Source organism: Salmo salar, chromosome 23, assembly GCF_965601325.2.
Source record: "Salmo salar chromosome 23, fSalSal1, whole genome shotgun sequence".
NCBI classification, from domain to species: domain Eukaryota; kingdom Metazoa; phylum Chordata; class Actinopteri; order Salmoniformes; family Salmonidae; genus Salmo; species Salmo salar.
This window is the reverse complement of record NC_138313.1, coordinates 38,116,910-38,261,088: the sequence shown is the minus strand read 5'-3', so window position 1 is coordinate 38,261,088 and position 144,179 is coordinate 38,116,910. Positions and strand designations below refer to the sequence as shown.

At 43.6% G+C, this 144,179-nt stretch overlaps 2 protein-coding genes across 8 annotated transcripts; one reads left to right on the top strand and one right to left on the bottom strand.

The window, feature by feature from the left end:
- The first annotated feature begins 7,375 nt into the window (after window positions 1-7,375).
- Window positions 7,376-22,876, top strand: aass (aminoadipate-semialdehyde synthase). Of its 6 annotated transcripts, none has more exons than XM_014169978.3 (24): window positions 7,376-7,497; window positions 8,596-8,829; window positions 9,285-9,461; window positions 9,974-10,058; window positions 10,412-10,479; window positions 10,560-10,706; window positions 10,867-10,945; window positions 11,098-11,225; window positions 11,723-11,871; window positions 12,123-12,245; window positions 12,738-12,849; window positions 13,533-13,592; window positions 13,995-14,062; window positions 16,323-16,444; window positions 16,692-16,821; window positions 16,936-17,046; window positions 17,363-17,471; window positions 17,731-17,871; window positions 17,992-18,159; window positions 18,298-18,393; window positions 18,483-18,598; window positions 20,931-21,019; window positions 21,127-21,303; window positions 21,465-22,876. In XM_014169978.3, exons 2-24 carry the CDS (start codon window positions 8,611-8,613, stop codon window positions 21,584-21,586), a joined length of 2,796 nt encoding a protein of 931 aa, XP_014025453.1. In that variant the 5' UTR covers window positions 7,376-7,497; window positions 8,596-8,610; the 3' UTR covers window positions 21,587-22,876. The 6 variants fall into 6 exon arrangements, with proteins under 6 accessions (XP_014025453.1, XP_014025456.1, XP_014025455.1 ...); XM_014169981.3 differs by having other exon boundaries at window positions 7,382-7,497; window positions 8,599-8,829; XM_014169980.3 differs by lacking the exon at window positions 7,376-7,497 and adding an exon at window positions 7,534-7,729 and having other exon boundaries at window positions 8,599-8,829.
- Window positions 22,877-27,836: 4,960 nt separating this feature from the next.
- On the bottom strand, window positions 27,837-141,993 carry LOC106584549 (receptor-type tyrosine-protein phosphatase zeta). 2 transcript variants are annotated; one of them, XM_082968099.1, is made up of 31 exons: window positions 141,751-141,993; window positions 104,628-104,708; window positions 79,991-80,170; window positions 79,345-79,496; window positions 74,063-74,158; window positions 73,019-73,085; window positions 71,072-71,229; window positions 65,195-65,345; window positions 60,047-60,231; window positions 59,494-59,620; window positions 57,591-57,631; window positions 56,824-57,415; window positions 55,438-55,941; window positions 54,194-54,332; window positions 50,111-50,202; window positions 49,335-49,420; window positions 48,168-48,188; window positions 47,921-48,017; window positions 47,752-47,834; window positions 47,402-47,536; window positions 47,120-47,254; window positions 46,725-46,888; window positions 46,232-46,367; window positions 45,836-45,982; window positions 45,498-45,591; window positions 44,959-45,035; window positions 44,669-44,797; window positions 44,415-44,567; window positions 35,842-35,984; window positions 29,403-29,538; window positions 27,837-29,291 (listed from the first exon to the last, which is right to left on the bottom strand). In XM_082968099.1, exons 1-31 carry the CDS (start codon window positions 141,812-141,814, stop codon window positions 29,157-29,159), a joined length of 4,500 nt encoding a protein of 1,499 aa, XP_082824225.1. In that variant the 5' UTR covers window positions 141,815-141,993; the 3' UTR covers window positions 27,837-29,156. The 2 variants fall into 2 exon arrangements, with proteins under 2 accessions (XP_082824225.1, XP_082824226.1); XM_082968100.1 differs by lacking the exon at window positions 48,168-48,188.
- Between the last annotated feature and the right edge of the window lie 2,186 nt (window positions 141,994-144,179).

The window sequence follows — 144,179 nt, the reverse complement described above, 5'->3', positions numbered from 1 at the left end:
AGGTTAATTGATCATGAGTAAACCCTTTTGCAATTATGTTAGCACAGCTGAAAACTGTTGTTCTGACTAAAGAAGCAATAAAACTGGCCTTCTTTAGATGATTTGAGTATCTGGAGCATCAGCATTTTTGGGTTCGATTACAGGCTCAAAATGGCCAGAAACAAAGTACTTTCTTCGGAAACTCGTCAGTCTATTCTTGTTCTGAGAAATGAAGGCTATTCCATGCAAGAAATTGCCAAGAAACTGAAGATCTGGTTCAACGCTGTGTACTACTCCCTTCACAGAACAGCGCAAACTGGATCTAACCAGAATAGAAAGAGGAGTGGGAGGCCCCGGTGCACAACTGAACAAGAGGACAAGTACATTAGAGAGTCTAGTTTGAGAAACAGATGCCTCACAAGTCCTCAACTGGCAGCTTCCTTAAACAGTACCCGTAAAACACCAGTCTCAACGTCAACAGTGAAGAGGTGACTCCGGGATGCTGGCTTAAAAAAAAAAAAACAAGGACATTTCTAAGTAACCCCAAACTTTTGAACGGTAGTGTATATGGGAGATTTGTCTCTCAGCGCTGAGTTCATTTAAAGAGAATAGATTACAAAACGGTGGTTCTAAAACTCTGAAGACTATAGTTAATCAGCTAGGCACAATTCCTCTTGTCTCAGTGCTATCTGGGATCCTTGGGACTTCCTAAGAATCCCGGACAGCATGGACCATTCTTTTTGGGAATGCCACCTGTAGTCAAAATACTTTGACAGCTACGTGAAGGACAAGCAGGTGCTCATTGTGTGGCATATAGTGGGTGTGAGGCTATGAAGCAGGCAGTAGAGTTGCAACAAGTGAGAGTGGAAAGAATGCTGAGGCTGAGGGGGGGGGGGGCATCTTCATAAAGCAAGGACTTCCATACAGGGTGCTAGGCAGAGGTATTGAACAAGAATATGTAGTGGTGGAGGTGAGGTTGAGAGGAGGGGTGATAGTGGTAGTGAACTACTATAATCCGTGTCAGATATTGGACCTTGAAGTGCTGGAGAGGGTGGAAGGCCAGGACAGTAGTAAGGAAATGTGGTCCACCACTTGGGGGGAATGGCCAAGTGATGGAAAATCTGACAGAAATGAAAGATCTGGTGTGCCTGAATGATGGATTGATGTAGCCACAATGAAAGAGTTCGCCTTGGACCTCACTCTGGTATCTAGCTAAGGTGCAAAGTAGTTAAGTAGTCACTTGAAGGTATTTTTACTTGAGTAGTTTTTTTTGGGTATCTGTACTTTACTTTACTACTTATATTTTTCACAACTTTTACTTTTACTTCACTACATTCCTAAAGAAAAGAATATACTTTTTACTCCATACATTTTCCCTGACACCCAAAAGTACTTAAAATCAAATCAAATTGTATTAGTCACATGCGCCGAATACAACAGGTGTAGACCTTACAGTGAAATGCTTACTTATGAAGCCCCTAACCAACAATGCAGTTTTAAAAAAATGAATAAGAATAAGAAATAAACATAACAAGTAATTAAAGAGCAGCAGTAAAATACCAATAGCGAGACTATACACAGGGGGGTACCGGTACAGAGTCAATGTGCGGGGACACCGGTTAGTCGAGGTAGTATGTACATGTAGGTAGAGTTATTAAAGTGACTATGCATAGATGATAACAACAGAGAGTAGCAGAAGTGTAAAAGAGGAGGAGGGGGCAATGCAAATAGTCTGGGAAGCCATTTGATTAGATGTTCAGGAGTCTTAGAAGGTAGAAGCTGTTTAGAAGCCTTTTGGACCAAGACTTGGTGCTCCGGTACCGCTTGCCGTGTGGTAGAAGGAAGAACAGTCTATGACTAGGGTGGCTGGAGTCTTTGACAATTTTTAGGGCCTTCCTCTGACACCGCCTGGTATAGAGGTCCTGGATGGCAGGAAGCTTGGCCCCAGTGATGTACTGGGCCATTCGCACTACCCTTTCTAGTGCCTTGCGGTCGGAGGCCGAGCAGTTGCCATACCAGGCAGTGATGCAACCCGTCAGGATGCTCTCGATGGTGCAGCTGTAGAACCTTTTGAGGATCTGAGGACCCATGCCAAATCTTTTTAGTGTCCTGAAGGGAAATAGGTTTTGTTGTGCCCTCTTCACAACTGTCCTGGTGTGCTTGGACCATGTTAGTTTGTTGGTGATGTGGACACCAAGGAACTTGAAGCTCTTAACCTGCTCCAATTCAGCCCCGACGATGAGAATGGGGGCGTACTCGGTCCTCCTTTTCCTGTAGTCCACAATCATCTCCTTTGTCTTGATCACATTGAAGGAGAGGTTGTTGTCCTGGCACCAGATGGCCACGTCTCTGACCTCCTCCCTATAGGCTGTCTCGTCGTTGTCGGTGATCAGGCCTACCACTATTGTGTCATCGGCAAACTTAATGATGGTGTTGGAGTCGTGCCTGGCCATGCAGTCATGAGTGAACAGGGAGTACAGGAGGGGACTGAGCACACAAGGGAGAGGGCCGTCTGGAAGTCCAGGATCCAGTTGCAGAGGGAGGTGTTTAGTCCCAGGGTCCTTAGCTTATTGATGAGCTTTGAGGGCACTATGGTGTTGAACGCAGAGCTGTAGTCAATGAATAGCATTCTCACATAGGTGTTCCTTTTTTCCAGGTGGGAAAGGGCAGTGTGGAGTGCAGTAGAGATTACACCATCTGTGGATCTGTTAGGGCGGTATGCAAATTGGAGTGGGTCTAAGGTTTCTGGGATAATGGTGTTGATGTGAGCCATGACCAGCCTTTCAAAGCACTTCATGGCTACAGATGTGAGTGCTACGGGTCGGTAGTGTTGTAAAACACAGTGTGGGAGGAGGGGAAACTACCAGGCAGTTGGAAGGAAGCAGTAGTGGTACCAATCCGGAAGCCAAGGAAAGACCCAATGAGGCCAACAAGCTATTGGCCAATAGCTTTAACATCACATGTATGTAAGATTATGGAACGTGTGATTATGGAGAGGCTAACTTACTTCCTGGAGAGCAGGGGGCTAATATCGCTACATCAGAGTGGGTTCAGGAAAGGCGAAGGGGAACTATGGACCCACTACTCTGCTTCGAAGCAGAGGTCAGGAAGGCTCAGGTGAACAATGAGACTGTGGAAGCTGTCTTTTTTGATGTGGAGAAGGTGTATGATATGATGTGGAAGGAGGGATTGTTAATCAAGCTTGATATTATGGGGGTAGGAGGAAAAACATACAACTGGATAAAGGATTTCCTGTTTGGAAGGTCTATCCAGGTGAGGGTGGGGATGTCTCTATCAGGCAGCTACCTGGTGGATAATGGCATTCCACAGGGGAGCGTGATTAGTCCTCTGTTGTTCTCAATCATGATCAATGATGTTTACTTTCAAGTTAGAGACTGATTTTGGGAGGTCGTTATTTGCAGATGACGGGCCCTTATGGAAGAAATGTGCCATACATCGTCAGGAAGGTACAGGAAGCAATTGATGAGGTAGAGCGGTGGGCATTAATGTGGGGATTCAGGTTCTCTGTAGAGAAAACTCAGACAGTGTTCTTTACCAGGGGGAAGGTAGGAAATGAGGTACGCTTGAGGTTATATGGGAGAAACTTGGAGAGGGTGGGGGCCTTCAGGTTCCTTGGGGTAAACCTTGACACTAGACTGACCTGGGCAGAACACATTGAGAGAGTGGTGGGAAAGTGTAAGAAGGTACTAAATGTGATGCGCTGTCTGACGGGGAAGGAGTGGGGGGGCAGGGCATTCCTCATTGAGGACCATGTATGTTGCATTGATCTGATCTGTAATAGACTATGGCATTATAGCGTATGGTTCGGCAGCCCGAACATCATTGGAAAGGCTAGATGTCATACAGGGACAAGGACTCAGAATATGTAGTGAGGTGTTTCGGACATCCCCAGTGGCTGCACTACAGGTGGAGATGGGGGATATACCATTGCAGATTAGGAGACAGCAGCTGGCAATGAATTATTGGGTCAGCCTACAGGGACATGGGGTGTCTCATCCTGAAAAATAGATTTTACAGGCATGCTGGGAACATGACCGGAGACAGAACACAAGCTTTGGATGGGTGGGTAATTCCCAAGCGAAGGAGATGGGACAGTATTGGAAGGGAGTTTAGTCTAATGGTAGCTATTCCTGTAAATCCACCATGGCCACTCCCGCCTCCAGTAGTTGATCTAGAAGTGTTGGAGAGACTACAGAAGACAGGGAGGGTGTTGATCCATCTGATTGGTTTAAGAGACGTGTGGATACTGTGTATCAGGATTTTGTGGCCCTTTACACAGATGGTTCAAAAGATCCAAGGACAGGATGTACTGGGTCAGCATTTGTAGTGCAGGATATAAACTGCTCAAAAAAATTAAGGGAACACTTAAACAACACAATGTAACTCCAAGTCAATCACACTTCTGTGAAATCAAACTGTCCACTTAGGAAGCAACACTGATTGACAATAAATTTCACATGCTGTTGTGCAAATGGAATAGACAACAGGTGGAAATTATAGGCAATTAGCAAGACACCCCCAATATAGGAGTGGTTCGGCAGGTGGTGACCACAGACCACTTCTCAGTTCTTATGCTTCCTGGCTGATGTTTTGGTCACTTTTGAATGCTGGTGGTGCTTTCACTTTAGTGGTAGCATGAGACGAAGTCTACAACCCACACAAGTGGCTCAGGTAGTGCAGCTCATCCAGGATGGCACATCAATGCGAGCTGTGGCAAGAAGGTTTCCTGTGTCTGTCAGCGTAGTGTCCAGAGCATGGAGACACTACCAGGAGACAGGCCAGTACATCAGGAGACGTGGAGGAGGCCGTAGGAGGGCAACAACCCAGCAGCAGGACCGCTACCTCCGTCTTTGTGCAAGGAGGAGCAGGAGGAGCACTGCCAGAGCCCTGCAAAATGACCTCCAGCAGGCCACAAATGTGCATGTGTCTGCTCAAACGGTCAGAAACAGACTCCATGAGGGTGGTATGAGGGCCCGACATCCACAGGTGGGGGTTGTGCTTACAGCCCAACACCGTGCAGGACGTTTGGCATTTGCCAGAGAACACCAAGATTTGCAAATTCGCCACTGGCACCCTGTGCTCTTCACAGATGAAGCAGGTTCACACTGAGCACATGTGGCAGATGTGACAGAGTCTGGAGACGCCGTGGAGAACGTTCTGCTGCCTGCAACATCTTCCAGCATGACCGGTTTGGCGGTGGGTCAGTCATGGTGTGGGGTGGCATTTCTTTGGGGGGCCGCACAGCCCTCCATGTGCTCGCCAGAGGTAGCCTGACTGCCATTAGGTACCGAGATGAGATCCTCAGACCCCTTGTGAGACCATATAGTGTTGCGGTTGGCCCTGGGTTCCTCCTAATGCAAACAATGCTAGACCTCATGTGGCTGGAGTGTGTCAGCAGTTCCTGCAAGAGGAAGGCATTGATGCTATGGACTGGCCCGCCCGTTCCCCAGACCTGAATCCAATTGAGCACATCTGGGACATCATGTCTCGCTCCATCCACCAACGCCACATTGCACCACAGACTGTCCAGGACTTGGCGGATGCTTTAGTCCAGGTCTGGGAGGAGATCCCTCAGGAGACCATCCGCCACCTCATCAGGAGCATGCCCAGGCGTTGTAGGGAGGTCATACAGGCACGTGGAGGCCACACACACTACTGAGCCTCATTTTGACTTGTTTTAAGGACATTACATCAAAGTTGGATCAGCCAGTAGTGTGGTTTTCCACTTTAATTTTGAGTGTGACTCCAAATCCAGACCTCCATGGGTTGATCAATTGGATTTCCATTGATTATTTTTGTGTGATTTTGTTGTCAGCACATTCAACTATGTAAAGAAAAAAGTATTTAATAAGATTATTTCATTCATTCAGATCTAGGATGTGTTATTTTAGTGTTCCCTTTATTTTTTTGAGCAGTATATATACAGCAGTTCATCTGGCTGTAAATACAGCAGAGCTGATGGCCATACTGTTGGCCTTGCAGTGGGTGGAGGAAGTCAAGAAACGTATTACAGATCATCTGGCTGTAAATACAGCAGAGCTGATGGCCATACTGTTGTTGCAGTGGGTGGAGGAAGTCTAGCCAGACAGAGTAGTTATTTGCTCTGATTCATGTGCAGTGTTGATGAGTCTCCAGTCCTTTAGGTCACGTAGCAGACAAGACCTGCTTTATGAGGTGCTACAAACCCATGGCAGGATTAAACAGATGGGTACACAGATAAGATTTACTTGGGTCCCAGCCCATGTGGGGGTGGAGGGGAACGAGGCAGTTGATGTACTGACTAAACAAGCACTTGGAAGTGGGGATGTTGATGTTGTAGTTTCAATGAGCAAGGCAGAGACAAAAAGCCTGATATGGACAGTGATGGTGCAGAGATGGCAGGAGCAGTGGAATAGAGATACTAAGGGCAGGCATTTATTTCAAGTACAGAGGAAAGTCAGGGAGGACGGCAGGAAGGGACAGAAGAGAGGAGGCTATTTTTACAAGATTAAGGGTGGGACCCAGCCAGTTGAATAAGTCCTTAAATTTGAAAGGAAAGCATCCAACAGGAAAGTGTGATTATTGCCAGGAAACAGAGACCGTGCAGCATGTACTGTACTGCTACAGTGTGGGCAGTATCAGAGGGAAAGAGAGAGGCTGAGATCTAGTGAGGGAGAAGGGAATACAGGAAATTAGTTGAAAGAGTATTGTAATGACCTGGCTAGATAATAAATGAACAAATGTCCAGACAGAGGACTGAGTTTACTAATTCCCAACTCAATACAGGCTACTGTTTGGCCATTGCCCACACCAAATAAATCAAGGATCACAGTATAAAACAAAAGTGACCCTCTCTTGTTAAGACCAAACGTAAGAGAGGGAACAATGGCTAAGCATGGTCTTAAACTTGCATGACTGGCATGTCTGACCCTGTGAACACTAGGTACTGGTAAGTACAACACAACAAATGAACAGCATAACTCATAACACACAGCTGTCTCTGTGGATTGCTACAGTATATTGAGTAGAACGTCATTAGATATAGTCTCAAATATTTAGTAATATTTTTTATGATGAATCTTTTTTATGATTACAAGAATATGGCGTGGACGGGATACACAGCACAGTGAATATTGCGATGTAGGCTGTGGCCTGCGGAATTCGTAGATATATATAAATCAGATGAGGTTATAATGACAGTGGCCATGCCTTACCAGTCAGTGTAATTGATGATCTGCGAGGGGAGGGGGTAACTGCTGAATCTCCCCAGATTGCTCCCACCAACGGTGCTGGCGGGTAGGATTTAGTTTCTCCCTGTCTCTGGCCCACACTCCAGTACAGTAGGTGGCGGTAATGCACCGTAACATTGGATGCCAACCGCCGATAAACCCACCGAAGAAGAAGTTAAGCACAAGGACAAGAGGCCGATCCTTTGCGTTGCGATGGGATTGGTGGGAGCAATCTGGGGAGATTCAGCAGTTACCCCCTCCCCTCGCAGATCATCAATTACACTGACTGGTAAGGCATGGCCACAGTCATTATAACCTCATCTGATTTATATATATCTACGAATTCCGCAGGCCACAGCCTACATCGCAATATTCACTGTGCTGTGTATCCCGTCCACGCCATATTCTTGTCACCTCTGAACGACACTGTAGGCTACCTTTCTGCACCTAGAAAGACTTCCGCCACATTGCATATCGGACATCTGTGTTTGCGAAAGTAACTGTTAGCTAGTTATAGAAAGGTGGGTTAGATATACTTGTCATTTGTTTACACTTTCCTCGAGTATTCGAGGTGAGTAAATATGCTATGTGTAGTTTGTCTCACAATGTTTACTACGGTATCCAATACCTTTTACTTAGTTTAGCGAACTATCAGTCGAGTTCGACCCGATGCCATTAGTCTAAATGTGCTTATGGACATTTTGCCGATGAGAATGCTGTGCCGATAGGCCTGTTGACGATATAGATGTATCGTTTTGATAAGGTTTTAGTGCTCATTACACATCCGAAAATCCATGTATATCATTTTAGTGTGTTTTGGCTCCCATCGTGCAATTGAAATTGTAATAGCTAACGTTATCTCTCCATGTTGTCTGCCGGTAGTGTTGGCTTGCTAGATTATTGTTTAGTGTCCTTTAGGTTTCTCCTCTGAGAAACTAGCCTACTGTAGGTTACTTACTCAAAAAGTGCAGTCTACCAATGTCATAGCCCTCAGGGGTGAAGTGGCTGTCTATAAGCCTGTGTAATTGTCTAATCTATCAATCAAACCTTTTTGAAAGATCATGTAATGTGGTTAAGGTGTCTTGCAGAAATCAGACGAATTATTTCATGGGTGACAGAGTATTCAATCAGCATTGCAAGTACAACCATCGAGTGTGTGTGTGTGGCTGTCGTTCAAATCTTCTAGCCTTTCAGAACTAAACCAGGCGTTTCCGCTGGCTGTTGTGCAACCTGCCTCCTTGCAGACTAAACCAGACATTTTACATGGCCTCTGTTTGAAGCTCGCCTCTATTTGGATGCAGTGAATGTCATACTTTGTCTGATAAATTTTGTTAGATAATTATCAGTGAATTGTTGACTGGCTCGTCCCTCTCACTCTTGTCTAAAGCAGTGGGGTATAGCCATGTTGCGACTCCTAAGACACCAGGCTAGAGGGACGAGGAGCTGCCTCTGTGGCCAGCGGCGCTATGAGCATCACAAGAGCGTCATGGCCATCCGGCGTGAGGACATCAACGTGTGGGAGAGACGGGCGCCCCTGGCTCCGCGCCACGTTAAAGAGATCGTCCATGCTGGCCACAAGGTCCTCGTCCAGCCTTCCAACCGAAGAGCCATCCACGAGAATGTGAGTGATCACTGTTGTTGGGTAAAACATACACACAGCCAATGGCTGGAGATCACTGCCGTTAAATACACATGCACACAGCCAATGGCTGGAGATCACTGCCGTTAAATACACATGCACACAGCCAATGGCTGGAGATCAAAGGAGGCCTATGTTCAGCAAAAATAGGAGAAAAAACTGCACAATGTGATCTGTAAATGAGGTTTATGTCATGTGTCTCTGGTTACTATAGGAGGACCTCCCCAATGTCAAGTAAACAACATGTAACATATTATTGTTAGAAATTAAGACTTTATCAAAGGACTGCTGTATGAACTTTTACGTAACTGAATAAAACAAAACAGTGTATTGAATGACAAATGTAACAATTTGCTTAGGTGTTGGCAACTGGCTTTGGAAAGGTCTTCTGAACTAGCTTCTAAACGATTTTGACCTTTTTGTATGTTTCATTTCAGTATTATGAGAAAGCGGGGGCCATCATTTCCGAGGACATTTCCGAGGCCTCGTTGATCATTGGCGTCAAGAGGCCTCCGGAGGAGAAACTTTATCCCAGAAAGACCTACGCCTTCTTCTCTCACACCATCAAAGCACAGGCAGCTAACATGGGACTACTGGATGACCTGATCAAAAAGGCAAGGCCGTTGTTGCTCTATCGAAGTACGACCTTAAACTAAGAGTCAGACAGTCATTCTGGGTCACTGGGTATTGTTCCCTAGCCTAAACAAAAAGCATGTTCACATTATGGTTTGGATGCACCTGCTGTGCCTCATCCATTCGTAGTGATGGGGGGAGCATTTATGCAGTTACATTATGGTTTTGAAAATATTGCAATATTATTTTTGCGCTTGTTGTCTGTACCTGCACCAAAACTTCCTTTTTTATAGCTTGTTCTCCATCTATTTTTATAAATAGGGAGCCAATTTGTTTTCAGCACTTTTTTATTTCCATGACTGATCAAAACATGTTTCTCTTGTCCCTCTGCAGTAGACATATGGTGAGCAATATGTTTGGAACATCGAATCGCAATAAAATCACAGTATCAAAACGCAATACATATCGTATCGGCACCTAAGTATCGTGATCGTATAGTGAGGTCCCTGGCAATTCCCAGCGCTAGTTCATTCACATCCTCTGGTCTTTCTAGGAAGTGCGTCTCATCGACTACGAGAAGATGGTCGACGCCAATGGCTTCCGTATCGTGGCATTCGGACAGTGGGCTGGCGTTGCAGGTATACTTTTGTCCTGACAGTCAGTCACCCAATGTGTTTCTAATTCCACAGATAGTGTAAAACACCTCAATTTCTTTGGCCTTGTGCTTTTCGTTGTTTACACACCAAACCTGATCTCAGAGATGATTAACTCTTGAGGTTCCACGAGTCTGTACTGATCTAGGTAAATCTACATTTTGAATTGTTGTATTTCTGTCCTCAGGGCACCATTGTAAATGATAAAATATAAACACTATCTGAATTGACAAATTTTTCCAGTACGTATCCCTATTTTCAAATGCCCTTTTGTCCAACATCTATTATCAAAGCGGTGTTCCTACTTTGTTTCCCTTTTCCTATGTTCTTCCTTACAGGAATGATCAATATTTTGCATGGTTTGGGACTTCGTTTTCTGGCGTTGGGACACCACACTCCTTTTATGGTAAGGATTTGACCCAGTGGATTCCATGTAATTTCAATGCTTCCTCCACTGGACCTCTGACATCACTTCCTGTGTCACAGCACATCGGTATGGCCCACAACTACAGGAATGTCAGCCAGGCCATCCAAGCAGTGAGGGATTGTGGGTACGAGATCTCCATGGGCCTCATGCCCAAGTCCATCGGCCCAGTGACGTTTGTCTTCACCGGCACAGGCAACGTCTCCAAGGTAGGTAGACCTAGTTTAACCCAAGACTATGACTAAACCATCACCAAACACAACCTGTTCATAAAGTAGATAAAGGTGTTAGGAAGGTCAGTGAGAAGTGAATTCTACAACATGGGAATGCATACCTTCTCTTCAACTACTACTTTCTCCTATAATGTAGGGTGCACAAGATATCATCAATGAGCTTCCTGTAGAATACGTGGAGCCTCATGAGCTAAAAGACGTGTCTCAAACTGGAGGTACTACATCCCCATTTCTGATGGGGCGCATTTGCATATTCTATATTTAATGCATATAATATACATGAAAGGATATGTATTATCATATTAATGTATGTGTTCTGTTTAATGTTCACCGTGTGACACTGCTATCTCCATCTCTCTGGTTCCAGACATGTCCAGAGTGTACGCCACCGTTCTGAGTCGTCACCACCACCTGATGAGGAAGAGTGACGGTGTTTATGACCCCCTGGAGTACGAGTATCACCCGGAACTGTACACATCGCACTTCAGAACCAGCGTGAGTCTGCCTCTGCCTTTCCCTCTGTCGCAACCAGTTCAGTAAGTTCACCTGTTCCTGCTGCTCAGCCAGGAGCTGCGAGCCCTTTGACACAGCCACACTGCTCTGTCCTCTGAAGCCCGAGCTGATTGGCTCACTAAGCACTCGTAGGGGAAAAGGGGGGGGGGTGTGTGTCATGTGGGGCCAGCATTTTCTCCTATTGCAAAACACAGGCTATAGTGGCTTACAGTCTGTCAGTGGGTAACCACCCTGTACAAGCTGAGATGTCAAATGTGATTATGTAGATGGTAGGTTGTGGAACTGGGTTTGTGGATGTCTTGTCAATATGTTTTGCAGATATGTGGAAGACTAGTTGGCAGTGGTGTTAGAATTGGTTTAGGTTGATGTGGCCGTGGTAGCAGCGGCGGCAACAGCCATAGTGGTGGCAGTGTGGGAGAAGTAGTGGAAACAATTGCATTGCCAATGACTCTGCCTGCTTTTTGTCCTCCCGGCCTCAGGTGGCGCCCTACACCACGTGCCTGATCAATGGCATCTACTGGGACCCCCAGACACCGCGGCTCCTCAGGCGGCTGGACGCCCAGAGGCTCCTGAGGCACGTCAAGCCCTCCGCTGCCGCTACGGAGGGATGGCCAGAGCTACCACACAAGTAAGTTCCAGGTAATCAGCTGAGCAATTGGATTTGTGATAAGGACTGGGACTATCGCAGTCAGAAGCCCACTATAGGTGTTTACGGTCAAAAGTCAATGCTTATCTTCAATAATGTTTATGTTCTACGGGAGCTCAACCAAAGAGTGTGGAGTGCAGTCACTGTGACCCAACTGGCCGATTAACACTCTGATATGGACTCTCTTTTTTTCTTATCTTCCCTCATTACTTCCTGTCTTTCTTTTTCCTCAGGCTCCTGGCGATCTGTGACATATCTGCCGACATGGGCGGCTCTATTGAGTTCATGACTGAGTGCACCACCATCGATAAGCCCTTCTGTATGTATGATGCGGACCAGCACATAGACCACGACAGGTATAGACCAGAACGAACTCTCATTGAAACCATGGAAGTTAAAGGCTGACTGCGGTACATTTTATAGTGAAGGGGAAAATGCCAACCTGTGTGAATATAATCTTTTTTTTGAAGACAATCGTGGTACAAATAATTGCTTCTAATTCACCAGATGTATGTCCTTGAATATATATTATCTATATAATGGCAGCCTGTACTACCCCGGTCAGCCTTCAACTTGTTACTCAGTAAGATGGGGCAGCACTGAGCTAGCCTGCAACAGCCCTTCCTGGAGTAGCTCAAACTGCATGTCAGGTCTCCATGAAACGCCATCTTAACAGACTTCATTTGGCTTCATTGCACTATTGAGTCTTCACATAGGAATTCATGTCCTGTGATCGATGGCATTGTCCCTTCATATACAGTCGTTGTTACAAACACCCATACATAACGTACTCCCACCAGGCCTTGCATATTATCTGCTCTTCTTTGATTGTGTCTTTGTCTTTCCAGTGTGGAGGGCACAGGTATCCTCATGTGTTCTATTGATAACCTTCCTGCCCAGCTCCCCATTGAAGCCACGGAGTATTTTGGAGACCGCCTCTTTCCCTACATTTGGGAGATGGTAAGACCAGCTGCTGGGGTAAGGTGCACTGCTCCATTTGTTTGTTTGGGCAGAGGGTTGTCTAAGTGTGGAACGCAGCCATACAAGCACACAACAAAATCTCAGGTTAAGTTTGTCCGTTCCAGCTTACTGCACTGTAGCTGCCACTGATTACTGTACTGTGGTTCTCACACTGTAGCTGCCACTGATTACTGTACTGTGGTTCTCACACTGTAGCTGCCACTGATTACTGTACTGTGGTTCTCACACTGTAGCTGCCACTGATTACTGTACTGTGGTTCTCACACTGTAGCTGCCACTGATTACTGTACTGTGGTTCTCACACTGTAGCTGCCACTGATTACTGTACTGTGGTTCTCACACTGTAGCTGCCACTGATTACTGTACTGTGGTTCTCACACTGTAGCTGCCACTGATTACTGTACTGTGGTTCTCACACTGTAGCTGCCACTGATTACTGTACTGTGGTTCTCACACTGTAGCTGCCACTGATTACTGTACTGTGGTTCTCACACTGTAGCTGCCACTGATTACTGTACTGTGGTTCTCACACTGTAGCTGCCACTGATTACTGTACTGTGGTTCTCACACTGTAGCTGCCACTGCTTGCCAGTGATGGCAGCTTATGGGGAATTCTGTTCTTTGCAGAATTAACAAGTACTTCCCGGTTCTGTTTTCCTCAGCTGCCCTCCGATGCCACCAGACCCCTTGAAGAAGAGGACTTCTCACCTCAAGTTAGGGACGTGAGTATCACACACACACGGGCATCCCTCTTACTCAATCATTTTTGCATCATGAACGAAAAGGCTATGGACTTGAAACCTAGATGCAGCTTTACATGAAACTAGTTATGAAATTATTTGCTACTGCTATGCGATAATAGCTAACCAAGATCTTGTTGGCTGCATTGTGTGTTTTACGTTGAAGTATGTTGATTTCAGGAGAGTTTACAATCTGTATACATGCTTTTTTTAAAGTTGACTTTTGGACTACAGTTGTCATGTGACGTGCTGTAGTAGAGCAATAGACAGTGACTTGTTTTGTCAGACATTTACTTTTGTCAGTTATGGCATATTTGTCCATTTGTATTTATTTTTAAGGATATTGAACTTTTTTTTTTTATGTTAATCTTTCCTCCATTGAAGGCTGTGATAACGTCGGAAGGAAAGCTTACCCCAAAGTTTGAATACATTGAAGAACTTCGTGAACGAAGGTAAGATTACATGTCAATATATCTAGTGGTTTGAGAATGGATTTCTTGTTTAAATGTCTTTTGTGCGTTTTCAGGATGATTTTAAGTGTGACTGTTATAACAAAACAGATTTTACTGTTGAAGCCCTTGAGATTTGAATGTGCTTTTCTTTAATGTTATAACAATTAAACAGCATTTATGTTATCTATATAATAACTGATCTGAGAATGCATTTTCTGCTAGTTTGGTAAGCTTCATGTTGTTGGCTTTGTGTTTTCCAATAAATAAATCTGAAATTGCTTTGGTAAATATGCCTGTCACATCATGGAAGTAATGATGCCAATCTAAGAAAGACATCTCTAAAGATTCCTTTACAGGTAAAACATTCAGTAGGTTTCAAATTTGACATCCGCTACAAACTGTAGTCTACGACTTAGCATTAGCATACCTAGTGAGCAGCATAGTAGACACATTATAGTGATAGACATGTGCTTAATAGCTGCTTATTTGTAGCTTTTCCCCTCCCTCATTGTCGAGCTCAGGCTTTATGGTATAATGTCCTCCACCCAGCAGGAGAAGCTCTATCTTGCCACAGACTCGGGGCATTTCGCTACAGGTCATCAGGTGCCGTCTGCCGGAGTTTCCACTAACCCTCACCTTGTTGTTTCATCCTTGCGCAGTGTGCTCACGGTGTACTGGTGTGTGCCAGTCTACCCCCGCCCTAACACCCTGCATGGCTAACGTGCCATCGCTGCTGCCGCCACTTCTACTGAGACGCAGGAGTTCTCTCTCACTGAGGGGCTCTTTCGTGGGTAGACAAGTCTTTTCTCGTTCTTAAACACCACCACCCTCCCATCTCCCAGTGTCCTGTCCCTTCATTTTGGCATGCAAACAAGAAAATCATCCATTTTCCGTTCATTGTTCCCTCTGTTGCGAAATTTGAAAATCTTCCACCATCAATCATAATAACTTCTATTTTTTTTACCAAAATATTTTTTTACTAATCAAATATAAACTTGCATGCAAAACGAGGACTCTTATCTGCCTTGTTCTTTTCACATAGACTTTGCTTTCTTAAACATTGTAGCTCTTTTCTTCAGAAGCTTTCTTAGACTACTGCATTCATGTATTGTGCCCTTTTCAAGGTTTTCTTAACGAGTAGCTAGAGAAAGATGGTTTGCTCTGGTCTGAGAATATGTTCTTGGTTTATCTTCACACTGACATACTTTAACCTTCATCTGTTTGACGCTGACTGAACCATGACCCAGATGAGCACTTTGTGTTCAAAATGATCATTCAATGGCCACCACGTTCAAGCCTCTTCAATCCTAGAGAGGGAGAGAGGGAGGGAGAGAGTACAGCTAGAAATGGTGGCAATCCCTTCTTCATAACGATGATACTAAGAGCAAGGCTTCCGTTTCATACCGTTTTTGAGTGGTTTTTGGTTGATGAGTTGACCTTAGTTTCACCTCTCTAGACAAGCCATGTCTCAGGATCTTAAGTCTTCAAATCCCTCTGATTGGGTATTGCTCTTAAGATATGTAAACTTGAGGCAAATAGGCTCCTGAGGGGAATCCCCCGTCTATTTTTTTAATTAGAGGCCACCCCCTCCATTGTCAGTGGATGGCTTGCCGGACCTCATGCCGGCTCTACGTACTCTTGTGCACATGTACAGTGTCACGTCCAATTGGGCTGAGGCTGCCGATTGGATCCTGCCAACTCCCTGGGGATTCTGTGGGGGAGGGGGTATTGGCTGTTTCTGCAGGTCACTGTATGATAGAAGAGGCTGCCATGGTGACCTTTGGACTGTATGGTGGCCAGTATTGGAATCATCCGCTTTTCATTTAAATTTCATGTCTGTGTTTGAATCACATTTTGTTGAGTATTTTGCTGATCACCCTGTTTAAAAATGTAAATACATTTCATTGATTGAATCCCATTTTAGTTTTGATTTAATATACTTCATCACAGTGCATCACCTTGGTTTTTACAAAAAAATCTTAGTCTTTCATTTCTAGTGTGTGATGTGGGTGGGGGAACTCCCTCCTGTAATATTTTGTCACCCCCATTGGTTGTTAAGTAGTAGTTTCTTACGAGGATGCAATTAAAACTGGACGATTTTATATTAAATACATTTTATTGCCCACCCACATCCCCACCTCTGCTTGGTAAGCAAATCACAAGATTGTATTCAGCTAATCATTATGCGTGTGTGAGAAAGAAACTCCGTCTGTGGCGACTTTATTCTGTGCTCACGCTGTATAACCCCACTTCCCCTCAGTGAGCAAGCCAAGATCATGAAGAGGAGTGGAATGAAGCGAGTGCTTCTACTGGGCTCAGGTTACGTGTCGGGCCCTGTCATTGAGTACCTCACCCGGGACCCAGGGACTCAAATCACTGTTGGTAAGGCTCTGAAAAGGAAATGTTGCACTATTCCCACTATATCCACAAATACCCAGCTGATGATGAATTCATTATTTAAATGTTTAACTGGATGCAATCTATTGCTTGCACATCTCCAATTACTTAATGAAATGTAAGGGGTGCCTCAGGGCTCAAGCCCTGGCCCATTTTTCTGTTTTAAATTTCACTCATCTTTCACCCCTCCCATCTCTCTCACAGCTGTTATCCATGTCTTCTTGTGTTTTAGCATCAGTGTTGTTGACCCAGGCAGAGGAGCTGGCAGGGAAATACCCCAACACGATCCCTGTCATGCTGGATGTTACCAGTCAGGAGGGCCATCTGGAGTCCCTGGTCAAAGACCATGACCTAGTCATTAGGTACACACACACACACACACACACACACACACACACACACACACACACACACACACACCTGAGGTGAATGTGCGGTGTGTGTGTCATTGTCACATGTGCTGTTTATGCCCTCAGTATGCTACCGTACGGGTATCATCCTGTGATCGCCAAACACTGCATCAACAAGAAGGTAAACATGGTGACAGCCAGCTACCTGAGTCCAGCCATGAAGGAACTCCAACAGAGGTAGGAGAGCAGTGCATGGGGAGAAGAGGAGATTCCTCTGGGTTTTAAAGTATGAGCGAGAGGGGTGGGGATAGGGGAAAACATATCTATGTAGAAGTGGAGATTTAATGGTAAAATGTGTTTTATCTTGTCTTAATGCTAACCTTGGGCTATTTGGTACACAGTTGACTTAATGTAAACTACAGGCAGGCAGGCACCAAGACACTTGACCTAATTACTTGGCATGGCATTAGCCCGGATAAGCTAGTAGTCAAGTGTATTGGCTCCACGTGGGGCTGGTGTGGCTGAGTGGGTTTTTCTGTGTGTTTCCTTCCAGTGCTGAGGAAGCTGGCATCACCATAGTGAATGAGATGGGCCTGGACCCTGGCATCGACCATATGCTGGCTATGGAGTGCATCGACCAAGCCAAGGCGGACGGCTGCACTGTAAGTGAAACGTGTGAGGAAGCTTGTGACAGAATCTATACGTTTGAGTGATTTGTGATTTTGAGAGGAAGTGTTTGGGTGACTGTGGGGCTGTACATAATGATTGATTGAGCGTATGTCAAAGAGATGACTGGCATCTTGTCAGTTTCCTTGGCAGCATTATTGATTGCATGCCCAGCAGATTGAAACAGTGTGTCTTTGGTTTGTACATTTCTTGATGTAAATGATGTTTTAAAGCCATTTACGTGTGTCTCCTTAGATTGAGTCATACAGTTCATTCTGTGGTGGACTCCCTGCACCAGAATGCTCAGACAATCCTCTGCGCTACAAATTCAGCTGGAGTCCATATGGAGTCCTCCTCAATACCATCAGCCCTGCCATCTTCCTCAAGGACAACAAGGTACAGTGGCCATCTCTCATCAGCATATCCTCCCCAAATACTTAACCTGAACCATAAAGGCGGGTGATGCAAGCTGACCTTAGATCAGTGTTCCGGGGTAACTTCATCCTCTGTTCCCAGGTGGTGAGCATCCCAGCGGGCGGCACTCTGATGGAATCCACGGCTCCCATGGACTTCCTGCCCGGCTTTAACCTGGAGGGCTTCCCCAACCGTGACAGCACCAAATACTCTGAACAGTACGGCATCGAGTCAGCCCACACACTCATCAGAGGAACACTCCGCTTCAAGGTAGGTACTGCCACTGACCTCTACAACAATGTGGTTCTAATTGGTTGGCGCATGGTGCTGCTAACAACATTGGGGTCACTGCTATTCTTTCCTCCTGTCTGATTCAGTGGTCAGTAAATTCTGTGTCTTGTCCACCAGGGTTTCTCCGAAGCCATGAGTGGCTTTGTGAAGCTGGGTCTGATCAACACTGACCCCTGCCCCATGCTGAAGCACACCTCCGCTCCTGTCTCCTGGGTAAGAATCCTGCTTATAACAACTTTATTACCCACTCATGCCTCTTGGGCGGTTCTTTACCCATACTCTGTCTTTTCCCTGTACAACAGAAAGAGCTGCTGTGTAACCAGATTGGCCTGCCCCCCTCCACCTCTGAGAAGGCCTTCGAGGGAGCTGTTTACGACCGCATCGGCCAAGACCCCTTCAAAATGGAGACACTCAAATGGTAAGGCCCTTGTCCTAACCATAGCCATACACTGCATATGCATGAAATCCACATTGTCACACATCCCCTAGGTGTACTACACATCCCCTAGGTGTACTACAAATCCCCTAGGTACTACACATCCCCCCCAGGTGTACTACACATCCCCCCCCCCCCCCCCCCCCCCCCCTTCAGGGGAGTTGGTCCCCCCATTGCTGCTATAACAGCCTCTACTCTTCTGGGAAGGCTTTCCACTAGATGTTGGAACATTGCTGCCGGGACTTGCTTCCATTCAGCCACAAGAGCATAGTGAGGCCGGGCACTGATGCTGGGCGTTTAGGCCTGGCTCACAGTCGGCGTTCCAATTTATCCCCAAGGTGTTCGATGGGGTTTAGGTCAGCGCTCTGTACAGGCCAGTACATTTCTTACACACCGATCTCGACAAACCATTTCTGTATGGACCTCGCTTTGTGCACGGGACATTGTCATGCTGAAACAGGAAAGGGCCTTCCCAAACTGTTACCACACAGTTGGGAGCACAGAATCGTCTAGAATGTCAGTGTATGCTGTAGCATTAAGATTTCCCTTCAATTGGTACTAAAGGGCCTAGCCCAAACTATGAAAAACAGCCCCAGACCATTAGTCCTCCACCAAACTTTACAGTTGGCGCTATGTATTGGGGCAGGTAACGTTCTCCATTCATCACTCCAGAGAACGCGTTTCCACTGATCCAGAGTCCAATGGTGGTGCGCTTTACTCCACTCCAGCCAACACCTGGCAATACGCATGGTAATCTTAGGCTTGTGCGGCTGCTCGGCCATGGAAACCCATTTCATGAAGCTCCCGACGAACAGTTATTGTGCTGACGTTGCTTCCAGAGGCAATTTGGAACTCGGTAGTGAGTGTTGCAGACGATTGTTACCAGCTATTCGCTTCAGCACTCGCCGATCCCATTCTGTGAGCTTGTGTGGTCTACCACTTCGCGGCTGAGCCGTTGTTGCTCCACATCCCTTACCCCTCTAGATACTTACAGTTGAAGTCGGAAGTTTACATACACCTTAGCCAAATACATTTAAACTGAGTTTTTCACAATTCTTGAAACTGGATTCTAGTAAAAATTCCCTGTCTTAGGTCAGTTAGGATCACCACTTTATTTTAAGAATGTGAAATGTCAGAGTAATAGTAGAGAAGGATTTATTTCTGCTTTTATTTATTTCATCACATTCCCAGTGGGTCAGAAGTTTACATACACTCAATTAGTATTTGGTAGCATTGCCTTTTAAATTGTTTAACTTGGGTCAAACATTTCGGGTAGCCTTCCACAAGCTTCCCACAATAAGTTGGGTGAATTTTGGGCCATTCCTCCTGACAGAGCTGGTGTAACTGAGTCAGGAAAGTAGGCCTCCTTGCTCACACATGCTTTTTCAGTTCTGCCCACAAATTGTCTGTAGGATTGAGGTCAGGGCTTTGTGATGGCCACTCCAATACCTTGACATTGTTGTCCTTAAGCCATTTTGCCACAACTTTGGAAGTATGCTTGGGGTCATTGTCCATTTGGAAGACCCATTTGCGACCAAGCTTTAACTTCCTGACTGTCTTGCGATATTTCCACATCATTTTCCTGCCTCATGATGCCATCTATTTTATGAAGTCCACCAGTCCCTCCTGCAGCAAGGCACCCCCACATGATGCTGCCACCCCCGTGCTTCACGGTTGGGATGGTGTTCATCGGCTTGCAACCATCCCCCTTTTTCCTCCAAACATAACACTGGTCATTATGGCCAAACAGTTCCATTTTTGTTTCATCAGACCGGAGGACATTTCTCCAAAAAGTACTATCTTTGTCCCCATGTGCAGTTGCAAACCGTAGTCTGGCTTTTTTTATGGTGGTTTTGGAGCAGTGGCTTCCTTGCTGGGCGGCCTTTCAGGTTATGTCGATATAGGAGTCATTTTACTGTGAATATAGATACTTTTGTTCCCATTTCTTCCAGCATCTTCACAAGGTCCTTTGCTGTTGTTCTTGTATTGATTTGCACTTTTCGCACCAAAGTATGTTAATCTCTAGAAGACCGAACGCGTCTCCTTCAGGAGCGATATGACGGCTGCGTGGTCTCATGGTGTTTATACTTGCGTACTATTGTTTGTACAGATGAACGTGGTACCTATCAGCCCCTAGTCCCCTAGATACTACACATCCCTTACTCCCCCCTAGATACTTATCAGCCCCTAGATACTTCATGTAGATATAGGATTCGATAAGCATATGGGTATAGCATTACTGCCTGATAGGTTAGTTGCATGGACTTTGTACTCATATCTTTGCCATATAGTTCTTAATTGTGTGTGTGTTCAGGTTTGGGATGCTGAGTAAGGAGGCTGTTCCCCATGCAGAGACTGTACTGGCTTCACTGGCTAAGCACCTGGAGGCCAGGCTCTCCTTTGGTAAGAGAAGAAATCTCTTCTTCAGAAAATGGCAGTAGAGATTTTATTTTAAGTATAACCCTCTTTCTCCTTCTCGGTCCCTCTGTGTCCTTTATCCTCTCCTTCAGATAAAGGAGAGCGGGACCTGATTATCATGAGGAACGACGTGGGCCTGCGCCACTCCACAGGCGAGCTGGAGACCAAGCACATCAGCCTGGTGGTCTACGGAGACGCCAACGGCTACTCTGCCATGGCCAAGACCGTGGGCTACCCTGCAGCCATCGCTGCTCGCATGGTGCTGGACGGTCAGTAGTGTAGCCTTGAGTTCTTATTGCATGTGTCATGCCTGAGTTGTTGATTAGGCTTTACGGAGTATGACACACTTATTCCACCACCAGAGAACCTATCATTTTGCAAAAGATGAATGTACAACCCTAACATGTGTGAACTGACTTTCAATCTGCAGGAGAAATCCGTACGAAGGGACTGGTGGTGCCAATGACTAAGGACATCTATGGACCGGCACTGAAGAGACTGCAGGAGGAGGGCCTCAAGTTCACCTCGAAAAGCACCATCCAAGAGCAGTAACGCATGAGTCATCGGCAGTGTCCCAATAGTGTTACTGATCCAAAAAAAGACCCCACATTTTTTATTCTTCATTTCAATTCTTTCAGAACAGTGCAGATAAAGGGAAGGAGATGAGGAAAGGAAGCTATTTTAGTCGTAACGCGACACCATGTGATAGACAGGAAATACAGCCGATCAGTGGCTGGGTACCAGGCCACAGAGAAACGGGACGCATCTCAATAGTCTCAAGTTACTTTCTCCATTTATCTCCTGTCCTTCATCTGTGCTGATCTGAGAAGGCAGGGTGGGGGAAGGCAATATGGTAGAAATCCTCAGGAGGACAGGATATGAGGGGAAGCAAGTTTTGGCTATTGAGATGCACCCTGACTTCTGAAAAAAGCAATCTACTTTGTGTCAACATGTCAAATAGAACCATTACGTTGTATGTGAACAGTTTCCAAGCACTTTGCTTCTTTTTATTTAAGGCTGTACAATTCTTTACCTGGAGAACTACAACTCCCTGAGTGTCGTTATAACATGACGTAACGATCCTATAATCTGCACAGACCTTCTAAGCTAAAGCGCCTCGTCTTTCCTTGACCATAATGTATGCTTGTCCTGATGTTGATCAGCTGCTGCACAGTTCTGCTTATCTTTACATATTGATTTGGTTATCTGATCATTGTTGATAACACTCAGACAATCAAGATACTAGAACTATCAGGAGTGAACGTGTACAGTGCCTGCTCAAAGAAAGACCAGTGAATAAGTTGCGAGTGAACAGCACTAATATAATACCGTAGCCTGGACAGCTTGCTCATAAGAACAAGTAGTTGTAACTCACCAAGAGCCTCTGAAAATTTTTTAACTGTATGTTTTACTTTTTTACACAGTGACCCGCATCACCGGTCAACCATAGCTCATACAAAAACCTACCATGTCTCATTTTCGGGCAATAGTTTTAAATCAATCTACTGTATTTGTGTACAATTCATTCTAAATAGTGTGCAGATATATTTAAGCGCAAAACAGATTTATGTTGAATACTATTTTAAAGAAACCAAACTAAATGACTTGAAACACTATTTGTTGAGTAAAGTATCCAAGTGTATTTATTTTCTGGATTGGATATAAATGGTCTCCAGTGCTGCAACATATTGTTTCTGTGTAATTACATGGTTGAAATGTAAGATTGATGTCTATTTGTTATCAATGCCTATTTAAGCAAATAGATTAGAATGGTCAATATAATCTATCATTCTATTGATATAGATATACACGTGTACCTAATAAACTGGCCAATATCTTCAATTTTTTTTAAAGGTTATTTCACCATGTAGGCCAGTTGAGAACAAGTTCTCATTTACAAATGCGACCTGCCCAAGATAAAGCAAAGCAGTGTGACAAAAACAGCAACAGAGTAACACAAACAAAAGTACAGTCAATAACACAATATAAAAAATAATTAATCTATGTGCAAATGTAGGGAGGTAAGGCAATATAGGCCATAGAGGGGAAATAATTACAATTATAGTACTGGGTCAGACCCCATTTTGCCTCCAGAACAGGCAGAATTGTTTTGGGGCATGGATTCTACAAGGTGTGGTGATCAGACACTCAATTGGTAGCAAGGGACCTAACGTGTGCCAGGAAAATATTCCTCACACCATTAGACCACCAGCCTCTACTGTTGACAACAGGCAGGATGGGGCCATGGACTCATGCTGCTTCACCAAATCCTGGCTCTGCCATCAGTGTGACGCAAAAGGAATTGGGATTCGTCGGACCCGGCAATGTTTTTCCACTCCTCAATTGACCAATGCTAGTGATGGTCGTCTGCAGCAATACCTATCCGTGACAAGGACTGACGAGTTGTGCGTTCCGAGATGCCGTTCTGCACACCACCGTTACTTGCTAGTTTGTATAGCTCGCACGATCTTTGCCATTCTCCTTCGACCTCTCATCAACGAGCTGTTTTTGCCTACAGGACTGTCGCTGACTGGATGTTTTTTTGTTTGTTGCACCATTCTCTGTAAACCCTAGACACTGTTGCGTGAAAAGCCCAGAAGGCCGGCCGTTTTTGAGATACTGGAACTGGCGACCATACCATGCTCAACGTTCCTTAGGTCACTTGTTTCGCTCATTCTAACATTCAATCAAACAGTAACGGACTGCCTCAATGCCCGTCTGCCTGCTTTATATAGCAAGCCATGGCCACGTGATGCGCTGTCTGTAGAAATTAACAATTTTCGTGAACAGGGTGGTGTACCTAAACTGGCCACTGAGTTTATATTTGTGTATATATTCTGGCAGAATATATTGGGGTTTTCTTATAAGATTAAAAACCCTTTGCAGTTGTCACACCTTTTGTGTATTTCATAGAAAAATAAAAGGAAAAGTGATTTGTGTGGAGTCGTGTGGCTTTGATGAAATTGATTGAATGGTGGCATTCATTCTCAAGTACCTACAGCACACGGAAGGTTGTGACTGCATTCAACATTTTATCTAAACTATTTTAACCTTGCATAAGGGGTTCACTTTCAGCTCATGTCTGTATTATTGTGGAGTAGCTTTTAACATCCTTTCACTTCAAAAGTTTAACAGGTCAATCGTCATTTACTAACACTACATGGTTGTGGGAAAATGTTTAATAAAGAAAAATACTTAATAAAAATGTAAATCCAATTTTCATTAGGATAAATTGCTTTCCTTAACATGCGTTAGGTCAGGTTTCTAAAGAGATTTCTTTGACTTGACATGAGGCACCAATTACCAATATTGATAAATATGCATCCATTGTGTTTCAATGGATATTACTGAGTTAACTCATAGCCTCTGAATAAACAAACAGCTTTTCCTTCCATTCAATGTAGGCCCGCCCATGCAAACTAGGACACCAAGCCAGGGATAATTGGGCATGCAATTATTAAAAGTCAAAAATGCAAATTAAGGTATGGATACAGCTGCTGGTCAAGACGGTGTCTGGACACTTGACCTATTTTCCCCTGAAAAGGCGCATTTCTTTTGGAGTCTTAGACGGGATTAGAACATGAAAATCAATTGGAATAACCAATTCTCCACAGGGATTATTCCATAACTCCATAGAGTCGCATCTCTGTCGCCGGGAATCCATAATCCAGTGTCTAAAATGGATCCGTTTCTTCAAGCCACCCGTTTGTCTACTTCCAGCACATATTGTTTAACAGCTTATCAGGGGCCTGCTGAAAAGTCATTCTATCATAGCAAATGGCGGAACAACATTAAAGTTGGTTTAACTAGATGGCGTGGTCATCTCTGCTTGCTGTACCCAACAAGGTAATACAGACCCACCACAAAGCCCCCTGATAATATATGGGGGAAGGTTTCAAGAGAGGGTTAGACAATGAACACCATGTGACAGTTATTGTGTTTTTTTTAAACACTTTCTTTTATTACTTGCACAACAACTAGGCAGACAGTTAACGCTGTCAAAAACTCGATGAACAATAAGAACTATCTGGTTGAAACGCCAGTTTACATTTTTGTATTTTTCTCTTTTTTCTTCTCTTGAAGTGTCAAGGACAGCTGCATTCACTCATAACGAGTCCAACACATTTCATATTTTCTCATTGCTATACTTTTTTTCTATATTGTAATGTATTTTTTCTTGAGAGATTACATGTTTCTATTATTGTTGACAGATCATACCTGTTTTTGATTGTTAAGGTTTAGCCTAGCTGCCTTCCTATGAAATCATGTGTTATTTCAAACAACTGCTTACTAAGCTGATGTGATGGGGTCAAATGGACTGGGTTAGGAGGCAATAATAACTTCCGACTCGAGTTGATCACACGTAAATAGAATGTAATTCTCTTTACATGCACATTTCTCTCAGCCTGTATTCTGACCTTGAATTTAAGCACGAGAATAGGATGCTATTCACGCGCTATTCATTTGGGGTGGAGATCAAAGACAGGAAGCTGTGGCGGAGCATCCCGGTCTCAGACTAGACGTAACATAGTAAACGTATCCGGGACATGTAAATTAGTATGATATGTTAAATTTGGTATGGTTACATAAAACAGATTAAGGCTAAAACAAATGTAGGCTGGTTAGTCTGGGTGGACATATAGCGCAAACGTCTAGCAACCTAAAGGTTGCGAGTTCGAATCTCATCATGGACAACTTTAGCGTTTGAGCTAATTTTCAACTTTTCAACTACTTAGCATGGTAGCTAACCCTTCCCCTCACCATTTTAGCTAACCCTTCCCCTAATTGCTAGCCTAGCTAAAGTTAGCGAGCTAGCTAACGTTAACACCTAGCTAGAATCCATAACATATGGTATATTTTTGCAAATTCATTACAGATACTATGAATTGTAATTCGTAACATATCATACGCAATGGGTGATGGGCAGCCACAAATTAATACATACCATACGAAACGTAACATATACTAAATGGAGTGTCTCGTATTTAGATACAGAATAATAAGAAATGCTCTGAGACCAGGTTGGTTGGAGGTATGTCTACAGATATGCTGTATTCTGACCTTGACTAAGACCTAGATTCAATCAGATCAAGCGTTAACCGGCGATAGCAGACATCCATATAGTGGATGTTTTGGAGGTGGAACTGCATTGAAGCCCAAATCGGTGAGCAGCTGCTCTTGCGATCATTGTCTCGAAGCCACATCCGCCCCACTCATGTTAGAAGTTCAGACTGAGAAAGTGTAGGCTATATAGAAATAATTATGCTCAAATTGAAAAATCATTAAACAAAATAAAGAATATTTCTAATCATGCTAATTGAGGTGTAGATTACATATCACATTCCAGTGTTCGATCTTGTAAACAAGGATGTTAAAAGTGACTCCGTGCAGCCAATGGCAATGTCCGCTTTAGGTATAAGGCAGAGAGTCACTTCTGGATTTGACAGCGCTAACATAGTTCCACCAAAACAACTGCTATGCTGATCTCAGCTAAAAAGGATCTGAATGAATAGAGCCCTTTGCTCTCTCTTAATTCCATCATCTTTATGCGTGAGGAAACCATGAATAAGGTGGAGCGAACCTGCCGGTTCCAAGTGGAAAAAGCATCTACTTTCTTTTTTTCTGATAGAAATAACTGCGTTCTCCATGTACTGTCATTTACACATTGATAAGAGCTATTTATAAGACCAAGGTAAATGAGTAATCCGTTTGGAGAAGGGGATTGTAAATACACATAGCAATTGTTTTAGATGATTCCCTTATAAGGGAGACGAATGTCAAACCAATCATGGCAGCAAACTGAAAATCATATCAACATGACATGTATTGGGGCCCCTTTTCCACGGTGAAGTAGACTATAAAAAACAGTGCCGTTATTCAGAATTCTAATTGTATGCCCTCATAATCTGTGTGGATGAAATTGGAACATCTAAGCTATAGGTTTCTGTAGGGCCGAACCTGCCAAGTGGATGTATGCGCTTTAGAATGTTTTAATTATTAATTTACAAGATCAGAGCATTTTTTTTATCTACCAGTTGGTGCTAAAATGAAGACGATTATGTATATATTTAGATGGCTTTCTTTCATAATGATACTAGATTATTTTCCATTAATTTCTATTGGTCACAAAATGATCTGAAACACAACCAAAACAAATAGAAAATGCATCCAACAAGTTTGTAAATGCTTTGCCACATTCTTTGCAGTATTACTTTTGTGCCTTGTTGCAAACAGGATGCATGTTTTGTAATATTTTTATTCTGTACAGGCTTCCTTCTTTTCACTCTGTCAATTACGTTAGAATTGTTGAGTAACTACAATGTTGTTGATCCATCCTCAGTTTTCTCCCATCACAGCCATTAAACTTTGTAACTGTTTTAAAGTCACCATTGGCCTTATGGTGAAATCCTTCCTCTCCGGCAACTGAGTTAGGAAGGATGCCTGTATCTTTGTAGTGACTGGGTGTATTGATACACCATCCACAGTGTAATTAAGAACTTCACCATGCTCAAAGGGATATTTTTTTTAACCCATCTACCAATCGGTGTCCTTCTTTGCGAGGCACTGGAAAACGTCCCTGGTCTTTGTGGTTGAATCTGTGTTTTAAATTCACTCCAACTTAAAAATCATGTTAAACACTATTACTGCACACATAGTGAGTCCATGCAACTTGTTAAGCAAATGTTTACTCCTGAACTTATTTAGGCATGCTATAACAATGGGGTTGAATACTTATTGACTCAAGACATTTCAGTTTTTCATTTTTGATTCATTTGTAAATATTTCTAACAAAATTATTCCACTTTGACATTATGGGGTATTGTGTGTAGGCCAGTGAGAGAAAAAAATCTAAATGTAATCCATTTTAAATTCAGGCTGTAACAAAATGTGGAAAAAGTCAAGGGGTGTGAATACTTTCTGAAGGCACTGTAGATGGATCCCTGACAAAGGCCATGCAGCTGAAACGCGCCAGAGTAAAACAAAAAAAAGAAATCGTTCCAATGCCCTACAAATAAAGGCATTTTAATGATATGAAGAGTGCCTTGGTCCTCCTTTCTTTTTGTTGACCAATTTACCCCTTCTACCAAAGAGCACCTTCTATTTACAAAGACCTACTATTGTGGACTCTAGCAGCTCTCCCTTTATTTCTACAAAATCTTCATTGTAGTTAAAAGAAAAAATTACAGACCACTACAAAAACTCCTTCCTTGGATTTTCTTTCACTTGTTTAATCCTGTCTAATCCTCCAACAATGTTTCATGTACAGCTAAAAAGTGTCATTACCCCATGCTTCATATTTAGTACGTTACAAAACACTAATATTAAAACATAAAAAATGCGTTGACTAAGTTATTATTAGAATGCAGCCATACATAGAAAATTGACAAAAATTTTAGTAAAATATAAAAATCTAGAAGTATAAATAGAAATTTGGTCCATTGACTTGGTTGCTATAATATTATTTACATATTAGATGTATTATTTCATACCATTATGCATTTTCGACTTCAAAAGCTCACTGTTACTACAAACAAAATAGCATATTCATTGTTAGATGGAATAATGAGTTGCTCAATGCATTGACTCAACAAAAAATAAGCTAACAAAACATGTTTAACGTAAAAAGTAGCATGTTCCCTTTTTTTGCTTACTGAAAATAAATATGAAAGTTTAGGGCAACAGAGTAAAGCAAATATCTCAAGACAGCAGTATCAACAAAACATCAGAAAAGTCGACTACAATTGTATGCGAGCCATTACAAGTAGGCTACAAAATGAATATACAAAGGCACAGATTACAAGGTCATAGGGTATCATGTCCAGCGGTCTGGAAAATGCATTCAAAGACAGAGAACAGAAAAGAGGGTAAACAGGCAAAGCTGCTGTTTTTAAAAACAGAAAACTGTGAGACAGGCGAGAATCCATACTGACAAGTTAGGGGCCCTGTTGCCATAGGGCGGCAGGTAGCCTAGCTGTTAAGAGCGTTGGGCCAGTAACCAAAAGGTCTCTAGTTTGAATCCCCGAGCCAACAAGGTGACAAAATCCATCGATGTGCCCTTGAGCAAGGCACTTAACCCTAATTGCTCCTATAAGTGTCTGCTAAGTGACTAAAATGTAAATGGTTACACCAGGGACTCAAGGCTCTCTGCGGTGCCCCCTGGGACCGTTCCGTTGTTGTCTGAGGACTGGAGCATCCTCTCGTCCTCCTGTGTGCCCACCAGACTCAGCATGGCTTTGTATAGGAACTGATACTGCTCCTGAATGAGAAATGGAATAGAGAAACTGTGCTGTTGAAGGGAGAATGCTTTTTGACACAAAATGGCCACTGTGCATCAAGCAGGTACAGTCGGTGCTTCAGATTGACTTACAACATCAGTGAAGGTCCTGGGCCTCATGAGGTTGAACATCTTGGCCACCTGGTACACGTCCACAGAGCTCTCCGCCTCTAGTTGGCGCACCAGAGTAGACAGGGCACAGAAGGTTCCCGCAGTAACACCGCCAACCCTGCAAAATCAGACCCACGTCTTGTGGTAGTAAAACTGACCGTATCTAGGGTGTCCAATTAAAAACTATTTTCTAAATTAATATGTTAATTGTGTAGATACTCCTCAAAAGATCATGTGTCTATCATAATCCATTCAAAAGTTATTGGCATTTGTACCCTTGTAGGCTAATGCGACTAAATCAATGGAGGACAGAGAAAGGAAGTGGTAAAAAAAAAGAAAAGGAAAATTGCATCGCGTCAGCTAGGCTGGATTCTGTGCAAGAATTAAGGCTACTGGCTACCTGATAGGCTCACTTTCCCGTTGCACTTGTAATCTTCTCGAATCCGCAAGACATAAAACAATATAGAGGTAAGATTGATATCGATTTTGAGACATGTATTTTCATATTCTAGTAATAGCTTTTCCTATTCATTCAAAATCCCTGTTATTTTTCAAAGATTTCTCACAAAAAAGCCTATCTGTGAAATATTGAGCATGTGCCAAGCTTTTTATTTTCAAAGCCTTTTACATTTAATTCAACTTGTGTCATGCTAATTTAGCTTTTTGCGACCCGTGGAAACATCTTTGAAGACAAGGACCACAAAATGTAAAATCCTCAAGTCGTTACGAGAAACCTGCACTACTATGTCAACAGATATGTCAAATGATAGGTTCAAAAGGCTTCTTAACAGCTTCTATCCCCAAGCCATAAGACTCCTGAACAGCTACCTGGACTATGTGCATTGACCCCCCCACCCCCATTTTTACACTGCTGCTACTGTATGTTTATTATCTCTGCATAGTCACTTTATCTACATGTACATATTACCTCGACTATCCTGTTCTTAACTGACTTGCCTAGTTAAATAAAGGTTAAAGAAAAAAAAAAAAGTAAACTCTTGTCATATTAGCCAAGGGCTACGCCAAACTAGAGTACAGAGCACTAATCCTGTACGTCTTTAGTGAACCTTTACAGTGTTGTCTGTGGTTAAAGCAGAGAATGAAGCACCCTTAGAAGAGCATTAACCCTTTAACAGGCAGCTCAACCCAGGGATTGAGCTCATTTTGACCACCAATTTTAAATTAAATGAAACCTATGAAATTTGTTTGCCATATTTTATCATCTCACCCAATGTAAAATGATCATGTGGTTTTCATGATCAGATTCCCATATATTTTTAAACATGCATTCAAAGATGGAAGTGAACTTGAGCAAAATCAAACCTCATTTACCACAATTGTTTTGTACAAATTGTGTATGAAATGGGAAATTATAATGTAAATGTTGTTGACCTGTTAAACATAATTTAAGAATGATTAAATTACGAATATGTTGTCGTTTTACAATTTTAGGAACTCTTCAAAAATATGCTCTACCAGGGTGAAAGAGTTGTCCATTAAGCGAGACTACAGTGCATTCGGAAAGTATTCAGACCCCTTCACTTTGTCCACATTTTGTTATGTTACAGCCTTATTCTAAAATTGATTAAATTGTTTTTTTCCCTCATCAATCTACACACAATACTTCATAATGGCAAAGCAAAAACATGTTTTTTACATTTCTTTGCTAATTTATTCAACAACAAAAAAATGCAAATATCACATTTATATAAGTATTCAGACCCTTACTCAGTACTTTGTTGAAGCACCCTTGCTAGTGATTACAGCATCAAGTCTTCTTGTGTATGATGCTACAAGCTTGGCACATCTGTATTTGGAGATTTCTCCCATTCTTCTCTGCAGATTCTCTCAAGCTCTGTCACAGGTTGGATGGAGAGCATCGCTGCACAGCTATTTTCAGGTCTCTCCAGAGATGTTCTATCGGGTTCAAGTCCAGGCTCTGGCTGGGCCACTCAAGGACATTCAGAGACTTGTCCCGAAGCCACTCCAGCATTGTCTTGGCTGTGTGCTTAGGGTCGTTGTCCTGTTGGAAGGTGAACCTTCACCCCAGTCTGAGGTCCTGAGCGCTCTGGAGTAGGTTTTCATCAAGGATCTCTCAGTACTTTGTTCTGTTCATCTTTTCCTCAATCCTGACTAGTCTCCCAGTCCCTGCTGCTGAAAAACATCCCCACAGCATGATGCTGCCACCACTATGCTTCACCGTAGGGATGGTGCCAGGTTTCCTCCAGATGTGCGCTTGGCATTCAGGCCAAGAGAATCTTATTTATCATGGAATGAGTGTCTTTAGTTGCCTTTTGGCAAGCTCCAAGCGGGCTGTCATGTGCCTTTTACTGAGGACTGGGTTCCGTCTGGCTACTCTAACATAAAGGCCTGATTGGTGGAGTGCTGCATAGATGGTTGTCCAACTGGAAGGCTCTCCCATCGCCACAGAGGAACTCTAAAGCTCTGTCAAAGTGACCATTGGGTCACCTCCCCGACCAAGGCCCTTCTCCTCCGATTGCTCAGTTTGGCCAGGTGGCCAGCTCTACGAAGAGTCTTGGTGGTTCCAAACTTCTTCCATTTAAGAATGATGGAGGCTACTGTGTTCTTGGGGACATTGGCTAGATTTTTGCTCCGGCATGCTTTGTTGGTGGGACCTTATATGGTGGGACCAATGGTGGGACCATACATAGACAGCTGTGTGCCTTTCCAAATCATGTCCAATCAATTGAATTTACCAAAGGTGGACTTGAATCAAGTTCTAAAAACATCTCAAGGATGATCAATGGAAACAGGATGTACCTGAGCTCAATTTAGAGTCTCATAGCAAAGGGTCTGAATACTGATGTAAATAAGGTATGTTTTTTTTATTTAATACATTTGCAAAAATTTCTAAAAACCAATTTTTCCTTTGTCAAGTTCCGTTTTTGCATCTTTTACTTTCGGTTTTGTACACCAGCTTCAAACAGCTGAAAATACAATATTTTTGGTTATGGAAAATATACTGCTCAAAAAAATAAAGGGAACACTAAAATAACACATCCTAGATCTGAATGAATGAAATAATCTTATTAAATACTTTTTTCTTTACATAGTTGAATGTGCTGACAACAAAATCACACCAAAATAATCAATGGAAATCCAATTTATCAACCCATGGAGGTCTGGATTTGGAGTCACACTCAAAATTAAAGTGGAAAACCACACTACAGGCTGATCCAAGTTTGATGTAATGTCCTTAAAACAAGTCAAAATGAGGCTCAGTAGTGTGTGTAGCCTCCACGTGCCTGTATGACCTCTCTACAATGCCTGGGCATGCTCCTGATGAGGTGGCGGATGGTCTCCTGAGGGATCTCCTCCCAGACCTGGACTAAGGCATTCTCCAACTCTTGGAAAGTCTGTGGTGCAACGTGGCGTTGGTGGATGGAGCGAGACATGATGTCCCAGATGTGCTCAATTGGATTCAGGTCTGGGGAACGGGCGGGCCAGTCCATAGCATCAATGCCTTTCTCTTGCAGGAACTGCTGACACACTCCAGCCACATGAGGTCTAGCATTGTCTTGCATTAGGAGGAACCCAGGGCCAACCGCACCAGCATATGGTCTCACAAGGGGTCTGAGGATCTCATCTCGGTACCTAATGGCAGTCAGGCTACCTTTGGCGAGCACATGGAGGGCTGTGCGGCCCCCCAAAGAAATGCCACCCCACACCATGACTGACCCACCGCCAAACCGGTCATGCTGGAGGATGTTGCAGGCAGCAGAACGTTCTCCACGGCATCTCCAGACTCTGTCACGTCTGTCACATGTGCTCAGTGTGAACCTGCTTTCATCTGTGAAGAGCACAGGGCGCCAGTGGCGAATTTGGCAATATTGGTGTTCTCTGGCAAATGCCAAACGTCCTGCACGGTGTTGGGCTGTAAGCACAACCCCCACCTGTGGACGTCGGGTGCTCATACCACCCTCATGGAGTCTGTTTCTGACCGTTTGAGCAGACACATGCACATTTGTGGCCTGCTGGAGGTCATTTTGCAGGGCTCTGGCTGTGCTCCTTCTGCTCCTCCTTGCACAAAGGCGGAGGTAGCGGTCCTGCTGCTGGGTTGTTGCCCTCCTACGGCCTTCTCCACGTCTCCTGATGTACTGGCCTGTCTCCTGGTAGCGCCTCCATGCTCTGAACACTACGCTGACAGACACAGCAAACCTTCTTGCCACAGCTCGCATTGATGTGCCATCCTGGATGAGCTGCACTACCTGAGCCACTTGTGTGGGTTGTAGACTCCGTCTCATGCTACCAGTAGAGTGAAAGCACCGTGTCGTGGACGAATCAGAATTAGTTGGGTAACATAGGAAATTAAGATGTTTTATTAGTATAATATGCTTATTTGAGGTACTTGTCATTAGAAAGTGTCCATTGGACTCTGGTGTCTTTTCAGTTGCACGTCTACCTTAGCTGGGGCTCAGACACTTGGGGCCCAGAGAGGGGAGAGGTCAGACTTGTCGTCATGGGAATGTGTCTTTACTTATTCTTAAACCATGTGAAGGGATGGCGTGATTAATGGGGAACCAATGACTTGTCTCCACAATGTCTGTGAGCAAGTCACTCCCTCCTTTTCTTTATTGTGGGGAGGATTATGGCAGTAAATGGACCCTTGTATGTCCTCTCTTAGATCTCACACTTATCCTGTGATAATATATGGCCTAGAGGCTCACTCCCCCCAGTGAGCCTGTCCAGGAGTAGGGTCAAGAGGGGGTTTGCTTGAGATGGGAGTATCTAGAGTTGACAATTGATATATGCCATTGGATGAAATAGTTCTGTTCAATACCGTACCAGGGAGGGACGGTTCTAAGGAGACCAGATACTGGGTTATACCATTAATCCTGTTGACATAGCAGTTACTGTCTGATGTGTTTTATGGATATCTGTCATACAAAACTTAACCTTTGTGAACTGTTACTAAGTATCTGTGGTTTGTCAATGTACGTTGAAGGGGGTGTATCGTTGCTATAAATGATCCCTGTAGCCATTCTGTAATCACCTTGTTCAATAGTTCATTCGAGAGAGTGCATTATTGAAGGTCAAGAACTTTTGCAAAAGTATCTTAATTAAGTATTAAAGATGTAGTTTTAACTCGGACTGGTGTGTTTGTAACTCCTCATTTGGTAATGCAGAAATTAGCCACCACAACCGCCAGCATTCAAAAGTGACCAAAACATCAGCCAGGAAGCATAGGAACTGAGAAGTGGTCTGCGGTCCCCACCTGCAGAACCACTCCTTTATTGGGGGTGTCTTGCTAATTGCCTATAATTTCCACCTGTTGTCTATTCCATTTGCACAACAGCATGTGAAATTTATTGTCAATTAGTGTTGCTTCCTAAGTGGACAGTTTGATTTCACAGAAGTGTGATTGACTTGGAGTTACATTGTGTTGTTTAAGTGTTCCCTTTATTTTTTTGAGCAGTGTATATTTCACAGCGGTTAAGATTGTACAATGATTCTCTACATAATGACTGCTTGTTTTATCCATTGTCCATTATTACTAGCTTTGACTTAATACCATTCCTTTAAAGGTGTACTATGCAGAAATAGCGCAGCCATTTCCTGGTTGCTAAAAGTAGAATAGTTAGCCTAATTTCAGTTTATGTGACAAATATTGTCATGGGATTTTTTTGGTCTGAAACAATACAAAATTCCTTTCAAATCCATATTATTATTCACTATCTGCTTGTTATTTTCAATATGTTTCACAATATCATTCATGTCAAGTCAATTTACTGGTATTCTTATCATATAAACTGTAAACGAATTAATTTACATGCATTCTCATATTTTGACACACAAATTGATCATATCAGTCCTCATTTAACTAGGCCTTTCTTCCATTATGAGTAAATGAAGCAGACATAATGTAAATTCAAGTATCATATTTTTAGATGATTTAAAAAGTCTATCCAAATTCCAATACAACATTTGTTTACTTTAATTGGGAAACTCATCCGGCTGGTTGAGATATTTGTGATGCATTATCTATCAAAGTTGTCATGCAAACAAATTCTTCATTTATAGCCTATACTGAGGATAAATACACATAAAATTTGTATTGGTGTGCCAGTTATAAAGGCCTAAGACAGGATTGTCTAAATAGGCCTGGATCAGTACAGTGTTTCAGTTCCAATAAATATTAAGAGTATTGCACATTTGGACATATCTTCTTATCCTCTTAGGTTAAGGTCTCAGAGTGGATCATCTTGAATGTATTAACAGAAAAGAGAGGGAAAAATGTGTTTCAAGAGTATTGAGATGACTCAAGATAGAGTACATGCCTGAGTGCCAAATAGTTGGGGGATGCACTTTTGGGACTTTTCCATTTGTTCCAGGTTTGGAGTGGACATGACCTTATTTCACAGATGCATAATCAATCAGTAAATCAATAGAGAGGTCTTACTGGTCGTGGACCACCGTGGGGCCCTCCTTGGAGGAGCTCTCCTCCTTCACCAGGCTGAGCAGCTCAAAGGTGCTGCTGATAGGGCTGTCTGGGTTGGGCCACTGCGGCGCCCGGTAGTGCCTCACCTCCAGAACATAGTCATCCTGGCCCAGAGAGAGACAACAACACACAATCAGAGAGAAAGTGTTTGTGTGTTCTAGGGTTGCACATTTTGGGGAATATTCGGAAGTGGAAACTTTTTGTGGGAGTTAATGGGAATATATGCAAATTAATATTAATAACATTTAAATGTAGATGTTTTTTGCATTGGATATATTTACTATATCATATGGAGACAGAAACATAAACCTTTTACCTTAAGTAGACATAATTGCAAATGATTAAATCCTTCCAATAGAAATAAAAATAAACGATTTAGTATGAATTGAACTTTAATTAAATGAGTTGACTCTTCACATGATGATTTCACTGAACAACAAAAGAAAGGGAATATTGAATGATCCGCAATGATCCATCGCATCTCCCAAAAACGTTATCAACATACATCTGTAAAATGATAGTCTAGAAACTAAACCTTTGGTTGTCTTCCTCTCAGGCTTCCATGTCTTCTCCCTGGACCTCCTCAATGTCCACCTCTTGAACATCAGACTCTGAGGCCTCATCTTCACTATCACTTTCCAACCTTGTTGAGGATGGCTCGTTGTCAGGCTCAAAAAGCCTCAAATTTTCCCGGATGGCAACCAATTGTTCAACCCTTGTATTGGTCAGCCTGTTGCATGCTTTGGTGTGTGTGTTCCCAAACAAGGACCAGTTGCGCTCTGAGGTGGCTGATGTTGGTGGGATTTGGAGGATGATGGAGGCAACAGCGAAAAGAGCATCAGATCCACAAAGTCCCTTCCACCAGGTGGCTGATGAGATATGTTGGCACAACTGCCATATTGCATCTCCATCCCAAAGCCATTGCTTGGATGTGTACTTCGCCAGACTGCCAAGAACCTTGACCTCATCCAGGCCAAGGTGGCGAGACATGGTAGTGATTACAGCATAAGCCTTGTTGATCTCTGCACCAGACAGGATGCTCTTGCCAGCATACTTTGGGACCAACATGTACGCTGCAGCGTGTATGGGCTTCAGGCAGAAGTCTTCACGCTTTTTGATGTATTTCAGAACTGCAGTTTCCTCTGCTTGGAGCAACAGTGAAGTGGGCAGGGCAGGACGGATTTATTCTCTTACATCTGCAAGCAGAGTCTGAACATCAGACAGGATGGCATTGTCTCCCTCAATCCGTGCAATGGCTACTGCTATAGGTTTCAGGAGTTTCAGGCTGCTTACCACTCTCTTCTAAAATACATCATCCAGGAGGATCCTCTTAATGGGGCTGTCCATATTGGCAGACTGTTATATGGCCATTTCTTGGAGAGACTCCTTCCCCTCCAGGAGACTGTCAAACATGATGACAACACCACCCCAACGGGTGTTGCTGGGCAGCTTCAATGTAGTGCTCTTATTCTTCTCACTTTGAGGTAGATTGCTGCTATAAATTGATGACCCTTCACACACCTAACCATTTCCTTGGCTCTCTTGTAGAGTGTATCCATTGTTTTCAGTGCCATGATGTCCTTGAGGACCAGATTCAATGCATGAGCAGCACAGCCAATGGGTGTGATGTGAGGTCATTACTCCTCCACTTTAGACCAAGCATCCTTCATGTTCACAGCATTGTCTGTCACCAGTGCAAATACCTTCTGTGGTCCAAGGTCATTGATGAGCACCTTCAGCTCATCTGCTACGTAGAGAGCGGTGTGTCTGTTGTCCCTTGTGTCTGTGCTCTTGTAGAATACTGGTTGAGGGGTGGAGATAATGTAGTTCATTATTCCTTGCCTACGAACATTCGACCACCCATCAGTGATGATTGCAATACAGTCTGACTTCTCTATGATTTGCATGACCTTCACTTGAACTCTGCATCCAGCAAATGAGTAGATAAAGCATGTCTGGTTGGAGGGGTTTATGCTGGGTGAAGAACATTCAGATATCTCTTCCAAATCACAATGCCTGTAAGCATCAGAGGTGAGTGAACCAGTTGCATACACAGCTCGAGCAAGACATTCAATAGCATTTCTCTGAATACGTTCCTCCATTGAGTCAAAAAAAAACTTCTGATTCCAGGAGGACCATGAGATGTTGCTATCGATTAGGTGTCTGAATCTTCATTTTCACCTCAAATAGAAGTAGAGGGTCTTTTGTCAGAGGTTGTTTGTTGTGAGCGCTGAGGGAACTTTATGCACTTGGCCAGATGATTCTGCATCTTTGTTGCATTCTTCACATATGATTTGGTGCAGAATTTGCATATGTACACATCTTTTCCTTCAACAATAGCAGCAGTGAAATGTCTTCACACATCAGATAGTGCCCGTGGCATTTTCTTGTAAAGATTACAAAAACAATAAATACAATTCCAAGTACAGATAAATAGTTAAGCAGTTAGATTAAACAACTCCTTTGTAAGATAAATGTTTTAAAATGAAACATGTATGGAAACAGGTGAATTAACACCCCTCAGTTAGCAGGCTCAAGCAAGCTAAAACCCACATGGCAGCAAAAACTAACCAGCAGAAATTGTTAGCAATTTGGAAATTATTTAAACACACTTTGCTGTAAGCTACTATTTACTAGTTAACAAAAAATCATGTCATAAAATATATTCACCCCACCCAGTATTGTAATCAAAACTTACCAGAAAGCATGTATTACTTGGCTCAGACAGTGTAGTAGTGTGGGCTCAATAGCATCTCATTAGTGTGCAAGATCTTGAGAATCAGCTGAACATATGATGGAAGAGTGCACTGCACATGTGATGGAAGAATGCACTGTGCATGCAGAGGGTTGCAATTCCATTGAATTGGGGATAGTTTAATCAAAATATGCCACAAGACCTAGAATTGCCTTATGTGTATCCCACAAAAAAGGTTCACTGTTATAAGCTAACATTTTTAATGAATTTAAGCAAAATTCCCCAAATTCCAGGGCTTAACTTTCCATGGAAAATTTCCGGAAAAATTCTGGAACCTTTGCAACCCTAGTGTGTTCACTATATATAGAAAGGTATGTGGACGCCCCTTCAAATTAGTGGGTTTGGCTATTTCAGCCACACCAATTGCTGACAGGTGTATACAATTGAGCACACAGCCTTGCAATCTCCATAGACAAACCCTGGCAATAGAATGGCCTTACTGAGGAGCTCAGTGACTTTCAACATGGCACTGTCATAGGATGCCACCTTTCCAACAAGTCAGTTTGTCAAATTTCTGCCCTGCTAGAGCTGCCGTGGTCAACTGTAAGTGCTGTTTTTGTGAAGTGGAAATGTCTAGGAGCAACAACGGCTCAGCCGCAAAGTGGTAGGCCACATAAGCTCACAGAACGAGACCGCCGGTTGCGCCACTCACTACCGAGTTCCAAACTGCCTCTGGAAGCAAAGTCAGCACAATAACTGTTCATCATCTAGCAGTCTGACGGATGAATCTGGGTTTGACGGATGTCAGGAGAATGCTACCTGCCCAAATGTATAGTGCCAACTGTAAAGTTTGGTGGAGAAGGAATAATGGTCTGTGGCTATTTTTTATGGTTCGGGCTAGGCCCATTAGTTCCAGTGAAGGGAAATCTTAACGCTACAGCATACAATGACATTCTAGACGATTCTGTGCTTCCAAATTTGTGGCAACAGTTTGGGGAAGGTCCTTTCCTGTTTCAGCATGACAATGTCCCTGTGCACAAAGTGAGGTCCATACAGAAATGGTTTGTCGAGATCGGTGTGTAAGAAATGTACTGGCCTGCACAGAGCCCTGACCTCAACCCCATCAAACACCTTTGGGATGAATTGGAACGCCGACTGCGAGCCAGGCCTAATCGCCCAACATCAATGCCCGACCTCACTAATGCTCTTGTGGCTGAATTGAAGCAAGTCCCTGCAGCAATTTTTTTTTTTCTCGTATACATTTTAATCTCATTTTCTATCTACAAACTAAATATACTTTCCTGCAACCCGCCTCACCCAATGTGGTACGGATCTGCTATTTTTATTCCTTATAACTGGAACCTCCGTCAGGAGCTAGCCAGCTAACTAGCTACTACTCTTTGTTAGCCACAGCTAGTGGTCTTCACCTTTTAGCTCGGACACCGGCAGTTTTAGCTTGGACAATACATGCCAGACTGCACAGCGCGATATCTACCCAGAGCATATCGGACTGCTTCTCCCTACCACATCACCGGATTCCTGCCGCTCTGGATCATTACACCGGATCGTAGCTAGCTAGCTGCTACCAAGTGGCTACTGTTAGCTAACGCCTCTGTCCTGAAGCTGGCACCAGTTAGCCTTGAGCTAGCCACGAGCTAGGCACATATACCAGTAAATTCTAGGGCTACAATACCTCTTTTACCAATTGCCCTAGACCCTTTGTTGTCGACGTTGCGAAGTCGCCGAAGACCCATCTTCTTGCCCCGGTCCGCTAGCTTTCTAAGCGCCATGTCTCCCCGTGTTATTGAAAGAGTCCAGGGGCATCAGCTGTGTAGCCGAGTGATCATAGGGTTCAAAGAACAGCAATAGTGCTTTCTTCACCATCAAAGAACGGCAAAGTGCTTTCCTCACCATCTTAAATAAGCATGCCCCATTAAAAAAATGTAGAAATAAGAACAGATTTAGCCCTTGGTTCACTCCAGACTTGACTGCCCTTGACCAGCACAAAAACATACTGTGGTGTACTGCATTAGCATCGAATAACCCCCGCGATATGCAACTTTTCAGGGAAGTTAGGAACCAATATACACAGTCAGTTAGGAAAGCAAAGGCTAGCTTTATCAAACATAAATTTGCATCCTGTAGCACAAATTCCCAAAAGTTTTGAGACACTGTAAAGTCCATGGAGAATAAGAGCACCTCCTCCCAGCTGCCCACTGCACTGAGGTTAGGAAACACTGTCGTCACCGATAAATCCACGATAATCGAGAATTTCAATAAGCATTTTTCTACGGCTGGCCATGCTTTCCACCTGGCCAACAGCACCCCTACCATGGCCAACAGCACTGCACCCCCTGCAGCAACTTGCACAAGCCCCCCCCACTTCTCCTTCACCCGTATCCAGACAGCTGATGTTCTGAAAGAGCTGCAAAATCTGGACCCCTACAAATCAGCTGGGCTAAACAATCTGGACCCTCTCTTTCTAAAACTATCCGCCGCAATTGTTGCAACCCCTATTACTAGTCTGTTCAACCTCTCTTTCGTATCATCTGAGATTCCTAAATATTGGAAAGCTGCAGCGGTCATCCCCCTCTTCGAAGGGGGAGACACTCTAGACCCAAACTGTTATAGACCTATATCCATTCTGCCCCGCCTTTCTAAAATCTTCGAAAGCTGAGTTAACAAACAGATCACTGACCATTTTGAGTCCCACCGTACCTTCTCCGCTATGCAATCAGGTTTCCGAGCTGGTCATGGGTGCACCTCAGCCAAGGTCCTAAACGATATCATAACCACCATCAATAAAAGACAGTACTGTGCAGCCGTCTTCATCGACCTGGCCAAGGCTTTCGACTCTGTCAATCACCACATTCTTATCGGCAGACTCAACAGCCTTGGTTTCTCAAATGACTGCCTCGCCTAGTTAACCAACTACTTCTCAGATAGAGTTCAGCGTGTCAAATCGGAGGGCCTGTTGTCTGGACCTCTGGCAGTCTCTATGTGGGTGCCGCAGGGTTCAATTCTCGGGCCGACTCTTTTCTCTGTATATATCAACGATGTCGCTCTTGCTGCTGGTGATTCTCTGATCCACCTCTACGCAGACGACACCATTCTGTATACTTCTGGCCCTTCTTTGGACACTGTTAACAAACCTCCAGACGAGCTTCAATGTCATACAACACTCCTTCCTTGGCCTCCAACTGCTCTTAAATGCTAGTAAAACTAAATGCATGCTCTTCAACCGATCCCTACCCGCACCCGCCTGGCAGACTAGCATCGATTTAGAATATGTGAACAACTACAAATACCTAGGTGTCTGGTTAGACTGTAAATTCTCCTTCCAGACTCACATTAAACATCTCCAATCCAAAATTAAATCTATAACCGGCTTCCTATTTCGCAACAAAGCCTCTTTCACTAATGCTGCTAAACATACCCTCGTAAAACTGACTATCCTACCGATCCTTGACTTCAGCGATGTCATTTACAAAATAGTCTCCAACACTCTACTCAGCAAATTAGATGTAGTCTATCACAGTGCCATCCGTTTTGTCACCACAGCCCCATATACTACCCACTACTGCGACCTGTATGCTCTCATTGGCTGGCCCTCGCTACATATTCGTCGCCAAACCCACTGGCTCCAGGTCATCTATAAGTCTTTGCTAGGTAAAGCCCTGCCTTATCTCAGCTCACTGGTCACCATTGCAACACGCGCTCCAGCAGGTTTATGTCACTGGTCATCCCCAAAGTCAACTCCTCCTTTGGCCGCCTTTCCTTCCAGTTCTCTGCTGCCAATGACTGGAACAAATTGCAAAAATCACTGAAGCTGGAGACTCATATCTCCCTCACTAACTTTAAGCATCAGCTGTCAGAGCAGCTTACCGATCACTGCACCTGTACACAGCCCATCTGTAAATAGCCCACCCAACTACCTCATCCCCCATATTGTTATTTATTTTTGCTCTTTTGCACCCTAGTATCTCTACTTGCACATCATCATCTGCAAATCTATCACTCCAGTGTTAATGCTAAATTGTAATTATTTCGCCACTATGGCCTATTTATTGCCTTACCTCCCTAATCTTACTACATTTGCACACACTGTATATAGATTTTTGTATTGTGTTATTGACTGTACGTTTGTTTATCCCATGTGTTCTTGTTTTTGTCGCACTGCTTTGCTTTATCTTGGCCAGGTCGCAGTTGTAAATGAGAACTTGTTCTCAACTGGCCTACCTGGTGAAATAAAAAAAAATAAAAAAATACATGTTCCAACATCTAGTGAAAGCCTTCCTAGAAGAGTGGAGGCTGTTATAGCAGCAAAAGGGGGACCAATTCCATATTATGCCCATGATTTTGGAATGGGATGTTCAACGAGCAGGTGTCCACATACTTTTGGTCATGTAGTGCATGTGTGCGCACGTGTGCGCCCGCGTGTGCCGCGTGTGCGTGCGTTGCCTGTGTGTGCGCGCGTGCGTATGTGTTGACAGTATTCCAGTGATTGGTGGTGCAGATGGCCTGGTCTAAACTGTGTGAAAAATAACAGCTGTGCTCCATTGAGGCATGGGGAATGTGTATTGAATTTCCACTCTTTTCACTGGCCATTTGGTTTCAGCATGGGCTAAGATCCAGGAAGATATAAGCGGAACAACTCCAGGGAATAAGCATTTCCTTGTTGCTATATATTACCTCTGTGTATCAATTCAGTGGTTTAATGGTTGTTTGGGTATAGACACAGTGTTAACATTTGATGAGCACTAGCGACTGGTCCATAGTGTCTGGTCCATAGTGACTGGTCCATTCTATGAAGCTGATCTTTTTGTTATGATCCCACAGTTTGTGGCTGATCTCCCAATCTCCAATGGAGTTAGTCTGTTCTATGTAGTTGATCATGTTAGTGTGACTAATCTTGCTTATCAAGCTGATCTCCCTGGTTTTACTGATCACCCTCAGCTGATCTCCCTGGTCTTACTGATCTCCCTCAGCTGATCTCCCTGGTCTTACTGATCTCCCTCAGCTGATCTCCCTGGTCTTACTGATCTCCCTCAGCTGATCTCTCTGGTCTTACTGATCTCTCTCAGCTGATCTCCCTGGTCTTACTGATCTCTCTCAGCTGATCTCCCTGGTCTTACTGATCTCTCTCAGCTGATCTCCCTGGTCTTACTGATCTCTCTCAGCTGATCTCCCTGGTTTTACTGATCACCCTCAGCTGATCTCCCTGGTCTTACTGATCTCCCTCAGCTGATCTCCCTGGTCTTACTGATCTCCCTCAGCTGATCTCCCTGGTCTTACTGATCTCCCTCAGCTGATCTCTCTGGTCTTACTGATCTCTCTCAGCTGATCTCCCTGGTCTTACTGATCTCTCTCAGCTGATCTCCCTGGTCTTACTGATCTCCCTCAGCTGATCTCCCTGGTCTTACTGATCTCCCTCAGCTGATCTCCCTGGTCTTACTGATCTCCCTCAGCTGATCTCCCTGGTCTTACTGATCTCCCTCAGCTGATCTCCCTGGTCTTACTGATCTCCCTCAGCTGAGCTCCCTGGTCTTACTGATCTCCCTCAGCTGATCTCTCTGGTTTTACTGATCTCCCTCAGCTGATCTCTCTGGTCTTACTGATCTCCCTCAGCTGATCTCCCTGGTCTTACTGATCTCCCTCAGCTGATCTCCCTGGTCTTACTGATCTCCCTCAGCTGATCTCCCTGGTCTTACTGATCTCCCTCAGCTGATCTCTCTGGTCTTACTGATCTCCCTCAGCTGATCTCTCTGGTCTTACTGGTCTTACTGATCTCCCTCAGCTGATCTCCCTGGTCTTACTGATCTCCCTCAGCTGATCTCACCTGTGTAGCCTCCAGGACGTAGTGCTGCACCACCAGCATCTCCTCGTTGGCCAGACACATGTGGTTCTCGCTCCGCAGGGTCACTGTGAATGCCTCACAGCTGATTGGCTGCTCCTTGCGGGGCCAGTACACGTATGGCTCCTCCCCCTCTGCCTGAGAACACAGATGTGGTAAGGACTTCCTGTTTGAGGCACAAAATTGCTGCCATGCATACATCAGAGGTTTTGAGTCCAGGACGACAGATAGATACCCACCAGGCTTGGTGTTCCCGGCAGTGTGACTATGACCTGAGCGTTGTGATCCCAGATCATCCTCCAGAAGTCTGTCACCGTGCCGGCCAGCGGGTTTTGTGTCACGATGAACTCAGTGCTCTGCCGGTACCCCTGGGGAACACAACCGGTGGTAGAACATTGAGACCTGAATCCGATCGCCAATTTGGACAGGAAACCAAAAGTGAAATTTACTGGAAATGTGTTACTATGTGTAACTATGTAGTTAGAAGAGTCACAGTGACAGATACTATCTAGAATGGTTGGGTTCTTACCGTGAGGTATGAGGCGTTGATGTAGTCTGATGTAGTTTCTCCCGCCACTGTGGACAGACAAACCCGTGACCTTTCAACTGGAGACAAAGCCACACGTTGTTAAACTTCTTCATAAGGTATACAGAATGTAATTTTGTAGAATATTACTATTAGAATGGTTAGCTTTATCAGAGCGGCATTACTAAACCATTATCATTGCTTTACCTACATAACATAATTTTGTCAGACATTTGCCTTAAACCAAACAAGAACAAAATGTGCCTCAAGGTCCATGCTCTCAAATAATTTCTTTGCTTTTATTTTTTTAGAACAGTTTTAGTTAGGAAGGGTTAAAGTGTGCAGGCATTTTGCTAAATGTTCCATTGAAAGTGACAATGTTGAGGTTGAGTGCTGGTAGAAATCCAACCTGAAATGTAAAAAAGGTCTCATTGTCTACACTGTTCACAGACGTGGTGGATGCTGTTCCAAGGTTAAGAAGAGAGGAGGTTTTAAAAGTGCTGGAACCTTTCAACGTATGAACAAACCTGTCTGTAACTCACCGGGTATTAAAGAGGAGTTTCTGTTCTTCTCTCTGTTACACTCTTTCAGGGCTGCTGAGTAGTCACACTGTATGGCATTGGACGAGGATATCAGCTGCAATCACATTAGAACCAAGGCGCAGATTAACTGTTAGTATTTAACAATGTGCCAGCGGTTGTACCTGCTCTATTCAGAGGACAAAGAAAGACAACCGATAGACTTATTGTTCTCCAAATGTATGTTTTACTTTTAGTTCTGCCCTTTATGCCCTACTGGAGTTCTTATGGAAAGTTTACCATTGTAAATCTACAGTAAATATAAATATTAGCACTATGACTTGTTAATAGCATGTCATTACCTTAAACTGTTTCTCTAGCTGCGTACTGCCGGAGGGCCCTGGGGTCAGGAGGTCGTTGACGTAGCTGTGGATGCGGCTGGAGGGAACCTCCGTCTCCTTACCCAAGATGGCCTCCACTAGAGCATCATGGATGAACACATACTGCTCCTGAATGCACAGGAAAAGTAGGGGTTGAAAGCCTTAGTTGGCTGTTGACATTCATACTGTTCTGGTAAGGTGACAGGACAACTAATCTTACTGTAGTGGATCCACTGTTTTCTTGTTGGTATCAGACCTGGGTTCAAATAGTATTCTTTCAAATTATTTAGACGCATTTGATGGAGCTTTCCATTTGATGGAGCACCAACAGAATAGTCCCAAAAGTGCAAACCCCGCCCATCTGGACTGAGCTCTCACCTCTGTCTGTACCAGGTAGTTCCTCTGTGTGCGGATGTGTTTGAGGAAGCCCATGATGTTGACCGTGCCCTCTTCTTTGATCTGCTTCAACATGCTATCCAACACTATGTAGGTTCCAGTCCTGCCAACCCCCGCACTGGAAACACACACACAAGAGAGGTTCACAATATATTCTGAATCCTGGTATTTCAATTTCCACTTTAGTTCTCTATGAAATAACGTTCCATGTTGAACTTATCAGCTGGACAAGGTGAAAGTGGCTGTTAAGTGATATAATGGAGGACCATGTCCATTGTATTCTATTTCTATGCCGGTCGGAATGTAAATGTACTTCCTGAATTGAAACATTCACGTATAAAAGAAGACATCTTTTTATTGACTGAATTTAAATGGAATATCAGTTGAAACAAATGGCCTTGATTTTAAAGCTGTTCTATACATTCTACATATCTATGCATATATACATGTTCATTCTATATCTATGGCCTCCTACCTGCAGTGCACTACGATAGGCCCCATGTCATCTGTCCTGGCTTTGGAGGACTTCTGGACGAAGGTGAGCACGGGCAGAGTGTACTCGGGAACGCCCATGTCTGGCCACTGAGTGTAGTGGTACTGGGTCACGGTCCGCTCGTTAATCCGACCCTTCAGAGAAACCTGGGGGTTGGTGGGAGGAAACAGGAAGTGGTAAGCAGGATGGGACACAAAATGGCTGTCAATGTGACACTTGGGATTCGTAGTTCCATAATAAATGTTCAGAAGTAGTAATGAGGCAGCACTTTAACTAACTTGGAGGGGAGGTGCAACCGAGGTAGAAGATATAGTGAGGAAGTAGAGGTTAAACTATTAATGAGAGGTAAATGTGATGTAAATAGTGTGACCTCTGACCTTTTTGACCTTGGTGTTCCTGAGGGTGAAGGTTCTCTGGGTGTAGTGGGCCAGAACCTTACTGCTCTTCACCGTCACCAGGAAACCACCATACTCTTCCTGGCTCTCCAGGGGCCAGTACTGGTCACACTTCCTCTGACATACATGACCAAACACTTTAGAATAATTTCATGAATAAACATGAATAAACTATTTATGAACTATTACTAAATATGTTCAAGCATTAAAACACTTCAGCCTTTACAGCATGTATAAGCAGTTATAATGGCCCTGGTTTCTCACCCGTCCCTTCTCTACCAAGTTGGTAATCATGATGATGACGCCCACGTTCTGTTCCCACACCATCCTCCAGAAGTCCTCGGTGCTGGACTTGAGAGGGCCCTGGGCTGCGATGTAGGCCCTGGACTTGTTGAAACCCTGTGGAGGGTAGGGAGGGAGGGAGGCAAAGAGAAAGAGTGAACAACAGATTAGCTACTGATACATCAACAAAACATTTGCCCTCATAACAAATCAAATCAAATTGTATTTGTCACTTGCTTCGTCAACAAAAGGTGTAGACTAACAGTGAAATGCTTACTTAAAGGTCCTTTTCTACTATTGTGCACAGAGAGAAATGCAAGAGAATTGCTTACGTCAACGTAGTTTGCGTTAATGTAATCTCCACTCTTCCCATCTTTGTCAGCCTGGGTTGAGAGTCTTACTCGGCTGTGGTCATCTAGGAGTAGAGGAGGAAAGATAAGCTGGGTGCATTCAAGAATGTATGTGCGTGTACATGTGTTTGAAGGTGCATGTTTGACTAACAGGCCAGGATATTGATGTATCGGTTCTTGTTCTTGTTGTCTGGATGGTTGGAGCCGTCTGCGGTGATACCCAGGTCCACCGTGCACGCCTGCACCTCCTAAAAAAAAAAAAATCCCACCATCCTTTTACTACGCAGTCAAACTAAAATGTGTCATCATGCACAACAAAAACGTCAACATGGGCAGCTGGAAATGTGGCGAACATCTACACGCGACTACTACAGAAAAAAAAGGGAGACGTAGCTTACCTCATAACACTCTTTCAATATCTAACGGGGAGGGGGAATGCAAAAAGCACAGCAATGAAATTTCATGACACATGGTTAGCAAAAAAACGTGCAAATAAATAACAAGAAAACAGTTTATGGGCAAATCTCAACTTCAAGACACTGTTTATGCGATCAACAGGATTCAGTCCATGTACCATGTTAATGTCCTTAGCTTTGACTTACAAACCTATGTTTGTGTTATTGACAACATTTACACATGTATGCATTTATACAGTACTGATAAAATGCCAAGCTAGGATTTATATGGTAAGCAATGGTAAATATGTAGTTTAACATGAGCAATCACTGCATAGTGTATTTTATTGATCCCTTATTTTACCAGGTAAGTTGACTTAGAACACATTCTAATTTACAGCAACGACCTGGGGAATAATTACAGGGGGGAGGAGAGGGGATGAATGAGCCAATTGGAAGCTGGGGATGATTAGGTTGTATGAGGGCCACATTTGGAATTTAGCCAGGACAACTGGGTTAACACCCCTACTCATATGATAAGTGCCATGGGATCTTTAGTGACCACAGAGAGTCGGGACACCCGTTTAACGTCCCATCTGAAAGACAGCACCCTACACAGGGCAATGTCCCCAATCACTGCCCTGGGGCATTAGGATTATTTTTTCGATCAGAGGAGAGTGTGCCTCCTACTGGCCAGCCAACACCACTTCCAGCAGTATCTGGTTTCCCATCCAGGGTCCGACCTGGACCAACTCTGCTTAGCTTCAGAGGCAAGCCAGCAGTGGGATGCAGGATGGTATGCTGCTGGTGTAGAATGTGATATATTTGTAAGTCTCAGTGGTAAGGACAATAGACATGACTCCTCGGATGAATCTGGACCAGAGACATACAATATCATGTAGCATGAGACAGAGAGAGAGTGTGAGTTTGAATGACCATCACAGTGCAAAGCCTCCCACAAGTTTCTGCATGCTTACCTTAAAATAATGACAGCCGCCGTGTAACATTGCAAATGACACATAACACTTTCACAAGAAGGCTACATACAGAAAAGCTAAATTAAAGACAGACAGTTGTAAAAATAAAACATGCTGCCAAGTAATACTAATAATTTCTGTCATAGACCATACATATCCTGTGAGAGAAGTGAAGCAGAATTTGACAGCACACCTCAAACTCTCTGGAGAATGCATTGGTGTGGTGGAGCTCCTTCACGTGCTTGACAAACTGCTTCACTGTAAGGGCTTCATGTTTATCTAAAGGCAGAGAGAAAGGGTTTTATTGATATCATCCACAAAAGTATTTTATCAGAACAAAGTTTGAAACTTCCTACTCTGGCAGAAGCAGATGCTGAGTAAGTGAGTGTTAATGAAAGAGCTAAGCTTGGTGAAGATGGAGGACAGATGGAAAGAACACCTGTCCATATGTCTCTGTGCTTGTTAACACTTATCTTATGCCAACTCTACTGAATTCTAGTTGATCCCATGGAAAAGGTGTGTGTGTGTGTGTGTTTGTGAAAGTGTGTACGGCCTAGATTCAATCAGATCAAGCGTTAACCGGCGATAGCCAACACCCACATAGCTGATGTTTTGGTGGTGTCGGAGGTGTAGCTGCGTTGGAGCTGACAAATAGGTGAGCAGCTGCTCTTGATCACCCGTCCCACTCATGTTAGAAGTTCAGAAGGAGAAAGTGTATGCTATATAGAAGTAATGATGCTCAAATTGAATATCATTCAACTAAATAATAAGGGTTTCTATCATCCTAATGGAGGTGTAGATTCCATTTCACATTCCAGTGTTCCAACTTGACAATGGCAAAGTCCACTTTAGGTATAATGCCAGGAGTTCTAACCCAGTTCCTCCTCCGACACCGCCAAAACAACTGCTATGCGGATGTCGGATAAAGCAGATCTGATTGAATAGAGCCCTTTGTCTCAGAATGGTTACCTGTATCTGTATGCATGGATGTGGGTGAAACAGATATGACTCTGGGGGATGTGTTGTCCTCTATGTAGAAATGGGCAATCTGGAAACACTTCCTGTGGAAACAAATGTACGATGATACAAGTTAGTCAACAACACTCTTGTATAACTGCAGGTGTTGCCAGTTTCTTCTGTCTTTGTGACATATTGCCAATGCTATTATACTTTTGATACAAAAAACATGTTGCTTTTCCCATCTAATTTAACACAAATGAAGGATTGTATGCATTGTTCTCATTTGGTGAAAAATGTGTTGAAAATTCTGTGACAAAAACAAGAATAATATTGGAGTAATGCTTATGTAAATGTAATAAAACAACTGTAGATATATTTTTAAGACATAAAAAAATACAGCAGGCCTAAAAATGCTTTTGCTGTTGTTTTTGAAGATAAAAAGCCAACCACCGATGTTGGAGAACATGGTAATCTGTCCGCAACACAGGAAAAAAGATCTTCCTTCTAATCCGGAACGGGTTTTTAACAGGATCACCACTGCATGTCTTTCTGATGAACCTGTGCCCAGCTAACCAAAAATGGACATCACCACACAGATTACTCTGGACATAAGAAAAACAGCAAAGAGATGTCCCCGGTAGATTACATGTGTGCGTTTCTAAAAAGACATCTCCACTTTGCTAACCCCAAATGCCCAGCTGTGGGGTGGCCAAATGAGCACCGTGTCACCGGAGGACGTACAAGGATGCGACACGGAGGGGATTACAGCATTTCAGCCTCGCGCCACTCATTTTACAAGACGCTGACACGAAGCCTTCATGTCGGACATAATGAGGCACAGGCGCTTTCCCCCTCTCCTACCCCACCCGAGGCCCTGTTCTTCCTTCCTACCCTACCCGAGGCCCTGTCCCCTTTCCTACCCCACCCAAGGCCCTGTTCCCCTTTCCTACCCCACCCGAGGCCCTGTTCTTCCTTCCTACCCCACCCGAGGCCCTGTTCTTCCTTCCTACCCTACCCGAGGCCCTGTTCCCCGCTCCTACCCCACCCAAGGCCCTGTTCCCCTTTCCTACCCCACCCGAGGCCCTGTTCTTCCTTCCTACCCCACCCGAGGCCCTGTTCTTCCTTCCTACCCCACCCGAGGCCCTGTTCTTCCTTCCTACCCTACCCGAGGCCCTGTTCTTCCTTCCTACCCTACCCGAGGCCCTGTTCCCCGCTCCTACCCCACCAGAGGCCCTGTTCTTCCTTCCTACCCTACCCGAGGACCTGTTCTTCCTTCCTACCCGAGGCCCTGTTCCCCTCTCCTACCCCACCAGAGGCCCTGTTCTTCCTTCCAACCCCACACGAGGCCCTGTTCCCCCTTCCAACCCCACACGAGGCCCTGTTCCCCCTTCCAACCCCACCCGAGGCCCTGTTCCCCTTTCCAACCCCACCCGAGGCCCTGTTCCCCCCCTCCTACCCCACCCAAGGCTCTTCCTGTTCCCACTACTACCCCACCCGAGGCCCTGCCTGTTCCCCCTCCTACCCCACCCGACACCCTGTTCCCCTTTCCTACCCTACTTGAGGCCCTGTTCCCCCCTACTACCCCACCCGAGGCTCTGCCTGTTCCCCCACTACCCCACCCGAGGCCCTGCCTGTTCCCCCTCCTACCCCACCCGAGGCTCTGCCTGTTCCCCCTCCTACCCCACCCGAGGATCTGCCTGTTCCCCCTCCTACCCCCTCCTACCCCACCCGAGGCCCTGCCTGTTCCCCCTCCTACCCCACCCGAGGCCCTGCCTGTTCCCCCTCCTACCCCACCAAAGGCCCTATTCCCCCCTACTACCCCACCCAAGGCCTTGTTCCCCTTTCCTACCCCACAGGAGGCCCTGCCTGTTCCCCCTCCTACCCCACCAAAGGCCTTGTTCCCCTTTCCTACCCCACCCGAGGCTCTGCCTGTTCCCCCTCCTACCCCACCCAAGGCCTTGTTCCCCTTTCCTACCCCACCCGAGGCCCTGCCTGTTCCCCCTCCTACCCCACCCAAGGCCTTGTTCCCCTTTCCTACCCCACCCGAGGCCAAGCCTGTACTCCCTCCTACCCCACCCAAGGCCTTGTTCCCCTGTCCTACCCCACCCGAGGCCAAGCCTGTTCCCCCTCCTACCCCACCCAAGGCCTTGTTCCCCTTTCCTACCCCACCCGAGGCCAAGCCTGTTCCCCCTCCTACCCCACCCAAGGCCTTGTTCCCCTTTCCTACCCCACCCGAGGCCAAGCCTGTTCCCCCTCCTACCCCACCCAAGGCCTTGTTCCCCTTTCCTACCCCACCTGAGGCCAAGCCTGTTCCCCCTCCTACCCCACCCAAGGCCTTGTTCCCCTTTCCTACCCTACCCGAGGCTCTGCCTGTTCCCCCTCCTACCCCACCCGAGGCCAAGCCTGTTCCCCCTCCTACCCCACCCGACACCCTGTTCCCCTTTCCTACCCTACCCGAGGCCAAGCCTGTTCCCCCTCCTACCCCACCCAAGGCCTTGTTCCCCTTTCCTACCCCACCCGAGGCCAAGCCTGTTCCCCCTCCTACTCCACCCAAGGCCTTGTTCCCTAACCACTGTATGACCCCGAGCCCCAAGCTCAACGCTATACACTCTGAGTGAGGCACATCTCTTAGCTTTAATCCCTCATCGGCACCAAGATTATTACAGATTTAAAATGAAAATACAATAACAGGGGAGAAAACATGAACAATATGTCACGTCTCCAGCCCAGTGGATGAGAAATGTACAGTCTTATGCGGCTTAAGTGTTTACATTTCTGACAAAGTGTCCTTGATCGGATTGCCGAAGTTGGTTATTTAACTGTCCAACCGGTCTGTTTGCCGCCACAGTGAAAAGTAGTATTTTTCTATGATCTCACAGTATGGGCAAAATGTCTAACTAGAGACGGACAACTCTGAATGATGGCACCTATGTGTAAGTGAATCTACCCACACACATCAAAGCTAATGTGAAAAGCCAGACCTCAAACCGAAGCCCTGTTGAAGATATTGGATGTGTCATGGGGAAGTGTGTGAGAGTGAGAAAGAGATTGGGCCCGTGTCAGAGGAGATTAGGTCTCACAGTGAGACAGACAAATATGTGGTTCTTAAGGTCAACCTCGCTCCCCCTCTGCCACCCCCCGCCTCGCTCCACCCGTGCCCCCTGATGTCTGGGGCGGCAGTGCCCCGTGTCTGGGGACAAAACAGACCCACTCCTCTGAGACAGATGAATAACAATATGACAGGTATCAGCCCTGCGGCAGTTCCACACAGCTGTCCCATAGGGAGGCAGAAGGCTTAATGATGTCAGTATGTGTGTGGAGCCTATCAATGCAGAAAGAAAGCTGTTGTTCATGTAGCTTAGCTGTCAGGTTAAACAGATGATGGGTGGGTTCAGGGGGAATCAATGGGAAAGGATTTCTCAACATCATCACCATAATACTCATCATCATCATTATGGAGCAAATCATTATGGATCTTATAATAATCATCATTATGGAGCAAATCATTATGGATCTTATAATAATCATCATTATGGATCTAATCATTATGGATCTTATAATAATCATCATTATGGATCTAATCATTATGGATCTTATAACAATCATCATTATGGATCTAATCATTATGGATCTTATAATAATCATCATTATGGATCTAATCATTAAGGATCTTATAATAATCATTATGGATCGAATCATTATGTATCTAATAATAATCATCATTATGGATCTAATCATTAAGGATCTTATAATAATCATTAAGGATCGAATCATTATGGATCTAATCATTAAGGATCTTATAATAATCATTATGGATCGAATCATTATGGATCTTATAATAATCATCATTATGGATCTAATCATTATGGATCTTATAATAATCATCATTATGGATCTAATCATGGATCTAATAATAATTATCATCATGATCGAATCATTATGGATCTTATAATAATCATCATTATGGATATTATCTTCCTCCTCTACCTTCTCCACCTCCTTCACTTCTTCCTACATATCCACCTCCTCATCCTCCAAACTCCACCTTCTCCTCCATATCCACCTCCTCCACCGCCTGCTCCTCCCTCTTACCTCCAGTAGATGAGGATTCCCACCAGGACGATGAGTCCCAGGAAGGTGAGGGTGGAGACCACTGCCAGAGGGACCATGGCCCTCATCTCTCTCTCCCTGGCCAGACCCACCCTGGACTCATGGCTGCTGTTACTGGCTTCTGTAAGTGGTGGGGAGGGGGAAGAACAGATGAGACACACAACACAACTCAGACAACATGTCATTCACTCATTCAACTACAACACATTGACTGACAAACACATCAACAGTAAATCAATCCACATACTCATCAAACTTACCTTCCTGTTCTAACACATAGCTCCTCCTTGAACAACGGAACCTTGTTCATTTACATTTTAAATGCTACAGTAGACCTTCGCTCTAACATCTTCATAACCATTCAGCTAACAAATCTAAACCTATTGCTACTTCTCTAACCCATATACAATTGCGACAACGATACAGATGAAAGTGAACATGAATGCTTTCACAAAGTTAACATGCACTACAGGTTAGTTCATGACAATGGCTCAATGCTTGATGCACACAATGGCTTAAATCTATGGGACTCTCAATGATCGGAGACCAAAAAAGCCTACTGGCAAAACTGTGCTTCTATTGCAAAGGCTTGAATGCAGAAGGACTTTCTATGAATTCATTTTTTTGTCTACGGTCTGGATGTGGACAGATATATGGGATATTATAAAGGATCTTCAAGGTCACAAATCACAAAAGATTTGCGAGGGGCCCTGAGACTGTCTCAATGATTTGTCAATTACATTGACTGTATAAAGGGACATTAGACCACTAGTGGTCTGCTAAGGCTAAAAACATATCGGTTTCGGTGCGACTTGGGATTGGGAAGAGATCTGCTGCCCTCTGCTGGAGATGAAGTGCTATAACCAATGGTGTTCTTCACATGTTACAATACACAATTGAGACAAAGGCATGTGCATGTTAATGTTAACGAATATAACACAAAACACGTAACAAAGAACACTGAAATGATGATGACTGTGGACTTGATCATGAAAATGTTATAGAAAGCAGAAAGGCCATGATGGTGAATACACACACACACACACACACAGGATTTTAGTTATCACAGAAAGGTGGTGTGTAGGTGATGTGTCTCCTAAATTCCAGAGTATTTCCTGTTCCATTGGCATCATGGGAGCTGTAGTTTTCCCTAATCCGACAGGCGCAGCACTGTGCCTTGCCTTGACGTACGGGGAGATGTTGCCCCCTTGTGGATGGTTCTTTACCTGCAACTGGCTCCTCCTCAGAGTCTCTCTCTGTGCGCTCGGTGATAGTGAAGTCTGAGGACGTCTCGTTGTCGTACAGGCTCTCGCCCTGCCACTCTCCACTCTCCACCTCCCCACCTAACGACCAGGGCACCGCCGCGGTCACCCCAGATACTGTTGCCGTGCTGCCCGCTGTATCCGTGGTGACGGCACTGCCGTTCTTGCTCTCAAAGTAGAACGATGAGGAGAGTTCTTCTATGTCGATGTTGGGAGTGGCGGCGGCTTCAGAGGTGAGCGAGGGGGTGAAGGCTGGGATGTAAGGGAGCGCGCCCTCCCCCGAGGCTGAACTCTGAACCCTGTCCCACTCCTCATCTAGCTCCTCCTGGGCTTCTCCCGACAGATTCAAGCCAGAGGCACTACTGTCTACCGTCTGCAGTTCAGGGGGGAGGGTGGGGGTGAGGGGGGAGGCCGAGTAGGAGGAGGAGGGGGCCGAGACCCAGTGGTCCTTGGAGCCGGACGGTGTGGCTGTAACAGAAATGAGCAGGTCACTATGGGAACCTGAGAGAGGAGGAACAGGGGGAGAGGAGGAGGAAGAGAAGAGAGGCTGACCTCCAGATGGGTTGGAGGAGCCTCCCAGAGATGAATGGAGGAGATGGTCTAAATGGCTACCGGAGGAGTAGAGCGCTAGGCTAGCCGCCCCCCAGTCAGACGTGGGCAGGGGGAGGTGAGGATAGGCAGGCAACCAGGAGGACGAGAAGCCAACCAGAGAGCCGGTACACAACGACTCCACGCCATCGCTAGCTACCGTGAATCCAACATCACCACCACCACCGACGACGACACCCACCAAACAAGACTCTACTTCACGGCCTGAAGCGTAACTAGAGTCCCCCAGCCCGCCAGATACAGAGCCAGTGAGGCCCGGGGTGGCCCCAGACAGAGAGAAGTCACTAGAGAGGAGAAGAGAAGGCTGCAGGGAGAGAGAGGTTGCAGGGAGAGGTCTGAAGGCTAGCTCAGTGGGGGAGTCAGGTAAGGTTTGAAGGGGGTGAGTGTCACTAAACATTGGTGGGTCACCCGAGGCCACGGACGAAGAACCAGACAACATATCACCATCACCACTATCATCATCACCAAAACCATGAGAGACGACTGTCTCCCAACCATACAGGGGGTGTGAGGGGTGAGGGAGGAGAGACAGGGTGGGGGAGGTAGTGAGGTACGAGTCACCACTAGGCAACAGTGCTGTAGCAGCATGCAGGGAGTCCAGAGCAGGAGGGGTCAAAGACGACAGGGGCCTAGACGAGGGAGGGGCATGCAGGCAGGCGGTGGGGTCGTTGTTAAGGGTGGAGCCGGGATTGCCAGGGGTCGACGTGTCACACACAGGGAGGGTGGAGGGGAGGAGCTCACCGTTGAACACCGGCTGCGTGGGCTGCAAGAGTGCCCCGCCGAAAGAGGAGGCAGTGGATGAAAACAAGGGCATGCTGGGACTTGTAGGCCATGGTGGTTCTCTCTGAGAGAGGGAGGAGGCGGAAGTGGCCACGGTCCGGCTTTCCGGGAGCGGGGTGGCCATGGAAACACCGCTGCCTTTGCCGCTTGGGACGGTCACAGGACACGCCACCCCTCTGCCCTTCTCGGTCTTGGTTGACGAAGTGGTGATGTCATCAGTGCGTGATTGCGGAGTGGTCACTGTAGTGGTATATTTCTGGGTTCTCCCCCTGCCTCTGCTGCCTGCTGAGACGGCCCCCTCTGCTGGGGCTCTGGTTGTGCTGCGGTACCTCTCACTCTGCTCTGTGGACGTCTGTGCTCGGTTGGGTTGAGTGGTCCTGGATGGAGTGCCTGGTGTGGGGGTTCTCCTCTGGGTGGTGGTTCTGATAGCAGGCAAGGGGAGGCTGGGTGGGCCAGTGGTTGTTGTGGGCCTGGTTCTCGTAGTGGTTTGGGTTGTCCAATCCATGTCATTGTCCAGTTCTACACCCGGTTCAGCCCAGGGTCCATAGTCCTCCTGGTGGGGAAATACATTCACAGAGTGCATGGGAAAATACTGAAGTCTTGTCATGAGACACTGCTCCTCGTCCTATATCCTACGTTTAAATGAATGCTTTTCTTGCAGTACGCTACCGACAGTATCACCACATTGCATTATGAAATAAGCTAAATTTATGCAATGTTATACTTACTTCCCCTTCAAATTCAGTAGAATCTGGATAAGGTGTTGCCTCTGAAAAGAATCACAGAAGATAGCGTTAGAAACAGAGTCGTGGGATTTCATACATAATAATGTACCTTCCCTACGAGCAAAGGACGTTGAAAATACATTACTGTACAGATGTATGATCTTAATTTGAGCAGGGTGATCAATTAAGATCATACATCTGTAAACATGTTCATACGAATATCAAAGACAGTATGGCAATCGAAGAAAACAGCCTAGACATTGTTATGTGTGATTTGTTTTTCTTCAATTTAGTTACAACTTTGACAATTACTAACAATGGCATTATAATCTAAGATGTTGGTCCCATTGACAAACCCAACGATGTTGTAACAGACAAGCACTTTACTTGAAACGTACATCAAAATGTGACGGAGAAAATATCTATAGGGAAAAGTATCTGACAAAAACTCACACATACAAACATTGTGAGCCAATACGTGAAAACCATTCTGTTTCTGATGAAAAACTGAAGAGGCTTGACAAAAATCTTCGGAAGCTTGATATCCACTAAGGTCACATATTTCAATGGGTCCACAGTATATGAAGCGGAAAAATCATTAGATATAATATTCATCTATATTAGAAATCTTTGAGAATATGTTGCTGTCGGTGTAGATACCAGGTGAGGGAGAGAGAGAGTAACAGTGAGATAACAACATGGAGGGAGATGTTTGGTTATATTGGGTAGAACTTCCGGGTCAGCACAAACTAACACACGCACACACACACACACACACACACACACACACACACACACACACACACACACACACACACACACACACACACACACACACCACACACACACACACACACTTACCTGGATTGGGCTAAATTATACATCATGGAGGCCTTAGGCCTGATTAGAATGGGTTTGTGAAGCATGAGGTGGGTTTTTAAAGAGTTAAGTGGAAAGGGAAGGAAGGAATGAATGAATGAATGAGTGCACAACCAGGCCTCACAAATGAGTTGTTTTGTCCCCACAACTGTCACAGCGCATTCGGTCACACAATTGTATCAAGTCATTTGGATGAGTGTGTACAATTCATGCACATTGAAATATGATGCAGAGGATTTTTAGCAACAACAAATTTGTTTATTATCAACTTTAGCAGATACAGAGTTCCCATCATTTCATACAAATGACAAATACTGACAACAAGTAAACATTCTCTCAGTGTGACCGGAGGAAATGGTGCCATTTCAAAATGTTTTGCCGTTTGTGTGACATAGGACACATGGAAAAACCTTTGACCTCAACCAAACAGATTGAGGGGGGTATTCCTCGCCTTAGAAATATAGAAAAGCACATTTTAATTAAGTACATAGACAGAAGAGGACATGAAAAATAAAAAGCTTTCACCCAGAGCACACTACAAACAGCAGTAGAACATAGAGGAACTGGGTGTATGTTAAAAGGAACAGGACTGGACAGAAAGAAGACCGAGAGTGAATGGCATACAGGATGGCCATGATGGCTGGGGAAACAGAAGTGTCTCTGGAAACCTGTTACAGTTTGGTAAGTGTGACATATGTAAAAGGTGTGGACATATGAAGACACCAATCAAAATTCAGAAACCACGACAGAACTATATCTTCACTTCCTCTGAATTCCCCAACACAATCCATTAATGCCGAGTTAAGTCTATCTGAGAAGCCTTCACAGGATCTTAATTGTAAACTGACTGACTAGCTACACTAGTGGTAAGTGTGACTGCTGTTAAGACCTACCATTAAAGAGACACAATAAATGGAACTGGTTTGCAAATGATCAACCATCTAGGTTTGGTCTCTACTCTCCATGTAATCAGAACGCTACGTACGGTCTGTGTAGAGGTATTGGCGCTCGCGCTCGCCAGTCTTACCAGGGTCGTCGAAGGGCATGTCGACGGACATCTGCTCGCTCACGCGACCGTACAGACCGTTGGTGCACACGGCCACCACCTGCACCACATAGCTAGTGTTGGCTATCAGGTCCTGCAGCATGGCCCCCTGGGGAACAACAGGGAGAGATGAGTACAGGGGGTTTAGGGTCGTGATGTTGGTGGAGGAGGAGGTGAAGGTAGAGGAGGTGGTGGTGGTGGAGAAGGTGGAGTTGGGGGAGGTGAAGGTGAAGGTGGTGGAGGTGAAGGTGGTGGTGGAAGAAGTGAAGGTGGTGGTGGTGGTGGAGGAGGTGAGGGTGGTTGGTGGAGGAGGTGAAGGTGGTGGTGGTGGAGGAGGTGAAGGTGGTGGAGGTGGTTATCGCATCTGCTCTTGCATTCAATCACACTATGGTTCTTTAGTTTCTTCATTTGTTTCTTCATTCATTCATTCCTTCATTAATTTATTAATTCCTGCAAACCTTCTGAAATGTGATTGACCGGGTTTGGTCATCTGTGTGTGTTAGTCCACCACCACCACTACATAAAGGATGCTCACCACATCCTGGTCTCCGTCAGTCAGGTACTGGAAGGTTGCAGAGTCCTCTCCTTGGGCCAGCCTGTAAGTGACTGAGTACTTCTCTATCCCAGCATCGTACACCGCCCTCGGCCGCTCCCACATCACCAGCAGGCTGGTCAGGTTATGGGGGTCCGCCTGCACATTCTCCGGCTCTGAACTACAGACTGACAGAGAAAGAAGGGAGAGAGAGAAAGAGAGGGAGAGAGAAAGGGAGAGAGAGACAAGAGAAAAAAATTACAAATTATTAGAATTAATTTAGATTAATAAGAATCAAAAATAAGAGAATCAGCCTCAACTGAGTGTTTGTCCTTCCTAATTGGTCCCATCACAGATTAGCGCTCCAGTACTAACGTAGATCACAGACACATTGAGACCCTGGGATTAATACAGATTACGGGAGTAGGGAGAGATTAAAATCAATCGAAATGAGACCTGAGACAATGGCCAGGTACAATGACTAAACCGTTGACACGTTTCCTACATGATCAATGCTAAAATCTGCACTTCAGTTTACCTACTGATTCATCCTTGGCCCAGGGGGGATGGTGGAGGGGTGAATACATGTATTTAATGTTTTTAATGATGGTGAGGGATTTCAGAAAGGGAGACTCACAGCTCTACAAACCCCCTTTTCAACACAAGAGAAAAGCAAAGGAACAACAGAGTCTTTTCCTAACCACTCGCAAAACAAAAATCACAACAAAAGCACAAAAATACTTGCTATTTCTATTTTGTTGCGACATGCATCTCACTCTGGTACACAAATGGTATATCCAATAACAACAGGGAAGCAAGAGACATTTCACAACTATTCATGTACATTATATCATATTCAATGCACTCTATCCATTTTTCAAAGACGTTTGAAAAGTCCTCTGTGAAAGTGAGGAGGCAGCCACAGACTCTGAGCAGCTAACCTAGCAACTACCTGGTCTAAAAAAACTGAGAGACTAATATCAATGCGGACATGACACATTAAGTAGGGAGAGAGAGAGAGGGAGAGGCAGGGAGAGACAGAGAGGAGAGAGAGAGGGTCTGTCCCTGGCTTAGTGTATTAGCCTGGTGCCTAAGCATCCACAACAATTGCATTCTCCCTTTAAGGTTAGAATTTATTTAACCTTTTTTTAACTAGGTAAGTCAGTTAACAATTTCTTCATATTTACAATGACGGCCTACTTGTAAAGCCCCCCCCCCGTGAGAGTCTGGGTATGATTAAGGAGGCACACATAAACATGCTGTCTGAATATTAATGCCTGCCAGGCTTCCAGCATCCACATGATAGTTAAAGTCCTGATTATGTTGAAAACACACATCAAACTGCAATCACTTCTTTAGTAGGGTAAGGGACGCCCAAAATAGGGCACAGTAGTGGTGACAGGTAGGCAGGTTCACAGTTGGGTTACCAGCGCTTGCCTCATATGTAACAAAATCCCCCTATGACATTTTAATAGGACACCAACAGTGTCACAAATATATTTTGGACATTTGATATTGGTGTGTTGCTATTTTCTGTTCAGATTTGAAAATTCTATGAAAATGTAGACATGCTAGCAGATACCCATAGAGTTCCAGTCATTGCGCTAACGCCAGTGAACATTGGCTCGCATAACTACCTCTAACTTCCTTCATACTGGGCACAGAGACATACATCATCAAGACCATGATTAGTTGAATCAGGTGTTAGTACCAAGAACCAGGACTGAATACAAGAGATTTATTCTGTAGCTAGAGGACTCATTATATCTCCAGGAGTGACAAGAGTCATCTTTTTGCTAGCTAGGGCCAACCTACTTTACGATTTTCCCTCTTACTATCTCTGACTTTGCTACTTTGAGGAAAAATGTACTTACTATGACTGTGAAATGTGGTTGCCCCACATAGCTATCTTAAGATTAACGCACTAACTGTAACTCGCTCTGGATAGGAGAGCTGGTGTAACTGAGTCAGGTTCGTAGGCCTCCTTGCTCGCACACGCTTTTTCAGTTCGGCCCACACATTTTCTATAGGATTGAGGTCAGGGCTTTGTGATGGCCACTCCAATACCTTGACTTTGTCGTCCTTAAGCCATTTTGACAGAACTTTGGAAGTATGCTTGGGGTCATTGTCCATTTGGAAGACCCATTTGCGACCAAGCTTTAACTTCCTGACTGATGTCTTGAGATGTTGCTTCAATATATCCACAATTTTCCCTCCTCATGATGCCATCTATTTTGTGAAGTGCACCAGTCTCTCCTGCAGCAAAGCACCCCCACAACATGAGGCTTCCACCACCGTGCTTCACGGTTGGGATGGTGTTCTTCGGCTTGCAAGCGTCCCCCTTTTTCCTCCAAACATAACACTGGTCATTATGGCCAAAATGTTATATTTTTGTTTCATCAGACCAGAGGACATTTCTCCAAAAAGTAAGATCTTTCTTCCCTTGTGCAGTTGCAAACTGTAGTCTGGCTTTTTTTATGGTGGTTTTGGAGCAGTGGCTTCTTCCTTGCCGAGCGGCCTTTCAGGTTATGTTGATATAGGACTCGTCTTACTGTGGACATAGATCCTTTTGTACCTGTTTCCACCAGCATCTTCACAAGGTCCTTTGCTATTGTTCTGGGATTGATTTGCACTTTTCGCACCAAAGTACGTTCATCTCTAGGAGACAGAACATGTCTCCTTCCTGAGCAGTATGACGGCTGCGTGGTCCCATGGTGTTTATACTTGTGTACTATTGTTTGTACAGATGAACGTGGTCCCTTCAGGTGTTTGGAAATTGCTTCCAAGGATGAACCAGACTTGTGGAGGTTTACAATTTTTTTCTGAGGTCTTGGCTGATTTCTTTTGATTTTCCCATGATGTCAAGCAAAGAGGCACTGAGTTTGAAGGTAGGCCTTGAAATACATCCACAGGTACACCTCCAATTGACTCAAATTATGTCAATTAGCCTATCAGAAGCTTCTAAAGCCATGACATAATCTTCTGGAATTTTCCAAGTAGTTTAACCTCTTCACTATAGGGGGCAGTATTTTCACGGCCAGATGAAAAACGTACCCAAATTAAACTGCCTCTTACTCAGACTCAGAAGGTAGGATATGCATATTATTAGTAGATTTGGATAGAAAACACGCTGAAGTTTCTAAAACTGTTTGAATGATGTCTGTGAGTATAACAGAACTCATATGGCAAGCAAAAACCAGAGAAAAATCCAACCAGGAAGTTTGACCTCAGATGGCTGTAGTCATTTCAAATGATGTTCTGGCTAAACTACAGTGTCTGTGATGTCATATTGCACTTCCTAAGGCTTCCACTAGATGTCAACAGTCATTAGAACCTCGTTTGAGGCTTCTAGAATACAATTTGATTGAATAATACCCGGAACAGTATGTGGTCGACCTGGTGTCGTTGCCTTACCTCGCGTGCGCTCACGAAGGATTAGCCATTTTTCTTTTTCTTTTGTAATGAATCTGCTATTGTCCGGTTGGAATATTATTGAAATTCTACGATAATAACACACTAAAGATTGATTGTGAACATGGTTTGACATGTTTCTATAAACGCTGAGGGACCTTTATAACTTTTCGTCAACGGTGGATAGATGCATTTTGGAATGGTGATCTGGACGTGCCATCAAAACAGATTTATTTCGACATAAATGATGGACTTTATCGAACAAATGAACATTTCTTCTGGAAGTGGGAGACCTTCTGAGTGCATTCAGCCGAAGATCAGCAAAGGTAAGATAATATTTTTAACATATTTCAGCGTTTTGTGGATGCTGTGGCTGGACGGCTAACTGAATAGCTTGGGGCTCAGTACTCAGAATATTGAACAATGTGCTTTCTACGTAAAGTTATTTTGAAATCTGACACAGCGGGTGCATAAAAGAGTACTGTATCTATAATTCTTTAAATAATTGTTATGTATTTTGTCAACGTTTATGATGAGTATTTTTGTAAATTCACCGGTAGTTTTTGGTGGGAATACATTTCCTGAACGTCACGCGCCAATGTAAAATGTTTTTTTTTAAATATAAATATGAACTTGATGGAACAAAAAATGCATGTATTGTCTAACATAATGACATAGGAGTGTCATCTGATGAAGATCGTCAAAGGTTAGTGCATAATTTTAGCTGGTTTTGTGCTTTTGGACGGCTACCCTTGCTTGGAAAATGGCTGTCCTTGCTAGGAAAATGGCTGTGTTGTTGTTTTTTTGCTGTGGTGCTATCCTAACATAATCTAATGTTTTGCTTTCGCTGTAAAGCCTTTTTGAAATCGAACAACGTGGTTGGATTCAGGAGAGGTTTATCTTTCAAATGGTGTAAAATAGTCGTATGTTTGAGAAAATAGAATTGTGGTATTTTAGTTGTTTTTGTATTTCGCGCCATGCGATCCCATTGGCTGTTGGCTAGGGGTTCCGCTAGTAAGAGGTTAAAGGCACAGTCAACTTAGTGTACGTAAACTTCTGACCCACTGGAATTGTGATACAGTGAATAATAAGTGAAATAATCTGTTTGTAAAGAATTGTTGGAAAAATGACTTGTGTCATGCACAAAGTAGATAACCGACTTGGCAAAACTATAGTTTGTTAACAAGAAATTTGTGGAGTGGTTGAAAAACAAATTTTAATGACTCCAACCTAAGTGTATGTATGCTTCCGACTTCAACTGTACGTACTGGGAGTGAGGACCTCCTCTGACAGACAGGTACATACTGGGAGTGAGGACCTCCACTGACAGACAGACAGGTACATACTGGGAGTGAGGACCTCCTCTGACAGACAGACAGGTACGTACAGGGAGTAAGGACCTCCTCTGACAGACAGACAGGACAGACAGACAGGTACGTACAGGGAGTGAGGACCTCCTCTGACAGACAGACAGGACAGACAGACAGGTACGTACAGGGAGTGAGGACCTCCTCTGACAGACAGACAGGACAGACAGGTACGTACTGGGAGTGAGGACCTCCTCTGACAGACAGGACAGACAGACAGGTACGTACAGGGAGTAAGGACCTCCTCTGACAGACAGACAGGACAGACAGACAGGTACGTACAGGGAGTGAGGACCTCCTCTGACAGACAGACAGGACAGACAGGTATGTACTGGGAGTGAGGACCTCCTCTGACAGACAGACAGGTACGTACTGGGAGTGAGAACCTCCTCTGTGCCGGTATAGGAGGAGAAGACCTGTCCCATGAACTGCTGCTGCTGCTCCCTGAAGTTGTTCTGCAGGTAGTCCATCAACATCACATAGCCTGCCTGCTGCATGGTCATCACCTCACAGAACATCTCCAGCTACAACACAATACAACCAACACGTTCATCAACACATTATTACACAGTAGTGCTTGTTAATGCATGGTGATTTCACATTGTGTCCTTGGGCACAAGGCCACACAAGGAGAGGCCACATAAAGATAATCGGAAAATGATGGCTGTATTACTATTATCATTATACACATAGACCTAAACAACTGGTTCAAACAGTATTCAGTCCTCTCACACCCTAACACACACGTGCTACACACAAGCATGCATGTATATCATATACACCTCTTGTACAGTCTATTGTGTAACACTGTATATACAGTGCATTCGGAAATAATTCAGACCTCTTCCCTTTTTCCACATTTAGATAAATTACAGCCTTATTCTAAAATGGATTAAATAAATCATGTTCCTCATCAATCTACATAAAATACCCCATAATGACACAGCGAAAACAGGTTTTTAGACATTTTTGCAAATGTATTAAAAATTAAAAACAGATAACTTATTTACATAAGTATTCAGACCCTTTGCTATGAGACTCGAAATTGAGTTTCTATTGATCATCCTTGAGATGTTTCTACAACTTTATTGGAGTCCACCTGTGGTAAATTCAATTGATTGGACATAATTTGGAAAGGCACACACCTGTCTTTATAAGGTCCCACAGTTGACAGTGTAAGTCAGATCAAAAACCAAGCCATGAGGTCGAAGGAATTGTCCGTAGAGCTACGAAACAGGATTGTGTCGAGGCACAGATCTGGGGAAAGGTACCAAAATATGTCTGCAGCATTGAAGGTCCCCAAGAACACAGTGACCTCCATCATTCATAAGTGGAAGAAATTTGGGACCACCAAAACACTTCCAAGAGCTGGCCGCCCGGCAAAACTGAGCAATCGGGTGACCAAGAACCCGATGGTCACTCTGACAGAGCTCTAGTGTTCCTCTGTGGAGATGGGAGAACCTTCCAGAAGGACAACCATCTCTACAGCACTCCACCAATCAGGCCTTTATGGAAGCCACTGCTCAGTAAAAGGCAGATGACAGCTTGAGTTTGCCAATTGTTACCAATTAGTTTGCCAATTGGTACCTAAATGACTAGTCTGATGAAACCAAGATTGAACTCTTTGGCCTGAATGCCAAGCGTCCCATCTGGAGGAAACCTGGCACCATCCCTACGGTGAAGCATGGTGGTGGCAGCATCATGCTGTGGGGATGTTTTTCAGCAGCAGAGACTGGGAGTCAGGATCTAGGGGAAGATGAACAGAGCAAAAGTACAGAGAGATCCTTGATGAAAACCTGCTCCAGAGCCCTCAGGACATCAGACTGGGGCGAAGGTTCACCTTCGAACAGGACAATGACCCTAAGCACACAGCCAAGACAATGCAGGCTTCAGGACAAGTCTCTGAATATCCTTGAGTGGCCCAGCCAGAGCTCAAACTTGAACCTGATTGAACATCTCTGGAGAGACCTGAAAATAGCTGTGCAGCGATGCTTCCCATACAACCTGACGGAGCTTGAGAGGATCTGCAGAGAATAAAGTGAGAAACTTCACAAATACAGGTGTGCCAAGCTTGTAGCGTCATACCGAAGAAGACTTGAGGCTGTAATCATTGCCAAAGGTACTTCAACAAAGTACTGAGTAAAGGGTCTGAATACTTATGTAAATGTAATTTTCTGTTGTATTTTTTTAAAAGCGGTTTTTGCTTTGTCATTATGGGGTATTGTGTGTAGATTGCTGAGTGAATTTTTTCCCCAATCCATTTAAAAATAAGGCTGTAACGTAACAAAATGTGGAAAAATCAAGGGGTCTAATTACTTTTTGAATGCAATGTAAATAGCTCTGGTGCTCTGACTCACACTGCATTCCAACCAGAGTGGCTGTGAATGTGACTGGGGGCCAAAACCGTGACTGAAAACAATTAGGGCCTCAGGCAACCTTGGGTATATTCTGGTGTTGTTTAGAAACACACAGTAGTAATAAGGTTTAATATTTGTAATTGCTGAAATACTAATTTAATAATTAGTACATACACTACTTTGAAATACTTATGACTGATTATTAATGAAAGCTATCAAAACAACGCTGATGAGGACAATGTAGCATGTTTGAATATACAGCGAGCTCCAAAAGTATTGGGACAGTGACATTTATTTTTATAAAACATTTTGGGGGGGGCTCTTTACTCTAGCACTTTGGATTTGAGGGCAGACTGTTAGCTTTAGTTTGAGGGTCTTTTCATTACAGCACTTTTTGTACATAGTCCCTTCATTTTAGGGATACTACTACTACATACTAGTTTTATGTGTATTAAAGTAGTAAAAAGTTAAGTTTTTGATCCCATATTCATAGCACTTAATGACTACATCAAGCTTGTGACTATACAAACTGGTTGGAAGCATTTGTTATTTGTTTTGGTTGTATTTCAGATTATTTTGTCCCCAATATAAATATATTTTTAATAATGCATTGTATCATTTGTGTCACTTTTATTGTAAATAAGAATAAAATATGTTTCTAAAGACTTCTACATTAATGTGGATTCTACCATGATTAAGGATAATCCAGAATGAATCGTGAATAACGATGAGTGAGAAAGTTAGACGCACAAATATCATACCCCCCTAAAAATGCTAACCTCCCCTGTTATTGTAATGGTGAGAGGTTAGCATGTCTTGGGAGTATGATATTTGTGCGTCTAACTTTCTCACTCATCGTTATTCACGATCCATTGAGGATTATCCGTAATCATGGTTGCATCCACATTCATGTAGAAGTGTTTAGAAACAAATACTTTTTACTACTTCGATAAACATCAGTGAATTTGTCACAATACTTTTGGTCCCCTAAAATGGGGGGACTATGTACAAAAAGTGCTACAATTTCTAAAAAGTTCAAGCGATATGGATTAAAATACAATCAAATTAAAGCTGGCAGTCTGCACTTTTCAAATCCAAAGTGATGGAGTACAGAGCCAAAACAACACAAAATGGGTCACTGTCCCAATACTTTTGGATCTCACTGTAGACTGTATGCACGACTGACAATATGGTCATGTTATCCCATAAAAGCAAGTGTTCCTGTACGCCTCGAGGGAGTGCTTGAAAAACTACACAATAGAGGAACAATTATCCCGAAATGACCTTCCAAAGTCTTTTGAAACTTGAGACGTGACATTATCATACCATACATGATCCAAACCATGCAGACTGAAAGCCAGTTAAAAGAGAAAGAGCCTGTGTGATGCTAGTGTCAGACAACAGGATGTCAACAGTTAAAGATTGAAAGGAGTGTGAAAAGTTATCCCCCCAAAAAAAAAAATTGCCCTCGCTGGAGCCTGTGTTTCAGACATAAGGAAGTGGATGGCTGCAAATGTTCTACTTTTAAACTCGGACAAAACAGAGATGCTTGTTCTAGGTCCCAAGAAACAAAGAGATCTTCTGTTGAATCTGACAATTAATCTTGATGGTTGTACAGTCGTCTCAAATAAAACTGTGAAGGACCTCGGCGTTACTCTTGACCCTGATCTCTCTTTTGACGAACATATCAAGTCTGCTTCAAGGACAACTTTTTTCCATCTACGTAACATTGCAAAAATCAGAAACTTTCTGTCCAAAAATTATGCAGAAAAACTAATCCATGCTTTTGTCACTTCTAGGTCAGACTACTGCAATGCTCTACTTTCCAGCTATCCGGATAAAGCACTAAATAAACTTCAGTTAGTGCTAAACACAGCTGCTAGAATCTACAATAAAACCACAAAATGTGATCATATAACTCCAGTGCTAGCCTCTCTACACTGGCTTCCTGTTAAGGCAAGGGCTGATTTCAAGGTTTTACTGCTAACCTACAAAGCATTACATGGGCTTGCTCCTACCTATCTTTCCGATTTGGTCCTGCCGTACATACCTACACGTACGCTACGGTCACAAGACGCAGGCCTCCTAACTGTCCCTAGAATTTCTAAGAAAACAGTTGGAGGCAGGGCTTTCTCCTATAGACATCCATTTTTATGGAATGGTCTGCCTACCCATGTAAGAGACGCAGACTCGGTCACAACTTTTAAGTCTTTATTGAAGACTCATCTCTTCAGTAGGTCCTATGATTGAGTGTAGTCTGGCCCAGGAGTGTGAAGGTGAACGGAAAGGCTCTGGAGCAACGAACCGCCCTTGCTGTCCCTGCCTGGCCGGTTCCCCTCTCTCCACTGGGATTCTCTGCCTCTAACCCTATTACAGGGGCTGAGTCACTGGCTTACTGGTGCTCTTCCATGCTGTCCCTAGGAGGGCTGCGTCGAGTCACTGACGTGATCTTCCTGTCTGGGTTGGCGACCCCCCTTGGGTTGTGCCGTGGCGGAGATATTTGTGGGCTATACTCAGCCTCGTCTCAGGATGGTAAGTTGGTGGTTGAAGATATCCCTCTAGTGGTGTGGGGGCTGTGCTTCGGCAAAGTGGGTGGGGTTATATCCTGCCTGTTTGGCCCTGTCTGGGGGTATCGTCGGACGGGGCCACAGTGTCTCCCGACCCCTCCTGTCTCAGCCTCCAGTATTTATGCTGCAGTAATTTATGTGTCGGGGGGCTAGGGTCAGTCTGTTATACCTGGAGTATTTCTCCTGTCTTATCCGGTGTCCTGTGTGAATTTAAGTATGCTCCCTCTAGTTCTTTCTTTCTCTCTCGGAGGAGGAGGACCTGAACCCTAGGACCATGCCTCAGAACTACCTGGCCTGATGACTCCTTGCTGTCCCCAGTCCACCTGGCCATGCTGCTGCTCCAGTTTCAACTGTTCTGCCTGCGGCTATGGAACCTTGACTTGTTCACCGGACGTGCTACCTGTCCCAAACCTGCTGTTTTCAACTCTCTAGAGACAGCAGGAGCGGTCGAGATACTCTGAATGATCGGCTATGAAAAACCAAATGACATTTACTCCTGAGGTGCTGACCTGTTGCACCCTCGTCAACCACTGTGATTATTATTATTTGACCCTGCTGGTCATCTATGAACATTTGAAACATCTTGGCCATGTTCTGTTATAATCTCCACCCGGCACAGCCAGAAGAGGACTGGCCACCCCTCATAGCCTGGTTCCTGTCTAGGTTTCTTCCTAGGTTCTGGCCTTTCTAGGGAGTTTTTCCTAGCCACCGTGCTTCTACACCTGCATTGCTTTCTGTTTGGCTGTTTTAGGCTGGGTTTCTGTACAGCACTTTGAGATATCAGCTGATGTAAGAAGGGCTTTATAAATACATTTGATTTGATCAAATGAGTGCGAGAGAGTGTGTGTGTGTGTGTGTTTGTGTGTGTGTGTGTGTCTTCCCTGTAGCCCTCAAGGTATTTGTGATTGACAGGTGTTACCCTGAGGTGTACACAAGCGGTCATTAAATCCAAGAAATATAGACAGAGGCCTTCACTCTGCTTAAAATGAAACACATGGTACAGACACACACACACACACACACACACACACACACACACACACACACACACACACACACACACACACACACACACACACACACACACAAAGAAACAGACACACAGAGCTACAACCAATTATGAATAGCGACTTGAAGGAGCATATGTTAAGCTTCCACCCAACCCATTCATACTATAAAAAGACAACTGTCATGTGACAGTGGACAAATAGGGAGATGAGGAGGCGCACAGCACTCTCCCTCTCTCTGTCGCTCCCTTTCACTTCTGTACTAACAAAAACAATATTTCCACACACACTCTCTGCTTTTATTCACACACACACACACCTGCGTGTCGGAGATGGCCACAGTGTTCTTGAAGACAATCCACTCCACGGTATCAGTGCAGGGTGGGGTGGTGAGGGAGCCGTTGTAGGTGAAGTACTTATCTGTTGAGTTGGGCAGGAGGCCACGGAGAGAGAAGGGACCCACCATCCCACTCTTACCTTGAGAAAAGGAGGGGAGAGGAGAAAAGAGGAGGACATGTGTAAGATGAAAATGCACGGAAGGCAAAATAAAGTAGTGAGAGGAAGAGAGGATAGACAACATAAACATCAAATGTTTCATTATCATTACACAGTGAGATAGTGGGTGTATGACTGTGGGGTAGAGTGGCACTTGACTTTAAATCTGTACAAAGAAGTTTGTACAACTACCTTTCATAAGAGAGCTTGACACAACCCACAACAACGAGCTGATGCACTGAAGTCCTTTGTAATGCCTTCTTGCATGACAAACTTCAACTGCCATTAGCATGAATTAACTACACTTAAGAGGAGGTGTGGTATATGGCCAATATACCGCAGCTCAGGGCTGTTCTAACGCACGATGCAACGCGGTGTGCCTGGATACAGCCCTTAACTGTGCTATATTGGCCATATACCACAAACCCTGAGGTGCCTTATTGCTGTTATAAACTGGTTACAAAGGTAATTAGAACAGTAAAAATACATGTTTTGTCATACCTTTCAGCCAATCAGCATTCAGGGCTTGAACCACCCAGTTTCTAATAGCCCAGGCTATGCAGACTTTTTATTAGTACTGTGCAGTAATAAATCTATAATGAAACGCAAGCTAGGGGTTTATAGCTACGCTTGGATAAGGTGGCTTTGTGTTTGGTTAACTCAGTGTGGCGCCCCAGGTGGTGTGGCTGGGGAATGCCACTATTTGGGGCATCAGCCACACACCACAACCAGCAGACTAGGCTGCAGCAAGCTAGGTTGCAGTGCCACGCCCTGCACTTGAAGCCACTCCGCGTCGTTAAGGTGTCCGCATACATAGGTTCGGTTTGCTCCTAGCAGAACTCGACTAGGCGAAGTGAATATCTCGTCTCACATAGTCCCTAAAGACCTTCGCTTGAAAAACTAGAAAAAAGCTGCCATATTAATGTTGTTTGTTCCTCTTGAGATGCCATATCAACAACATACCCAGTAACACTTCCTCAAAATAGTTCGAATCAATCGAAGTTAAATCAAGAAATCTGTCATTAATTTTTACATTTTTGCAAAGGTCTTAGGTCGTGCAATTTTAAATTAACTAAGATGTTTGGTGCAGTATTTTTCAAGGGAAAAAATGTGCATGAAAAGTAGTTGTCTAGTTGAAAGACAACAAACTCCTCATTGAAGAATCCCTACTGTTGACCAATCACTGACGAAGGGGCGTAGACTTCAGCTACGAACTTTGGTTTGCATCAAGAAATAATTGTGTGTGCTAAAACCCTACCAACCCCCAAAACAAAACAAAAAAACGCCAGAAAATGTAGTCGCAATATATGTGCAAACTGTTTTGACTGGGAAGTATACACTAAGCTTTAGGCTGCAGCACAGTGGAGACATTTAAGGTGCTCACTCAGACCAAAGGGGAGGAGCTCCTTGCTGGATGCCGGAGGCTGAGCTCTACAGACATTTGGAGGAAGCCCATGCACATTGACTTTCCACAGGAATGGAAAGAACAAATCGGCTGGTAAGCTGGATAGCAGCCCAGCTATTTAGTCTCTTAAGTTAAGTTCCAGTCTAAGTTAAGTTTATCCCCTGTGTGTGGGAGTGGTTTTGAGCGACATTTTTTTACCATCCTTTTTGTGAACCCATTTATTTGAATAAATACGCCATTGTTCTTGTCAAAGTTCCTCATCATTGACATCCTACCAGCCACACCTAGCGAGTCGTTACGTTAGATACACTATTTTAAGGTGAGCACTGGATGAGTTTAAGGTTACTGTAGGTCAGTTTGGCATACCGAATCGGCTGACACTGTTGACTCCGTCGATAATGGCCACGTAATTGTCATTGTCTTCGATGCCTGTCTGTAAAGAGGGAATGGAAACAGGTTAGTCAGACCTCTCAAAAGTCTACAGTGGCTTCCTCTCCTCTCCTTCACTTTTTTGTGTCCCTACATTTTTAGGCTGCTTTAAAGCTGTGACCTGCTAAACTGAAGCTAACACTGATGCTAAACTAAGCTGAAGCTAACAATGATGCTAAACTGAAGCCCACACTGATGCAAGCTAATACCTAGAGACTGTATAATCCACAGCTGAACCCAAACTCTATAATGCATGTCTAATCTGTACTCAGTCTGATACTGTGGTGGGTAATCAGTTCCATTATCCTGTCCCCTTTGATTTCAGGGTCTGTAGCGGAGTGTAGCCTAATCTAGGGGCCTCGTGCGGAATAATTGTACAAAAAAAAAAATATTACTAGCATAGATTTTTCTAAATTATGCTAGTTCACGAGGCCCCTTGATGATGTGAGCCAATTGCCTCTACCTAATGGTAAGTCATGCCATTGCAAGTAGATATGTCATCCCTCATCGACTATGAAAAACCTTGCTGGTATGGGTGCAAAATTATCCACTACACACTCTTGACACAGGTCATGCACACACACACACATGCATGCATGAACACACACACAAGCTAAAACACAAACAAACACATCCACACAAACGCATAAACACACAGACAGTGCAAATACACTCTTCCTGTCAGTGTCGACAGCTAATCTACCTAGAGTACCTACCTGCCTGAACCCCCTCAGGAACACCCGCTCCACCCAATCTACTTACAGTACCGACCTTCTTGAACCCCCTCAGGAACACCAACTCCACCCAATCTACCTACAGTACCTACCTACCTGAACCCCCCACCAGGAAAATCCGCTCCACCCAATCTACCTAGAATACCTACCTACCTGAACCACCCCCCGCTGGAGCACCACTTAACACACTATTTGCTCCAGACATTTATTACACGGCCATAGAAAGTCACAACATACAAACACACACCTCTAACAGCACAGAGAGAGCTGTGATCCTGCCCCCGTCCTTGATGGCCTGGTCTATGGACTCAAAGTGAAGCGCTTCATAACAGTAGATCTGCATCTGGAACAGACAGAGATAAGGTACAGGAGATGGTTGATATCCTATGTACTGTCATTGAACACTACTGTCGTGGCCAAACGTTTTGAGAATGACAGAAATATTAGTCTGCTGCCTCAGTGTCTTTAGATATTTTTGTCAGATGTTACTATGGAATACTGAAGTATAATTACAAGCATTTCATAAGCGTCAATTTTTTATTGACAATTACAAGAAGTTGTGTCACGCCCTGACCTGAGAGAGCCTTTTTTATATCTCTATTTAGGTTGGTCAGGGTGTGATTTGGGTGGGCATTCTATGACCTTTTTTCTATGCTTTGTATTTCTTTGTTTTGGCCTGGTATGGCTCTCAATCAGGGACAGCTGTACATCTTTGTCGCTGATTAGGAGTCATACTTAGGCAGCCTGTTTTCCTTTGGGGTTTGTGGGTAGTTAATTTCTGTTTAGTTTTACCTGACAGAACTGTTTGGCTGTCATTTTCTTGTTTTGTTCAAAGTGTCTCGATTAAAATTAAATATGAGCACTCAACACGCTGCGCCTTGGTCTACTTCTTCAGACAGCCGTTACAGAACTACCCACCTACAACGGACCAAGCAGCGTGGTAAGGAGGAGCAAAGGGTTCAGGACTCCTGGACTTGGGAAGAGATACTGGACGGAAAGGGACCCTTGAGACATGCTGGAGAATACCGCCGCCCGCCGGAGGAGATAGAGGCAGCGAAGGCAGAACGGCGTTTCTGGGAGGATCGGCTGGCACGGCAAGAGGAGGAGAGGCAGCCCCAAGATTTTTTTTTTTGGGGGGGGGGGCACACGGGACGGTCGGCGGTGCCGAGGATGGAACCAGAGCCAGTCGGGGTGAAGTTGGAGGTGAGCGACGGGAGCGAAGCAGAGACAGTGAAGGAGTTGATGGGGAGATTGGAGGAGAGAGATATGAGAGAGCTGTTGTGTTGGTGCATGAGGCACGACATTCGCCCTACGGAGTGTGTCCTCGAATTGATGTCACCTGAGTCAGCTCTCCATGCTCGTCCTGAGGTGCGTGCTAGCCGTCTGGTGAAGACTGTGCCAGCCCCACACACCAGACCTCCTGTGCGCCTCCCCAGCCTGGTGCGTCCTCCGGCACAGCCAGAGTCGCCCGCCTGTCCTCCGGCGCAGCTAGAGTCGCCCGCCTGTCCGGGGCCCGCGGTGAGGGACCCAGCTCTAGAGGCGCCACCAAAGTGGGGTGAGGCAGTGGTGGAGCGGGGTCTGCGTCCCGCACCAGAGTCGCCACCGTGGAGAAATGCCCACCCAGACCCTCCCCTATAGGTTCAGGTTTTGTGGCCGGAGTCCGCACCTTTGGGGGGGGGGTACTGTCACGCCCTGACCTGAGAGAGCCTTTTTTATGTCTCTATTTAGGTTGGTCAGGGTGTGATTTGGGTGGGCATTCTATGTCCTTTTTTCTATGCCTTGTATTTCTTTGTTTTGGCCTGGTATGGCTCTCAATCAGGGACAGCTGTACATCGTTGTCGCTGATTGGGAGTCATACTTTGGCAGCCTGTTTCCTTTGGGGTTTGTGGGTAGTTAATTTCTGTTTAGTGTGTTAGGATACCTGACAGGACTGTTTGGCTGTCGTTTGTTTTTCTTTGTGAAGTGCCTTTTTCATCCAAAATAAAAGATGAACAAATTCCACGCTGCACCTTGGTCCTCTTCTTCCAAAGACAGCCGTTACAAGTTGATGCAAAGAGTCAATATTTGCAGTGTTGACCCTTCTTTTTCAAGACCTCTGCAATCCGCCCTGGCATGCTGTAACTTAAATTCTGGGCCACATCCTGACTGATGGTAGCCCATTTTTGCATAATCTATGCTTGGAGTTTGTCAGAATTTGTGGGGTTTTGTTTGTCCACCCGCCTCTTGAGGATTGACCACAAGTTCTCAATGGCATTAAGGTCTGGGGAGTTTCCTGGCCACGGACCCAAAATATCGATGTTTTGTTCCCCGAGCCACTTAGTCATCACTTTTGCCTTATGGCAAGGTGCTCCATCATGCTGGAACAGGCATTGTTCGTCACCAAACTGTTCCTGGATGGTTGAGAGAAGTTGCTCTCGGAGGATGTGTTGGTATCATTCTTTATTCATGGCTGTGTTGTTAGGCAAAATTGTGAGTGAGCCCACTCCCTTGGCTAAGAAGCATTCCCACACATGAATGGTCTCAGGATGCTTTACTGTTGGCATGACACAGGGCTGATGGTAGCAATCACCTTGTCTTCTCCGGACAAGCTTTTTTCCGGATGCACCAAACAATCGGAAAGGGGATTCATCAGAGAAAATGACTTTACCTCAGTCCTCAGCAGTCCAATCTCTGTACCTTTTGCAGAATATCAGTCTGTCCCTGATGTTTTTCCTAGAGAAGAAAGTGGCTTCTTTGCTGCCCTTCTTGACACCAGGCCATCCTCCAAAAGTCTTTGCCTCACTGTGTGTGCAGATGCACTCACACCTGCCTGCTGCCATTCCTGAGCAAGCTCTGTACTGTTGGTGCACCGATCCCGCAGCTGAATCAACTTTAGGAGACTGTCCTGGTGCTTGCTGGACTTTCTTGGGTGCCCTGAAGCCTTCTTCACAACAATTGAACCTCTCTCCTTGAAGTTCTTGATGATCCGATAAATGGTTGATTTAGGTGCAATCTTACTGGTAGCAATATCCTTGCCTGTGAAGCCCTTTTTGTGCAAAGCAATGATGACGGCACTTGTTTCCTTGCAGGTAACCATGGCTGACAGAGGAAGAACAAATGATTCCAAGCACCACCCTCCTTTTGAAGCTTCCAGTCTGTTATTCGAAACTCAATCAGCATGACAGAGTGATCTCCAGCCTTGTCCTCGTCAACACTCACACCTGTGTTAACGAGAAAATCACTGACATGATGTCAGCTGGTCCTTTTGTGGCAGGGCTGAAATGCAGTGGAAATGTTTTTTGGGCATTGAGTTCATTTGCATGGCAAAGAGGGACTTTGCAATTAATTGCAATTCATCTGATCACTCTTCATAACATTCTGGAGTATATGCAAATTGCCACCATACAAACTGAGGCAGACTGTGAAAATGTATATTTGTGTCATTCTCAAAACTTTTGGCCACGACTGTACACTGATTTCAATATGGACTGGCTTTCATCAGGCTGACCGCTCAAGAAACAGCTTCAAACTATAACCAGTGTCTGCAACCTGGTTCAGGTTATCAGTCAATCAACCAGGAATGAAATCATCAACAAATATTGATCACATCTTTACTAACGCTGCAGAAATGTACTTTAACCTGTTTGGGATGGGGGCAGTATTTTCACGGCCGGATAAAAAACGTACCCGATTTAATCTGGTTATTACTCCTGCCCAGAAACTAGAATATGTATATAATTGGTAGATTTGGATAGAAAACACCCTAAAGTTTCTAAAACTGTTTGAATGGTGTCTGTGAGTATAACAGAACTCAGATGGCAGGCCAAAACCTGAGAAGATTCTATATGGGAAGTGCCCTGTCTGACCATTTCTTGTCCTTCTATAGCCTCTTTATCGAAAATACAGGATCTCTGCTGTAACGTGACATTTTCTAAGGCTTTCATTGGCTCTAGGAAGGCGCCAGAACGTGGAATGATAGCTCTGCAGTCTCTGGGCGAAAAACAGCAGGGGTTTGGGTGAGTGGTCCTTCTGAGGACAATGGCACTGGAGCGCGTGCATGTGACGACTCCATGTTTTTCTTTCAGTGTTTGAACGGATACAACGTCTCCCGGTTGGAATATTATCGCTATTTTATGAGAAAAATCGCATAAAAATAGATTTTAAACAGCGTTTGACATGTTTCGAAGTACGGTAATGGAATATTTTGAAATGTTTTGTCACGAAACGCGCCGGCGCGTCACCCTTCGAATAGTGACTTGAACGGAGCTATTTGGATATAACTATGGATTATTTGGAACTAAAACAACATTGGTTGTTGAAGTAGAAGTCCTGGGAGTGCATTCTGACGAAGAACAGCAAAGGTAATCCAATTTTTCTAATAGTAAATCTGAGTTTTGTGAGTGCCAAACTTGGTGGGTGTCGAAATAGCTAGCCGTGATGGCCGGGCTATGTACTCAGAATATTGCAAAATGTGCTTTCACCGAAAAGCTATTTTAAAATCGGACACCGCGATTGCATAATAATAATTTTTATGTTTTTTGTCAACGTTTATCATGAGTAATTTAGTAAATTCCCCGGAAGTTTTCGGTGGGTATGCTAGTTCTGAACAAAACATGTTAATGTAAAAAGCAGGTTTTTGATATAAATATGAACTTGATTGAACAAAACATGCATGTATTGTATAACATGAGCCCCAGGACCATGCCTCAGGACTACCTGGCTTGATGACTCCTTGCTGTCCCCAGTCCACCCGGTCATGCTGCTGCTCCAGTTTCAACTGTTCTGCCTGCGGCTATGGAACCCTTGCCTGTTCACTGGATGTGCTACCTTGTCCCAGACCTGCTGTTTTGGACTCTCTCTCTACCGCACCTGCTGCCTCTAACTCTGAATGATCGGCTATGAAAAGCCAACTGACATTTACTCCTGAGGTGCTGACCTGTTGCACCCTCTACAACCATTGTGATTATTATTATCTGACCCTGCTGGTCATCTATGAACGTTTTAACATCTTGGCCATGTTCTGTTATAATCTCCATCCGGCACAGCCTGAAGAGGACTGGCCACCCCTCATAGCCTGGTTCCTCTCTAGGTTTCTTCCTAGGTTCCGGCCTTCTAGGGAGTTTTCCTAGCCACCGTGCTTCTACACCTGCATTGCTTGCTGTTTGGGGTTTTAGGCTGGGTTTCTGTACAGCACTTTGTGACATCGGCTGATGTAAAAAGGGCTTTATAAATACATTTGATTGATTGATAATGGGGATCCATAATAAATACAAATACAGAGACAAGATACAGGATATGGTTGAGATCCTATGTACTGTCATTTGGAGTAGGTCTAAGGCTGGGCGATATATACTATTTTAAGGTATACTGGAATGGATCCACATACCGGTATGGATTTTTATAATACCGTTTATTACAATATATTTTGATACAGTGCTAAATAAATGAAAAGTTCTACAAATTGGACTACTTAACTGTTAACTTGATCTTAGTTTGGTTGACTATAAAACAATCAGAATGGAGAAATAATGAGTGAGTGTCAGGTCTTACCTCCAGGGGGTACTTGACCCCACTGAGACTGTGCTCGGAGCCCTCTGAGGAAGCGTTACAGCGGCCCCAGTGGAAGGTGATTCTCCCCACCTTAAACCTGCCCCTCAGCCCCCCTCCACTCACATAGAAATCCCCCTCTGGGTTCACCGCCACTGGAGAGAACACACACAGAGCATTATTTGAACCCATTAACCAATATACACATACAACCACACACAGTATATTGATGTGGCCTGAAGCCTGCCAATGGAGAACAGAAAAACTCTCGCTCTCACATGTACATGCACATACGCGCACATTCACACACATATTTACATTCACAGCATGTAGGGTATTATATTTCATGCCAATTTCATACCAAGAAAGGCAAAAACACCTTCAATCATCTCCCCACCAGAAACAAGTAATTGTACCATCAGTTTAAAAAGTGCCATAAGTATTCACTACAACAACAATGCTCAATATTTGTATATATTATAATTAGACTGTAATTAAGACCCAGACCACCAGGCTCAGAAACAGGCAGTGTGGCTACTGAATAGCTAGCTGCCTTAATGGCTGATTATTTTATTGTATTACTTTAGCTTTACAGTTTCATTACTGGCTGGTTTTATTATGAGACTTCTGGTGACCTGAGAGCTCATACCGGTCTTGCCGTCATTCTTGATGGTGGTCCTATCAGACATCGCCTCCTCCCAGCCCTCAAACTTCAGCTTTTGGAACTGAACTTTGACCTGTGTCAGCTCCTCCTCGATGTTGATGGGCGACTGTCTAGCATTGCTGCATGATGGGTACTTGTTGGCCCAGTTGTTTTGGTTTAGAGTCCCTGCCGAGAGAGAGTTGAAATGTGTTTAATGCATAGTAGAAACATATTTGATGGTGCCTCAGCTATATGAACTTGCCCAAAACAAGTACATATGCCGTTATCCATTACAAAACACAACCCAGTTGTTTTCCCTTTTTCGGAAGTTTACTCTGGTTTCTTCCTCTCTAATCACACACTAACTGGTTGCAGGTGTGCTCCTGTGGGGAGCTAATGAGCTAATCACCTTCAGGTGTGTCTGCTTTGATGAGATTTCACTGCAGTGATAGAGGGTAGTGCGCACTGCCCATAGACTGTTCATTCTGCTGTCGCAGTCTGGAACCAACAGTACCCTGAACAGCTTCTACCCCCAAGCCATAAGAATGCTAAATAATTAGTTAAATAGTTACCAATAGCTACCCGGACTATCTGAATTTACCCTCTGTGCACAAACTTTTTTGACTAATCAGATATACGCTGCTGCTTCTGTTAATTATCTATCCTGTTGCCTAGTCACTTTATTCCTTGTTATATGTACATATCTACCTCAATTAAATCGTACCACTGCACATCGACTCAGTACTGGTGCCGCTTGTATATAGCCAAGTTATCGTTGCTTTTATTATTATGTGTTATTACTTTTCTATTATTTCTCTATTTTCTTGTATCTCTGCATTGTTGTGAAGGGCCCATAAGTAAGTATTTCACTGTTAGTCTACACCTGTTGTTTACAAAACAAGTGACAAATAAAATTTGATTTGAAATTTGATTTAGAACTGTGGAGTTTCTCAAGCCATTCCTGGGGGACCCACAGGGTGTGCACATTTTGGTTTTATCCCAGCACCGATACCTGATTCAAGTTATCGTGGATTGGATGATTTGTTGTGCAGTTGAATCGAGTCCAATCCAATTCTTTCAGATCAACATGAAGAGCTTAGGGGAAAGGGCTAGGGTTGATCTGGGGTTGTGCATAGCACTGATGTGCCTATTCCACACGATAGAACAACTTCATGCAATGCCAATGTTTCATGTTAGGACTAATATGTTGGTAAATACTTAAACTTTCGTTCAACATCTGCTCTTGGTTATTCTTTGCTTTGAATGTTCCAACTGGAATCAACTAAGGGGCTGGCAATATCGTTTTGAGTGTAAATCAAATCAAACTTTATTTGTCACATGTGCTGAATACAACAAGTGTAGACCTTACCATGAAATACTTACTTACTTACAAGCCCTTCACCAACAGTGCAGTTCAAGAAGAGTTAAGAAAAGATTTCCCAAATAAGCTAAAGTCAAATATAATAAAAAAGTAACACAATAATAACGAGGCTATACACAGGGGGTACCTGTACCAAGTTATTGTGCGGGGGTACAGGTTAGAGGTAATTTGTACATGTAGGTAGGGGTGAAGTGACTATGCATAGAGAATAAACAGCGAGTAGCAGCAGTGTACAAAACAAATTGGGGGGGGGGGGGGGGGTCAACGTAATAGTCTGGTGGCCATTTGATTAATTGTTCAGCAGTCTTATGGCTTGGGGGTAGAAGCTGTTAAGGAGCCTTTTGGTCCTAGACTTGGCGCTCCGGTACCGCTTGCCGTGTGGTAGCAGAGAAAACAGTCTATGACTTGGGTGACTGGAGTCTCTGACAATTTTATGGGCTTTCCTCTGACACCGCCTATTATATAGGTCCTGGATTGCAGGAAGCTTGGCCTCAGTGATGTACTGGGCCGTACACACTACCCTCTATAGCGCCTTACGGTCAGATGACGAGCAGTTGCCATACCAGGCGGTGATGCAACCGGTCAGGATGCTCTCGATGGAGCAGCTGTAGAACTTTGAGGATCTGGGGACCCATGCCAAATCTTTTCAGTCTCCTGAGGGGATAAGGTTTTGTCATGCCATCTTCACGACTGTCTTGGTGTGTTTGGACCATGATAGACAGTTGGTGATGTGGACACCAAGGAACTTGAAACTCTCGACCCGCTCCACTACAGCACTGTTGATGTTAATGGGGACCTGTTCGGCCCGCCTTTTCCTGTAGTCCACGATCAGCTCCTTTGTCTTGCTGACATTGAGGGAGAGGTTGTTGTCCTGGCACCACACTGCCAGTTCTCTGACCTCCTCCCTATAGGCTGTCTCATCGTTGCCGGTGATCAGGCCTACCACTTGGTTGTATGGGCGGCATAAAGTGCCTTTCTGAGTTGCTTCATTGCTTCTCCTGTAACGCAACTTATCCTGTCAAGCCTGGTTGCCAGTCTGTTTCTCCTTTAGCCAACACCTAGCCTATGTCTGGCATGGCACAGACAACAACACAGCCTGGCTAAAACAAGAACACTCACCCATACATCAATGAGTATGGGTGTTGTTTATTTTGCTTGCCTTGAAGTTTCCACCAGATATATTTGGGATGCATTGCGTAGCCTGTTGGGGCTAGGGGGCAGTATTTTCACGGCCGGATGAAAAACGTACCGAAATTAAACAGGTTACTACTCTGGCCCAGAACATAGAATATGCATATTATTAGTAGATTTGGATAGAAAACACTCTGAAGTTTCTAAAACTGTTTGAATGGTGTCTGTGAGTATAACAGAACTCATATGGCAGGCAAAAAACCTGAGAAAAATTGAATCAGGAAGTTAGATAAATTAGAAATGTAGTTTTTCTTTTGAATCCCTTGAAAAACTACAGTGACATAGGATTTACGTTGCACCTCCTAACTCTTCCATTGGCTGTCAACAATCTTGAGGAACTGGTTTCATCCGTCACCTGTTACCGGGCAGATAATTGTGGCTCAGTCAATCACTGGCCAGTCTGAGGACAGGTGTCTTATGACGCGCATGCATGTGACTTTGTTGTTTTTTATTTATCTTCTGGGATGAATACCTATTGCCCGGTTGTAAAATAATCGCAATTTTACGTAAAAAAAATACACTAAAGGATTGATTGTAAACATCGTTTGACGTGTTTCTACAAACGGTAATGGAACTTTGAACATTTCGTCTATGGATTTGCATCCACGCCACATGGCATTGTAAAGTGTTCTGGATGGGTCAACAAAACGGACGTATTTGGACATAAATGATGGACTTTGCAGAACAAATTAACATTTCTTGTGGAAGTGGGTGCCCATCCGAGTGCATTCCGCCGAAGATCAGCAAAGGTAAGTAAATATATCTAGAGATTTGTCGACGTCGTGGTTGTAGGCTAACTGTATAGCTTAGCATTGAAGGCTAAGTTCTGTACTCAGAATATTGAACAATGTGCTTTAGTTATTTTGAAATCTGACAAAGTGGTTGCATAAAGGAGTAGATTATCTCTAATTCTTTAAATAATTGTTAGAAATTTTGTCAACGTTTGAGTTCTTCTGTAAATTAAATGTGCCTATTCACCGGAAGTTATGGGGAGAAAACATTTTCTGAACGTCACGCGCCAATGTAAAAATTGGGTTTTTGGATATAACTATAAACTTGATCGAACAAAAAATGCATGTATTGTCTGACATGATGTCCTAGGAGTGTCATCTGATGAAGATTGTCAAAGGTTAGTGCTTCATTTTAGCTGTATATCTGGTTTTGTGATGGCTATCCGTGCTTGGAAAATGGCTTTCTTTTTCTTTTTTTTTTTTTGCTAAGGTGCTATGCTAAAATAATCTAATGTTATGCTTTCACCGTAAAGCCTTTTTGAAATCGGACAATGTGATTGGATTAACGAGTAGAGTATCTTTAAAATGCCGTATAATACTTGAATTTTAATTTTGAGATTATTTTGTTTTGAATTTCGCGCCGTGCTATCTCACTGGTTGTTGTCCAACCAATCCCTTTAGCAGGATTGTATCCTCTAGAGGTTAGGCTACATACTGTAAGTATGTAAACACACTTACTGCACACACACCTTCTGAAGGGATCAGACACACATGCACACTAAATTTTTTATAAATTTTTCTCTCTGCATTGTTGGGAAGGGTCCGTAAGTAAACATTTCACTGTTAGTCTACACGTGTTGTTAACAAAGCACATTAACATAGCAATTTGATTTGATTTACTAGCAGCATTTTATTTCCTTTTCTAACTGAATGTACTGTAAGTCCTGGGGGCCACATACTGCAGACAACCATCTGAGCCGGAGGACAATGTGGCTGAATGAGATCATACTGGGTTCTGGGTCAGACCATTAGCTTGTCAATGGCTACACACACAGCAGCAGCAGAGGGGACATGATGCAACAGTCTATTCTCCATCATCTGTCTGTTCTGGGCAATTATAAAGTTGCTGCTGGTGCGTGTGTGTGTGAGGGAGTGACCCTTTTTGACAAAGTATCAAATGAGGCCACACCAATACAAGTAGCTATTGCACAGCTTAACAGCTTGTGTCACAATATTGTAGATATTTGGATGTTGGAAAATTATGTTATTGAACTTCACATAAAAGGGTGCCTGTGTTTACAGAGTTCTGTATTTACAGAGTTCTGTATTACTATCCAGGTCTGTACCCAAACAATTCGAGCTTCTACTTCTAAAAATGCACCTTTCCAGAAACAAGTCTCTCACTGTTGCCGCTTGCTATAGACCACCCTCTGCCCCCAGCTGTGCCCTCGACACCATATGTGAATTGATTGCCCCCCATCTATCTTCTGAGCTCGTGCTACTAGGTGACCTAAACTGGGACATGCTTAACACCCCGGCCATCCTACAATCTAAGCTTGATGCTCTCAATCTCACACAAATGATCAATGAACCTACCAGGTACAACCCCAAATCCGTAAACACAGGCACCCTCATAGATATCATCCTAACTAACTCGCCCTCCAAATACACCTCTGCTGTTTTCAATCCAGATCTCAACGATCACTGCCTCATTGCCTGCATCCGTAATGGGTCTGCGACCAAACGACCACCTCTCATCACTGTCAAATGCTCCCTAAAACACTTCTGCGAGCAGGCCTTTCTAATCGACCTGGCCGGGGTATCCTGGAATGACACCGACCTCATCCCGTCAGTAGAGGATGCCTGGTTATTCTTTAAAAGTGCCTTCCTCACCATCTTAAATAAGCATGCCCCGTTCAAAAAATGTAGAAGTAGGAATAGATAAAGTCCTTGGTTCACTCTAGACCCGTCTGCCCTTGACCAGCACAAAAACATCCTGTGGCGTTCTGCATTAGCATCGAATAGCCCCCGTGATGTGCAACTTTTCAGGGAAGTTAGGAAAAAATATACAGGCAGTTAGGAAAGCTAAGGCTAGCTTTTTCAAACAGAAATTTGCATCCTGTAGTACTAACTCAAAAAGTTCTGGGACACTGTAAAGTCCATGGAGAATAAGAGCACCTCCTCCCAGCTACCCACTGCTCTGAGGCTAGGAAACACTGTTACCACTGATAAATCCACTATAATTGAGAATTTCAACAAGGATCTCTCTACGGCTGGCCATGCTTTCCACCTGGCTACCCATACCCGGGTCAACTGCCCGGCACCCTCCACAGCAACACGCCAAAGCCCCCACCATTTCTCCTTCACCCAAATCCAGATAGCTGATGTTCCTAAAGAGCTGCAAAATCTGGACCCCTACAAATCAGCCGGGTTAGACAACCTGGACCCTCTCTAAAATTATCTGCCAAAATTGTTGCAACCCCTATTACTAGCCTATTCAACCTCTCTTTTGTGTTGTCTGAGATTCCCAAAGATTGGAAAGCTGGTCATCCCCCTCTTCAAAGGGGGTGACACTCTAGACCCAAATTGCTACAGACCTATATCTATCCTACCCTGTCTTTCTAAGGTCTTCGAAAGCCAAGTTAACAAACAGATTACCGACCATTTCGAAATCCACTGTACCTTCTCATCTATGCAATCTGGTTTCAGAGCTGGTCATGGGTGCACCTCAGCCAGGCTCAAGGTCCTAAATGACATCATAACCGCCATCGATAAGAGACATTACTGTGCAGCCATATTCATCAACCTGGCCAAGGCTTTCGACTCTGTCAATCACCACATTCTTATTGGCAGACTCGACAGCTGTCACGGCTGTCGTAGTGATTAGACCAAGGCGCAGCGGGTTGCGTGCTCATCATTATATTTATTATAAACGTGAACACGGAAAAACAAGAAAACAGAGAAAAACGACAGTAAACAGTTTTGCAGGCTAGACTATAAGCAATGCAAAAACAACTACCCACAATCAAACAGGTGAAAACAAGCTCCCTAAATATGACTCTCAATCAGGAACAACGATGTACAGCTGCTCCTGATTGAGAGCCACACAGACCAACAAAGAAATACACAAACTAGAAAAACGTAGAACACCAACACAAGAACATATACCAAAAACCCCGGAACACATAAATACAATACCCCTCTACATACACATAACCCCCCAAACCATATAAAACAAATACCCTCTGCCACGTCCTGACCAAACTACAATAACAAAATAACCGCTATTACTGGTCAGGATGTGACAACAGCCTTGGTTTCTCAAATGATTGCCTCGCCTGGTTAACCAACTACTTCTCTGACAGAGTTCAGTGTGTCAAATCGGAGGGCCTGTTGTCCGGACCTCTGGCGGACTCTATGGGGGTGCCACAGGGTTCAATTCTCGGGCCGACTCTCTTCTCTGTATACATCAATGATGTCGCTCTTGCTGCTGGTGATTCTCTGATCCACCTCTACGCAGACGACACCATTCTGTATACTTCTGGCCTTTCTGTGGATACTGTGTTAACTAACCTCCAGACGAGCTTCAATGCCATACAACTCTCCTTCCTTGGCCTCCAACTGCTCTTAAATGCAAGTAAAACTAAATGCATGCTATTCAATCAATCACTGCCCGCACCTGCCCGCCTGTCCAGCATCACTACTCTGGACGGCTCGGACTTAGAATACGTGGACAACTACAAATACCTAGGTGTCTGGCTAGACTGTAAACTCTCCTTCCAGACTCACATTAAGCATCTCCGATCCAAAATGAAATCTAGAATCGGCTTCCTATATCGCAACAAAGCCTCCTTCACTCATGCTGCCAAACATACCCTCGTAAACTGACCATCCTACCGATCCTTGACTTCGGTCCTTGACTGCTATAAAATAGCCTCCAACACTCTACTCAACAAACTGGATGCAGTCTATCACAGTGCCATCCGTTTTGTCACCAAAGCCCCATACACTACCCACCACTGCGACCTGTACGCTCTCGTTGGTTGGCCCTTACTTCATACTCGTCGCCAAACTCACTAGCTACAAGTTAATCTACAAGTCTCTGCTAGGTAAAGCCCCGCCTTATCTCAGCTCACTGGTCACCATAGCAGCACCCACTCGCAGCACGCGCTCCAGCAGGTATATCTCACTGGTCACCCACAAAGCCAAGTCCTCCTTTGGTCGCTTTTCCTTCCAGTTCTCTGCTGCCAATGACTGGAACGAACTGCAAAAATCACTGAAGCTGGATACTCATATCTCCCTCACTAGCTTTAAGCACCAGCTGTCATCGCAGCTCACAGATCACTGCACCTGTATATAGCCCATCTGTAAACAGCCCATCCATCTACCTCATCCCCTTTCTGTATTTATCTTGCTCCTTTGCACCCCAGTATCCCTACTTGCACATTCATCTTCTGCACATCTACCATTCCAGTGTTTAATTGCTATATTTTAATTACTTCGCCACCATGGCCTATTTATTGCCTTAACTCCCTTATCTTACCTCATTTGCACTCACTGTATATAGACTTTTTGTTTTCTTTTTTCTACTGTATGTTTGTTTATTCCATGTGTAACTCTGTGTTGTTGTATGTGTCGAATTGCTATGCTTTATCTTGGCCAGGTCGCAGTTGCAAATGAGAACTTGTTCTCAACTAGCCTACCTGGTTAACCTGTTAGGGCTAGGGGGCAGCATTTGCACGTCTGGATAAAAAAAATGTACCCGATTTAATCTGGTTACTAATCCTACCCAGTAACTAGAATATGCATATACTTATTATATATGGATAGAAAACACTCTAAAGTTTCTAAAACTGTTTGAATGGTGTCTGTGAGTATAACAGAACTCATTTGGCAGGCAAAACCCTGAGACATTTTCTGACAGGAAGTGGATACCTGATGTGTTGTATTGACTTTAAACCTATCCCATTGAAAAACACAGGGGCTGAGGAATATTTTGGCACTTCCTATTGCTTCCACTAGATGTCACCAGCCTTTACAAAGTGTTTTGAGTCTTCTGGAGGGAGATCTGACCGAACAAGAGCCATGGAACGATGATGTCCCATTAGACACCTGGCGCGCGAGTTCATGTTGGGTACCCTCGTTCCAATACGTTATAAAAGAGTATGCATTCGTCCACCTTGAATATTATTCATGTTCTGGTTAAAAAAGGCCCTAATGATTTATGCTATACAACGTTTGACATGTTTGAACGAACGTAAATATATTTTTTCCCCTCGTTCATGACGAGAAGTCCGGCTGGCTTAGATCATGTGCTAACAAGACGGAGATTTTTGGGCATAAATGATGAGCTTTTTTGAACAAAACTACATTCGTTATGGACCTGTGATACCTGGAAGTGACATCTGATGAAGAGAATCAAAGGTAATGGATTATTTACATAGTATTTTCGATTTTAGATCTCCCCAACATGACGTCTAGTCTGTATCGCAACGCGTATTTTTCTGGGCGCAGTGCTCAGATTATTGCAAAGTGTGATTTCCCAGTAAGGTTATTTTTAAATCTGGCAAGTTGATTGCGTTCAAGAGATGTAAATCTATAATTCTTTAAATGACAATATAATATTTTACCAATGTTTTCTAATTTTAATTATTTAATTTGTGACGCTGACTTGACTGCCGGTTATTGGAGGGAAACGATTTCCTCAACATCAATGCCATAGTAAAACGCTGTTTTTGGATATAAATATGAACTTGATAGAACTAAAAATGCATGCATTGTCTAACATAATGTCCTAGGAGTGTCATCTGATGGAGATTGTAAAAGGTTAGTGCATCATTTTAGCTGGTTTTATGGTTTTGGTGACCCTGTCTTTGACTTGACAAAACATTACACACAACTCTTGTAAATGTACTGTCCTAACATACTCTAAATTCATGCTTTCGCCGTAAAACCTTTTTGAAATCGTAAAACGTGGTTAGATTAAGGAGATGTTTATCTTTCAAAGGGTGTAAAATAGTTGTATGTTTGAAAAATTTGAATTTTGACATTTATTTGGATTCAAATTTGCCGCTCTTGAAATGCACCTGCTGTTGATGGAGTGCACCACGGGTGGCACGCTAGCGTCCCACCTAGCCCATAGAGGTTAAATAAAGGTGAAATATAAAAAAACTGTTATTGTCAGATGATCTCATTGTACTCTTTTGTAGATGTCAATTACGTGTGTGTGTGTTTTCTATCCCTGTTCGCTCCTCTCCCTGTAGGTTTTACAGATGCTTCCAACCCCGTAGCTGCAACCCTTCTAATTTAGTGTACCATGGGCGCACAACCCATGTGGAATTCCTGGGGTCCGGCAACATTTGGAACTGCCAATCTGCGGCCAACAAGGCTAATGCTAGTTAACAACTTCCTTCAAACTTCACGCAGAGACATAAAATGGTATCCACGAGTTCTTCAGACTCTGGGGAATGGCTCACCACTCATCATACTGGGCAACTTCAACCTCCCGATGTCTGCCTTTGATTCATTTCATTCCACCTCTTTCTTTCCATTCCTTTTCTCTTTTGACCTCACTCTTTCCCAGTCCCCTCCCACTCACAAGGCAGGCAAAGCACTTGACCTCATCTTTAATAGAGGCTGTTCACCTACTATTCTCACTGCAACCCCCACTCCCCAGGTCTCTAATCACTACTTTGTTTATTTTTCTCTCCATCTCTCCTCCAAGCCTACCCACTCAGCCCCTACCCAGCTGCCTCTTCGACCCTACTCTCCTCCCTTTCCACATCCCTTGACTCTCACTGTCCCCTTTCCTCATGGCAGGCTCAACCCTCCCCTCGCTCCGTGGCTGAGTGACTCACTATCTGCTCACAGAACAGGGCTGTGGGGAGCTGAGCGGCAATGGAGCAACATTTACTTTCCAGAGGGCCTATTTAGTAATTTAGTGTTTATTAGGATCCTCAATTAGATTACTCTTCCTGGGGTCCAAACAGGAAACAACACAACAAATAAAATACATAATATACATAAATTGCACTACATTTACATTACAATTTATCCATTCAGCAGACGCTCCCATCCAGAGCGACCCACAGCCAGTGCATTCATCTTAGATAGCCAGGCGAGACAACCACCTATCACAATCGTATCCCAACCAAGCATCACATACATAATACAAGGCGAAATACAAATAAAATGCATAAAAATGTCTGTGTCTACACAGTCCCTGTTGTGCCGTAAGACATTCTTTAATCCGCTTTTTAATTGAGTTACTTGGGGTGGCAGAGAGTCCTATTTAGTCATGGCTCTATTTAATACTGTGTGTTTCCCTGCCTCTGTTCTGGACAAGGGGACTGTGAAGAGACCTCTGGTTGCATGTCTTGTGTGATAATGATGCATGTCCAAACTGTGTGCCAACTGCTTGAACAGACAGTTCGGTACCTTCAACACAAACACCTTGCACAAAGACCAATAGTGATGCAGTCAATCTCTCCTCAAATTTGAGCCAGGAGAGATTGACATGCATGTCACTAACACTCACCCTTCGTGTACTGTACATCTAAGTGCAATGTGTGCTGCTCTATTTTGGACCAACTGCAATTTTCCTATGTCGCACATGACCACACAACTGGACAGTAGTTCAGGTGCGACAAAACTCGGGCCTGTAGGACCTGTCTGGTTGACTGAAAATATCACAAAAGCAGAGCAACGCCTTATCATGGGCAGACCTCTTACCATTTTAGTAGCCAATGAGTTTATATGTTTTGACCATGATAGCTTGCTATCTAGCCTGACACCCAGCAGTTTAGTCTCTTCAACATGTTCAATAGACAGATTGTAGATCGCTAGATTATGGAGACGTAATTTATAGATCGGCAGGTAAGTGTGCTCTCGAGCGGCTAGATGTTCTTTACCATTTGGCCATCAGCTTTGCCACCAATGCCCCTTATTGGACACGTCACTGCACTCTATACTCTTCGGTAAACTGGTCATCTCTGTATACCTGCTTATTTATAAAACCCTCTTAGGCTTCACTCCCCCGTATCTGAGATATCTACTGCAGCCCTCATCATCCACATACAACACGCGTTCTGCCAGTCACATTCTGTTAAAGGTCCCCAAAGCACATACATCCCTGGGTCGCTCCTCTTTTCAACTGCAGCTAGCGACTGGAACAAGCTGCAACAAACACTCAAACTCGACAGTTTTATCTCAATCTCTTCATTCAAAGACTCAATCATGGACACTCTTACTGACAGTTGTGGCTGCTTTGCGTGATGTATTGCTGTCTCTACCTTCTTGCCCTTTGTGCTGTTGTCTGTGCCCAATAATGTTTGTAACCTGTTTTGTGCTGCTACCATGTTGCGCTGCTGACATGTTGTGTTGCTACCATGCTGCTGTCATGTCGTGTTGTCATGTGTTGCTGCCATGCTATGTTGTTGTCTTAGGTCTCTTTTTTCTTTTTTTAAATTATTTATTACAGAAAACACAAGGAAGGGGTAACATTAAAGTGTTAGAACATGAAGGACAAACAATACAGCATCATGACACTATCAAACATGTATCAGTCTTTCCGCAACAGAGACATCCTTATGTGTGAGGGTGTGTGTGCATGATAGTGATATAAAATATGTCTGTTTCCTTTTTCATGATCACAATCTTGTGAAACCCGAACCCTCCAAAATCCCCCCCACTGTTCCCCAATAGCTGTTTGGTAGGCCGTCATTGTAAATAAGAATGTGTTCTTAACTGACTTGCCTAGTTAAAGGTTAAATAAAAAATGTAAATACATAAAGACACATTATTCAATAATAGATCCAGATAAGGTGTAGGGTTGAGCGAGTGATTTGTCCCAAAAATGCTGCTTTTAGTTTGAGATATTTAGCACCAGACTATTGCTATAGTTACCCAATCTAAAACTGACTGGAGATCTATGTTAAGGGTGTTAGTTACTTATTTTACTGTTACAGCCGACGTGTAAACTGTTGAGTCGTCAGTGTATATGGGTACACAGTCTTTATTAAAGGTCAGTCAAAGGTCATTAGTAAAACACAGAAAACAATAATGGTCCAAGCCGGCTACCCTGCGGTACATCACACCGAATTTGTATAAGAGAGGCTTCCATTAAAGAAAACCCTTTGTGTTCTATTGATAGGTAACTGTCCATCTATGATACGGCAGAGGATGTAAATCCATAACATCTACGTTTTTCAGTAATATGTTATGATCAATGACATTAAAAGCTGCACTCAAGTCTAACAAAACAGCTCCCACAATCTTCTTATCAATTTCTTTCAGCCAATCATTAGTCATTTGTGTCAGTCCCAAGCATGTTGAGAGTCTGAAAGTCTGTTCTGCAATTTCATTACGCTTTTTTGCAGACGTTTACTGACACAGGCCATATTCAACCGGTGTTGTACACATTAGCTTAAGACATGTAGCTAGCTAGCTAGGTAAACAATGAACCTAGCTAGGTAAACAACGTGTAAGATCACACACATCATGTAATGTTAGCTACCGAGCCAGCCAGCTAACAATAGCTAGTTAAACAACAATGAACATAGTGCCAAATCATGTCGTTACTACCCTGCATGATGATGCTGGAAGCAACCAGGTTTAATGTTAGCTAGCTAACATTAGGCTCTAACTAGCAAAGCAAACAGCTCTGGGATACAAATAATAATGTCAGCTAGGGAGCCAGTCAGTTAACGTTAGCTAGCTAGCAGTACACTTTAGCTTGAAATGAAACCACTTTGTCAAAATCAGAAACGTGTTTATATCTGAAAATGTAGCTAGCTAATGCTAGACTATCTTATCTGTATACATAATCATGCATGATGGACGCGTCTCCCTGTCACGGATGCCATGCCACGGTTTCTCTTAGTTTGAAGATATAATCCGGAGACAGGTGTTTTCGCCATCTCTTTAGCTATCATACTCTAATTCCATTGATTTCAAAAATAAATACAAAAAATGTAAAGATTCAAATGGCTCTCCTGTGAAGTTGTGACTTGCGACATATGCCTAGTTTCCTGAAACTGGTCACAAATAAGTAAATGATATCAATGAGAGAATTATCAGATTAACTGATAACTAAAATAGCAGTGCAGAAGACTCTTGCTAAGTGCTCGAGGAAGTCACAAGCTTTTGCTCGCCTGAGGTAGAGTACCTCATGATAAGCTGTAGACAACACTATTTACCAAGATAGTTTTCATCTATATTTTTCGTAGCTGTCTATTTACCACCACAAACCAATGCTTGCACTAAGATCACACTCAACGAGCTGTATAAGACCAAAAACAAAAAAAAGAATGCTCACCCAGAAGCAGCACTCCTAGTGGCCGGGAACTTTAATGCAGAATAACTTAACTCCATTTTACCTCATTTCTACCAGCATGTTACATGTGCAACCAGTGGAAAGAAACTGAAGACCACCTTTACTCCACACACAGAAATGCGTACAAAGCTCTCTCTCGCCCTCCATTTGGCACATCTGACCATAATTCTATCCTTCTGATTACAAACAAAAACTAAAGCAGAAAGTACCACTGACTTACTCAGTATGGAACTGGTCAGATGACATGGATGCTAAGATACAGGACTGTTTTGCTAGCATAGACTGGAATATGTTCCGGGATTGTCCGGGTGGCATTGAGGAATATACCACATCACTCAACGGCTTCATTAATAAGTGCATTGATGACATCGTCCCCACAGTGACCGTACGTACATATCCCAACCAGAAGCCATGGATTACAGGCAACATCCGCGCTGAGCTAAAGACTAGAGCTGCAGCTTTCAAGGAGTGAGACACTCATACGGATGCTTACAAGAAATCCCGCTACGACCTCCGACGAGCCATCAAACAGACAAACCGTCAATACAGGATTAAGATCGAATCCTACTACCTCGGCTCTGACGCAAACAATCACGGATTACAAAGGGAAACCCAGCCGCGAGCTGCCCAGTGATGCAAACCTACCAGACACGCTAAATGCCTTCTGTGCTCGCTTCGAAGCAAGCAAAGCTGAGCCATGCATGAGAGGACTAGCTGTTCCAGACGACTATGTGATCACGCTCCCCTTAGCCGATGTGAGTAAGACCTTTAAACAGGTTAACATGGCGGATTACCAGGACGCGTACTCAGAGCATGCACTGACCAGCTGGCAAGTGTCTTCACTGACATTTTCAACCTCTCTCTGATCCAGTCTGTAAAACCTACATGTTTCAAGTAGACCACTATAGTCCCTGTACCCAAGAACACCAAGTTCACCTGCCTAAATGACTATCGCCGCATAGCACTCATCTGTAGGCATGAAATGTATTGAAAGGCTGGTCATGGCTCACAACACCATCATCCCAGACCCACTCCAATTTGCATACCGCCCCAACAGATCCACAGATGACGCAATCTCTATTCCACTCCTCGCTTGCCTCTCCCACCTGAACAAGAGGAACACCTATGTGAGAATTATCTACAGCTACAAATATTAAATAGTAAAGCTTTAAACCTTTCACTAAAAGCTTGACTCATACATACATTATACTTAAACCCAAAATGGTTCTCCAGTAGATTAAGAAAGGCTCATCATTTGTTAAAAAATTGCCTTTTTGCCTTTATACAGATTACAACTTCTCATTTCCGACTAATTGAAAATAAAATGTTGTTTAAAGTATCGCCTTTTCTTAAAGCCATACAAAGCTGGTTACAATTTCAGTTTTATCCTCCAGAAAAGATAGAACAAATATTACAACAAATGTTATGGTTAAACTCAAATATACTGATTAATAAAAAAACATTCTTTATGGACAACATTTTTAAAAATAGAATTATATTTGTTCATTATATTATGAATAGAAACAGAGGAGTTATGTCACATATGCAGTTATCGAAAATATATGGGAATATCTGCTCAATCCAAATTTACAACCAACTGATTGCAGCACTACCACAAACATGGAGGAGGCAAGTAGAGAAGGGAGAAGGTAGGGAACTTGTTTGCCTGCTATATATTAAAGATACAAATTGGCTCATTTGAAGACAAAAAATGTTGACAGCTGCGCCATACATGTTGCAAAATAAAATGGGAAGAGATTTTCGATGTACCAATTCCATGGCATATGGTTTATGAAGTGATACAAAAAACTACACTTGATTCAACACTTAGTTTTTCAATTTAAATTATTATATACAATTCTTGCCACCAACAGAATGCTATATATATGGGGCATACAACAATCTCAGCTCTTTAGATTTTGCCGCGAAGAGACAGAATCAATAGATAATTTTTTCTGGTATTGCCCCTATGTAGGTTGCTTCTGGTCACAGGTTCAGGAATGGTTAAAAAAAAAAAATCACAACATGCACTTAAAATTAACCTTACAAATGGCAGTGTTGGGTGATTTGAAAGCCATAGTCAGTCAATAAATAATATAATAATACTTGAAGGAAAGGTTTTCATCTTTAGCTCACAATCTGTGGATACTATACGATTAGAAAGGTTAAAAAAATTACGTAAAACATCACAGCATAATTGAAAAAAACACGGCACATGGAAACCAAACGAGGGTGGTCTATGGTGATAGGTGGGATGGGCTGAGAGTGGATGAGGGTTGGGATTAAATAGTTTATGTTTGGTAATGTATTATTGTTATGTGACTGCGTTATATAAAAGTACCATGTATGCAAAATGTGTATATAAAATGTATATGTAAAAGTTATGTATATGTAGCAAAAAAGCCATCAGACTGCCATCAGACTGTTAAAAGGCCATCAGACTGTTAAACAGCCATCACTAACATTGAGTGGCATCTGCCAACATACTGACTCAATCTCTAGCCACTTTTATAATTAACATTTGCATGTAATAAATGTATCACTAGTCACTTTAAACAATGCCACTTTATATAATGTTTACATACCCTACATTACTCATCTCATATGTATATACTGTACTCTATACCATCTACTGCATCTTGCCTATGCCGCACAGCCATCGGTCATCCATATATTTATATGTACATATTCTCATTCATTCCTTTACACTTGTGTGTATAAGGTAGTTGTTTTGAAATTGTTAGATATTACTGCACGATCGGAACTGGAAGCACAAGCATTTCGCTACACTCGCATTAACACCAATAAAATTTGATTAAAAAAAATTCAAAAACGATACTCGTCCTCTGAAGGGGGGGGGGTGGTGGAGGGGTTAATAATAATTAAAAAAAATATATATATAAAACAAAAAACACCATAGTGCCCTCCAAGCTCATCACTAAGCTAAGGACCCTGGGACGAAACACCTCCCTCTGCAACTGGATCCTGGACTTACTGATGGGCTGCCCTCAAGTGGTGAGGGTAGCCAACAACACATCCGCCACGCTGACCCTCAACGTGGGGGCCCTGCAGGGGTGTGTGCTTAGTCTCGTCCTGTACTCCCTGTTCACCCACAACTGTGTGGCTACACATGACGCCAACACCATCAAGTTTGCTGACGACACAACGGTGGTAGGCCTGACCATCAACAACACCTATAGGGAGGGGGTCAGAGACCTGGCAGCGGTGCCAGGACAACATCTCCCTCAATACCAGCAAGACAAAGGAGCTGATCATGGACTACAGAAAACAGAGGGCCGAGCACGCCCCCATCACATTGACTGGGCTGTAGTGGAGTGGTTCGAGAGCTTCAAGTTCCTCTGTGTCCACATCACTAAGAATCTATCATGGTCCACACACACCAACACAGTTGTGAAGAGGGTACGACAATGCTTCTTCCCCCTCAGGAGGCTGAAAAGATTTGCCATGGGCCCTCAGATCCTCAGAAAGTTCTACAGCTGCACCATGTAGAGCATCTTGACTAGTTGCATCACCGCCTGGTATTCAGCCAGTATGCAGCCTTTCAAATTCGAGGAATAAAACCCATATATTGATTGCACCCTACTCAGCTGTCTCTCGTTGCCTCTTTGGTCATCCCTGACATATGGTGGCAGCGGTGGGATGATCAGCGGAGTAGCAGTAGCTTAGCTTAGGTTTATTTGTTTTATCTTTCTGTTTTTAAAAACAAGACCAAACATTGGACCAATTCGGTACAAAGAAAAACCAGGACCGGGACCACCTCTCCATGTGGAGGGTGGGACTGAAGGCGGGGCTGAAGGAAGAGGGCCCATACCAGACGATCCTGGGGTGACCTCATTGGAGGAGATGGCCCTTCTGTTCAGGAGCGGCCTGATGTCTTGCAGCAGGCGCAAGACATCAGGCTGGAGTGGGAGGCCGAACAACAGGAGCGACAGTGGAAGGCGATGCAACACCTTTCAGGGTTCTGCAGCATGAAATCGAAACTATTTGACCCCTGTCCCTGACCACGCCCTATGTGGCTCTTCCGACGCCAATGGCATGGACATTGGCCTAGAGGCTGCAGGCTCCCTCCACGGCAAGGCTCTGGGGCCCAATTACCTAGACCCTCATCAGAATAACCCTTACCTTTCCCCATATGGCCCCAATCCTGATCCAGGTCCACATACAGGTCCGTATCGGGTCCAAGAGCCAAGGTTAGAGCAGTTAAATGACAATGGTGACATTGAAGATTATCTGGGATCTCTTTTAATGTTATTCAAGGGACAGTGTAGTGTTCATAGGGCCATTGGACCAGCACTGGGTTTTCTCTTGATGCTATTTATGCAATAGGCCTATAGATCAAAGTTTATCAAGGACAGTCGGGCATGGGTGTGGGGGAGGGGCAGGGGCATGTTTAAGCTGGCATTGGCAGTCGGGATGTGGGGTGTCCCCGTCTGCCTGCCCCCCTGGCCCCATAATGCCCCCATTGTTGTGCCAGTCTCGTGTGTCAAGCAGATTCAGTTTGTTGTGACGCTGAGCAAGACGAGAGGGGAGGTATGGGAGAGCTGTGTGGTAAAAAGAGCAAAGGGAAGCGGGAGAGAGAGAGTTGGGAGAGTGGTGGGGGAAGTCTAGACAGTGACAGAGAGAGTGAGAGAGAGCGAAAGAGAGAGAGGGGAGAACAGAGTGATAGAGAGGGGGAAGAGAGGATTTTTTTCCCTTGTCATATCTAGTGAAAGACCGCGAGATAGATAGGGAAGAAAGATAGATGATTGTGTGCCACTGCTTGAGGGTCATAGTAAATATTCATAGTAAATTTCCATGCAAAATTATACATCTCTTTTGTAGAATATGCTTTATTACTCACTCTTTGGCAACTCTGCATATAATATTATCATGCCAATAATATAAACGGTATCTACTGTAATTGAAGAGAAATACACATATTTTTGCTACACATCATACATTCTATGCTGTAATGGCTACTCATAACCCATGTCATGTCTCATCCAAAACAGATCAGACAAGCACTTCTAGGCTAAACAGCAGCTCCTGACCAGGAGCTCAGTGTGCCCTACTTTCCAAATATGGGTCCCAGAGACTAGCACAGAGAATTCTCTCACCACCAGGGAATTCTCCATGGCTGAAAAAAACTAAAGCAGAGTCCCTCGAGAAGAGAGTCCCAGGTGTCCCGGGGGGTTGTGTGTGTCAGTAGAGGCTGCTGAGAGGAGGACATAATAATGGCTGGAATGGAGTCAATAGAATGGTATCAACCACATCAAACACAAGGTTTCCATGTGGTTGACACCATTCCACCAACTCCATTCCAGCCATTATTAAAAGCTGTCCTCTCCTCAGCAGCCTCCACTGGTGTGTGTGTGTGTGTGTGTGTGTGTGTGTGTGTGTGTGTGTGTGTGTGTGTGTGTGTGTGTGTGTGTGTGTGTGTGTGTGTGTGTGTGTGTGTGTGTGTGTGTGTGTTAAACTGTGCAAGAGATACAGTGTATTGTGACCACACCAATACACTGTATCTCTTGCACAGTTTAACAGCTTGTGTCACAGTATTGTGCATATTTTTTTAGATGCTGTCATCTAGTTGAAAAGAAATTGAGGGCCATATTCTGACCTGAACTTTAGTGTCATCTCCCCATCTGAAAACCCAAGCATAGGCCAATATGCCTACTTCTTCATTTAAAGCATTTCAGTTTAAACTTGTCCAGTCTTTTCACCTACCAGTGGTCATGTAGAAAAGGAGAGAGAGAGGTCATGCCATTTCCTATTGGAACGAGGCCCTAAATGGCCCCCAATGATAACCAATACATTTCCTTGTTTCTCTCTCCACATACAATACCAAACCACTCTGTCAAACATCTTAGGATTGATGAAGATCAAATTAATTAAACGTATTCAAATGCAAATCCCCAAATGAGACCAAGGAGGGAAACTGGAATGGGTTCAGATGATTTTCAAATAGGACATTAATTCCCAGGTATCTTCAGCGTCCCTGTTTAAAAAGCTATTTATGAAACCAAACTAGTCACTATGACTTGCATAGAAAGCAACAGTAATGGCGTCTTTTTGTAGGCACTAACGGAGGCTAACTCTGCCTTGGCTTGTTGGCCAAATACTATGGGGGAATTAATGTTTTTTTTGGGGGGGGGGGGGGGTTTGGATAAACGCTGCAAATAGGTCTGTGATAAACACAGGCTTAGGAGATCTTCTACGCTTTGTTCTATGAGATAATTTTCAGCAGCTAACGTCATTTTTTGTGAATTTTTAAGCATTTATGTAATCGAAATAAGCACATAAAGGCTTCATAACTCATAAAAGTCATGTTAACTGACTGATATTATCTCATAGAACAAAACGTATAAGATCTCCTTCTTTCTGGAGGCAAGCTGAAGTTTGGAGCCAAATTCTATGCCCCTTCGTCAGTGATTGGTCAACAGTTGGTATTCTTCAATAAAGTCTTTGTTGTCATTCAACAAGAGATGTTTTCATGCACATTTTTAAATTTCAAAATACTGCACTAAACATCTTAGTTAGACAAAGATATCCTCTGCAAAAACGTCAAAATTCATGACAGATTTCTTGAGTTATCTTACATTAATTCACTCTCTCCGTGGTTATCTGTTATTTCATTACTCACACACATGCAAGACAAGCCAGTCAAAAGTCTTATTTTTTATTTTATTTATTTCACCTTTATTTAACCAGGTAAGCTAGTTGAGAACAAGTTCTCATTTACAACTGCGACCTGGCCAAGATAAAGCAAAGCAGTGTGACAGAAACAACAACAACACAGAGTTACACATGGAATAAACAAGCATACAGTCAATAACACAATATAAATAAATAAAGTCTATATACAGTGTGCAAATGGCATGAGGTGGTAAGGAAATAAATAGGCCATAGTAGCAAAGTAATTACAATTTAGCAGATTAACACTGGAGTGATAGATTAGCAGATGATGATGATCAGATGATGGTGTGTAAGTAGTGATACTCGTGTGCAAAAGAGCAGCAAAGTAAATAAAAACAATATGGGGATGAGGTACGTAGATTGGATGGGCTATTTACAGATGGACTATGTACAGCTGCAGCGATCGGTTAGCTGCTCTGACAGCTGATGTTTAAAGTTAGTGAGGAAAATGTAAGTCTCCAGCTTCAGCGATTTTGCAATTAGTTCTAGTCACTGGCAGCAAAGAACTGGAAGGAAAGGCGGCCAAAGGAGGAATTGGCTTTGGGGATGACCAGTGAGATATACCTGCTGGAGCGCGTGCTATGGGTGGGTGTTGTCATCGTGACTAGCGAGCTGAGATAAGGCGGAGCTTTACCCAGCATAGACTTATAGATGACTTGGAGCCAGTGGGTCTGGCGACGAATATGTAGCGAGGGCCAGCCGACTAGAGCCTACAGGTCGCAGTGGTGGGTGGTATAAGGCGCTTTGGTAACAAAACGGCAGCAAGAGCGACATCGTTGATATATACAGAGAAAAGAGTCGGTACGAGAATTGAGCCCTGTGGTACCCCCATAGAGACTGCCAGAGGTCCAGACAACAGGCCCTCCGATTTTACACACTGAACTCTGTCTGCGAAGTAGTTGGTGAACCAGGCGAGGCAGTCATTTGAGAAACCAAGGCTATTGAGTCTGCCGATAAGAATACGGTGATTAATGAACACTATGTCACTGGCAGCTCAAAATACTAGTCTACATGCCACTGGCAGCTCAAAATACTAGTCTACATGCCACTGGCAGCTCCAAATACTAGTCTACATGTCACTGGCAGCTCCAAATACTAGTCTACATGCCACTGGTAGCTCCAAATACTAGTCTGCATGCCACTGGCAGCTCCAAATACTTGTCTACATGCCACTGGCAGCTCCAAATACTTGTCTACATGCCACTGGCAGCTCCAAATACTTGTCTACATGCCACTGGCAGCTCCAAATACTAGTCTACATGCCACTGGCAGCTCCAAATACTAGTCTACATGTCACTGGCAGCTCAAACTACTAGCCTACATGTCACTGGCAGCTCAAACTACTAGTCTACATGTCACTGGCAGCTCAAACTACTAGTCTACATGTCACTGGCAGCTCAAAATACTAGTCTACATGTCACTACCAGCTCAAAATACTAGAGTACTTATTGATCACATACTCACTCACGCACATAGAAACACACACACGTTTTGTTATTCTATCCTCGTGGGGACCTAAAATTGATTTCCATTCAAAGGCTATTTTAAGTTTAGGGGTTAGGTTTGGAGTAAGGTTTGTGGCAAGGGTTAGGGTTACTGATTAAGGTAAAGATAAGGGTTAGATTTAGGGGTTAGAGAAAATAGCCGTAACCCCTAACCCTCACCTTAACCCTAAACCTAACCATAAACTTAACCCTAAACCTAACCATAACCCTAAATGTAACCACTAACCCCAATTCCGGCAGAGTGCCACTCCACTCCTAACCACCTGTGGATTCATGGCTAGTATCTGATAGGCTAATTGACATCATTTGAGTCAACTGGAGGGTACCTGTGGATGTATTTCAAGGCCTACCTTCAAGCCCTGACCTCAATCCCATAGAAAATTTGTGGGCAGAACTGAAAAAGCGTATGCGAGCAAGGAGGCCTACAAACCTGACTCAGTTACACCAGCCATGTCAGGAGGAATGGGCCAAAATTCAACCAACTTATTGTGGGAAGCTTGTGGAAGGCTACCCAAAACGTGTGACCCAAATTAAACAATTTAAAGGCAATGCTACCAAATACTAATTGAGTGTATGTAAACTTCTGGCCCACTGGGAATGTGATGAAAGAAATAAAAGCTGAAATGAATCATTCTCTCTTCTATTATTCTGACATTTAACAAACCACTGATGCAGACCTTTGGAACATCTACATTAAAAAATTATAATAAATAAATGTAATATAGCCTACACCATCACAATAAATCCATTATTTATTTTAGACAGGTCTAAAGAAACATTATATGAAGAAAATGTAGTCTATTTCAGAAGAACAGAATAGCATAATCTGAGTTGTTAGGCCCTGATCTCGCTATGCCATATGGCTGTGGGCTACACTAGTTCATTTAGCAGACAAGATTTTCTTAAAATTCTGTGGCATTATATTATTTTATAGTATGAAGAATACAATTGCACATAGCTGAATAAAATATAAATAATATTTTCTCTAAACGATTTCTTAGGGAGTGCGCACATGCGGCTATTCTGTGTTGAGTGGTTAACAAAGAAACAGGTACTCCTATATGCTTAATTTAGAGTTATTTATGCATCTTTAGTTGTGATAAAAATGTTGGGCTATATGTTTTATGCCTCCTTTTTCTTGTGCAGGCTGCACACTTCATCAGTCTCTCTTCACAATTTGACAAGCACTTGATAATATTCTGACCAGGCCTCAAATTTCCCGGTGGCATCCCCCTTGTGTGGCCATAATGCCCCCCTAAAAATCTATGCCTTTTGTGGCTAATGTGGCCGTTGTGCCCTTGGGCTGAATATAATAATTATAATTCCCTTCTTCCGGTTTCCATTTGCAGTGCTCCGAAGCACCTCTCACTCACATGGCTCTCTCAGATACTTTTAGTATATGTGGACACCCCTTCAAATTGGTGGATTCGAGCACCCAGCCATGCAATCTACATAGACAAACATTGTCAGTTGACTGGTCCATACTGAAGAGCTCAGTGACTTTCAATGTGGCACTGTCATAGGATGCCACCTTTCCAACAAGTCAGTTCGTAACATTTATGCCCTGCTAGAACTGCCCCGGTCAACTGTAAGTGCTGTTATTGTGAAGTTGAAACGTCTAGGAGCAGCAACGGCTCAGCCGTGAAGTGGTAGACCACACAAGCTCACAGAACGGGACCGCTGAAGCGCTCTATCAGTGGTGGTAAAAGTACCCAATTGTCATACTTGAGTAAAAGTAAAAGATACCTTAATAGAAAATGACTCAAGTAAAAGTCAACCAGTAAAATATTACTTGAGTAAAAGTCAAAGTACTTGGTTTTAAATATACTTAAGTATCAAAAGTAAAAGTATAAATCATAAAAAACCAGAAGGCACAATTTCCTTGTTTTTGTTAATTTACAGATAGCCGGGGCACACAAACACTCAGACATAATTTACAAACAAAGCATTTGTTATCAGAGGAGGTAGGGATGTTCTCTTGATAACTATGTGAATTGGACCACTTTCCTGTCCTGCTAAGCATTCAAAATGTAATGAGCACTTTTGTGTGTAAGGGAAAATGTATGGTGTAAAAAGTAAATCTTTAGGAATGTAGTGAAGTAAAAGTTGTCAAAAATATAAATAGTAAAGTAAAGTACAGATACCCCCAAAAAACAACTTAAGTAGTACTTTCAAGTATTTTTACTTAAGTACTTTACACCACTGGCTCTCATGAAGTATTAAATTAGATTTTCAATTACAGAGTGATTAGAGTGACAATAGAGTGCTGAGTACCAGCCAGAATAACAACTTTGGTAGGCTACTAATGACCATCAGCAGCTTCAGAGCTTGGAGAAGCCTAGTTACCGTGACTAAATGGTCACAAGGAATTTGACTGCGGTCATGACTCGTGACCGCCAGTGTGGTGGTAATATGGTCACCATAACAAGCCCTAGCCAGAACCATTCACAGTTGAGCTCACTCGGTTTAGCTCAATGCTGATTGGGTATTGTTATTTTAAAAATGTATGAAGGGAGGCCAAATGGTTGCTGGCTTCCTTTGCATTCAATGCTGCGGGCGGCAACACTGTCATACTCTTTTGGACCTGACAGCATCAGATAGATGGCCAACACATACAGAAGGGCTCTGTTTTGCTTGCTCTGATGCTTTTTCCAGTGAGATACATTCAGCCTCTTGCGAATTGAAGGAAAATGATGAAACACAGAGAGACGAAAGATACATTTGCTCTACATCTTGTATTTATTTTAATGTATCCCATTGAGAGAGACATTGAAAATTAAACCAAACTCGTGGTCCACTCCACACTCACCCGCATAGGACCAGTCGATGTCATCAGCGAATTTGCGCTGGGCGGCCTGGGCCCGGTATCCGTATCCTTGCACAGGTTCAGCTGCAACAGAAATCAACTCTTTCTCAAAAACAGCTCTGTTTAAGGCCTCTATGACCAAAAATGTAATTTCATTAAATCAGGCATTATTCTTATCAGAATTATCATACGTTCACACAGCCTCTCAATCCTCCTGAGTTGGTCTGGCTTTATTTGAGAATTGAAAGACATCCATATCCCTTTGAGGGATCAAACTAATGATACACTCATTCCAAAATATAATTGGAAAAACAAACAATTTGTTATTACACATTACAATATTGTAAATAGGCCATTATGGGCAGTGCAACATTGAGAAAATCTCAGCAAAAGAAACGCTCTCTGAGCTTGTACAATAAAAACGGTCGGTTATGTTTTCCTTCTGAAGAAATTTCCTCCAGTTTGGGAATAATGAGTAAGATCTACAGCACACAGACCATTAACATAATGCACTCTGGGGGACGTCTGTGGAGTACGTCTGTGGAGTACATCCATGTGTGCTTGTTTACACACACACACACACACACACACACACACACACACACACACACACACACACACACACACACACACACACACACACACACACACAATCTCCAGACATAATAATCCCTGCTTTTCACTGTCATTTGGAACTAGTGCTGCAGAATGATTAGGAGGTGATAGTGTATCATTATGATGCCCTACTAGTCCTGTCTGGGTAATGAATTGGAGCCAGAGCTCTCAGGGCCACACTGCCAGGTCATTATGGAAGAGATACTGTCTGTCAGAAACAAAAGTCCTCATTAGCATAGCTAGCACAAAGCAACTGCTCACTAAAGCATAGGGAAACCAAATACACCAAATGTTCTCCTGCAGCGTTAATAACTCCAAATGTTTCCAAAACGCAGGGAAGTCAGGTTGTGACCCCTTTCCCGGAGCGACTGAAACAGCACCCAATGTTCTGGAACATCACTGTGAATGTTGCTGGTCAAAACCAGGACAACTGAGTAGAAGAGGGTGGATTACCTGCTTCACCTTTTGCAACCATAATCAACCTTAAAAACAACATTCCTCCATGCTTTAGCATCTACAAAATATTGTCATCTAAGGGATAAAATAAACTTGTTTTCCTCTATGACAAACAAATTCACTTAAAGTGATACTTCGCTATTTTCCCCCAGAATCAGATGGACACGTGGATACCATGATTATGTCTCTGTGTCCAGTATGAAGAAAGTTAGAGGTACAATAGTGAGCCAATGCTAACTAGCATTAGCACAATGACTAACTAGCATTAGCACAATGACTGAAAATCTATGGGTACCTGCTAGCATCTGACTCTGGGAAAGTAGATATAGGGCCTTATTGCCAAAATCCCAAAGTGTACCTTAAAGATGCACTCAGTACTCGAAACGTCTATGTAAAAAAAACAGTACGGTTGGGGTCAGCACAATAGTCTGAAAAGGGTCTTAAACCATGACAAAGTCTTGGCCTGATCTGACTCTGGTTGGATGAAGATGAAGAGGCGGCCTCATGCTGTGTTTGCAACGCAAACGGTTATAGTCTTGCATAAAATAATAATTACCTAGGAAACTAGAATAAAGTCATAAATAGCTCTCTTTTCTCATACTCTTCATTTTCAGCTCTATCTGCTGGTCTTCCTCACATTGTTGGACCTCAGTTGTCCATGCCTGTTTAACACTGTGGTCAGCCAAGGGTCATGTTGGCCTTAAACCAAAGTGTTTTCTTTCCAACACAGGGATATCGCTACCATGGCTTCCCACCTTCCTCTCCCTTGCTGATCTGAGAGATATGAGAGTCTAAGGTATTTGGCTTTCGCCTGTCCTATTCTTTCAGCTTTTCATATTATTTTACACATCCTATTCTTTATTTTTTTTTCTCTCCCTTTATCTCCCCAATTTCATGATATCCAATTGGTAGTTACAGTCTTCTCTCATCGCTGCAACTCCTGTATGGACTCAGGAGAGGCGAAGGTTTGAGAGCCGGGCGTCCCTCGAAACACGATCCTGCCAAGCCGCACTGCTTCTTGACACAATGCCCACCGAACCCGGAAGCCAGCCTCTAGTAGGAAACACCGTACACCTAGCGACTGTGTCAGCGTGCACTAACCCGGACGACGCTGGGCCAATTGTGCGCCGCCCCATTGGTCTCCCGGTCGCGGCCGGCTGCGACAGAGCCTGGACTCGAACCCAGAATCTCTAGTGGCACAGCTAGCACTGCGATGCAGTGCCTTAGACCACTGCACCACACGGGAGGCAACATGTCCTATCTTTTTACCTTCCCAATTACTTCACCTGCCAAATTATCGTACCTGTCCTATTCTTTTATTTGTGCTATTCTTTAACACTCAGGAGGTAACATGTCCTATTCTTTTACCAGTCTTATTCTTTCACCTGTACTATTCTTTCAGTTCCGTGCGGATGAGGGAAAGGGACAGGGTACAAGGACAGGATGCATGTTATGACCATTGAGATACATCCCCAGTGTCCCTGTCTCGCTGACCTTCTGACACAGACTATACAGAAAGGAATGCTAGCCAGCAATTATGTTTTCCACTACTGTGACGCAAATCAGCCAATTCGTGTTGCTGTATTCTCTCTCTCCCCTCCGGTTGGACATAGTAAGATCTACAACTACTGAACTCCCTATGTCCATCTCCTCCTACAACTACTGAACTCCCTATGTCCATCTCCTCCTACAACTACTGAACTCCCTATGTCCATCTCCTCCTACAACTACTGAACTCCCTGTCCATCTCCTCCTACAACTACTGAGCTCCCTATGTCCATCTCCTCCTACAACTACTGAACTCCCTATGTCCATCTCCTTCTACAACTACTGAACTCCCTATGTCCATCTCCTTCTACAACTACTGAGCTCCCTATGTCCATCTCCTCCTACAACTACTGAACTCCCTGTCCATCTCCTCCTACAACTACTGAACTCCCTATGTCCATCTCCTCCTACAACTACTGAACTCCCTATGTCCATCTCCTCCTACAACTACTGAACTCCCTGTCCATCTCCTCCTACAACTACTGAACTCCCTCTCTCCATCTCTCTCTCCCTCTGAATAAAAGAGAAAGGAACTTGCTAAATTATGGACCATCTCTTCAGGGGGAAATGGACTATAGAGTGTGTAAACAATTGCATTGACATGAAACACCTGTCCATTTCCAGCACCAGTTCGTTCAATAGGTGCGATTCTATTACACAATGTGTGTGTGTGTGTGTGTGGTACACTTGGCGGTGTTGTGTTTGCGCGTGTGTGTGAGGTCAAGGGCACCATTCATCTCCCTATTTCCTTTCAACAGAGGATTACAGTCTGGCTCGTCTTACACTTGCTTTGTCTGGTGATTGTCCTTGACCGTGACGAATGGCATTACCTTTCCTTTTTAAGGATCACTGGTGCATCTGTGACTGAAAGAGAACAGGTAAGCTTTCTTACACTGACAATCTTGGGTGATTAACTCATTGTGGCCCAACGCCTCCATTTGTGGCTGTTATGCATGAAAACTACAATTGGCTCAACAAACATTGAGTATCTTTCAAAAATGCATTGTGAGAAAATACTCAACGATGTAAAAAGGAGATTTGATCGTGAACATCTATTTTAAATGACTTCTACAGGTTTTTCTTTATTTTTACTATTTTCTACATAGTAGAATAACAGTGAAGACATCAAAACTATGAAATAACACATACGGAATCATGAAGTAAAAAAAAATGTTAAACAAATCTAAATATATTTTATATTTGAGATTCTTCAAAGTAGCCACCCTTTGCTGTGATGACAGCTTTGCACACTCTTGCCATTCAACCAGCTTCATGAGGTTGTCACCTGGAATGCATTTCAATTAACAGGTGTATCATGTTAAAAGTTAATCCCCCGTTTGGCAAAGTTGGCTGTCTTCGATAGGAAGAAATGGTCTTCACACAGTTCACAACGAGCCAGGCGGCCCAAACTGCTGCATATACCCTGACTCTGTTGCACAGAACGCAAGAGAAGTGACAATTTCCCTAGTTAAATGTTTTTATGTTAGCAGGCAATATTAACTAAATATGCAGGTTTAAAAATATATACTTGTGTATTGATTTTAAGAAAGGCGTTGATGTTTATGGTTAGGTACACGTTGGTGGAACGACAGTGCCTTTTTTTGCGAATGCGCTTGTTAAATCATCACCCGTTTGGCGAAGTAGGCTGTGATTCAATGATAAATTAACAGGCACCGCATCGATTATATGTAACGCAGGACAAACTAGATAAACTAGTAATAACGTCAACCATGTGTAGGTAACTGGTGATTATGTTAAGATTGATTGTTTTTTATAAGATATGTTTAATGCTAGCTAGCACCTTACCTTGGCTTCTTGCTGCACTCACATAACAGGTAGTCAGCCTGCCACGCAGTCTCCTCGTGGAGTGCAATGTAATCGGCCATGATCGGTGTCCAAAAATGCCGATTACCGATTGTTATGAAAACCTGAAATTGGACCTAATTAGATTCGGCCATTCCGATTAGTCGGTCGACTTCTGAGACAGACACACACACAGAGAGAGAAAGAGGTAGAGAGACAGAGAAAGACAGAGAAAGACAGACACACAGAGAGAAACAGACACATACAGAGAGCGAGAGACACACAGAGAGCGAGACAGAGAGAGAGAAAGAGATATAGAGATAGACACACAGAGAGAGAGAGAGAGAGAGAAAGAGATAGAGACACATGGAGAGAGATACACAGAAAGAGATATAGAGACGGACACACAGAGAGAGACACACAGAGAGAGAAAGGCTACAAACACATCAGTGTGTTGATCCAGCAGAGAGTGTCCAGCCAGCCTTGTGTATATATTGTGTGTACATGGAAACTACGTTTTAACAGGGCTGTGGGTCTGTGAAGCATGGTGAATGACAGGATTAACCAGACACTGGGAGACACTAGCTAGCTCACAGGGCAGGGTCACAGAATTCTACCAGAGCCAGAATGGTTGAGTGACCCAACCCCTACGCCAGGGGTGGGGAAGATAGTAGTGTTGCCCACTTCTGGAAGGTTAGGCAGCCCCTGGCAATGGGTATCCCTTAAACCACTAAATGTTTGGTTCTTCTCCAGTGGTAACTAAAAGACTTAGAGCAGAATATGCTGTTTGATGTAAAGAAGTATCAGCATAAGCGTGTCTGTCTTCCATAACAAACCAACAGACAGGCAAAGGAAGTGGTCAAAGTGGTCACAGGTCTGAACAGACAACCGGCTTCAACCACTACACCCCCTCACACACCCTGCGATCACACAGAACCTGTGCCAGTCATTTCATTGGCAACAATAGCCAATGCCATATCTCAGTTCCCAGGTTGTGTTGAGACAGAAGTGTAGAGTTGCAAATCCTCTATGGAGCAATGCCACCAAGCACACAACGGCAGCCTATCATTCAGCAGGGATTAGCACCGACATAAAAACTAGCCAGTTCTACAATGCATAATTTTGCTTGGGTGGGAAAGAATGATAGATGGTCTTTGGGGATTCCTGTTGGATAGGGTACTGTGTCATGACGTTGCCCTCTTTGGACACAGCGAGCACCATCCCCCTACCTCTGCCTCCTACACCCTGGCTGCTGTGGTCAGAGAGGTTGTAAATTCCTGGAGGAGACTATCTCCTTATGGCCACAGTATAGAGAGAGAGTGAGTTTTCATAGAGAGAACAAAGGAATTTCTTCAACCTCACAGAACTGGAGGTCCGAACAATATTTATGTTCTGGAGAATGTATAAAAGATCGGTGAAGAATCCAGCTACGAACTGGTCCGTTTGGTACAATTTTGTGAAACTCATGAGACAATACGGCCACATTACCATAACGCTGTTTATATAATAGCCTCAGTTATGAGGCTTACATCTAATTGTGGTATAAAATGAATGAATAAGGATGAAGCTATTTGTGAGATGATGGGATGCTATGTAATGATGTTAATGTGAGAGAATTGTATTTCTGTTGAAAGTTTCACTAAGTCATTGGCACACCCCCAGGGGCACAGACAGGACCTGGCGTCATGAGACAGGCTTTTTCTATGTCCCAAATACAAACCCCACAAGGTTTTCTATCACCAGACCAGCTTACCTCGATAACGAGAGGGCCAAGGTTTGAAAGGAGACCAAGCTTACCTCAATTACGAGATGGCTGAAGATTGCCGACCATGCACTTCTCTTGCTGAACTTTTAACCTGTTGGGGATAGGGGGCAGTATTTGCACGGCCGGATAAAAAACGTACCCGATTGAATCTGGTTACTACTCCTGCCCAGTAACTAGAATATGCATATAATTGTTTGATTTGGATAGAAAACACCCTAAAGTTTCTAAAACTGTTTGAATGGTGTCTGTGAGTATAACAGAACTCATTTGGCAGGCCAAAACCTGAGAAGATTCCAAACAGGAAGCGCCCTCTCTGACCATTTCTTGGCCTTCTTGATCATCTCTATCCAAAACAGGGGATCTCTGGCATAACGTGACATTTTCTAACGCTCCCATAGGCTCTCAGAAGGCGCCAGAACGTTGAATGATGACTTTGCAGGCCATGGCTGAAAAACAGTAGCGCATTTGGTAAGTGGTCGATCTGAGAACAATGAGACTGGGGCGCGCATGCACGAGACTCCACCATGTTTACATTTTCAGTCTTTGAACGAAAACAGGGTTTCCTGGTCGGAATATTATCGCTTTTTTACGAGAAAAATCGCATAAAAATTTATTTTAAACAGCGTTTGACATACTTCGAAGTACGGTAATGGAATATTTTGAATTTTTTTGTCACGAAACGCGCCGGGCGCGTCACCCTTCGTCACCCTTCGGATAGTGTCTTGAACGCACAAACAAAACGCCGCTATTTGGATATAACTATGGATTATTTGGAACTAAACCAACATTTGTTATTGAAGTAGAAGTCCTGGGAGTGCATTCTGACGAAGAACAGCAAAGGTAATCCAATTTTTCTTATAGTAAATCTGAGTTTGGTGAGTACCAAACTTGGTGGGTGTCAAAATAGCTAGCCTGTGATGGCCGGGCTATCTACTCAGAATATTGCAAAATGTGCTTTCACCGAAAAGCTATTTTAACTTGTTATGGCTAGGGGGCAGTATTTTCACGGCCGGATAAAAAACATACCCGATTTAATTTGATTATTACTCCTGCCCAGAAACTAGAATATGCACATAATTATTAGCTTTGGATAGAAAACACTCCAAAGTTTCTAACACTGTTTGAATGGTGTCTGTGAGTATAACAGAACTCATTTGGCCGGCCAAAACCTGAGAAGATTCCATGCAGGAAGTGCCCTGTCTGACAATTTCTTGGCCTTCTTGATTATCTCTATCCATTACAGGGGATCTCTGCTGTTACGTGACACTTCCTACGGCTCCCATGGGCTCTCAGAAGGCGGCAAAAAGCTGAATCGTGGCTTTGCAGGCTCTGGCTGAAAAAAAGTAGCGCGTTTGGATAGTGGCTGGTCACAATACTGTGACACTCAGGCTCGTGCACGAGTGGACTCCATGTTTTATCTTTGAACGAAAACTACCGCTCCCGGGCGGAATATTATCGCTTTTTTACGAGAAAAATGCCATAAAAATTGATTTTAAACAGCGGTTGACATGCTTCGAAGTACGGTAATGGAATATTTAGATTTTTTTGTCACGAAATGCGTCATGCGCGTGACCCTTATTTACACTTCGGATAGTGTCTTGAACGCACAACAAAATGCCGCTATTTGGATATAACTATGGATTATTTTGAACCAAACCAACATTTGTTATTGAAGTAGCAGTCCTGGGAGTGCATTCTGACGAAGAACACCAAAGGTAATCAAACTTTTCTAATAGTAAATCTGACTTTGGTCAAGGCTAAACTTGCTGGGTGTCTAAATAGCTAGCCCGTGATGCCGGGCTATGTACTCAGAATATTGCAAAATGTGCTTTCACCGAAAAGCTATTTTAAAATCGGACACCTCGATTGCACAAAGGAGTTCTGTATCTATAATTCTTAAAATAATTCTTATGTTTTTTGTGAACGTTTATCGTGAGTAATTTAGTAAATTCACCGGAAGTGTTCGGTGGGAATGCTAGTTCTGAACGTCACATGCTAATGTAAAAAGCTGGTTTTTGATATAAATATGAACTTGATTGAAAAAAACATGCATGTATTGTATAACATAATGTCCTAGGGTTGTCATCTGATGAAGATCAAAGGTTAGTGCTGCATTTAGCTGTGGTTTTGTTTTTTGTGACATTATATGCTAGCTTGAAAAATGGGTGTCTGATTATTTCTGGCTGGGTACTCTGCTGACATAATCTAATGTTTTGCTTTCGCTGTAAAGCCTTTTGAAATCGGACAGTGTGGTTAGATAAAGGAGAGTCTTGTCTTTAAAATGGTGTAAAATAGTCCTATGTTTGAAAAATGGAAGTTTTTGTATTTTTGAGGAATTTGTAATTCGCGCCACGCCTATCATTGGATATTGGAGTAGGTGTTCCGCTAGCGGAACGTCTAGATGTAAGAGGTTAAAATCGGACATAGCGATTGCATAAAGGAGTTCTGTATCTATAATTCTTAAAATAATTATGTTTTTTGTGAACGTTTATCGTGAGTAATTTAGTAAATTCACCGGAAGTGTTCGGTGGGAATGCTAGTCACATGCTAGTCACATGCGAATGTAAAAAGCTGTTTTTTTATATAAATATGAACTTGATTGAACAAAACATGCATGTATTGTATAACATAATGTCCTAGGAGTGTCATCTGATGAAGATCAAAGGTTAGTGCTGCATTTAGCTGTGGTTTTGGTTTTTGTGACATTATATGCTAGCTTGAAAAATGGGTGTCTGATTATTCCTGGCTGGGTACTCTGCTGACATAATCTAATGTTTTGCTTTCGTTGTAAAGCCTTTTTGAAATCGGACAGTGTGGTTAGATTAACGAGAGTCTTGTCTTTAAAATGGTGTAAAATAGTCATATGTTTGAGAAATTGAAGTAATAGCATTTCTAAGGTATTTGAATATCGCGCCACGGGATTCCACTGGCTGTTGAGTTGGTGGGACCCTTGCCAAGAGAAGTTAACCATACCACGTGGTTAAACTCTTAGACTATCGATAATGACAGAATAAGAACAAGTCTTTGATATTAATTACTAGTCTGTAGCTAGGAATTCGGTATCATTGAACGCGAAGACCGACAACCGCCGAAACAGCTATTCTATAACGACATGAATGAATGTCACTCTGAACTATCCATTCTAACCACGACAGAGAGCGAGAGAGAGCGGACAAACTCTCCAACAGAAACAAACTTTTCAACAGAGATCCCGACGACACACTGAGCGAAAATATATATATATTGATTGCAATTATTCCCAAATGAGTGAGCGTTCATGTGCAAAGGATTAGCATTTCAATTGTTATAATTATCAACTCTGTAGTGCCTTCTCAGCTGACCCCCACTCCCCTTTTGTCTAACAAGCCGCCATGCTGGTTTAGCCCACTAGGGCACATTCTCCAATCATTTCCTTGTAACCATATCTACTGTTTGTTAGGCATTTTTGTGAATTACCTAGTTAGTAAATAAATGATTTTAAGACAATTGATGTATGGATGACTCATAGTGAAGACTGGGTTCGTGCAGATAACCAACAATTTACAACGTTTGGAATGAGACTAACGTGAGGTAAATTATAATTCATTGAATTGAAGACTAATTGATCAGATATTAAAATATCTGAAAGTTATATCTTTGTAATCTGAAAAAGTACAATCTTTATCCCCATGTGCAGTTGCAAACCATAGTCCACATTTTTTGTGGCGGTTTTGGAGCAGTGGCTTCTTCCTTGCTGAGCGGCCTTTCAGGTTATGTCGATATAGGACTCATTTTACTGAGGACATAGATCCTTTTGTACCTGTTTCCTCCAGCATCTTCACAAGATCCTTTACTGTTGATCTGGGACTGATTTGCACTTTTCACACCAAAGTACGTTCATCTCTAGGAGACAGAACGAGTCTCCTCCCTGAGCGATATGACGGCTGCGTGGTCCCATGGTGTTTATACTTGCGTACTATTGTTTGTACAGATGAACGTGGTACCTTCAGGCGTTGGGAAATTGCTCCCAAGGATGAACCACACTTGTGGAGGTCTACAATTTTTCTTCTGAGGTCTTGGCTGATTTCTTTTGATTTTCCCATGATGTCAAGCAAAGAGGCATTGAGTTTGAAGGTAGGCCTTGAAGTACATCAACAGCTACATCTCCAATTGACTCAAATTATGTTAATTGGCCTATCAGAAGCTTCTAAAGGCATGACATCATTTTCTGGAATTTTCCAAGCTGTTTAAAAGACACAGTCAACTTAGTGTATGTAAACCTCTGACCCACTGGAATTGTGATACAGTGAAATAATCTGTCTGTAAACAATTGTTGGAAAGATTACTCTCTCTCCTGCACAAAGTAGATGTCCTAACCGACTTTGCAAAACTATAGTTTGTTAACTTCCCTAGGGCCGGCGGGACGAAATCGTCCCACCTACGTAACAGCCAGTGGAATCCTGTGGCGCGTTATTCAAATACCTTAGAAATGCTATTACTTCAATTTCTCAAACATATGACTATTTTACACCATTTTAAAGACAAGACTCTCGTTAATCTAACCACACTGTCCGATTTCAAAAAGGCTTTACAACGAAAGCAAAACATTAGATTATGTCAGCAGAGTACCCAGCCAGAAATAATCAGACACCCATTTTTCAAGCTAGCATATAATGTCACAAAAACCCAGAAGACAGCTAAATGCAGCACTAACCTTTGATGATCTTCATCAGATGACACACCTAGGACATTATGTTAGACAATACATGCATGTTTTGTTCAATCAAGTTCATATTTATATCAAAAACCAGCTTTTTACATTAGCATGTGACGTTCAGAACTAGCATACCCCCCGCAAACTTCCGGTGAATTTACTAAAAATGTACTAAATTACTCACAATAAACGTTCACAAAAAGCATAACAATTATTTTAAGAATTATAGATACAGAACTCCTCTATGCACTCGATATGTCCGATTTTAAAATAGCTTTTCGGTGAAAGCACATTTTGCAATATTCTCAGTAGATAGCCCGTCATCACAGTGCTAGCTATTTAGACACCCAGCAAGTTTAGCACTCACCAAAGTCAGATTTAAAAGTTTGATTACCTTTGGTGTTCTTCGTCAGAATGCACTCCCAGGACTTTTACTTCAATAACAAATGTTGGTTTGGTCCCAAATAATCCATAGTTATATCCAAACAGCGGCATTTTGTTCGTGCGTTCAAGACACTATCCGAAAGGGTAAAGAAGGGTGACGAGCATGGCGCATTTCGTGACAAAAAAATTCGAAATATTCCATTACCGTACTTTGAAGCATGTCAACCGCTGTTTAAAATCAATTTTTATGCCATTTTTCTCGTAAAAAAGCGATAATATTCCAACCGGGAATCTGCATTTAGGTAAACAGACGAAAGAAAATAAAGCACGGGGTCGACTCGGGCACGCGCCTAAGCCCATTGTCCTCTGATCGGCCACTTGCCAAAAGCGTAAATGTGTTTCAGCCTGGGGCTGCCTCGATATCATTCAGCTTTTTCCCGGTCTCTGAGAGCCTATGGGAGCCATAGGAAGTGTCACGTTACAGCAAAGATCCTCAGTCTTCAATAAAAAGAGCCAAGATGAACAACAACTTGTCAGACAGGCCACTTCCTGTACAGAATCTTCTCAGGTTTTTGCCTGCCATATGAGTTCTGTTATACTCACAGACACCATTCAAACAGTTTTAGAAACTTTAGGGTGTTTTCTATCCAAAGCCAATAATTATATGCATATTCTAGTTACTGGGCAGGAGTAGTAACCAGATCAAATCGGGTACGTTTTTTATCCGGCCGTGTCAATACTGCCCCCTACCCCCAACAGGTTAACAAGAAATTTGAGGAGTAGTTGAAAAACGAGTTTTAACGACTCCAACCTAAGTGTATGTAAACTTATATATCCACAGTAAACGAGTCCTATATCGACATAACCTGAAAGGCCGCTCAGCAAGGAAGAAGCCCCTGCTCCAAAACCGCCATAAAAAAGCCAGATTATGGTTTGCAACTGCACATGGGGACAAAGATTGTACTTTTTGGAGAAATGTCCTCTGGTCTGATGAAACGAAAATAGAATTGTTTGGCCATAATGTCCATCGTTATGTTTGGAGGGAAAAGGGGGAGGCTTGCAAGCCGAATAACACCATCCCAACCGTGAAGCACGGGGTGGCAGCATCATGTTGTGGGGGTGCTTTTCTGCAGGAGGGACTGGTGGACTTCATAAAATAGATGGCATCATGAGGCAGGAAAATTATGTGGATATATTGAAGCAACATCTCAAGACAGTCAGGAAGTTAAAGTTTGGTCGCAAATGGGTCTTCCAAATGGACAATGACCCCAAGCATACTTCCAAAGTTGTGACAAAATGGCTTAAGGACAACAAAGTCAAGGTATTGGAGTGGCTATCACAAAGCCCTGACCTCAATCCTTTAGAACATTTGTGGGCAAAACTGAAAAAGCGTGTGCGAGCAAGGAGTCCTACAAACCTGACTCAGTTACACCAGCTGTGTCAGGAGGAATGGGACAAAATTCACCCAACTTTTTGTGGGAAGCTTGTGGAAGGCTACCCGAAACGTTTGACCCAAGTTAAACAATTTAAAGGCAAATACTAATTGAGTGTATGTAAACTTCTGACCCACCGGGAATGTGATGAAAGAAATAAAAGCTGAAATAAATCATTCTCTCTACTATTATTCTGCACATTTCACATTCTTAAAATAATGTGGTGATCCTAGCTGACCAAAGACAGGGAATTAAATGTCAGGAATTGAGAAAAACTGAGTTAAAATGTATTTGGCTAAGGTATATGTAAACGTCCGAATTCAACTGTACATCAAATCAAATTTTATTGGTCACATACACATGGTTAGGAGATGTTAACGCGAGTGTAGCGAAATGCTTGTGCTTCTAGTTCCGACCGTGCAGTAATATCTAACAAGTAATCTAACAATTTCACAACAACTACCTTATACACACACAAGTGTAAAGGAACGTATGAGAATAATGTACATATAAATATATGAATGAGCGATGGCCGTGCGGTATAGGCAAGATGCAGTAGATGGTATAGAGTACAGTATATACATATGAGATGAGTAATGTAGGGTATGTAAATATTATATAAAATGGCATTGTTTATCTTCTCTAGGGTAGGGGGCAGTATTTTGACGTCCGGATGAAAGGCGTGCCCGTAGTAAACTGCCTGCTACTCAGGCTCAGAAGATAGGATATGCATATTATTAGTAAATTTGGATGGAAAACACTCTGAAGTTTCTAAAACTGTTTGAATGATGTCTGTGAGTATAACAGAACTCATATGGCAGGCAAAAAGCTGAGAAAAATCCAACCAGGAAGTGCGGAAATCTGAGGTTGTTGTTTTTCAAGTGATTGCCTATACAGTATACAGTGACTTAGGGTTCATTTTGCACTTCCTAAGGCTTCCACTAGATGTCAACAGTCTTTAGAACGTTGTTTCATGCTTCTACTGTGAATGGGGAGAGATTAAGAGCTCCTGGAAGTAGATGAGTGAGAAAATGACATGAGCTCAGTGGCGCGCACTCACGTGAGACATGTTTCTACGAACTGTAATATAACTTTTTGGACTTCTCGTCTGAAATTAATGCGTGAGCACAGCGCATTTGGAGTACTCGACCGAACGCGCGAACAAAATGGAGGTATTTGGACATATATATTGACTTTATCGAAACAAATGAACATTTATTGGGGAACTAGGATACATATATATATATATATATATATACACACATACACATATATATATATACACATATATATATATACACACATATACATATATACACATATATATATATACACACATATACATATATACACATATATATATATATATATACATATACATACATATACACATACATACATACATACATACATACATACATACATACATACATACATACATACATACATACATACATACATACATACATACATACATACTCACAAACACACATACACACGCTAACACACACACACACACAGATATATATATATATATATATATATATATATATATGTATCTGTGTGTGTGTGTGTTAGCATGTGTATGTATGTGTGTTTGTGAGTCCACCAGCTGGTCTGAGATCTGTAATGTAACACAGCTGGAGCATTAGTGTGCTTTCGGAATGCTAGTAGTACTAGTTCTACCTAATTCCTCCATCACATTTCCTCAAAAGCTTTGGGTCACACTCTTCAATAGCGGAGGCGCCAACAACACTCCTGCATCATCAATGAGACGTAATAGATTGGCCAAACACTGTGCTACACGAGATCCTGAGGGACCGAATGAGAACTGTACTCACACAGGGCTGGACTTACCAACTGGGGCCCTGGTAAGGGCCGGACTAACCAACTCTGTTATGCACCTCCGCTATTGAACTGAATTGTTCCTGGTGTATTCATGCATGTACAGTGCTGGCTCATGTCCAGACTGTGGATGATTCTACACTGATTCCACAGTCTATAGAGTGCCGGTTCATGTCACCATGAGATGGGTCAATTGGCATTGTGGGACTGTGTGGGCACAGGCTGTGTGCCTGGCATCCTGCTGGGACTGGCAGCCTGTCATTGTGCCTCGTTTTAAGTGGCTCTGGAGAGTGTGTGTCGATGGCCGAGCGGCACGAGGACATGGCACAGTGTGTGCCTGAGGGGAGGAGTATGAAATAAGAAGAAGTGTAAGTGTGTGGTCACACTTTTAATTGCATTCTGATCTCTCTGGCCTGAACTCCCCAACTCCCTAGAAAACAAGTGGACCTCCTTATGGCCACCATGACTTTACCTGGTCTCCCACACATTGCTACGGTCACAGATTAAGCCTGTTTCCTCATACTGCCTGTCTTGGTGAGGATGTATCATTTTACAATACAGAGAAACTATAGTCCAGCACTTTGTCTGTATCTCTGTCTCTCTATCATCTCTGTCTCTTTCACACTCTCTCCGTTATGAAAAAAGTGATCATGTTGAGTCATTCAGACAGTCTTTCTGCAGGGGAGAAATATTGTCTATTTTTTCACTTTGTCATTACTTCCTGGCCAAACGTCTCTAAACATTTAGAGTGGGATAGTGGATGTTTTAAACAAGGGGGTTCCACTTAGCCCGGCTTGTTTAGAGGAAAAGATAGAGATTTACAGGGATCAAAAAGGGGAGAGTTCCATAATAACAATCTCAGAAGACTTATTTATATATATATATATATATATATATATATATATATATATATATATATATATTTTTTTTTTTTAATACCATAAAGGATTATGTACAGGGTGTGATTTAAGGACCAAGAGCCATTTGAAAGCATTGTAAAATTATTTGTTATGGCTACATGACAGCGTATTTGGTGAATTGCTCCTTCACTAACTACGGCCTCATACGGTTTCCATATGGTACACTATGCCAACTGGAAAAGTATTCACACTAGGCTTGGGCAGCATGCCATATATACCGTATACCGGGGTATTTGGAAATAGCCACGGGATAGTTTTTCATTACCGTCGAAACAATTTTGACGTTTTTCAATAAATTGTAATATTTGTAGCTACTTTTTAAGTAAATACCTGCAGTCAACTTGTGCAGTACGTTAGGAGATGAACAACGTGATCTGCTTATTTCCCATCACATCCTTTTACATTATGAAGCTTACCGTAGTTCCCCAGATCAGTTGAGCCAGTCATGTGTTTGTTTGTAAATAGCACAATGGGAGAAAGCGGGAGAAGGTCAGCTGTTTATTGAAGGTCAAGTGTTTTTTTGCTTCAATAGACTGATCAGGGACATGCAACGATTGTTTTCCTTCACAGAAAATACATTAGTGCAACACATTCGGTTAATTTTCATTAGATGACAAGAGAAGTGCAACGGTTACACTGAGAAAAGTACCAGAGAAAAAGTAACCATCTGATGATAGAATGCCTATTTGTGAACAGCAACTGAAACACAAAAGTGCAACTGAAACACAAACTTAGTCTGATGCAGAGCAGAAATTACAAAAAGCATCTTAGATCTGCGTTTACAAAATGCAGCAGGAGATTTCTTACGCATTTTATATATTTTTCCTGTGTGAAAAATCTAGAATTCTGCGTTAACGCGACAGCTAAGTTTAACTTGCTAGTTATCTACGTAAGTAACTTAATAAGTTGGCGGGGCTTCATATTGTGTAAGCTTTCTACCGTGTTTGAAAAGTCAAAGCACTTTGGATGAGTTCTGTACAGCTGTCACTGCTATCTTTTGATTTCCTTGCGTTTTTTCTCCAATCTGTTTTTTTATTTTGTTTATTTAATTTCACCTTTATTTAACCAGGTAGGCTAGTTGAGAACAAGTTCTCATTTACAACTGCAACCTGGCCAAGATAAAGCAAAGCAGTGCGACAAAAAACAACAGAGTTACACATGGAATAAACAAACATACAGTCAGTAATACAATAGAGAAAGTCTATATACATTGTGTGCAAATGAGGTAGGATAAGGGAGGTAAGGCAATAAATAGGCCATAGTGGCGAAATTATTTCAGTATGGCAAATTAAACACTGGGTGATAGATGTGCAGAAGATGAATGTGCAAGTAGAGATACTGTGTGCAAAGGAGCAAAATAAATAAATAAATAACAATATGGTGATGAGGTAGTTGGATGGGATATTTACAGATTGGCTATGTACAGGTACAGTGATCTGTGAGCTGCTCTGACAGCTGGTGCTTCAAGCTAGTGAGGGAGATATGAGTCACCAGCTTCAGTGATTTTTGCAGTTCGTTCCAGTCATTGGCAGCAGAGAACTGGAAGGAAAGGCGGCCAAAGGAGGAGTTGGCTTTGGGGATGACCAGTGAAATAAAGCTGCTGGAGCGCGTGCTACGGGTGGGTTTTGCAATGGTGACCAGTGAGATGAGATAAGGTGGGGCTTTACCTAGCAACGACTTATAGATAACCTGGAGCCAGTGGGTTTCGCGACAGATATGAAGCGAGGGCCAGCCAACGAGAGCGTACAGGTCGCAGCGCTGGGTAGTATATGGGGCTTTGGTGACAAAACGGATGGCACTGTGATAGACTGCATCCAATTTGTTGAGTAGAGTGTTGGAGGCTATATTGTAAATGACATCGCCGAAGTCAAGGATCGGTAGGATGGTCTGTTTTACTAGGGTATGTTTGGCAGCATGAGTGAAGGATGCTTTGTTGCGAAATAGGAAGCCAATTATAGATTTCGTTTTGGATTAGAGATGCTTAATGTGAGTCTGGAAGGAGAGTTTACAGTCTAACCAGACACCCAGGTATTTGTATTTGTCCACATATTCTAAGTCAGAACAGTCCAGAGTAGTGATGCTGGACAGGTGGGTAGGTGTGGGCAGTGATCGGTTGAAGAGCATGCATTTAGTTTTGCTTGCATTTAAGAGCAATTGGAGGCCACGGAAGGAGAGTTGTATGGCATTGAAGTTTGTCTGGAGGTTAGTTAGGACAGTGTCCAAAGAAGGGCCAGAAGTATACAGAATGGTGTCGTCTGCGTAGAGGTGGATCAGAGAATCACCAGCAGCAAGAGCGACATCATTGATGTATACAGAGAAAAGAGTCGGCCCAAGGATTGAACCCTGTGGCACCCTCATAGAGACTGCCAGAGGTCCGGACAACAGGCCCTCCGATTTGACACACTGAACTCTGTCAGAGAAGCAGTTGGTGAACCAGGCTAGGCAGTCATTTGAGAAACCAAGGCTGTTGAGTCTGCCAATAAGGATGTGGTGATTGACAGAGTCGAAAGCCTTGGCCAGGTCGATGAATACGGCTGCACAGTATTGTCTCTTATCAATGGCGGTTATGATATTGTTTAGGACCTTGAGCGTGGCTGAGGTGCACCCATGACCAGTTCGGAAACCAGATTGCATAGCGGAGAAAGTACAGTGGGATTCGAAATGGTCGGTGATCTGTTTGTTAACTTGGCTTTCGAGGACCTTAGAAAGGCAGGGTAGGATAGATATAAGTCCGTAGCAGTTTGGGTCTAGAGTGTCTCCCCCTTTGAAGAGGGGGATGACCGTCGTCTTTCGTTTGAAGAGGGGGATGACAGCTTTCCAATCTTTGGGGATCTCAGAAGATACGAAAGAGAGGATGAACAATCTAGTAATAGGGGTTGCAACAATTTCACCTGATCATTTTAGGAAGAGGGTCCAGATTGTCTAGCCCTGCTGATTTGTAGGGGTCCAGATTTTGCAGATCTTTCAGCCAGTCTGCCCCTCCTCCATCTTCTCTGAGCAGAGCAGGCAGTCCGGTTGCTCTAACGACTCCAGACAGACACATGTACACATGCTTCTTCAAAGGAGACATGCATGCGTCAAAACTTTTGACGGCATTTGGTGGACTTCTAGTCAGACTCAGGAGGCGTACACACCATCCACCGCTTCTGAGTATATTTCTGCTAATGTTCAGTCCCCGGACAAAAAGGTAGACGTGCTCAGGGCGAAGATCACCTTCCAGAGAGACATCAGGGATTGTATCATACTCTGTTTCACAGGATCAGGGTTCTCTCCAGATATACTGTCCCTGTCCATACAGCCAGCTGGGTTCTCAGTACATCGTGCAGACAGGATTAAAGACCTCTTCGGGAAGAAGAAAGGTGAAGGTGTGTACACTACCGGTCAAAAGTTTTAGAACACCTACTCATTCAAGGATTTTTCTTTATTTGTACTATTTTCTACATTGTAGAATAATACTGAAGACATCAAAACTATGAAATAACGGAGTACCCCAAAAAAGTGTTAAATAAAATGTGTATATTTCAGATTTTTCTAAGTAGCCACCCTTGGCCTTGATGACAGCTTTGCACACTCTTGGCATTCTCTCAACCAGCTTCATGAGGTAGTCACCTGCCTTTCAATTAAAAGGTGTGCCTTGTTAAAAGTTAATTTGTGGAATTTCTTTCCTTCTTCATGCGTTTGAGCCAATCTGTTGTGTTGTGACAAGGTAGGGGTGGTATACAGAAGATAGCCCTATTTGGTAAAATACCAAGTCCATATTATGGCAAGAACAGCTCAAATAAGCCAAGAGAAACGACAGTCCATCATTACTTTAAGACATGAAGGCCAGTCAATACGGAAAATGTCAAGATCTTTGGAAGTTTCTTCAAGTGCAGTCGCAAAAACCATCAAGTGCTATCATGAAACTGTCTCTCATGAGAACCGCCACAGGAAATAAAGACCTAGAGTTACATCTACTGCAAAGGATAAGTTCATTAGATTTAACCGCACCTCAGATTTCTGCCCAAATAAATGCTTCACAGAGTTCAAGTAATAGGCACATCGCAACATCAACTATTCAGAGGAGACTGCGTGAATCAGGCCTTCATGGTCAAATTGCGGCAAAGAAACCACTACTAAAAGGACACCATTAAGAAGAAGAGACTTGCTTGGGCCAAGAAACATGAGCAATGGACATTAGACCTGTGGAAGTCTGCCCTTTGGTCTGATGAGTCCAAATTTGAGATTTTTGGTTCCAACCAAAAATGTCTTTGTGAGACGCAGAGTAGGTGCTTGGATGATCTCTGCATGTGTAGATCCCATCGTGAAGCATGGAGGAGGAGGTGTGATGGTGCTTTGCTGGTGACACTGTCAGTGATTTATTTAGAATTCAAGCCACAGCATTCTGCAGTGACACGCCATCCCATCTGGTTTGAGCTTAGAGGGACAATCATTTGTTATCAACATGATAATGACCCAACACACCTCCAGGCTGTGTAAGGGCTATTTGACCAATAAGGAGAGTGATGGAGTGGTGCATCAGATGACCTGGCCTCCACAACCACCTGATCTCAACCCAATTGAGATGGTTTGGGATGAGTTTCTAACGCAGCGTGAAGGAAAAGCAGCCAACAAGAGCTAAGCATATGTGGGAACTCCTTCAAGACTCTTAGAAAAGCATTCCAGGTGAAGCTGGTTGAGAAAATGCCAAGAGTGTGCAAAGCTGTCATCTCGGCAAAGGGAGGCTACTTTGAAGAATATATAATATATTTTGATTTGTTGAACACTTTTTCGGTTACTACATGATTCGATATGTGTTATTTCATAGTTTTGATGTCTTCACTATTATTCTACAATGTAGAAATTAGTAAAAATAAAGAAAACCCCTTGAATGAGTAGGTGTGTCCAAACTTTTGACTGGTAATGTATATTCCCCCTCAAGCCAATACCACGACGGCCCTCAAGGAACTATACTGGACTTTGCACAAACTGGAAACCACATATCCCGAGGCCGCATTTATTGTAGCTGGGGACCGTAAAGAAAATTGAGAAGAAAAAAACGCTACCGAAGTTTTATCAACACATTGCCTGTAGTACACACACTTCAAAAACTCTCAACCACTGCTACTTTCCCTTCCGGGATTGTTACAAGGCCCTCCCCCACCCTCCCTTCAGCAAATCAGATCACGATTCCATTCTGCTCCTCCCTTCCTATAGGCAGAAACTCAAGCAGGATGTACCCATGCTAAGGTCTATTCAATGCTGGTCTGACCAATCGGAATCCATGTTTCAAGATTGTTTCGATCACGCGGACTGGGATATGTTCCGGGTTGCCTCTGAGAGTAACATTGACATATACACGGACACGGTGACTGAGTTAATCAGGAAGTGTATAAGGGATGTTGTTCCCACTGTGACTATTAAAAATTATCCAAACCAAAAAACGTGGATAGATCGCAGCATTCGCGCAAAACTGAAAGTGTGAACCACTGCATTTAACCACGGCAAGGTGACTGGGAATATGGTTGAATACAAACAGTGCAGTTATGCCATCCGTAAGCTAAACACCTTCTTCTCCTGCTTTGAGGCTAACACAGTGCCACCAACGCGGCCCGTTCCTGACGACTGTGGATTCTGGTTCTCCATGGCCGATGTGAGTAAGACATTTAAGCATGTTAACCGTTGCCGGCCCAGACGGCATCCCGAGTCGCTTTCTCAGAGCATGCGCAGACCAGCTGGCTGGTGTGTTTACTGACATATTCAATCTCTCCATATCCCAGTCTGCTATCCCCACTTGCTTAAACATGTCCACCATTGTTCCTGTAACCAAGAAAGCAAAAGGTAACTGAACTAAATGACTATCGCCCCATAGCACTCACTTCTGTCATCATGAAGTGCTTAGAGAGGCTAGTTAAAGATTATATCACCTCCACCTTACCTGATATCCTAGACCCACTTTAATTTGTATACCGCCCGAATAGATCCACAGACGATGCAATCGCCATTGCACTGCACACTGCCCCTTCTCATCTGGACAAATGGAACATCAACAGTATGTAAGAATGCTGGTCATTGACTACAGCTCAGCCTTCATCACCATAGTACCCTCCAAACTCATCATTAAGCTCGGGGCCCTAGGTCTTTGCAACTGGGTCCTGGACTTTCTGACGGCTGCTCCTAGGTGGTGAAGGTAGGAAACGACACATCCACTATGCTGATTCTCAACACAGGGCCCCCACAAGGGTGCATGCTCAGCCCCCTCCACTACTCCCTGTTCACACATGAATGCGTGGCCACGCACGCATCCAACTCAATCATCAAGTTTGCAGATGACAAAACAGTCGTAGGCCTGATTACCAACAATGACCAGACAGCCTACAGGGAAGAGGTGAGCTTCAAAGGACATTAACAACCCGAGCCACGGCCTGTTCACCCTGCCATCATCCAGAAGGCGAGGTCAGTACAGGTGCATCAAAGCAGGGACCGAGAGACTGAAATACAGCTTCTATCTCAAGGCCATCAGACTGTTAAATAGCCATCACTAGCCGGCCTCCACGCAGGACCCTGTCCTGAACTTAGTCACTGTCACTACCACCCAGTTACTCAACCCTACACCTTAGAGGCTGCTGCCCTATGTACATAGACATGGAATCACTGGTCACTTGAATAATGTTTGCATACTGTTTTACTGATTTCCAGAGGGTGGTGCTGTCTGCCCAACGCATCACCGGGGGCACAGTGCATGCCCTCCAGGACACCTACATCACCTGATGTCACAGGAAGGCCAAAAAGATCATCAAGGACATTAACCACTCGAGATTGTCAGTGATGTGTATGCTGAGGAACTTGAAGCTCTGAAGCTCACCTCCTCCCTGTAGGGAGCTCCCGAGTGGCGCAGCACTCTAAGGCACTGCATCTCAGTGCTAGAGGAGAGACTACAGACCCTGGTTCAATTCCAGGCTGTATCACAACAGGCCGTGATTGGGAGTCCCATAGGGCAGTGCACAATAGGTCCAGGTTTGGCCGTTATTGTAAATACGAATTTGTTCTTAACTGACTTGCCTAGTTAAATATAAATCAAATATCATATGTAAAGTTGAAGTTGGAAGTTTACAAACACTTAGGTTGGAATCTTAAAACTCGTTCCACAAATTTCTTGTTAAACTATAGTTTTGGCAAGTTGGTTAGTATCAAGGCACAAGGAGAGACCCAGGAAGCAGATGGTTGGAGTCTTACAACGTTTATTAATCCAAAGGGTTATTAGGCAAGAGAATGGTCATGGACAGGCAAAAAGGTCAAAACCAGATCAGAGTCCAATAGGCACAGAAGGGCAGGCAGAATCAAGGTCAGGGAAAGTAGTCCAGGGTCAAGCAGGGGTCATAACCGCAAGGACTATAAAAAGAGAATAGAAAAGGAGTATGGGAAAAACACACTGGTTGACTTGTCTAAACATACAAGATGAACTGGCACAGAGAGACAGGAAACACAGGGATAAATAGACTGGGGAAAATAAGCGACACCTGGAGGGGGTGTAGACAATCACAGGAACAGGTGAAACAGATCAGGGCGTGACAGTTAGGACATCTACTTTGTGCATGACACAAGTAATTTTTCCAACAATTGTTTACAGACAGATTATTTAACTTATAATTCACTGTATCACAATTCCAGTGGGTTAGAAGTTTACATACACTAAGTTAACTATTCCTTTAAACAGCTTGGAAAATTCCAGAAAATTATGTCATGGCTTTAGAAGCTTCTGATAGGCTAATTGACATCATTTGAGTCAAATTGGAGGTGTACCTGTGGATGTATTTCAAGGCATACCTTCAAACTCAGTGCCTCTTTGCTTGACCTCAGGAAAAGACCTCAGGAAAAGAAATTGTAGACCTCCACAAGTCTGGTTCAAACTTGGGAGCAATTTCCAAATGCCTGAAGGTACCACGTTCATCTGTACAAACAATAGTACGCATGTATAAACTCTATGGGACCACGCAGCCGTCATACCGCTCAGGAAGGAGACGCGTTCTGTGTCCTAGAGATGAACATACTTTGGTGCAAAAAGTGCAAATCAGTCCCAGAACAGCAGCAAAGGACCTTGTGAAGATGCTGGAGGAAACAGGTACAAAAGTATCTATATCCACAGTAAAATGAGTCCTATATCGACATAACCTGAAAGGCCGCTCAGCAAGGAAGAAACCACTGTTCCAAAACCACCATAAAAAAGGCCAGACTACGGTTTGCAACTGCACAAGGGAACAAAGATTGTCCTCTTTGGAGAAATGTCCTCTGGTCTGATGAAACAAAAATAGAACTGTTTGGCCATGAAGACCATCATTATGTTTGGAGGAAAAAGGGGGAGGCTTGCAAGCCGAAGAACACCATCCCAAACATGAAGCACGGGGGTGGCAGCATCATGTTGTGGGGGTGCTTTACTGCAGGAGGGACTGGTGCATTTCACAAAATAGATGGCATCATGAGGCAGGAAAATTATGTGGATTTATTGAAGCAACATCTCAAGACACCAGTCAGGAAGTTAAAGCTTGGTCGCAAATGGGTCTTCCAAATGGACAGTGACCCCAAGCATACTTCCAAAGTTGTGGCAAAATGGCTTAAGGACAACAAAGTCAAGGTATTGGAGTGGCCATCACAAAGCCCTGACCTCAATCCTATAGAAAATCTGTGGGCAGAACTGAAAAAGTGTGTGCGAGCAAGGAGGCCTACAAACCTGACTCAGTTACACCAGGTCTGTCAGGAGGAATGGGCCAAAATTCACCCAACTTATTGTGGGAAGCTTGTGGAAGTCTACCCAAAACATTTGACCCAAGTTAAACAATTTAAAGGCAATGCTACTAATTGAGTGTATGTAAACTTCTGACCCACTGGGAATGTGACGAAAGAAAAAAAAGCTGAAATAAAATCACTCTACTATTATTCTCCACATTTCACATTCTTAAAATAAAGTGGTGATCCTAACTGACCTAAGGCAGGGAATTTTTACTAGGATTAAATGTCATTACTTTGTGAAAAACTGAGTTTAAATGTATTTGGCTAAAGCGTATGTAAACTTCCGACTTCAACTGCATTTACTATATTCTACTGTATTTTAGTCAATGCCACTCCGACCTTGCTCGTCCTAATATTTATATATTTTCTTAATTCCATTCTTTTAATTTGAGACATGTGTATTGTTGTGAATTGTTAGATACTACTGCACTGTTGGAGCTAGGAACACAAGAACATCTGATAAATGTGTGTGACCAAGACATTTTTATTTAATTAAATCCTAATTGTTCTGGAAAAAGTTGGGATCATGCTTGTTAGAGGGCACAGAGGGCAGTTACACAATCATCCTAATTGTTTACACGGTCCCATTCATTGACGTCATTATCGCAATACGAGGAGAGCATTGAACATGATTGTCTCAGTAGTCTAGCTCAGGAGATCCAATCTGTGTGTGTGTGTGTGTGTGTGTGTGTGTGTGTGTGTGTGTGTGTGTGTGTGTGTGTGTGTGTGTGTGTGCCCAGAAATGCAGGACAGGGCAAGATGCCAGAGCTTACATTCCATCCTGAAGAGTCAATCGGAACCATCTCTCTCCTAGAGGATCGCACTACTATACAGAAGCCCCTGTGATTATTCACAAAGCAACAAGGCTTAGATAGCTGTGTGCTTAGCTTTCAACACCTAAGTAAGTTAGTGAGGATGGAAGAAAAAACATAATTGACATTTCATGAAATTACAAATAATTGCCTCTATAAAAAGCAGTGGACAAGACACTGTGTTCCCAATTCTAACGGAACATGACAGAGATAAAAAGTTGATGAGGCTTTCCTACTCCACAGAAGAGATGCTTTCGGCAACTGTGGCAAATCGTTTTAACTAGATTTCCACATGCATAAAGGATTCGTTCTGATGATGGAGGCTGGTGGGGCTGTTTTGGCATGGGCTCGTCTAGACATGGACCTAATCTAAAATCGGCCACATGGAGCCTGATCAACATTCTCCAAAAAAGGGGACAACAGAAATAGAGGAGCAACTAAACCACATCTCAGCTGGATGGGTGCACTCTTTGCCAATGCTGTATCTAGATTTTCCCGAATATGTGAGCGGGAGGGTGGGTGGGTCTGTGAGCAGTAGTATGGGGACTCGTCTCTGCTGCTTGCTTTCATGTTATTTCTAATGAGCTGATTGAATTTTGTTAGATGAAGGAGAAAGGAGGCCATAAAATACTCTCATGTCTTTACTGCTAGAGAAGCACCTGATCATAGGATAAATAGAGACAGCTAAAACAATGATGCAGGGATGATCATAGAAATGCTCTCAAAGAAATAACAGCTATAGAAGATTTGAAAAATGCTCTCACTAAGAGCAATGAATGATTCGTTCTCTCCGTTGTGTTACTGTAAGGCGCAGTGACAATTTAAACACCGACAGCTGACACAAAGGCCCCAGAGTAAAACACTTCAGTTTGTGCGTGTCCATGTGACTACAGCACTCCCATTAAGTTCCCGGCCTCACACTGAACATGCGGACACCAGAGGATGCACAGCCGGACAGCCTCATCCGAGTAGAGTGACTGATCTACATCAGAGAAACCTCTTTTCTTCTTGTGCCCTGACAGTAGACACATGGACCGACCAACAGACAAGAGAGGATTAGGGCTGTGACGGTCATGGAATTTTGAATGACGGTTAGTAAAATGTTATAGTCGTTTGAATAGCAACAATAACACCACCACCTTGCTTGTTTTAGCAAGGACTAAGTTTCATCAAGTTGAAAAGAGTCCATGTTAACACAGAAACAGACTCAACCACACAAATACCTGGCCGCCCCCTCTTCAGTAAGCTGTTCGTTCCACAAACAAATATAAAAAAGTGTTATGACGGTTATTTTATCTTCATGAAGTTCTTCACCCATAAATCTAATTTTATTGGTGACACACAAATTTAGCAGATGTTATTGCGGGTGTAGCGAAATGCTTGTGTTTCTAGCTCCAACAGTGCAGTAGTATCTAACAATTCACAACAATACACACAAATCTTGAAGTAAAAGAATGGAATAAAGAAATGTATAAAATATTAGATTGAGCAAAACAGAGATGCGTGTTCTAGGTCCCAAGAAACAAAGAGATCTTCTGTTGAATCTGACAATTAATCTTGATGGTTGTACAGTCGTCTCAAATAAAACTGTGAAGGAACTCGGCGTTACTCAGGACAGTGATCTCTCTTTTGAAGAACATATCAAGACTGTTTCAAGGACAGCTTTTTTCCATCTACGTAACATTGTAAAAATCAGAAACTTTCTGTCCAAAAATGATGCAGAAAAATGTATCCATGCTTTTGTTACTTCTAGGTTGGACTAGTGCAATGCTCTACTTTCCAGCTACCCGGATAAATCACTAAATTAACATCAGTTAGTGCTAAATACGGCTGCTAGAATCCTGACTAGAACCAAAAAACAATTGATCCTATTACTCCAGTGCTAGCCTCCCTAGACTGGCTTCCTGTTAAGGCAAGGGCTGATTTCAAGGTTTTACTGCTAACCTACAAAGCATTACATGGGCTTGCCCCTACCTATCTTCCCGATTTGGTCCTGCCGTACATACCCACACGTAGGCTACAGTCACAAGACGCAGGCCTCCTAATTGTCCCTAGAAATTCTAAGCAAACAGCTGGAGGCAGGGCTTTCTCATATAGAGCTCAATTTTTGGAATGGTCTGCCTACCCATGTGAGAGACGCAGACTCGGTCTCAACCTTTAAGTCTTTACTGAAGACTCATCTCTTCCGTAGGTCCTATGATTGAGTGTAGTCTGGCCCAGGAGTGTGAAGGTGAACGGAAAGGCTCTGGAGCAACGAACCGCCCTTGCTGTCTCTGCCTGGCCAGTTCCCCTCTCTCCACAGGGATTCTCTGCCTTTAACCCTATTACAGGGGCTGAGTCACTGGCTTACTGGTGCTCTTCCATGCCGTCCCTAGGAGGGATGCGTCACTTGAGTGGGTTGAGTCACTGACGTGGTCTTCCTGTCTGGGTTGGCGTCCCCCCTTGGGTTGTGCCGTGGCGAAGATCTCTGTGGGCTATACTCGGCCTTGTCTCAGGATGGTAAGTTGGTGGTTGAAGATATCCCTCTAGTGGTGTGGGGGCTGTGCCTCGGCAAAGTGGGTGGGGTTATATCCTGCCTGTTTGGCCCTGTCCGGGGGTATCATTGGATGGGGCCACAGTGTCTCCTGACCCCTTTTGTCTCAGCCTCCAGTATTTATGCTGCAGTAGTTTATGTGTCAGGGGGCTAGGGTCAGTCTGTTATATCTGGAGTATTTCTCCTGTCTTATCTGGTGTCCTGTGTTAATTTAGTATGCTCTTCCTAATTCTCTCTCTTTCGGAGGACATGAGCCCTAGGACCATGCCTCAGGACTACCTGGCATGATGACTCCTTGCTGTCCCCAGTCCACCTGGCCGTGCTGCTGCTCCAGTTTCAACTGTTCTGCCTGCGGCTATGGAACCCTGACCTGTTCACTGGACGTGCTACCTGTCCCAGACCTGCTGTTTTCAACTCTCTAGAGACAGCAGGAGCGGTAGAGATACTCTCAATGATCGGCTATGAAAAGCCAACTGACATTTATTCTTGAGGTGCTGACTTGTTGCACCCTCGACAACTACTGTGATTATTATTATTTGACCCTGCTGGTCATTTATGAACATTTGAACATCTTGGCTATGTTCTGTTATAATCTCTACCTGGCACAGCCAGAAGAGGACTGGCCACCCCTCATAGCCTGGTTCCTCTCTAGGTTTCTTCCTAGGTTCCGTGTGGCTCAGTTGGTAGAGCATGGTGTTTGCAACACCAGGGTTGTGGGTTCGATTCCCACGGGGGACCAGTACGCGGGGGAAAAAAATGTATGAAATGTATGCATTCACTACTGTAAGTTGCTCTGGATAAGAGCGTCTGCTAAATGACTAAAATGTAAAAGGTAGGGAGTTTTTCCTAGCCACTGTGCTTCTACACCTGCATTGCTTGCTGTTTGGGGTTTTAGGCTGGGTTTCTGTACAGCACTTTCAGATATCAGCTGATGTAAGAAGGGCTATATAAATACATTTGATTTTGATTTGAAAGTCAGAGTGGCATTGGCTTAAATACAGTAGCATAGAATACAATATATACACATGAGTAAAGCAGTATGTAAACATTATTTAAACATTATTAAAGTGACTAGTGTTCCATTAAGTGGCCAGTGATTCCAAGTCTATGTATATAGGGCAGCAGCCTCTAAGGTGCAGGGTTGTGTAACCGGGTGGAAGCCAGTTAGTGATGGCTATTTAACAGTCTGATGGCCTTGAGATAGAAGTTGTTTTTCAGTCTCTCGGTCCCAGCTTTGATGCACCTGTACTGACCTCACCTTCTGAATGATAGCGGGGTGAACAGGCCGTGTCTCGGGTGGCTAATGTCCTTGATGATCTTTTTGGCTTTCCTGTGACATCGGGTGCTGTAGGTGTCCTGGAGGGTGGGTAGTTTGCCCCCGGTGATGCATTGGGCAGACCGCACCACTCTCTGGAGAGCCCTGCGGTTGCGGGCAGTGCAGTTGCCGTACATACCAGACAGTGATACAGCCCAACAGGATGCTCTCAATGGTGCATCTCTAAAAGTTTGTGAGGGTCTCCTAGGTTGAGCACACACCCTTGTGGGGGCCCTGTGTTGAGGATCAGCGACGTGGATGTGTTGTTTCCTACCTTCACCACCTGGGGGCGGTCCGTCAGGAAGTCCAGGACCCAGACGGACCGCGCCCAGGTTACACAATTATACAGTAACTGTGCCAACCCTAGATATCACATATTTACAACATGCTGCTTGCTCATCCAAGCTCTGGGCCATCCTCCACTCTCTGCCCTCCTCTGTAACCATATTTCTCTGTATTGAGTGATCCTTTCCAGTCTTCATGCAATATCCTTCTTTATGAGCTACTATTATATTATATTATTCTTTTATGTTTTTTTTACAAGTCATAAAGCTCAAGGATTCTTCTATTGGAACATCGCTGCAGAAAAAGTCCTCCCACATGTTTCATTGTCAAAGGGTTATCACATAAAGATGACAGTATTATAAACCACTAGCCTGAAGGAGCTGAGCTTAGGGTATCACATTGGCACAGAGCTCTATAGAAGATGACAGTACTATAAACTAGTAGCCTGAAGGTGCTCAAAAGTAGAGGTCCTGTGTGGCTCAGCACGGCCCTTGCAACACCAAGGTTGTGGGTTCGATTCCCACAGGGGACCAGTGAGAGAGTAAGAAAATGTGCACACTAACTTCTGTAAGTCACTCTGGATCAGTGTCTGCTATATGACAAAAAAAAGTAAAATGTAGTAGGGACCACAAAACCACTCAGCAGGGGTTAAACTACATACTAATTGCTTTTCACCTGCATTAATATACTCTGTCCCTTGACCATCCATCAAGGTTAGAGTGAGTGAAATTACCAACTCATTAACAATCACCCAGTATTTCCATGGTGGCCCGGGGGACCAACGTCTGTAGCTATTTTGAGTGATACGCTAATTGAAAATGTAGGGGCTCAGGGATGGGGAAAGACTTACAGAGACAAGCAGGGGAGGGATATGGATAACTCTTTAGAAAGGCATTGCCCTTGACTGGTCCTGATCCACTTCACAAGGTGCAGACAACCAGCTTTTTGTCTCTGATAGTCTTTTATTTTCAGGTTTGACTTATCAGTAACCTGAGATGTCATTCGCCAAAGCTTTTTGAAGTTCCACTGATGGCCTACTTTTGAGTGGCATCGTTCATCACCAATAGATTTCTGTCACCGAGGATGAAAGTTCAGTTTCAACAGGCATGACATGTCTATAAGTAACCTCCTTAGATATGGGGCTACAACTCAGATTGAGTTGTACCCAGACTAGGCTCTGGACCCCTGATGGAAGCATTAGCACTGTTCACCACCAGCTGTGGCCAGCTTCCACCCTCCACTAAAAAGACTCCCAGTCAATCAGCAGAAATGGGTATCATGGTGGCATATAGAGCAGGATATTTTACTCATTTTGTTCTAGTAAAGTAGTAGTTCTATGAATATGGTGCCAACATTGAAATGCCAGCAGGCTAATCAGGCACAATCAGAGGTCTCTGATCTCCTCCATGGGTGGTGGTGTGTAAATAATGATCATGGTTCTGAGCACACCTGGCTTTCACCAGACCCACATGAACTAACTTGATTCGCTGCGGTTCACAAACATTTTGAGCGGCTACTTTTAATTGGGAGTCCAAAGACAAAGATCTGGTATAATAAGTGATTTTTTTTAAACCATTTTTTTTGTTTTTTATTTGGTCAGTGTGGGTAAGTGTTATAATGGGGTTTCAATTCTTGCTTTTCAATATCACATCAGGGACTCCCTCAAACCCTGGTTGCCGCTGGTATAATACCAAACCTCTGTGTCTTGGTATGTGTCTCTGTGCCGTGGGTCTTCTTCTAAACAATGCAAGGAACCAGTTTGACTAAAAGCTATATACCTTGGGGTAAACAGCTGCTGACTTCAAGGACTTGACAATAAAAGGTCATACTGACAAACAAGTCCTAAAACACGCACCTTAGGTTAAACTACAGGAGAAGAGCTGCTCTAGGATCAGGTTTCCTTCTCTAAATCTTCAACTCAAAGAGTTTACAAAGAAATACTGTCAAACACTTGACCAACGTGGCTTGAGTGAAATATTCCCCTGTACAGCCTTTGGCTCAGCACTGCCAAAATATTCTTAAGTTGGTCAAAGTCCCAGTTACTTGCATTACTACACAGGCATGTCATACTACACACCTTTTTAAATTGTTCACATTATGACTTCTGTCATAACTGCATACTGCCCAGACTGCATTCTACACCAGGTTAAACTTTGTTGCAAAACAATTTGTCACCATCCTGTTAAAATCTTATTCCTGTAAGCACTTACATTTCATTTATACCTTACTGGTATTTTATGTTAATTAAAAGAGCATGGGCCTTTTGGGGAGTGTTATGTGCAGTCATATTAGTCCCAACACATCTATTTATTCCATTATGCGTGTCACATTGAGAATTAGAACAGAAAGTAAGATACAAAATAAGGGGGGGATCACCCCCTAGCACTTTAACCAACAGTGTTGCTCACACAAGCTTGCTGGCCTTTATCTTAGTCCCTTTGGGATTTGTATTCAGCATCAAAAGACAAGAGCCATCGATATACAAGACAGTTAAGAGACCACACACTAACAGGCAGCTGAAGAGAAGAAGGGGGGGAGAAATCAATGGATCTCTACAAGATTCTTCCTGTTCTCCCCAATGATCCCGGTATGAGCAGCCCCCTTTCAGTTGCAAGATGGGCCACCCGGATCTGCCCTGTCCTCCATTAAGCGGCCAGTGGTAGGCACCAAGGAACCGGCTGGCAGAACACCAGTGGGAAAACAGCAGAGCTTGACTGTCACGCCAGACAAGATGGTTGGCCAAACCAAAGAGTCCACAGGGACAGAGAGACAAATGAGGAGAAGAATAAGTTGAGGGAAGAGATGGTGGGAGAGAGACAAGAGGACGAAAGGAGGGAGAGATTGGGGGAGTGAGAGGAGAATGAAACAGGGAGGTTAAAATGATGAGGAGGAGAAATGAGAAGAGAAAGATGAGAGATGGAGGATGATGAGGGAGGGAGAGAAAAAGTTGAACAAATAGATGGGACAAAAAGGAGACGAGAATAATGCATGTGAAAGTGTGAGATAAAGAGAGAGCATGAAAAGGGGGGAAAGTCTGGAACAAGACTAATGAAAGTACAAGTGCTGTTGAAACCTCAACTCCATCGCACTTCTAGCTTGGGGGGGGCAACACTGAGGTGTCAAGGAGGGGGGCTTGGGAGGCAGAGCATCGGAGTGTTGCCGTGACGCTCCTGTGACGGTTGTAACATGCTGCACTCTCGCACTTCCCCTCCAGTCTCGCACTTCCCCTCCACTCTCGCACTTCCCCTCCAGTCTCGCACTTCCCCTCCACTCTCGCACTTCCCCTCCACTCTCGCACTTCCCCTCCACTCTCGCACTTCCCCTCCAGTCTCGCACTTCCCCTCCAGTCTCGCAGCATGAGAGCCTCCTGCGCCAACGCTGCCACTGCTTCTGGGACAAATCGGCGATCCATCGAGCGTCACAGTTACAATGGTCTCCCTCGCTGTGCGCCCCTGAATACCGTCCCGCTCTGCCAGCTTCTCCCCCACCCATACAAAACCAACCACTCTTCTGACAGCATAATTCGGGGAGGCCTTGGGAAGATTGGGCATATGGAGGAGAGTCCTGGGCACCACTAGGGAGGCTTGGCTGGGCTGTACCCCCACATAACCCCAGTCCTATTCAGTCATGGCCGGGGAGAGAGAGAGGGGTGACTCAGAGGATTCACTGTGGCCCCTGTGCATGCTTGAGCGAATGTCGTTGTGCCTAACACCGACTAATCTGGTCATCAAATAGCACTGCTGCTGCCGATTGGAAATCTGCCTGGCTTTTTACCAACAACCAGGGGATGGCTAAGAGGACCAGTGTGCCAAGCTGCTCTGGGAACGGTATCCCGCAGCTCCCTCGGAGAAAGAGGGAGAGAAGGAGAAATATAAAAGAATGGGAGGAGAAGTTAGGAAAATGAGAAGAAAGAGTAGAGAGGGCAGAAAGATAGAGGGCAAGGTGCCATGGAGAAAAAGCTATTCATCTGTGTCAAAGGAGGAGAGAAGCAGCATTGCAATTTCTGTTGGTAATAAGTAATGATTTGGAACTGTTAACAACAGTCGTAATCAGACTGTAGCAGACAATGTTTGACCCATATACAATAATTGTTTTCCAGATTATGCAAATACACTATGCAAATAAACTCTTGAGTTGTGTACTCTGCAAGTGTAGTTTATTGTGCTCCTCAGTGTGATAACAACTACATGGGCAACCTGAAGGTATGAACTGGCAGTGGCACACTTCCCTCATGTACCAGTAAGCTACATCTGAAACTGGGTTAAGCATTGGACCACCAGCCTTTGACACACGGCTCTCAGGTGGTCATCCAAGAGGCACGAGGAAGGGGTGTGGCCTCTGGATACCCACCAAACGACCAACCATCCGCCTGAATGACAGACTGACTAACTATGACTGCCATCTGTCACGAGTCAGGACCACCCTGCTCCAAAACAACAGGCATAGAGACTTCCTCATCCGAGAGAGAGAGGGGCACTGTGGGTGATGCCCAGTGTAAATGTCCTATCTATAGCCCACCACGTTGGGAATACAGATGGCACAGGGTCTGCATTGCATTCAGTTCACTTGTGTGTCTTTTTTCTTCCATCAATTCCTCTGCTGCCTTCCCAACAGCAACTTGCTTTGTGCCCCATGTTTCATCAAAGAGTCATTTAAACCACTCAACTGAAAGAGGCAAAAAAAAGGAGGGGAGTGGTGGCAGAGGGGTGCATGTGGTAAAGCATTCAGCAGGTACCAAAACATTTGCTATCCCAGTTCACAAGGCCAGTCATAAAAGGCTCCTAAAATGAAATCTTAAGCAAACTGGCTTTAGCCAGCTTTTTTCAAATATTTGTTTAATGACTCAACCAAAGGATTAAACCAAGCATATCAGTCTCCTCCTTGGCACTGTATGTGTGTGTCATATTGAAACGGAACAGCTGAGACCAATTCGGCGAATTAAGAAAACACTCCTTCCACTCAGTTCTGAGGAGACACGTAAACAATCTGTTTATTGAAATATTTACTAATAATATTGGTAACACCAAATATTTATAAGCACATGACTGTCTTATAATAAAGCTAACAATACATGATGTATTTATTCAGGATCATTATGAGATATAAGATACAGCGGCATAGCGCAGTTTTGCGGGCCCCCGCAAGGTCTGAGCAAGGACCTTGGTATTTTACACATTTTGCCATGAAGCGGAGAGAAAATGTTGCTGTTTTAGAACTCAGGGATTCTTGAAAGACAGGACAATCGCAACTTTGCCCCACAAATATTTGTCTTAATATTAACATTTTAAAGATATATATTTTGATAGACCAAAGTATCAACTATCATACCATGTAAAGGAACAAACTAATTTCTAAAACAAAATTATAATAAATAATAAAAAGCACCTAACTCTTTTTCTGTCAGACATTTCATTTTTACAATTACATTTTAGTCAATTTAGCAGATGCTCTTATCCAGAGCGACTTACAGTAGAGTGCATACATTTTTATTACATTTTTACATACGGGCCCCCCGTGGGAATCGAACCCACAACCCTGGCGTTGCAAGCGCCATGCTCTACCAACTGAGCTACAATTATTGTCCAAAAAGTGTTTAAAAGCTTTGATTGTTTAATTCTAACATTATTATTATATATTTTAGATTTAGAACATAAAAACAACATTTATAATGCAACCATTATCCCTTACAGGGCCTTCAGAAAGTATTCACATCCCTTGACTTTTCCCACATTTTGTTGTGCTACAGCCTGAATTGAAAATTGATTAAACTTATATTTTTTTGGCACTGGCCTACACACAATATACCCCATAATGTCAAAGTGGAATTATATTTTTCAACATTTTTACAAATTAATTAAACATGAAAAGCTGAAATCACTTCAGTCAATAAGTATTCAACTCCTTTGCTATGACACGCCTAATTAAGTTCAGGAGTAAAAATGTGCTTAACAAGTCACATAATAAGTTGCTTGGATTCACTCTGTGTGCAATAATAGTGTTCACAATGATTTTTGAATGACTACCTCATCGCTGTACCCCACACACATAATTATCTGTAAGGTCTCTCAGTCGAGCATGTTAAATTCCAACACAGATTCCATCACAAAGACCATGGAGGTTTTCCAATGCCTCAAAAAGAAGGGCACCTATTGGTAGATCGGTAAAAAAAAAAAAAAAGAAGCTGACATTGAATATCCCTTTGAGCATGGTGACGTTATTCATTACACTTCGGATGGTGCATCAATACACCCAGTCACATTACCCCCAACCCTCTTTTTACGCTGCTGCTACTCTCTGTTTATCATATATGCATGATGATACATGCATGTACATACTACCTCAATTGGGCTGACCAGCCAGTGCTCCCGCACATTGGCTAACCGGGCTATCTACATTGTGTCCCGCCACCCACCACCCGCCAACCCCTCTTTACGCTACTGCTACTCTCTGTTCATCATATATGCATAGTCACTTTAACCATATCTACATGTACATACTACCTCAATCAGCCTGACTAACCTGTGTCTGTATGTAGCCTCGCTACTTTTATAGCCTCGCTACTGTATATAGCCTGTCTTTTTACTGTTGTTTTATTTCTTTACTTACCCATTGTTCACCTAACACCTTTTTTGCACTATTGGTTAGAGCCTGTACGTAAGCATTTCACTGTAAGGTCTACACCTGTTGTATTCGGCGCACGTGACAAATAAAATTTGATTTGATACAGGCGTCCTTCCTAACTCAGTTACTGGAGAGGAAGGAAATCGCTCAGGGATTTCACCATGAGGCCAATTGATAGAGTGAAAAGAAGGAAGCCTGTACAGAATAAAAATATTCCAAAACATGCATCCTGTTTGCAACAAGGCACTAAAGTAATACTGCAAAAAATGAGGCAAAGCAATTCCCCTTTTGTCCTGAATATGTAACAATACAAAGTGTTATGTTTGGGTCAAATCCAATACAACACATTACTGAGTACCACTCCCCATATTTTCAAGCATAGTGGTGGCTGCATATGTTATGGGTGTGCTTGTAATTGTTAAGAACTGGGGAATTTTTCAGGATAAAAAAAATTCACTAAATGGAGCTAAGCACAGGTAAAATCCTAAAGGAAAACCTGGTTCAGTCTAACTCTAACCCACCAGACACTGGGAGACGAATTCACCATTCAGCAGGACAATAACCTAAAACATAAGGTGAAATCTACACTGGCGTTGCTTACCAAGAAGACAGTGAATGTTCCTGAGTGGCAGAGTTACAGCTTTGTCTTAAATCTCCCTGAAAATCGATGGCAAGACCTGAAAATGGTTGTCTAGCAATGACCAACAACAAATTTGACAGAGCTTGAACAATTTTGAAAATAATAAATGGGCAAATGTTGCACAATCCTGGTGGAGAAAGCTTAGAGAAAGACTCAGCTGTAATTGCTGCCAAAGGTGCTTTTACAAAGCATTACCATTCTATCATCTCATTCAGTTCTCTTTTCCCTTGTAAAATTCCGCTAAATGTAAATTAAGATCAAATATGCTGCAGAACAAGGACCCCCGGGTGTGTACTACGCCAGTGATGAGATAATAAAACATTACAATGGGGGCATGTTACCACTTATTTTTTGGACAACAACCTGATTCTACTGTAGGCTACCCCAAAGACGCACAACGCTTGTGCATCATCATTGTCGAGAGTATTTAATACAGGCTGAAAAACAATGATTACGTTTAGGTTTAAAATCAAATCAGTAAAAATAATCCATGATGCATACAATGGAGGTTGTAAAAGGTAGGCTTGTAAAAACAAGCGAAGTTGATTTGAACCTTAACTTCACGCGCACTGCATTCTTGTGGAGAGAAAAACACATAGCCAACAGAATCAACAATCATCAAGTAAAAAAACAAAAAGCTTTTTAAATGTACTAATAATGAGAAAACACAAGATTAGATATCAAGTTCTTACCTAATTGACAGACGCGCAAGAGCTGAGTGAGCAATAGGAAGCATCTTGAAGCAGCCGTGTCCATATTTCAACCTCACCAACCTCGGTGGAGACAATAAAAAGGTAATGTATGGTTCTGGGAAAGATACTCCCGGCAAGCGTGACGGTTTCACTATTGTTTCATGGTGGGAGTTGTGTGGTCCCCGTTTCTCTTCTTTTCGGTATCTCCGGGGCGACTGTTATACACGGAGATGTACGGTGAGTGAAAGGGGGATGTGTGTGAGAGCGTGCGCCTCCCACAGACCATAACAACGCACGAGCTCTATCTTGTTCAAGGGAGTTGAAGATAGTTTTTTTAAGCCTCCATTCATTTATTTATTGATTCAATTAATTCATTATGAATTGTGATGATTCCATGGAGCTCAGTTGCAACAGTTGTTGTGGTTACTTGTTATATGTATGCAACATATTTTCAACCACAAACTATAGGCTAAGGATAGGATGGTTGACCAAACTCCACGTCTATACATGAAATGGCAACGTTTATTGAAAACTTTTGGTTCACACATTTAATTTCACATGGATAGATTTTTTTCAGAGGACCTCTCTCCGTTCTGTGAGCTTGTGTGGCCTACCACTTTGCGACTGAGCCATTGTTGCTCCTAGAAGTTTACACTTCACAATAAGAGCTCTTACAGTTGACCATGGCAGCTATAGCAGGAAAGAACTTTAATGAACTGACTTATTGGAAAGGTGGCATTCTATGACGGTGCCAAGTTGAAAGTCACTGAGCTCTTCAGTAAGGCCATTCTACTGCCAATGTTTGTCTATGGAGATTGCGTTACACCTGTCAGCAAAGGGTGTGGCTGAAATAGCCAAATCCACTAATTTGAAGGGGTGTCCATGTAACAGTGTAGGTTCCGTCCCTCTCTTCGCCCCAACCTGGGCTCGAACCAGGGACCCTTGCACACATCAACATCTGACACCCACGAAGCATCGTTACCCATCGCGCCACAAAAGCCGCGGCCCTTGCAACGCAAGGGGAACAACCACTTCAGGTCTCAGAGCGAGTGACGTCACCGATTGAAACGCTATTAGCGCGCATCACCGCTAACTAACCTGCCATTTCACATCGGTTACACTCACCCCCCTTTTAACCACCTCCTTTTTCCGCAGCAACCCCGGTTCGAATCCGGGTCACGGCACCAATGCAACAGTGTAGGTTCCGTCCCTCTCTTCGCCCCAACCTGGGCTCGAACCAGGGACCCTTGCACACATCAACAACTGACACCAACGAAGCATCGTTACCCATCGCGCCACAAAAGCCGCGGCCCTTGCAACGCAAGGGGAACAACCACTTCAGGTCTCAGAGCGAGTGACGTCACCGATTGAAACGCTATTAGCGCGCACCACCGTTAACTAACTAGCCATTTCACATCGGTTACATCCACATACTTTTGTATATATAGTGTATTTTCAAGCTTGCATGTTTCTTGCATGGGTCGTAGGATGGTCCATCACAAGTGACTCTCAACTCCAATGCTACTTGCTCACAGAGCCGGTTCACACATTTCTGATTTGGAGATGGAAGGAGTTTGTAACTGAACAACAAAACATGTTGGAAAGCACCAGATAACTGACAAGTACTGGCACAAGAAACACATCTTTTTTCAAACAAATAAATGTAAAAAAATTATATATATATAGTAAATATAGTTGAAGTCAGAAGTTTACATACACTTAGCTTGGAGTCATTAAAACTCGTTTTTCAACCACTCCACAAATTTATTTTTAACAACCTATAATCATTTTCCCAACAATTATTTACAGACAGATTATTACACTTATAATTCACTGTATCACAATTCCAGTGGGTCAGAAGTTTACATACACTAAGTTGACTGTGCCTTTAAACAGCTTGGAAAATTCCAGAAAATGATGTCATGACTTTAGAAGCTTCTGATAGGCTAATTGACATAATTTGAGTCAATTGGAGGTGTACCTGTGGATGTATTTCAAGGCCGACCTTCCAACAACTCACTGCTTCTTTGCTTGACATCATGGGAAAATCTAAACAAATCAGCCAAGACCTCAGAAAAAGAATTGTAGCCCTCCACAAGTCTGTACAAACAATAGTACGCAAGTATAAACACCATGGGACCACGCAGCCGTCATACCCCTCAGGAAGGAGACGCATTCGGTCTCCTAGAGAGGAATGTACTTTGGTGCAAAAAGTGCAAATCAATCGACATAACCTGAAAGGCCGTTCAGCAAGGAAGAAGCCACTGCTCCAAAACCGCCATAAAAAAGCCAGACTACGGTTTGCAACTGCACATGAGGACAAAGATCGTACTTTTTGGAGAAATGTCCTCTTGTCTGATGAAACAAAAATAGAACTGTTTGGCCATAATGACCATTGTGGGAGGCTTGCAAGCCGAAGAACACCATCC

Bases quoted from the DNA above. Each gene is read 5' to 3' on its own strand.
- aass (XM_014169978.3), top strand. From the start codon at position 8,611: ATGTTGCGACTCCTAAGACACCAGGCTAGAGGGACGAGGAGCTGCCTC. The intron at 14,063-16,322 runs GTAAGATTACAT...ACTTCCCCTCAG, and splicing joins GAAGAACTTCGTGAACGAAG to TGAGCAAGCCAAGATCATGA. The intron at 18,160-18,297 runs GTAGGTACTGCC...CTTGTCCACCAG, and splicing joins GAGGAACACTCCGCTTCAAG to GGTTTCTCCGAAGCCATGAG.
- LOC106584549 (XM_082968099.1), bottom strand. From the start codon at position 141,814: ATGGACACGGCTGCTTCAAGATGCTTCCTATTGCTCACTCAGCTCTTG. The intron at 46,889-47,119 runs GTCAGAGGTCAC...ACCAACCCCCAG, and splicing joins GGAACACCAAGGTCAAAAAG to GTTTCTCTGAAGGGTCGGAT. The intron at 29,539-35,841 runs GTAAGACCTCTC...CTGATTTTGCAG, and splicing joins CCCACGGTGGTCCACGACCA to GGTTGGCGGTGTTACTGCGG.